The following is a 103,306-nucleotide window of genomic DNA, read 5'->3' as shown; positions in this document are numbered from 1 at the left end:
ATTTACTTATATTATTCTCTGAATACAAAGAAAGAGAACACAGTTTTATTTTGGTTCCACAGAAACTTTATTTTTAGTCTCTAAAAATAAGTTTCATAAATAACAATACTCTCTCAGAACAAAAGAAAAAGTTTTAAAGCTCTTTCCCATACAGCAATCATCTCATCAATTCTTCATGTTATTTATTATTTATGGATGATGACCAGACTGTCATGTTGCATCATTTTGGACCGAGGTCAGTCAACACTGTTGCATACAAGCACTGTATTTTTATGAGGTGTCGATGTGTGGACACGTTACACTGTAGATATAATGACCACAATCCAGAAAGCACACTAGAATTACTATTGACCATATAATGAATGAATTCATCCAGCCATGTGAAACCTTAAAAGAAAAGCCTGAAATGTCATTTCTGTTTTGGAATTTCAAATATTTGCTGATGCTATAACAAAGAAACCTGCTAATGACTAATTTATGACATGGCTCTGAAGAAATGTGGGATTAACTTACAAAAATTTCAATACAAAAACAAAACATCTTCACTTTCTGTTTTTGTCTGCTTTCTTTTCACTTAAGCATTGAACACTAAGACACACTTGGTAGGAGGTTTATAGAAAAATGCACTTGAAAGAAGATTAAATTACATTTCAGAACTGCAGTGCACTACTAGTACTATAACACACAGTAGATACACAAGAAATAGCCTACTTTTTAAGGAATGTATATCATGGCTGATGAGCCCAAAAATACTTGTACATGAAGTTAAAATAAAACAACAGACTTGACATGTTTTTTAATTATGTGAAACATAAAATAGGATCAGATATTAACTGATACAGAGTCATGAGCATTGGTACTTGTAGCTTTTTGTGATAATAGTGCATTAACAGTTGTATGCTGGTTAATAAACTTTAACACAGCCACACAGAAATAATAAAAACAAACAAACAAAAAAAAAAGTAGAACCAGAAAACATCATATAAACTATTCAAAAAATAGAACTTGCTGGACACCCCATCCAAATGTAACATCTATGTTTACTTGCAAGATTGAAAAAACAAACAAACAAATAAAACAAAACTTATAAGTATTTAATTAATGGAAAAGAACATAGTTTTTGATATTGTGCTTCTTTTTTTGGGCTGAAAAAAATATACAACTCTTTATCAAATAGTAACTGTTAGCTTGATAAAGTGGTTCTAGATGCAAACTTGGCCAATTCAAAACAGAATTTTTTTAATTATTACTGAAAACATACTGGTTTGTTGCGCACCAGCCGCTAAGCATTTCTTGTTTTCTTCTTCACCTCTTATGGAAAACGAGGTCTGGATATTTAAAGTTATTACCAGAAGATAATCCTAAAATGACTGTCAGCTAGATAAAAAAGCTTGAATCACAGTATATTTGATTTGCTGTTTGTTTGTTTTTGTTTTTACAATAAAAAAACAGTGCATATGTAAAATAAGGCAAATATTAAATTCACTTACAACAATTCTAAAAATCTTAGTTGGTATTTTGAATGAAAGATTAACAACAATAAGATTTAACATATTAAAGGTATACAATTTTTTTTATGTGGAGAAGCATCAATCATTTAAAAAAATATTAGAATAAGCTTGAATCCCTGTTAGAGAGCTACAAAAGACATCTGTAAATATTACAGAGCTTCTTGAAATCTCTGACAGTTCAACTGTTTGTAACAGCCCAAAACCTCCCACGTAACTTCCACCTTTGCAAAAGCTCCCAGTTCCAGTCAGTTCAGTTCAACGTTCAGCTACAGTGAGAAATAAACAAACATGAAGATGCCCACAGAGCACACACATATCAAGCCTAAGTTTAGGAGAATTTTAACTTTTGGTGGCTCATACAGCATCTCTGCGATGACTCTTGGATCTTCCTGTATCACTTTTTGATGAGCGCTTTGTTGGTCTTCTTGAGATCCACAAAAACAGTTAAATAAACGCCAGAACCAACTCCTCTGCCCTTTTCCACGACAGCCCTCCTCTGCTCTGATCATGTCCATCTTCCCAAAACCAAGATGTTCAGCAGGGGTGGTGGCAGGAGACGTTTCTGCACTGGAGGTTGCTGGATCATGGTCTGCGGATGGGACCAAAAGTTTAATATCAGCTCCATCTAAGCACTTCTCCTTTTTTACATCTGGGGGCATTGGTTTATGAAGGCTTCCAGCGCCGTTACGGTGGCTCTTCTCAGTCAGGTGGTACATCTCCTCTCGGTCCTTTGAGGGGACCATTTCAAGGTTGCGAAGCCCCCAGACTGTAGTGGTGCGAACCTGCTCATCGTCTGGCGGAGAGGTGCAGAGACTGACTGCCACTGCCACCAGCCCTGAAATCCAGAAGAGGCCAGCTGCAAAATACATGTAGTGAACATGAACGATGAAGGCAGGTCTATCATCTGGCTGGTCACAGCGAGGTTGACGGTAGATAAAAGCAAGAATCAGTCGTGTGGTACCAAGCGTGAAACCTGTCATTCCTCCCCAAAAGGCACCTTTCTCGTTACACCTTTTCCAGAACACACCGAGCAGGAAAAGGGCGGCGATGGGTGGAGTGAGGTAGCCAGCGACTTCTTGGATGTACAGATATGTCTGTCCACCTTGCATCTCAATGATAACTGGCACCCAGGCAATGCTGATTGCTACCATGAGAACAACAAACAAGCGGCCCACAATCAGCAGCTCACGTTGAGATGCCTGCTTCCGCACAGTTTGGTAGATATCCAAGGTGAAGATGGTGCTTGCACTATTGAAGATTGAGTCAAGATCGCTCATCAGAGCAGCGATCATGACAGCCATCATAAGACCCCTGAGTCCCACAGGCATCACTGCCATTACCAGGCGTGGGTAGGCGATGTTCGAGCAGCCAGCCTGAGAACCACACACAGACATGCAGTGTTCTGGCCCAATGCAGGCAATTTCATCTGCAAACATGATGCGGGAGATCATCCCTGGAATGACTATAACAAACATGGGCAGGATCTTGAGAAATCCAGCCATGAGTGTTGAACATTTAGCATGAGCAATGTTCTTTGCAGCTAGCACTCTTTGAACAATGACCTGGTCTGCACACCAATACCAAATGGATGCAGGGGTCTGGCCCAGAATGAATCCTGGCCAAGGGATGTCTTCATCCAGGGGTCCACGAAGGATGCGTAGTGAGTTTGGTTTAGGCTCAATGCGACAAGAAGGTGAATAAGTGTAGTTTCCAGCTGCGATGATGGCAGAAACATTGGGAACTGCCTGCATGTACTTGGTTCTGACACCCTCTAGGCCACCAACTTTCACTAAGCTAATGATGGTTAAGGTAAGAGCTCCTCCGATCATCAACACTGCCTGAAGGGCATCTGTGTACAGCACTGCAACTAGTCCACCAGTGACAGTGAGTAGGGCAGTCATACCGATGAGCAGAACAATGGACAAATAAAGGTTCCACCCCAGGGACTCCTGAATAAAGAGAGCTCCGGCATACAAGTCCACCGACAACTTAGTAAAAATGTAAAGTAGCACAGACAAGCAAGCAAAGTAAACCTTTAGCCTGTTGCCACCAAAACGTTTTGACAGATATGCAGGCATGGTGTAGACTCCCGAGTGGATATACACAGGGATAAACACCCAGCCAAGCAGCTGCAGAAGCAGCAGAGCATTAAATTCCCATGCTCCTACAGCAAAGCCGCTTGCTGCTCCTGAGCCAGCCAGGCCTATGAAATGTTCGCTGCCGATGTTACTGACAAAGAGGGATGCGCCGATAACTATCCATGTCATGGAGCGTCCAGCCAGGAAGTAGCCGCTCACAGTGCTGCGATTAGCTTTCCACATGGCAAAAAACCCAATGAGTAGCACCAGGACAAAATACAATGCTACCACTGCTATGTCTGCTGCTTCCATCACAGAGGCCATTTTTTTGGCGGACTACTTTTGTAAAGCTTTTGTAGGAGTCCTTCAAAAAGTTGCAAATTTGTGATTTTTTTTTTTAAGCTTTATGAGTGAATTTAAAAAAAAGAGCAATGGAAATTATTAGCTGTGTTTTGCTGTTGAGATAGAAGCAGGGAAAGAATCCGCTATTAGATCAAATACACTCAATGAGGTAATCCAACGGCACTGAGGTCATTCAAGTTAGGGAGGAGGACGTTGCAGGCTTCTGGTCGAGAATAGCCTAGAGAGAACACTCCTGCAAAATAGAAAAGACAAACACCTCATTAGAATCTTAAAAGTGAAAAAAAACAATGAGAAGATGATTTAACATCAACTTAAAAAGAGGACAGAAACACAAACTGATGTAGAAAAGTGAGTTGCATCAAGATGAGCATCATCTTACGAAACATAAAATAGTCATCTAGATTTTAATTTATTTGGTTTTACTAGGTTTTTCCCAGCGCCACATAAACTTGAATTCAGCCTGCTTCTGACTTTCCTCTTAATCTATTTAAATACAAAAGAACTTGACCCATGGCAGAGTACAAACTTCAAAGAAAAATTATGTAAGATGAGTTGAGAAAGAAATTGTGCTGACACTAATACAGTTCTTTAACTCCTAGGTATGCAATTTTACTTTAGTCCTTTATAAAAACAATGCAATTCCTTTAGGTTTTTAAGTCAATAAAATGTCTTTTCAATTCAGTGCATACACACTTACAGCTGACACACTAACATGTCTCAGCTGGTAAAACCACTCAGCCCAATCTAAAACTCAAAATACAAATTGAGATTCTTGAGATGATTTGATGGATTTTTATCAAATTCCACTGACAGTAAAAATCTGTATGCATGGCGGTGTGCGAACACACAAACTCAGTCTGGCCTCTCTTGAAGTTTTAGTCTATCAAGCATGGTAGAAAATAACGCCTTCTTCTTCACAACCATGCTTTATGCATAAGCATCTCCCTCTATAAAAGAAGTCTTTGTTTTCATTTTACCACCTCACCATTGAGGCCTACTTTCCATGTCTTCACCATAAACAGCTCAAGAGACTCTGGCTCAGTAATACTGCAGTGTCATTCAACAGAAAAATATATTTTCATTTGCAGTTATATAATACTGGGTTAACTTTAATAACTGTCATTCCAGTGTGCCAGACCTGAATATAGAGCCCCTACCCAGCTCAGAGCCAAAGGAATAATCAGGCTTAGGAGGCTTGCTTTATAAATGTGGTGGGTTTCAGTAATTCACTATTTATCTTGTAGTTTTATTGACTTTTTAAAAATAAATTATTTAAACTTGGTAATGAAGCAGATGTTTACTTGTCTCTGAGGCAGACTGGAAGCAGTGAAAACTCAAACAAAAAAACCAACCAGAAACAAGGTTCAGTATCTGAAATTAGCTTCTTTGCTTCTTCGGTCTTAGGTAGGTTCTCTGAAGTAGCATCCCTGCTCAGTAAAATGGGGCAAAATATTGGTGTAAATTCTCAGTCATCCAGGTCATGCTAATCCTTGACTTCTGGACTTCTATCCTTCTTGGATAAAGAAAAGAAGTCTATGCTGACCTCTTTTCAAGTACTTGGAAAGTAGAAGAATGTCTGTTTTGTATTAGGGAATAAATGTTATTTTTATTATGTATATATATATATATATATATATATATATATATATATATATATATATTATATTATATTATATTAGCTGTAACTGATGACCCATTTAATACCATTGTGTTGCAACCAGCATCTTCCTAGTATTTATTATAAAATGACATTGACAGCACCACAGGGGCACTATGATGATTCATATTTCTGGTTTAAATACAAACAACAGGTTCATCCGCTTCCTTCCTTTTACTGAATATTATTTCAAGCCAAGCTTAAGATTAACTTCACCCTGAAGCAGTCAGTGTTAAGTTTTAAAAGGCAAGAGATCCAACAAACTAGACAGACATGAATGAATAATAAAGGATTAAATTAACAAAACGCAGTGACTTAAGTGGCCAACAGACTGCGTGTCATTTGCAGAATAAAGAATGAAGCGAAAACCTTTGTGGACCGGTGGGTTCTTTTTTTTTTTTTTTTTTTCTCTTGTCTGTGTGTGTGTGTTTTGTTTTGTTGTGTTTTTCTTAAATGAAGTGAAGCACTGGCCTACAGGTAAGTAATTGCCCCACCTTTGTTTACAATCATAAACCGTGACTTTGTGAAAAATGGGGGCAGGTAAGGCCAGCTGGCACAGAGCTGTGGCATACTGGATAGTTGGGGGGTACCGAACAATGTATCTTTAATAAACGGCCAGATGCGTAAGACTCTCCGAGACCCCTGTTCTGAATACAAAGAGGAGGCGACACCAGTCCACGAGTAGGCACTGATGCACCTATCAGGAGGTAGGAAATTTCTAGAAGAGTCACTCATTCATCCGCCTACAAAAGCTATGCATCATTAATGAGCGTGTAAAGTCTTCGTTATTAACCACCGATACATGTATATGTAACATTATACTGAACTGAAATGTAAACCTAAAGACGTGTTTTCGCTTAAGTATTTGGTGTTTCTTCCAGACTGACATCAGTAGCAGGATGTAGTCTGATGAGACGTTGAGACAAGAATTAGTGATGGAGAGCTGCCATTGCTGAAAACATAGCTTTACAGACTCAATATAGCCTAATTATTTGGCCATGTATCAGTGCTACCATATATTCTGAATAAAAGAGAGTCACGAAAGCTTTACCACAGACTCACCGGCTTTACTGTGAAAACGCGTTTCACAAACGCGCCAGATGCCTTCCACGCCCCTTGGAGTAGATGCGAAGGAGGAAGAAGAGACTCCGTCCCGGAGATACGTTCGCGTATCACTCGGATGATTCTGAATGAGTTGTAGATTTGACCCAAACAGAGTCTTTTCCTCTGAGTTTCCCTTTATCTGTGATGTTGGTCAGGCTGACTTCCTCCTTCTCTTCTTATAGGCACCAGTTCAATTCCACGCCCCACAAGTGTAGCACGCCCGTGACGCGTTGAGATGCAATAACGCCTACTAGAATTTGCGAAGGACAGGTGCATTTTAACTATCACAAAAAGTAATGTCAAGGTCTATTGGATACGCCTACCTCTCCCACGGCTTTTTTTTTTTTTTTTTTTTTTTTTTTTTTTTCCAGTAGTCTGTTCATCTTCCTTTACGACTGTTTTACTTTTAAATTAACAAATAAAATTTTCTGACACCTTGAATTAAATTAATCCAAAATCTGCGAGGTTGTCATTTATTTATTAATTCATTACATCAATAACGTGGATCCTTGGCTCTCCTGCAAGTTTTCATTGCTTCCCTGCTCCTTTAACCCGGATGTGAATCAGGTGTTGGAGCAGGGAAACATCAAAAACATGCAGGATTGCAGCCCTCGGGGACCAGGGTTCACCACCACCAATTTAAATAATGATGTAGGTACTGGGGAGAGCTGTCCAACATTTTTACTAACCTGCAAACAAAAGTACTTAAGCAAGCCAAACCATTTTAATGCGTGCATCTAATTAAATATCATGGCAGTTGCTTTTGTTGGACTAGCAATGATAAGTCTTTATCTGAACTGTTACAAGTGAGAAAAACTGCCAGAAACACCTGCTCCAACTGATTAAAGGTCTAACACCTAATCAGATTTGGGCTGATATTTGTAATCTGGAAACATCCAGAAAGCTGTATTAGGGCCCATTTAAATAAGGCCTTTTCAAAGTTTCTCATTCTGACTTTGACCTTTTAAGAGAACCTTTATTTTTTTCTTCACTTTAGGAATTTCATCCTGTATGCCAATAATATTGCCTATATAAAGTTTGAAGTTTAGCCTTAGCAGCAACACGTTATTTTTATTTTAAAATGTGACCTGGCACAGTTAAATCTATTAATCAAAAACATCAGGCTTATGATCAAGAGGAAATAGCTGTAAATTTAGAGCAACAGGAGAGAGCCCACCACTCATTGCATACTGTGCCATTGTTGTATTGCAAAATAATACAGTTACACAGGGTTAATTCATGTGAGGTTTTTGTGGCTGTTACATAGTAGTTATGTTAAATGAGAAAGTAGGGAAATGATAATATCTTACTCTCATCAGGCAGCAGCACCTCTAAGTGGGTCATATTTATACATGTGGATCAAGTGAATATGCAGGTGAGGTGTAGATGGGTGGCTTGTCATTCACACTTCAACAAAATGTTCCTGCTTACTAATGTGTACATGTGTCACATAGTTTAAAATCACATGATTTTCTTCATGATATACAGATACATACATTCATATAATGACATTTTACTTTATTTGTATTTTTAGATGTGTGTCAGGTAATGCATGAAATTGCAATGCTGTAAAATTCACTTCAGTCTATCTATTACTAGTGCTGTTACTAGTACTATATCTACTAGCAGTAATGTTAATATCGATTATAATAACAGACACACGCAAATGCATTTCAGTGATGAAACAGCAAGCATAATAAGTAATAATCAGTTACACTGAAATGATAGCCTAATAAAACTGCCACTGGTTTAAGACGTCAGATGAGAAAATAGTTAAATTGGTTGAATTCAAACAAAACATCCTGCAAGGCAGACACAGCTCTGCATATCACAGGGGGAGTGTCACGGAGTAAATTTCCACTCACTCGTTTAGACAGATATCTTGGAAATTTCCATCTCGCGTCAAACCACATTTCCCAGCAAACATTGCGCGACCTGAGGCGAACGCTCTGCGTACTTGTTGAGCGACGTCCTGGAAATAAACATGGCGGCATTGTTTGCAGAACGCAGGACGTGCGAATTAATTCAGCGCCTTTTCTTTGTTGTTTGTTTTTTTATTTTTTCCAGTGCTTCTGTAAACTTTGTTTTATGCTGCGCGTAAGGTTAACATGGTCCTATTTTCACATTTCAGCATCGTCGAGCCTCTAAGTGCTTTTCAGTGCTTCTGGTAACAGAGCATAAATACCCAGTGGGGTTGCTAACCTTATTTTGATCAAATTGATGTGGGAATAATCACATTTGAATAGTTTATTCGCCACATTTTAGATGAAGATAAGGTACGAAACGCGATAATCTTATGGGAATGTCCATTGTTTTGTTTGTTTTGAATTCCTGTGCCGACAAACCGAGTTACCTTTATTTTCAGCAGTTGAAGTTTGACAGTTCCAGCTTTTTATATGTGTGTATTTACTGATTATTATCTATAATTTTTGTTCTGTATTAGTTTGAGCTGTTTCCAAGATACAGAAAGCAATTTAGTTGCGTTATTCATACCTTTGAAACTTTTTAAATACATTTTTTATACAATGTTGGAATAATAAAATCGCCCTTAATTCAACCTTCCTTCCTTAACCCACTAATGTAAAGAAACCCTAGAAACATTATCGTTTAATGCAATAATAACAGTCAAATAATAACTTGTTTTAAGCTGATGATAAAAAGACAGAGGTAAAGTGGAAACTTCTATCAGGGATCTTAAACTGTCTTGCAAGTGTTTTCTTTTAAAACACACCCGACTCAAATTTATGGGTCATTGTGCAGAACTTAAAAACAAGCTGTTGGATCCAATGAATTTGAATCAGGTGTGTTTATTCAGCAGTGTGATGCTCAAAGTTTCAAACATGCAGTGGTCACACTGGTCAAAAACTGTTAGGATGCAAATGTAGAGTTATAAAGTTGTAAGAACAATTTGAAAGGTCTAGCTGGAGTTCAACGATTTTATTGCAAAAATATTATAAAGCAGGGCTAGACTTTATTTTCCATCATGCGTTTCACCTTTTGAAATTCGTGCGGAAAAAAGCAGCACCTGGAGCGACTATACTGGAAACAAATAGAACAAGACCTTCGCTTCTGGATGTGTTTCAACAGTTACATTGCTGGAGTTTGTATCATTGCTTAAGCTTTGTAGCCTTTGACAAAACAGTTTACAGCTTGTGTAGCAGTTGTTTAAATCACAATATTTATATTTTCAAGTTTATTACCAAAAGTTTTATACATTCCAAAAACGTATGTGTTAAAAGACGTTAATCTCTATTATTTTAACTGACTGATAATTTGTGTTTGACTTGTTAAAGTTATTTATTTTGTGGTTTGTACATCAGTTTATGGGTTCTAAGGCAACATAGTGACACCTTTTTCCGTATTGCTAGTAAACTGGCTAAAGGAGGAGACAAAAGTTGGTTCAGGATCAGCCTCATGCTCATGTAAACAAGACCAGCAACGATTTAACACTAATAATAAAACTTACTTTTTAAAGAGGGCTGACCACTTTACATAACAAATGCATTATTTTATTTGAAGTAAATTTTAATTACGGCAATGTACAGGATGCATTATACGTAATCCTTGTAAATTATGATAGATTGATTCATGTGAATTAAAATGGGAACAACTATAAATAGACAACAAAAAGATCATGTATTTAATTTTTGTTATTACGACACTTAATAATACAATATAATCTGCAATCTACTCACATAAGCAGCTTATGCTTGTCTGAATAGAAAGGTTTTGTAGCTGGCTGATGTGTGCAAGATGGTATTTTATTTGAGGGCTGTATGTGTTTTATTTATTTAGTTATTTATTTATTCCAAACAAAGAGGCAGCACATCAGCGTACACACACACAAAAAAAAAAACATGGAGTAAATCAGTCTGCTAGGTCAGCTAAACTCATTTACTCCCTATTTTCTTTTCTTTTTTTTTTTTTACCCTGTCCTGTCCAGCATCCTAACATACAGAACGGTGGTCTGTGTGCAATATTTTGCTTGACAGAAATTTCTCTACATAGTGAGAGATATACATGGCTGCCCTTGATATTTTTATTATTTTTATTGTAATCTTATTTTCTTTAGTCTTTATATGTCAGTGCTGAACCTGACAGGGAGATAGAGGAAAAGGGAAAAAAGGGGAGAAAAGGACAGGGTTAAAAATGTGGAAAGAACAGTTGTCTAGGCTGCCTAAAACACATCACAAAAAACAATATAAACTACCACAGTACTACACGATACATAAAGAAAATAGGATAGTGATGATATCAAAAAGTACAGTAGTCATCAAACATACCTGCAGAGAAACGTACCAACACAAACAACAGCAACATCTCATCAAAAGCAGATGGAGAGACGAGCACGTTTGTGAGCGTGTGGCCATGCAACAAGGAGGAAATGTGTGCTTGCAAGGGGGCCGTGATCACACTCTTCATAGAACAACTCCTGCAAACATGTACCTGTCTGACTAGTTTGATATTTGTTATCACAGTTTCTGCAGTCAAATTCTTGTGTCACTACAGCATTATAATTGATGCAATTAGGTCTCGATCAAGGACCTGGTGGGGAGGTGGAGCAGCATATCTCATGTTTATGACAGATTTGTGACAAGTAGTGAGCTCAATTCAAAATCAATAACCATTTAGCATGAAATGAAGCTGGAGGGTGGATCAGTGAATATGCAGTTACATTAAAATTGGATTCTCAAAGCAATCTGTGAGCAAATTTGAGGATTTTAAGGACTGTGTGCACAAAATTATTTTCTGTTATAATTATTATAACTTATATCAAGTAGGCAACATAATAATTGAGCAACCTGATGTAGGAGACAGACTGATTATGTGTTTACATGAGAGTTGTAATTTCTTTTTCATTCAGAATAAAAATTAAATCATCTTTAAAATGGCCTTGTAAACACCTAATTCCGAATGAAAATGGCCATTCCGAATTAAACTTAAATCAGAAGTAAGTGGCTGATTTATTCTGATCTGCGCATGCTCGTTCCCTTGCCTGTCGTGATGACGGTATGCTGCTCCCCTCTCCTCCTCAGCTGACCAAACTGAAGTAGTATGCTAGTTTTGAGCTGCTGCTTCAAAACTGTAATCAAATCATAGCGAAATTTATTCTTATTATGTGGTCTTGCATGTTGTAGACAAAACGAAAAGAAGCAGGAACAGGAGTTTGTTTATTTTCGGGTAGACGTAAATACGTCATGTACGCACCCTGTCCAATCAGAACCCTTCCCAACCCCCAGATCTAAAGCGGAATTAAATAAAGGCGATTAAACGTGTTTTCCATGTAAACCTCAATTCGAAATTACAATTTCCATGTAAACATGAAAGTAAATACTTTAATTCTGAATTATTTCATTTTGAATTATTAATTCCGAACTGGCCTATGTCTCAGTTGGAAGTTTGTTGAGAGGTTTTTGAGATATTTCCATCATTATTGGTCAAGGAAAGGGAAAACCACCCGCACAACAATAAATCAGTTGTTTCCCTTCGCTCTGGTCATACTTGGTTGTTGCTTATTAGAAACAGTGATCTTGTGTGTATCGTACACACATGAGCATAGAGCATAACCCCTCCTTTGTGTCACAGAGCACGTTGACCTCAAAGGCATAGGCTCTGTTATATTTGTCTTAGTTGACTTCATGACATCAAGTCAGATCAGATATCATGAGATTTTGGGGAAAATATGTCAATCAAACTACTAAAATGCATTAAGAGGCTGCACAGTCCCTCTTATGTTTTTATTATATTCTTTAAAAAAATGCATCTGTTTGGTCCCCATATCCATGGTAAGAGGCGATCATCTAGAAGTAGCCACAACATTAACAACAGAAGTAGGTAAAGTCAGTAATGTTGGTTATCATTATACAATGTAATGTTGGAAATCTTAGGTCCTGGAGTCACTTTGATACAACCAAATAAAACATCCCATTCCTATTCAAAAGGTAGAACCTGACTGCAGCTGTCTCTCCCAGTAGGACAATGAACGCAGCCACACAGCAAAAATTGACCCTTTTTAGGGTGCCCTGATTTCTGTTATGTATTATCTTTATTTGTTTTCACTTCAGAGATCCACAAATTTAGCTTGCCCTGAGGTGCGGAGTCTGAGTGCAGCTCTACACTTCAGACAGTGTTATTGCAGAAACACCAGGCTTATCACTGCTTCACTTTTGAAGCACAGTAATCATGGAAATTTCCAGTAACTAGGTTTTCTCATTCAGTCCATTGAAAAAAAACGTTCTATAATTAGACAGACTTCTCATTAGTAAACATTAAATTGTCACATTGAGTCTAAGAAATGACAAACAATGGTTGCACATAGGTGCAAAAGGTCATATTGAGCAAATCCAGAATTCAATCACTGTCGATAATATTATCATCTTGCTGCCTAATGTTGTTAGAAACCCTGTTTCATTGATACATGTTTAATTTACATCTGTAAATATTTTAAATGTCATTAAATTTAATTTTTATAGTACTAATATTTAAACCTGTCACCCTTTAAGATAAACTTTTGACACAGTCCACATAAAACAGAAACAGCCACATATGCATAAGGTGACTTTAAATTGAATCTTAATTTATCCCAGGAATAACTCAAGATAAAGCCATTCTGGATTTATTGCATTTGAGGTCTTAGTCTTGATGAGAGAAGACAACAGTGTTTTATTTTAGATTCATATAATGCTCAGTATTTTTAAATGGGTGAGTAAGAATGGTAGAAACTAAAGTACTCATTTACAGCAATTTTGAATTTAAACATAACTGACTATTGCGGCTACAGTAAATATAGTACATACTGTTTCACCATTTATTGTAAAATAAACATTCAGGACAGGAGGGTGGAAAACGTGAAGTCTTTCTGGTCTGATGCACAGCATTAAAGTGCTCTCTTATAGTCACAGGGAACAGATAGCAAATATTTGTCTTATTAAGACTACCAGTGATGTACAAATTGTGAATCCTGCAGTAAGGGAGATAGAAGAGTCTGCATATTTTTAGATTTTGTTTGTTACCCAGAGAGTCAGAATTCAAGCTGCAACTTTATGTTCATTGCTCTTTTTGATGTGGATGTGTATTGTGCATCACAGTCTTCATAAACACCTGATGTCTTTAAATCATTAACCATGATCACATTCTCTGAGCTGCTGAATTTGTGATCAAGAAAAGAGCTTTGATTTTGCAACTGCAGGAGCTCCATCTACAGATGTAAAGATGCACATGCAGGTACTTACATGGACATTAATTTAATGTCAGCGTATAACTAAACAAGTTCCTGACAATACTTATGATTTAATATAATGCATAATGATCAGAATTTGTGTAATTATACAACACAATAGGTTTTGTCACATTAACAAAATCACAAAAATCAAACAGGAAGAAATGTTGGCTAATAATTAAAATTTGCAGCATAAATAAGTCATGAAAAGGGTTAATATTGGTTGTAAAAATTACATTGAACAGTCCTTGTCATATATTTACAAATGACATAAAGCAAGTCAAATAGGGGAACAAATCCTTAAATATGCAAAATAATAATAATAATAATAAAAAATAAATAAATAAAAGAGAGAGAGAGAGAGAAACTCACTCTAAAGATACCCTTAACCAAAGTAGACAAACAAAATTACTTAAAGAGGACATGAAAATGACCAGAAAGAGAAACAACTTAACCACAGATACAAAATCACAGCAAAATATAAGAGGAATTGGCCACCAGGAAACTCAAAACAACCATGAATAACCACACATACAAAAAAAAAAAAAAGATGGGAAGCTGTGTACAGAAGTCAGCTATTTTATCATACATCCATGCCTAACTGGACTTTACTTAAAGCCTGTAATTAGGTATAATCTTAATGAAAATGAAAAATATGTCTGTAAAAACTATATTAAACTTCTGACCAGGTTTAGTTTGAACTGTGAAATTAATTATTATTATTTTTGAATAAAATTGCAGGGTCCCAGTTATGACAATACAGTGTGCTGTGAAATACATGGTCAAATATCTGCCAGTGAGGTGAGAGGTTTGTAAACACGGAACATCCTAGAATGTACCATAAAGCGCAAGGACGCAGGGGTGCCCTGTTTGTTATAATGGCTGTGTTGCCACATTACAGCAGTTTAAACAAAACTGTTCCTCTTTCTTGAATGTGCGTAAATATTATTTGTTTTAAAATTTTCTCATTTCAGCTTTACTGCCAAAATTAGCTTTAACACTTAAAAAAAACCTGATTCAACTTCCCCCCATCCCTTTAGTGTAAGGACTTGAACCGTGCAGCGGCACTCTGTTCAGGATCAGCTGAGTGAGGATCCCGCCCTGTAATGACTGTCAGAAAACGTTTCTCCGGAGATGACTGACTTCACACACGCACCCAATTTTTATTAAGCCACGTTAAAGTGGAAGATGCACAACAGGGACCGGGCCGTCTCGTTCCAGAGTCTGCCGGCTTTGAAGCGTCTGGCCTGAAGTATACTGCGGCTTGTTTCTCAGTTGGTGAGTCATGATACACCTGATTGCTAGCTGACTATATTTTTTGGCCCCTTTACTCGATGAACCATCATAGTCTGTATTGCTTTTATGGTCACAGCGCTTGCATTTACATTTTTAACACAGATAAAATAAAACTTAGCGGTGCAAATATTTACATGTCAAATTAGCTAGCTAGCTAGGTGTTTCCAAAAATTTCTCGGTTAATTTATATTGTAAACTGTATCAGTTAGCTAGCTGTGCACAGATATTATTGCTCGTCTCTTAGTCTGTGCGGCAGTGCTATTACATCCACTCTGTTGTCTGAGGTCATGCAGTTACATAACTTCAAACCCTCTCAAACCCTCTCAGTGTGTGAGAAATCTGGGTGTCCTTTTCGACTCTGAGCTGAATTTTATTTCACACATCAGAAATGTCACAAAGACAGGCTTTTATCATCTTAAAAACATCGCCAGAGTTCGCCCATTTCTCTCTCTTGCCAGCACGGAGGTGCTAATGCATGCTTTTATTTCCAGCAGGCTAGATTATTGTAATGCCCTGCTCTCTGGTCTTCCCAAAAAGTCTATTTCTAGTTTACAGTTACTGCAAAACTCGGCAGCACGAGTTCTGACGAGGACCGGGGGGCGGGAACACATTACACCGGTTTTAAAATCGCTGCATTGGCTCCCCGTGTGCTTCAGGATTGATTTTAAGGTTCTCTTACTTGTTTATAAATGTCGTAATGGTCTTGGGCCTTCTTATTTATCTGACTTGTTTTCAAATTATGAGCCCTCGCGGACCCTGAGGTCCTCTGGTACCGGCCTTTTAACTATTCCCAAAGTTAGATCTAAAACACACGGTGAGGCCTCGTTTCATCATTTTGGTCCTCAACTGTGGAACAGCCTGCCAGAGAGCCTCAGGGCTGCAGAGACTGTTGATGTTTTTAAGAAGAGGCTCAAGACCTTCCTTTTTAGTTTAGCCTTTTGATTTGACTTTATTCATTTTCTGTTATTTATCTCATCTTATCTTATCTTATCTGTCTCATTTATCTATTTTATTTTATTATATTTTATTATAGCTTCTTAACTGTTTCCCTATTTTATCGTTGTTTTAACTGTTTTAACATTTTTAACATTTTTAACTCCAGTGTTTCTTTATGGGGATCCTAAACTCTGGGAGTCAAGCCTGCTTCGTCTGCCCTCTGCAAACATGGCTTGACTGGCTCCTGGTGTAAATGGGTCCCCAAAAATGCCGTTTCCTCACAGCAGCGCCAAGCCAAAGACAGATATTAAGAGTTTGTGTGTGTGTGTGTGTGTGTGTGTGTGGATGGGTGAGGGGGGGGTGGGGGGGGGGGGGGTGGGAGGTGTTTAATCTGTCACATAACTGGGTGTGTAAAGGGCTTATTGTTTTTGTTCTGTGATTTTCTTTTTTTTCATTTTAATATGCATTTATACTATGTAAAGCACTTTGTGTTGCCTTTGCATGAAAAGCGCTTTATAAATAAAATTTGATTTGATTTGATTTGATAATAGTAGGCTTCACTGATGCTACAGTCACAGACCAAAGAGCTGCTGTAGCCAACTGTTATTTGGCCACAGTTCATATTGCATCCGCTGTCCCATCATCTGTTGTAGTGGCGGTGTCAGTCAGATGACACTGTCAGCTTCTGGGCTTTGTTGTGTGTCCACCCACATGGTACACACTCCTGTGTCTAACAGCTGTCTGCAGAAATGCACAGTTTTATTGCACTTTCATCTTTATTAATGAGGAAGTGAGAATGTACATCTTGTGCTATCTGGCTACCACAAATTCTTTATCAAGTGAGTAAGCATGCTTTTTTAAATATCCTCATTTTGTTTTCTGGCTGCACACACAAAGAGCTATGAATTATATTGCAGCCCATTGGGCTACTTTTGTACAAATCATTGTGGGATTGAAAGCAAGAAGATGCAATTTGCTCACTAAATCATCACAAATTTTCATTCAAGTGAAGTGACTGAAGACTTTTAAATATAATGCAAATGTCCTGCAAAATGGGTTATTGAAACATAAAAATCAACTAAATTTGCAAAGCACAATAATGCTCTGGCTATGTACTTAAAAAAAAAAAAGGGACCATATAAATTTTTGCAAAATCCAGAATAGGACATGACCTCGGTATCCATCAGTTCCTGGCCAGTAATCAGCAGGCTAGTTTTATTGATCTATAGTATCTTATCTGATATTTACATATTACTGTTAATGTGTACTGTATATACTAAATAGTTACTTCGGAAACCTCTTTACCATTGCAGCATGTTTGCACCTTTAATATAGCTTGGTTAGTGTGATATTCACTAGATATTTTAAACCTGCACACCCAACATTTTACCCTGTCCAGAGTTGTTTTTCACTGGGTAACTTCTTAACTAAGCAGAGGAGAAAATCTCTTGTGTGTACTGTGAAGCTACTGTACTGCAATGATCAATATCTGGAATTGGGTTGCGGGGGCAGCTGCCTAAGCAGGGAAACCCAGATTTCCCTCTTCCCGGCCACATTCACCAACTCATCCAGAGGGATCCTGAGGCATTATATATGTATATATATATATATATATATATATATATATATATATATATATATATATATATATATACATATATTATAGACACATATATAAAGACATTTGTCAATCTGGAGCTATGATGAAAACAGGTCATCTGACTCAGTTGACAGTTCACTCAACCTAAGATTTCTTTTAACGCTCAACCAGAATTCGTCAGTAGTTTTGACCCTTGGTTCAAAGGGTAGGATTCAATCCAAGCTTTCACTGTCATGACATGTCATTTAATCTATTCCAAATATTTATTTATGACACATGAGCACACAGAAAACCTGACACATTTACAAGGAAAGCAACTGTAAGTTTACATAGTGCTCACTGCAATATTATTTAGACTTTCAGTGTTATATGTTATTTATTTACACACACACATATATATATATATATATATATATATGCTCTTGGCTAGGATACAACTATTAATAGTGAAAACCAAAAGATTTTGATGCCAAAGTTTTTATTTATGATGATGATGATATTTTATTAATTATCCCATAACAGTTTGCCAGGGTGCCTTCAGCAAGCATCTGTCTGAGTTCTCCCTGTTAAAATTAGTTGATTTTGATTATATTTCCACAACTTTTTAGTGCATTCCACATACTTTAATACCACTGAGGTCAGGACTTTAAGAAAGCCATACCAAAAGCTCAGTATGAGTCTTCTTTATCCAAGATGATCTGAGGTTATGCTGAAGAGCTCTGGTTTAGTCTGTCGTTGTTGTTTTAATTTAATTTGAGCAATTTACCATTTCTTCTTCTATAAAAGAGCCCCAGAGCTGATTAATCATGATTAATGTCCTGTCAAGTGTTCTTGGAACTGAATGCCTTGATTCTGCACATAGCTCTTGTTATTGAAGCAAAACAATTCAGTCCATCTCATCTCACCATGACATTTCCCTTGGAAGGTTGATTTTAGAAATCCTGGGACTTAGTCAACTTTGAGCACTAGATTCTTACTTCAAATGAAAAAGCAGAGTATTAAAAATCCATTAAAGCCTGATTTTGTCACAGCTTTCATGTCCATAATCCATAAAATACCTTCATTGATGCACTTTTTTTTTTTCTTTTTCTGCATTGTGCACAAACTCTGGCATTCTTTGTGTCGGCTCCTCTCCGTGTCCTGTTGTTCCGTGAATCGTGATGGCTGACAGTGATCAGCTGATCTGCTTCTCTGTCACTAATATTATCTCTCTTGTAGTGTTTGTTTATCATTCAGGTGAGAAGGAGGAATTTAGTGGTTCATGGTTCATACCAGCACATATTTTCCCCAAGGTATTGTTTTTGGCAGGACCCTTCTCAAACACAGAAGCTGACAGGTGGTAGAAAGGATTTATACTTTAGGTATGCAGGGGCAGGTCTCGAAAAGCTTTGAAGTGGGGCCAGGTAGGAGCACTGGCCAGGAGAAGCGGGGCACAGATGGGACTTTTGTGTTTTAGCAAGATCATCAGTTTTATCAGAGTTTCTTCATCAATGTTTTATGACAGATATTATCACCTTGTGATGCTGAATGAATTCTGCATTATGATCTAGAACATGGCAGACATGATGCAGAACAACATATAGAAGTGCATTATATGCTGCATTTACTTGGCTGGCTTGCATATGCATTACAAATTAATTAATCATGATTAATTATTGTAAGCTGTGATTAATCTGATTAAAAATGTTAATCATTTGACAGCCCCAATTTCTGTGTATGTGTGTGTATATATTTTTTGTTTTTTTCAATGTATTCTATGTTCACTTGACAATTAAATTAAATTGATTAAAAAGCTACTTCGATAATCCCCAAAGGGAAATATAACTTCATTAAAAGCTCCGTAATTTCCTTTTAACTTGTACAAGTGTTACATCAGCGCTTGTAGCCACATCCTTAAAATGCTTATTTCACCAGCTTTTTGGATCATTCATGTTACAGGTTCCAGTCTCTCAAATGCCTTGATGACTGCAGCTCTTTCATTTGTTTATGTGTCCTTGATAAGATACTGCGTTGTTATTGGTTCATGGAAGCCGTTGAAAAATTCCCGGCAAGATGTCCTTGCAAACTGAGTTCATGCGTCAGATTACATATTTCACATAATAGATTGCTTTTTTTCCAGATTATCTCAAGGTTCTTTTCACTCAGTGAGTCATCACCAAGAAAAAGGAAGTTTTTAACAAAGAATTGAATTTAAAAAAATTCTATATAAATCCCCAAAGGAACTAAAAACAAGAAATTACTCAACTCTTCATTCTTCATCAGAGTGCACTCAGATTAGATTTGCCTATTTTCATTCAGTTTGGTTTAGTTAAGATCTGCACAATGATTATTTAATTAAGTTAAATTAAATTAAAAAAATAGTTTATTTTAAGATTTATTATTTACTGTGGTTTCCTTCCATGCATATTTGGAATCTGCAAATGACTCAAGGAACTAATTGGTACATAAATTTTTACTGATTATGAATCTGTCACAAGACTGATTATTTCCTCATTTCCTCGATGTGTTGGTGGTCTTGTTCTTAGTGGTAAAGCCCTCTTGGCATCGCTGCAGGACTCCAGATGTTTTTTCTCCTGTAATCCTGCCTTCCTGATGCGCCATCTGATCAACATGCTGTGTGCATGAAGTCTTTTTGCAATGCAACTAACAGTTTAATACATCATTTCAAAGTTTGTGTTTATCGCCTGTGCATTATTCTTGTATCTAAGAAAAACTACTAAAAATGCTGATATAATTCTGTGAATGCTTACAGAAAATGTAAAATCATTGAATGTCATTTTAGATCTTTGCTGCAGACAAAAGAGAAGCAAAGTGTATCCTTATGATTGTTTGTGCTCAGTCCAGAGCTTGTTTTTCTCTGGCAGTGCATGCTGGGTCACTAAACTTGTTTTAGGATTCCTTCCTCCTTAGACAGGTCAATCAGCCAAATGCTGACTAGTCATGAATAAGGACATTTGTATCCAATGCCTCAGAGCTTGTGTATGCCAGTGAACAGAGCTAATTGGCTAATTTCATTTGTGATAAACAAGCCGCAGAGACAGGCGGATAAAGATGCTTACTTTCTGTCTTCTTCCTCTTTTTTTGTAGATGTATTGTGCTGAATATGTTGCGATCAGACTAACCTAACATGGATCCTGAGGAGTTGGACCTGCAGAATGACTACCGTTACCGTAGCTACGCAGCAGTCATTGAGAAAGCGCTACGAAACTTTGAATCTTCAAGCGAATGGGCAGACCTCATCTCCTCCCTTGGCAAGCTCAATAAGGTAGGATGATGAACAGAGATGCTGTCAAAGACTTCCTCTGGATGTCTTTTTTCTCTTAGGAATTATCAGTGCGACAGTCAACCTAATCGTATCTGTGTTGATGTTTTTAGAGGGTTGTGTGGGTTTCAGTTATCTGTTGTTGTGGAAGGTTTTGCTTCTAGTTTTCCCCACATGTACAGCAGTGTTGACTTTGGAGTGCCTCTGTGTGTTATAGGTACAAAAACTGGTCTTATAAGTACACAAAGAATGTGAGTGAGGGTGAGAGGTGTAATCTCATAAACAAGGATGACGATATGAGCTAAATTTTGTTCATCATGTGTTATATTTATGTGCATATCTTAGTGTTAGATATTTCTGCCATATTGGCACGTCATGTAAAATCTTTGGTAAACTGCCAATTCAGTTAGTCTTTTCTTTCCTCTCTCCGTCTGTCAGGCTCTGCAGAGCAACCTTCGCTACTCACTCTTGCCCAAGAGGCTGATCATAGGGAAGCGTCTGGCTCAGTGCCTGCACCCGGCTCTCCCCAGCGGTGTGCACCTCAAGGCTCTGGAGACCTACGAGGTCATCTTTAAAATCATAGGGACAAAATGGCTGGCCAAGGATCTTTTCATTTACAGGTAAATGAACTGTCTCAGATTAGTTTCTGCAGCAAGGAGAATGCTGGCTTAACTCAAGCATCTGTTTTTTTTTAATTATTAATCTATTAATTTGTTTATTTTTATTTTTTTGTTAGCTCTGGCTTGTTCCCACTGTTGGGTCACGCAGCCATGGCAGTAAAGCCTGTGCTGCTCACGCTGTACGAGCGTTACTATCTCCCACTGCAGAAGGCTTTGCTTCCCAGTCTTCAGGCATTCATAACTGGGCTCCTACCAGGCTTGGAAGAAGGACTGGAGGTCTATGACAGGTAAAAAATACATCTTTTATCATGCACCAGAGGCAGAAACGGTGTAGAAAAGCTGGAGACAGACCTTTTAATTTTTTTTTCTGTGTGTTTTAAAGCAAAGTCTCACTCGATGTTAGCTGTTGGCAAGCACGTCAGTTGGTTATTTTAACCAAGATTTACCACAAAGTAAATGTTTCCCATGACTGGGTCATTGCAACCTCTAGTTTCTTCTCTTTTTTCAGTCTCTGCTGTAGATATGTTGCTGCGTTTTGGATTGTCACTTCGTTCCATGACCCAGCTTCAGCCAAACCGCACCAGCTGTATAGATAACATCATATTTTAGTCCTAAAGATTTTGGTATATAGAGGAGTTAATGGTCACCTCAATGACTGCAAGGTGCCCAGGTCCTTTTCCTACAAAACAAGCCCATCATCAGCCCTCCACCACTGTGTTTGACAGCTGGTAGGAAGCATTTGTGCTGATATGACCTGTTATCACTACATGTGATACTTGAAATTATGATGTGAAATCTCCACTTTTGTCTCATCTCTCCAAAATACATTGTTCCAAAAGTCATGTAGTTTGTTCAGATGCAGCTTTGCAAACCTAAACTCTGCTCCCACTTAGAGAGGAGACACGTTCTTCTGGTAACCCTTTCAAGCTATAATTTTTCAGTCTTCTTCTAGCTGTACTGTCATGAACTTTAATGTTAACATTCTATGGCCTGTTGAATCTGAGATGTAGTCTTGTTTTTTTTTATTTTGTTTTGTTTTGTTTGTTTTAAGCGGTTTCTCAGCATTGCACAGTCTGACCTTGGGGTGAATTTGCCGGGGTAACCGCTTCTGGAAAGATTAGCAACTGTCTTGAATATTTTCCACTTCCGTGTAGAACTATAGTTTCCATCGTTGTTTGGAAATGTGCTTACAAACCTTTCTGATTCACTGATGATCAATAAATCAAGTGCATTTGATTAGCTGCACCCAGCTAGTTTCTACATTCTTGGTTCTTGGGTGTGTGTTTAGGGTGTGTTTAGCATTTCACACACTGCCTCTGCATGTTGACTTAGTTTTTGTTAACCACAAACAATATAATGATGTTGTTTACATGTGGCTGCATTTTCCTCACTTAACGAACTGAAAAGAATCAAATCAGTTTTTGTTTTATGTCTTGGTATGTAATCAGGAAAAACTATTGTAGCTAAGGTAATATCTAAACTTAAGTAGGTGTTGAGTTGTTGGGCCTCACAGGATCTTAAACTGGCTTATCAACATTTGAATCCTGAGCTTGGAGATAAAGTTGGTGGGGATTTTTGGTGGACGTGTCCTTTAGTCTGTGTTGATGACTTCTCTCCTCTTTGTCATCTCCCATTGTCCAGGACCGACGCTCTGCTGGTCAAGTTGTCATTGTTAGTGGGTCAGCAGGTCTTTTATGGAGCGCTGTGGGGTAGCATGCTGGTAACTCCCATGGTCCGACTGCCGGCCTCTGTCTTTGTAGTCACCCATTTTGACCGCATGGCACCACTGAGTCAACAAACACACATGTTGGGCTATGGCCACCGTGCAGTGGTGAGTGCCTGTTTTTGTCCTGCACACACACTTTGGAGCTCATTAAACATTGTAATTACTGACAGTTTGATCCACTGTGGTCATGTTTTACATCTCTGTCTCCAGGTGAAGTCAGTTTGCCTTTCTCTGCAAGATTCAAATGTCTTGGTGCAGAGGAACATGCTTGAAATCTTGCTCTACTTCTTCCCTTTTGCCACATGCCTGGTAGGTACCCATATACATGCACCTTTTCCTTTTTATTGCTTCAAATACAATGTTCTCAATGTCTTCCACTGTTCTTTTATGTAAAAGAAAAAAGAAAGATTTGTTTACAACCAAATTCCTGATGATAAAATTTTATGGATTAGTCTGCATTCAGATTGAGAGACAGTGCTGTCTAACGAGCAGCAAGATAGATATAAAGATTACAAAAACAATTAAGTATCAAACAAAATTAAACCATTTTTCTAAATACCAGAAATAAGCATCTGTATTTCATGTGCTACCAAATTGTTTGTTGTAAATGTAAATGTCAGCTAGATTTGACCATTTTGGTACATTCAGTCCAGTGATTGAATTGAGATTATTGGGTTAACCCATAAAACAAGATATCACTGACTCCCATGATCCATCCCCCAAATTATGAGCTTTAAAACAAATTAATTTGTTTGGTTAAATGTTATTATGACTGACACAAATGATGGAGAGAACTAAAAATATTAGATTTAGGTTATTTAAGGAAAAGCAGGAATTATACTCTGTCCTACAGTCTATGTTGGCCATTGTTGCCGTTCCCAACTGTGTCAGTTTTGTGTCTATCATGGACAAACGCCGTAAACCTGAGAATTTTTCACTCATGATGTTTGGAAGATGTAATGTCTTAATTGGTTAACCTATCCTGTGATATCATTTGTACACTTCTGCAAATCACTTGAAAAATAGATGAGTGCTTATTATAGGATTTAAATGTAAGATAAACAGTTTCTTTTAATAAAAATAGGTTTTGACTGATTTTCAGGATATTTTTAAAATTTAATTTTTTTTATCTTTTAAGCACCAGACACTGGGTTTCCCCTCACTCCCGATAGGATTGTCAGCCTGGTCAACATCAGGAACTGTAACATTATGTTATTCTTATAGGGTCAGAGTCACATACTAGAACATATTTAAACCATTTATTTTTAAAAAAATTAAATATGTTTTGTTTTTTTGGAAAAAGTAAGCTAGTCTTAGCTTCTTTAGCAGAAATAACCTCTTGTGGTACTTTACCATTACACATATCTCTGACATCAGCTACATTTTCTTACTGTTAGGGTTTTACTCCATGCACAGTTACTTGAGTTGCAACATATTGAAGTGTTTCCTGTCATGTACTTCTTCTGCAATATTTCAGCTGAAGTCAAATCTGGCTTCTATTTCTCTCTGTTTTAAGGTATACCTTGGTGGATGTTCTTGAGTGTTTAGGATTGTTATTCTTTTGAAAGATCTACTTTTTGGTTCTTTAAGATAATCTAGAATTAAATGGCTGCAAGCTGCACAGTCCCTTAGCAGTGAAGCAACCCAAACCATAACACCTCCACCACTGTGTTACACTGCTGGTATGAAGTTGTTATCCTGAAAAGATAAACAGCTTATGTGGCCACAAACCTCTTTCATTGATTATTCTTTTCAGAACATTTTATTCTCCAAAACTTGGCTTTTGTCTGTTCTATAAGCTGATTAGTAATCTGTAGATTTGCTCTAATGTTCTTTTTTGGAAATCTTGGTCATCTGGGTCACCATAGACTACACCAACTGCTGCAAGATTTACCTCCAGGTCCTGGGATCAGGATCATAATAAAGAGAATACAAAATCTTATATGAGAGGCTTTAATGAGGCATGATCAATCAGTGGTTACAGAGATGTTCTTGTTGTGTGTTCCAAATATGAAATCACCTGTTACAGTTCCATGGGTCTGATAGTGTGATTAATTTCCCACAGTTTTTATGTATGTAGTGACTATCCTTTTCAATGAACATCCCAGTCATCCTATCAAAACTCTCCATTTCTTTTTCGTTTTACTTGGACAACTTTTACTTTATATGTTCTTAATTTAGGACCCAGCAGACCCCAATGTTGCTTTGATTGCCGAGGACATGATTACAGTGGTGTCTGCAGCTTCCCTCACTCTACTCAGGAGAGACATGTCCCTCAACAGGCGTCTCTACGCTTGGCTCCTAGGTGGCTGATCATTAAAATATACTTAATTCATGCATCACAAACTTTAATATGTAATACACCTGAAGTTTACCTGCTCTTGTTATTCACTCCATTATGTCTGTCTTTGTTTGTTTTCAGGGACAGATATAAAAGGAGGAATGGTGGCACCACACCCCACCCTCTCCACCACCATGGAGGAGCACACATCGTTCTACTTCAACACCTATTCTAAAGATTTCCTCGTTAAGGTAACCAGCATATAGTGGTTTTTTTGTGTGTGTGTTTTCACCTTAAATTCAAAAGTTTTTCTATAAGAAATTTTAGGGGAGAAGAACAGTAGCACTCAGTCTTATTGTAATTATGAATTATCTGAATTATGAATCTGAAGCCAGTAGTTGGGTTACTTTGCATAAAGATAGGAAGACAATAACAAGGGAAATAATTGTACTCAGTCTATCTTAAAGGTACCAAAGCCAACAACCACCTGTAACGTTTACTAATGTGTTATATGCTAACTTGTGTCTGAAAACAACATAATATGGTTTTCTAGTGGGTTTCTTTGAAGCATTTTTTCTTTAAGAAAATTCTTTTTTACACTGCCTAATTAAGGTTGGACCATCTTTGATGTGCATTTCCATCCTGTTTGGAAAGTTTGAAGACAAGTTTGTCCTATTTCAAGTCAAAATGTCTTTGTAATATTGATATTATTGATGTTGATACTACCACAATGATGCATTTTCAATATATTGTGCAGCCTCAATATTTAACTAAAATGTCATAATGTCAAAAAAGGAACATATACTGACTATTTTCTCATTTTGAGCAGCGAATGAATGGTTGTGACGTTGTCCTCTAAATCCCATCTGCTTGTGTAGCCAGTCTAATCCTCTGATAAACAGCCTTAAACAGAAGTCTGATGTTTTGTGCTTGAACAATACGTTTGAACAAGACTGTTTTTCTCTTCATATCTCTTCTTGTGTCTAATTGCAGGCTCTGATCAACATACTCAAACAGAAGGATGTGGACAGTAACCCAGAAAGTGTGATCCATTACCTTAGGCCTTTTCGCATCATTGTCAGTCTGCTTGATAAACCAGAGATAGGTGGGCAGCACTCAGCAGCACAGAACACAAATACCTTAACATGCTAACTCACTTCACATGTTTCACTGATGATTCCATTATAACACACTCAGGTCCGGCTGTCTTGAGCTGTGTGTTGCTGGAGGTAGTTCGAGCTTTCCACAGCTACTGTCGGGAGGTGTTGGGGGAGGAAAACACCATTAATGTAGGACTCTCAGGCAACCAACTTGCCAGGTGAGGGCAAAACAGATCAAGCATTTACTGTAAAACTCAGCATGATAAATGAATAAGTTATTTTTCTAACTTTTCTTTTTTTGTGTGTGTCCAAAAAGGAAAAATTTGCTCTTTTAAATGTATTAAGAATGACTTTGGCTTGCCTTTTTTCCTTTTACAGTAAGATAAAAGAGAACAAAAATGCATCAGAGATCATAAAGACGATGAACATGCTCATCAGCTCCATGAACAGCGAATACCTGTGGGAGTACATGACTCAGCGTTTCTGCACATCTCTCAGGTATGCCAAGAACTCGTCACCCTTAGTTGCAATGAAAATTTATACATGCAAAATGTTGATACTTTCAGGTAATTCGGTGCCAACTCCATAAAAAAAAAGAATAGATTTTTTCCAAATGAGCCGGGACTGTAGGAAAAACAGAAATACTTGCAAATCATATAAACCAATAAATTTTTAATTTGATGCACCCAACACATTTCTAAGGATGGGTTGTGTTCTTTGAGTTTGATTATGTCTTTTTTTAACATCTCTGTGTTTTGAACTGATGAAACCTGTTAATGTAGTTTTAAAAGTAATTTTTTTTTATTAATTTCCAACCAGTCCTGGGCCTCATTTATGTTTTTTTTTGTTTTTTTTTTTAAATAATATTATATACACCTCTCAAGCTGCATCAGTCATGACTGCAGGCAGGACAGTTTAGCATGCAGATTCTTTGCTGTGGAACCACGTTCTTGTATTATGTAAAAAATGTTATTTGTTATTATCTTGCAGACTTAAGCCATTAAAAAGACAGCTGCTCCAACATTTGTATTTACAATTAAGCATTAATGGTGCCACCACAAATTAACAAATTGCTCATGCCATATCCACTAAAACGCTGTTTAATCTAGAAGGAATAGAGTCTGATTTCCAGATTTCATCAGACAACCAGACAATTTTTTCTTCCACCATTGTCCATCCAAATTGAGCTTGAATCCAGAAAATGTGATGGTGTTTCTCACTCTTTTCTTATGTTTTTTTCTTTCTGTGAGGTTTTATTTTCATTTAAATTTGCTCTCAAGGATTTTTATTTTTTAGCGGTACACAACTTTTCAAGTCTTAGTTTCCCCTGCCCCACCTTTTCTGAATGTGCTGCAAGTATATATTGAAAAGAAAAAAATCACAACTTTTAAATAATGATTTTGTGTTTTTTTTTTGGGGGGGGGTTAAAGATGGTATTTAAATTACAGCAAAATCATTTGCATTTTTTAAGTTTAATTTTACAGCGTCTTATTTCTTTTCAAAGCAGGTTTCATATTGACAAATGCTAAAAATTAGCTACAACATTAAATTAAATCTCCTGTTTGCTTTCAAATGTCAAATAACAAGCATTTCTGATTTTATTTCTCTGTTTTTTACTATAGTGACAAAGATGATCCATCCGCACCTCCTGAACCTCCTGCTCCTTCTGTCACAGAGATGTCCAACCTCATCATTTTCCTGCTTGATGTTCTTCCTTTGGTAATCGACCAACACACTTACACATAAGTAGCTCGTGGAGTTCCAAATATTAATATAAACCTTAGTCTGTTTTATACGCACACTTGGAAAAAATCCCATTCTCAATTATTATCCGGATCATGTTTGTGTTTTCTCACAGGAGCTCCATGCTGACATCCAGTCACATCTGCTCCCTGAGATGCTGGGCACAATGCTGCAGACCCTGTACCGCCACATGGACTCTGTTTGCCTTGAAGATGTCACACAGGGGCTGCGTGCATGCTTCAAGGTTCTGAGTAAGATCCAGATGCCTGTAGCTTACATGGATGTTGATGCAGTAGCAAACACAGAGGAGATGGCATTACAGTCTCCAGAGAACGAAAGCTCAAAGACACAAGTGAGGCATTTCCTAGTTTGTGCTATTGTGGTTTCTTTAAAATCAGAATATATCTCATTATATTAATTTTATTTTATATAGGATATGGAGACTGAAGGAGAGAAAGATGGCATAATTAATGGACAACGAGAAGATGAAGAAGAGAGCCGAACTGGAGGAGGTGAGGCAGAGTCTGCAAGTGGTTCTTACTCAGCTCTGAGATCTGAAGACAGTGGACTGGGCATCAGCGCCTCACCATCAGAGCAGCATCTGCCACTGGGGATGAGTAAGGGAGCTGAGGGGTATGGAATTAGCAAAAATGGTGAAGGCGTGTGGAGAAGAGGAGGCAGCATAGACACCATGTCACAGTGTCTGCAGGACATTCTGGCCTTTATAACCACGAGGTAAACTTGTAAACCAGTTGAAGCTGAACTGTAACAGTTCCTTATAAGAGTTTCTAACTCACTCCTGTTGTATTTCAGATTCTTATTGGTGCAGGTGGAGGATGTTAAAGGACCTGATGAAGAGCTTCAGTGTAACCAAAGTCCTGCCTCTCTGGATCAGAATATACTGTTAGGTGGAAGAGAAATCAAAAACAAATTGACTGAATTGTTTTCTCCAAATAAACTGAAAGCCAAAGCCTCCACTGAAGCCCAGCTTCCAGCCTCACCCACTGCAAAGAAAAAGGGGCATGGACATTCAGGATGTCTGGACTGGGCAGCAGGGTACATGCCCCGCGGAAGAGCCGAGATTTCGGAGGCATGTCGACAGGCCTTTGTTGCCACCTGCCACCTTCTGCTGGAGTGCACCACCTTCCCTGTCTACCTAAGTGAAGAGGAGACTCTTGCTCTCTATACAGACATGTTTGGTCACACAGGTCAGCACATGAATTTATGAATTAATAATATCAGCTTCATGTTTTAACCCAGAAAAAATAAATTGAATCTTTTTCTTTGCCTTAGGTGGAGATGTTGATAGTCTACCGGTGTGGCTGAGGTCCTTGATGACTCTGTGCTGCATGTCTAGGGACTACAACATTCAGCACACTGCAGTGGCTTCTTTGCTGGAACTCATTAACCACTCCCAGTCCTTAGCACTGGTCATTCAGGACAAGCACAGACGTTACCAGAACTGTGACTCCAACCCTCTGAGTGGGCGGCTGCAGATGGTCACTGTTCCCCCTATCTATCCAGCCCTGCTTCATGCCGTAGAAGAAAGCACTGACTTCTATCAGGTCCGATTATAAAAGGAACCTGTTTGTGTAAATAAAAACTGCTGTGTAAATGTATTCAAGATGTTTGTTTTTGCTGTAACCCAGAGGGTGTCCCAAGTACTGTGGAGTCAGCTGGACACAGAGCGGAGAGAGCAGCACATCTCCTGTGTGGACCTGTTTTACAGGCTTCATTGTCTGGCTCCATCAGCATCCATCTGTGAAGACATCATCTGCCAAGCACTGCTGTACAAAGACAAAGTATGTATGCCTGCAAACTTGCTGGGTGACGACTTCTTCGCACCCTTACAAATTTTTTCACATATCTGAATATGTTAAACTACAAGAGTTAAACTGATGTAGTAGAGTAGGCAATGTGACAAAAAGAGTAAAGAAGTCAAAGCTTCATGTGATTGTCCTCAGGCAGTCAGGCTGGAAGCACTTCATCGCTTCACAGTGCTATGGCACCTGACCCGGGAGATCCAGAACAACAGGACCATGTCCCACAGTCGCTCTTTTGACCGGTGAGTACATAGTACACACAGGTGAGACAAATTGTGGTCAGTGTTATTTGTATGATCTTAATTTAAATTTCCATTCATTCTATCTCGGTTTTTATCACAAAAGTAAGAAATAATAAGCACGATAAGTTGGTTCTCTTCAATATTTTTTAGCTTAATTTTGAAGTAGTTCAAGTTCAAGTTCAAGTCATGTACCAACATGTTACTTGCATGAATGGTCATATGAAAGATGAGCTGTGTTGTGGAAATCTCTTATATCTGGCGGATAAGATGAAGTCCAAATTGTTGGATTGTCTTTGTATGTTTCGTTCTTGCAAGAAGGAGCAGTTCAGGCACAAAACATTTGAGAGAAGAGCCCGACAGCTCAACATGCTGAAGCTATTAATAACACCATACACACCCTCGGGACAGTCTGACCCCTGGGGTGATAAAACTTTCTAGCAAAACAGTACTATCTAGTGTTTATACATGAAGCTTTTACCTGCATTTTGAGGTCTCGGTGAGGATCTGAGAGGTCAAAGAAAAGATGGTCAGGGAGATACAAAAAAAAAACAAAAAAACAATTTGAATAACAAAGAAAGAATAACTTATCAAGAGTTATCAAATGCATATTACTTAGTTTAATATTCTACTTCTACAGCTGTTTCTTCTTTTAGAAACTACACACGACTAGTCCTCAGACATGAAAGAGTAAGCTCAACACACCCAATAGAGAAAGAGTTCTTGTGGATCTTTTTTCTGACACTCAGCAAGAACTTTGTAAACTTTTGGCATATTCGTATGTTGATTTTGGTGAGGTTAACAGAAAACCGATCTAGATGAGCTGCTTCTGATATGTGTTCAAAGACCTTTATAGTGAACATGGGGAAAAACCTTTGGAAATTTTTTTTCTCTGATTAAATACTTCCTCACTCTCTTTCTGACTCATCAGCCCCAGTATGTTTGAATCCAAATTAAATGCACTCAGAGGTCTGCTGGACAACTGGCAACTTATTTCTTATGTGTTTGTCTCAGGTCTCTGTGTGTTGTGGTGGACAGTTTGACCTGCACTGATGGCTCAATAAGTGCAGCAGCTCAGTGCTGGCTGGTTAGAGCTCTGTCCCTTAATGATGTGATTCGAATCCTGGAACCGATCCTATTGCTTCTGCTTCACCCGGCCACTCAGCGCTGCTCCATTCAGAACATAAAACAAAATCTTACCGCTCGTAAGTGTATTGATCTGCCATGTTTCTTCTGTGTTTTGATGCAATTATTGCAATTTCAGTTCAGAATTAAACATTTTATTTTTCGTCTTTTGTTAAGCTGACGTGATCATTGTTTTTAAGGTAACCTGAAGAGTCTAAACAGCAGGACTCGAAGTTCCTCTAAATCATCTGGAGACACCGCAGCAGCTGGTATCACTACCTTTAATGTTCTGAACATTGTGGACCGAGAAGCTCTGTGGGCAGAGCTAGATAGTGGCCCAGAACTGGCAAATCCACAGGACATGTTAGTGGCTTCAAGGAGTGAGAGTGAAGAGACAGAAGAAGCGGAGGATAGGGAGGAGGAGGAAGAAGCTGAGAGTGAACACACAGAGTCAGCTGACACCAGCTGTGCCCAAGTATCTACAGAGAACTCCAGTTCAGGATCTGCTCCACACAGCAGCACAGAGGAAGGGGGTATGGTCAATGGTCTGCGGAGGGTAGAGTCCGAGCATACGCAGGCATCAGATTCACTGTCAAGTGAAGAAGAAGAGGATTTGGAGCTGGAAGCAATGGCCAGGTCGCGTCAATTAAAGCAGGAACGTGAGAAGAGAGAAGCCATAGACTCTCTGTTCCGCCATGTGCTGCTGTACCCTGTGGCAGGTGGCTGGCGCCCTCTCCTCCAAGGCTTGTCGCTGCTTGATAGCCTGCTGAGGAGCAGCGCTGAGTGCCCTCTAGTGGATGCCCTGACCTCCACTTCACTGGACACAAGCTCTGCTGCACATTTAAACCTGGTTTCTAACCTTCTACAGCGCCATCAACAGGCTCAGGATGGCAAATGCTTCTACAGTTGCCTGCTCTCCCCCTCGTCCATGCCTTCTGTACCCCCGTCACTGCTCATTGAACTGCTGGTGTCCCTGTGCCTACGATTCCTGCGATCTCATTATCCCTCCTATCTGAACCTGACTCCTCTTGACTTGCAGGGGAACAGGGAGGTTCAGGTGAAGAGTGTGGCTGTCCTGACTCGGATAGTGAACCAGCTCGGCTGCACAGCACGAGGACAAGATGGCAACAAAACAAATCTGGAATCCATCCGCAGACTCCTTTCAGGCTGCAAAGTGCAGCAAAACGCTCTGCTATCTCTGTCTGCATCTATGTACATTAGCCAGAAGGGAGCAGAAAAGGGAGCATCCAAAAGTGTGGAGCTGCTAGATGAGGAGGGAGGCCCGTCCGAGGAGAGTCTGGTGAATCTTGGTGCAGGAGGGGGACAGGAGCAATACCCCTTGCAAATAGAGTTACTCAAGCTGCTTCAGGCTCTCATCGTGCTGGAAAGCCATGTGTGGCCAGGTGGGGTTGTCCCAGCAGCAGGCGGAGCATCTGGCCAGCTTGGGGAGCTTCGTGAATCCCCAAGTGCCAGCACTCCTCTTGCTCGTGAGTGGCAAACTGCTGTCCTTTTCCAGCAGTCCATAAAAGCAGCTCAGTATGTCCAGAGCCACCCCATTACAGCTCAAGGGATGTTTGTTTCTGCTGCAGCCAGGGCTCTGCAGCCTCAGTATGGGTATGCCATGCACCCCCACTGGGTCTCCCTGCTGTGCTCCTCTCTGCCATACTTGGGACGCTCTTTAGGAATCATTGTGGCTCCACTCATCAGTCAGATCTGCAGAAACTTGGATGAATTAGTCAAGCTGTATGAGCATGATGGAGGGAAGACTCACCAGAGGTAGGCTGAATACACTTCCAGAATGAACCAAGTCACAGTCCCCATTTTACAGTCAAATATTCTTTATGTAGCTTCCTTTTCCGAGATCTTTATTTGTATATTTAACATCAGTATGAGCATCAATGAAAGTCTTCATGTTGGTCTTGATACACATGTTACAACGAGGAAGCTGGTGCACTTCAATAATTTCTCTAATTTTTCTGAAACTTAATCAGCTTGAGTGGCAAAAAGGAAAACATTGCTCCTGACTACCCTCTGACTTTGCTAGAGGGCCTGACCACCATCACACACTATTGCCTCCTGGACAACAAAAGAGTAAGAAATGGAGCACACACTTTTACAGATATACATGTGATATCTACAATGATTTAATACTGTCACTCTTTGCTGTCTTTCTCCACCAGTCCCTCGTTGCCTGTGATCCTGTGGATGTCCGCAATGCACGCAATGCTGTGATTGAGGCGCTGCCGCACATGCTCAATAGCATGGCATCGTTGTGGGGTGTGATCATGAAGGAGGAATTTCAGCGGCGTGCATCTGACTCTACACAGAGCAGCAGACACACTTATACTTCTGTCTTTTTTAAATGCCCCAAGGTGTGTGCATGTGTGGAGGTGTCATATATTATGCTACATGTGTTTCTTGACTGTGACTTGAGACTGTGATATACTGGATCTGTGTCTAATCAGATCCTGCGACAGCGGATACTGGAGTTTCTCCTTCCTCTAACCGGACCGTATGGGGTTCAGCTGATGGCTTCAGTGGGAGTGGTATGGAGCAATAGAAAGAGCAAAAGACGACATAAAAACAAAGTAAGAACTACAATGTGTTGGGAGAAAAAATGTTACATTAAATACGCTGATTGGCTTTGCGGCCAACATTTTTACATTCTGATTTTCCTTAGGTTTTACCCATGGCCAGTGAGTCTCGTTTAACCATTGTGGATTTGGTGAAATCACTCAACACCTTGCACACAGATACTATCTTACAGTTGGTCAAAGAGGTTGTGAAGAAACCACATCAGATCAAAGGAGAACAGGTACATAAACACATACACACACACACAGATACTTGTTGTATTCTAATGAATTTTTTTCAGTTAATTGTCTTTTCTCTCCACCAGAAGTCGACCCTGGTCGATATCCCTATGTTGCAGTTCAGCTATGCTTACATCCAGAGGTAAGTGCAAATACCTGTCTCATGTTTACCAAAATAGTTCTACAAACATTCCCTTTCTCATTCAGCTGCATATCTGTATCCAGTATTTCAGCTCAGGCTCTGCAAGAAAACATTGCTCCTCTCCTCAGTCTGTTACGAGAGTCTGTTCAGCTCAACCTGGCCCCGCCTGGGCACTTCTTACTGCTGGGGTCAGTTCACATCTCCACTCTCATTAGCAGTGATAATATGTGTATATTTACTCCACTCAAGTTTATGTTCTGCCACAACATCTGGAAATTATGTCTATGATTTTATTATTCTCCTGGTATTCATGATTGTTTTAACCTTAAACATATTTTCTTTGTAAATATTTGTGGGGAAGTGTGATGTTTAGTAACATTTGCTTTCTTGCAGAATCCTAAACGACTTCGTCAATAGGCTTCCCAACCTGGACAGTAAGAAGGACTCAAGAGATCTACAGGTGAGATGTGATGATATATTCCTTCTCCACAGATCTCAAGTAAATGGGCTGGTGATTAAGATTATTAGCAAGTGCAGAGAAGACACTTTGGTCATGTCAGGGATTAAACTGTATTGCAGGAAGTGACTCAGCGGATCCTTGAAGCAGTTGGTGGGATCGCAGGCTCATCTCTGGAGCAGACCAGTTGGCTCAGCCGCAGTCTTGAGGTCAAAGTGCAGCCACAGGTGTGCCCAGAAGCAGATGAGCCGGATGAAGCAGACATGGATGGAGATCACTGTGGTAAATACTTTATAACAAATTCAAGTGTCCCCTCAACTGCAATTTATAATTGTTGAAGAAAATTTCTGCAGGGGATCAAAACAACAGTCATTCAAACTAACCTTTAACATCACTCAAGTAGCCATGGAAACTGATTTTATTAAGGTTAATCTTCTGTGGATTGGTAAATAATTTTAACAAGTTGCAGACTTAAACATGTGACATGTAAAACACGCTAAATATTTATTCAAAGTTTATTTTCATTTCACAGACTGTCAGTGATAAGAGGACAAATCAAAATAACTAAATAAACGTGTAAAATGTCAACTCCTCACACCCTGTCATTTTCTGTGACATGGAAACATCCTGAACTTGATTTCTAAATAAAGTAATAAAGGATAAATAACCCAATTTATCTTGGAAAACCAGATTTTATTGGGGCCACAACTGAGCTGCCAGGTTATGTTGTAGCTGAAACTATTATTGAAATCTCATATACAATTGAGTCTGATGGAGTGGTACTACCTTTCTAAAAGAGTCTAGTACCTGATCATAGAAATAGGAATAGAGTGGTTGTAAAAATGCCAAAAACATATCCGAAAATTCAGAAAATCTGCAAAATTATGGGAAAACAAATATGAAGAATTTTGAAAAATAGTTGGTCTTCTCATCCTTATAATTACGTCAGAGTAAGGTATGAAGAAATCCAGCAACTTTTTTTTAATTTGCAAACCTGATTTGTTTAGATTATTGTATAATAGAATAAATAAGAGTGGACATGTTGAATGTGGTAAACGGAACAGAACATGGCTCTGTCATGAAGATGCTTACTTATTGTTTGTAATAGTGTGTGAGAACTGTTAACTTTCATTGTGTATGATCGTGTCCATATTTTGTACATATAAAGTTTTCCGTCCTGTTTTCTTTTTTCCTACAGTACGACATCTACACATGTTGCTCTTTCTGAACCATAAATCAAACCATATATAAAGAATACCAGAACTGATTAAGGTTTAATGTTATTTAACTTTTCCTTCTGTCTTATCAGAGTCAGTGGCTCAAGCTAGCACCATGGTGTCCTCCTCTGCTCCCTCAGTTTACAGCGTGCAGGCTCTTGTACTGCTGGCTGAGGTAAGTCTTTATTTATCTATTATTTTATAAGCAAATGTAATGGTGGATTAACTGATTTTAGTGTACTGATGGTAAAATTTAACACGCTTTTTCTGGCTTAGATCCTGGCACCCCTTCTGGACATGGTTTACCGTAGTGATGAAAAGGAGAAAGCTGTTCCTCTCATCTCACGCCTCATGTACTATGTATTCCCCTACCTGAAGAACCACAGGTAATTAATGCTACAGGGTTTTCTTAGAGACAACAGCTTCTGTTTCTCGAGAAACAGATTCAGGTAAATTGGACTTTTCCTCTTGTAGTGCCTATAACATGCCCAGCTTTGAAGCGGGTGCTCAGCTGCTGAGCAGTCTCAGTGGGTATGCCTACACCAAAAGGGCCTGGAGAAAGGAGGTCTTTGAGCTCTTCATGGATCCTCTCTTCTTCACCATGGATGTCTCCTGTGCACACAGGTTAGTATGTTTGTGTGTTGGATGTGCATTTTTGTTCTCATCAGTCACTACAATTTAATGAGACACACAGTACGTAAGGAGTAAGCGACATTCTGTCAAGACAGATGTTGCTTTGCTCTTAATTCAACAAAGACCTCTGTCTCTGTAGTAACATAAGGGGCCACAAGCCATCATTATGGTCTGTATTTTGTATTTGTCTTGTAATATGTGTATTGAATGGACAGGTTTTATTTTGCTCAGTAAGTGCAACAAAGTATTGTTGTATTTGATTTGTTTTAAACTGGATCCCAAACTTAGCTTGTGGACTCTGCAGAGTCTAATCTATGCTGTTGACTGTCCCATCGTCTCTGTAGTTGGAAATCCATTATCGACCATCTGCTGACACATGAGAAGACCATGTTTAAAGACCTCTTGAGTGAGTACACACTCATTGGAAACACTGTTTAGTCTGAAGATAAGAGATTTTCTAAAAGAATAGTGTAGTATGTCAGTAGGTTTTTTTTTAAATTATCAGTTCAGTTCAGAGAAGAAAGTTCAGTCTTGCAGAACCAAAGTGCTGTACAGTTCATACCAAAATACTGGAGGATGTCTCTTCTTGAGGTGATGCAAACTTAAATAACAGTATGTCCTAATGCAATTCTACATTTATTTGCACCTCAGGCATGCAGAGTGGCTCCCTGAAACTGTTCGCTGGTGCTGACCAGAAACCCATGCTACTGAAACGGCAGGCATTCGCCATGTTCAGTGGTGAACTCGACCAGTATCATCTCTACCTGCCACTCATTCAAGGTTGGGTACTGTCACTAGATGTTTGAAGATTTATGCAGTCACGTTTAATCCACACAGGATTATAGACATTAAAACTTAGCATGTTATCCTCCATTTTCTCAGAGCGTCTTACAGAGACTTTGCGTATGAACCCGAGCCCTGCTGTTTCAGCCCAAATGTTCCTGATGTTTCGTGTTCTCTTGTTGCGGATTTCATCCCAACACCTGACTTCTCTCTGGCCTATAATGGTCACAGAGCTTGTAAGTTACTTTTCCCTCACAAACACATTTCATACACAGGGTCTTCATGGTGTAAGGGACTGATTCAATTTGGTTTTCAGATACGCACTTTTGCACGTCTTGAGAAAGCTCTGCAGGCAGAGAAAGACATTTCAAAGTGAGTTCACCCTTTTATTCACAAATTGCTGTTTTGCTGACACCCTGCCGAATCTCACATTTTTTAATACAATGTACCTTGATTTGTGTATACCAAGGCTGGCTAAAGTGGTGCGTGGAGCCCTCGATAGAAATGGGCCAGTGAACTTCTCTCAGGCGGAGTTGAGCATGTACCTGTCAGCCTGCAAGTTTCTGGATACTTCCTTGGCTTTTCCCCCAGAGAAGATGCCACTCTTTCAGATGTATGGGGCTTGAGATTGCGCCTGCACTTGTAGTTAGATTCAGTAGCATTTAATCATTTTGTCTTGGTATTTTATTTTAACTTTTTGTTCATCATGCAGGTATCGCTGGGCATTTGTCCCAGAAGTGGATGTAAACCAGTACGATGGTCCAGAGAATGCACTGATAGAAGGTGAACAGGAATGTACACCACATGTCGTCAGAGTGCTGGAAGGGATACAGCAGCGCTTTGGGGTAAGATGCTATGTTTGGAAGCCTAAATGTCAATTTTGTCATGTCTTGAAAAGCTGTCTGTGCACGATGCCAAATATTACTGTTCTTCACAAAGTTGCTCGGTGGTGAGGTGGATCGTGTTTGTCTACATGGCCTCCTAATCCTGCACATTCTTTCAGTCTACAACTTCTCCATGGCCATTATTTCCTAAGGCTTTATTCAGACTTCCATTGTTTGCTGACGCTTTGGGTGGCAAGGCTTCTGTTCAGGCAAAGCAGGAAGAAACATGGTTTTAAATACATGTAATCCAGTATATGATTCACATTTGTCCAATTTACAATAACTGAGTTTATACTGTATAAGCAATTTCATAAAAAATAATTCCCTAGCTAAGGAAACCAACAGATTGCATTGAATCTTATCTACAATTCAGCCCCTCGCTTTCAGCATGCACAAGGTGGTGGGTAACAGCGGAAAGGAAAAAAACTCCCTTTTTACAGGTGAGAAAAGCCTTCAGCAGAGCCAAGTTCAGAAAGGTTGGTCATCTGCCTTGACTAGTTGGAGATTGAGAGGACAGGACAGAGAAAAAACACAAGTTAATGATAGTACTAATGTCCTATGTTTTTATAGTAGAGAGAGAAATGGAGGGCGGTGTTAAGTGCATCATAGGATGTCGCCCAGAAGTCTAAGCCTATAGCAGCATAACTAAAGGATTGGCTAAGGGTCACCAAGTCAGCCCTAACTATAAGCTTTATCATAATGGAATGTCCTAAGTGAAATTTTGAAAAGTAGAAAGAGCATCTGTTTCTGTAACCCAAACTGGGAGCTGGTTCCAATATCACTGGGGCAAAAGCTGGAAAAAGAGATAAAACTCTCTCGGTAGTCGCTCTTTTAGCTGCATTAGTTTTTGACATTTGTTGTTTTCCAGTGTAGTTAAGATTAAATTTAACTCAAATTAGGCATTCAAGTTTTGTTTTATATTATAAATGGCCACAACTCTTCTGTTTATTGTCTCTGCTGTTATAGATGCTGAATGGACTGAGTGAGGAGTCCACCACAGAGCACTTGGAGTTCCCTCTTCTCACTCAGCGCTCCCTGTCCTCCATCACCCAGCTTTTGCCTTTCTTGCGCATCCTTTGCTGTTCCTTCCAGGGCCCTCCACCTTGCAGCCAAACTATGTCCCACTTCCCTGTAGCAGACTACCCAGCAGCCAGTTCACACACTGTCCTGAAGAAGCTGGAGATCATCACTGAAGAAGAGTTCCTGGACTCCATGGAGAATTAAAAACTGAGCTTTTTGACCTGCAGGCATGTAAGAAGAAAAAATTAAATGGGCACAACTTGTGATAATGTCCTGTGAGCTAGTAAAAGATAAAAGGAAATGTTTTGGAATTTCGCTTTTTAATGTTTTAATTTGTGTGATCACCACATGTATACAGGTACCTATGAGGTGTTTTCACACTGAATCTGGACTGGAAAAATAAAGGGAGTTTATGGTCGTTGATCCAATTATCTTTTTAAATCTGAAAGATATGCTATACTAATTACAAATTACAGGGGAATGCACTTTTCTTGTCCAAGAAGGAGTTTCATCTCAGCTTCAGGTTATTCACACTTTTTCTCTTTATATGATAGTTGGCAAAAATAAACCATAAAAGGCAGTTAGGTAAACCAACTTTTTTTCTTGTCTTTATAAGGCATGCACCTTATAATAATAATAATAATTCCAGTGAAAGGTTTTAGTTTGACAAACATCAGATTTACTGTGAAGAATCTTAAGTCTTAATAGCTTTTTCTATTACTCTAATTAAGTGAAATCTGTATTTCAATGTTACATAAGTCTGTCTGACTCTGAGAATGTAAAGGCTAAACATCTTGTTGAAAATTTATATTGATTTATGTTAACAATTTTATTGGTAAATTACTGGAAATGCTTTGTGTACACCAGGAAAACCCATTGAAATTTCGAGTGTGCTTCAATATGCTCGATATTTTGGTGTTCAAGGGAAATTAGCCTTTCTTTGTAGTTGTTCGTGGATAGTTTTACAGCTGATTCTTGTTTTTTTTTCCACATGTCTGAACGTTTGCTTAAATTATTTTGGATGTTTAAAGGACCATGTCAAGTTTAGATGCAACAGAAAGACTTATTAAATAAAATTCAACTTAAGGTCTGTGTTTCTGCTTGATTTCTTGATTTGACTTGTTTATGAATGTATAGATTATTGTACAGCTTTATGGCTCAGCACTATCACAAACTATTTCTCTATTCAAAAAGAAATGTACAAAACCCATATTTCACTCCACAAAGACTCAATTCATTTATCAGTCCATCATCCACCAACAACTGTCCCTAAATCCACTGCCTCTGTCAACTCTTGAACCCTCCCCACATTGCCAACATTTTTCCAACTTTTTACTCCCTGATACGACTGAAATCTCCAACCTCATCAGAAAATCCACATCTCTGGTCAAACCCTGCCTCTCCTCTCTGCTCCCTTTCATTTCTGCCATCATCCACTCTTCACACGCCACTGGAGGTGTTCCATCACTTCTCAGAACTTCAGCTGTCACTCTAATATTGTAAAAAAGAAAAAAGAAACGGGTTCAGATCCCAATAACTACAATCATCTCCGCCCCATCTGTAACCTACCCTTCATTTGCAAAATCCTCAAAAAACTGTCACCTGCCAATTACACTTACATTTAACTCAAAACTCCCTCTATGAGCCTTTCCAGTCTGGTTTCTGTCCCCGCCATAGCACTGAAATAGCCCTCCTGAAAATCACAATCTCTTAATTGCAGCTGACTCGGCCTACTCTCCATCCTCATCCCTCTTGACCTCAGTACAGTCTTTGACACCATTTCACACTCAATTCTTCTCCCTAGACCCTCAGCCATTGGCATCACCCAAATCCCCCTCCACTGGTTTCACTCCTACCTCACAGGCAGCACTTAGTTCATAGAGCTCAAATCTGACATATCCAGCCCCTCCATAGTCATTACAGGTGTGCCCCAGGGCTCTGTCTTGGGGCCCCTTTTTCTTCATTATCCATCTTCTCCCCCTGGCAATATTATTCACAAATTCTATATCAACATCCGTTGCTTTGCGGATGACACCCAACTCTACCTTTCCAAGAGATATATGCTATGAGAAGTGCAAAACTGTTTGTATTCATGTTTTTTTTTTCTTTAATGATTTAGATTTGTAGGTAGAGAAGTCCTTTCGGGAAGGAGAAGCATTCACTGCACACAGCAACCAAGGAGTTAGTTGGATATTACTTCTCAACATGTTAAAATTTGTGGCAATCCAATACACTTTATTTATAAAGCACATTTTAAAAACAAAATCCTCCAAAATGCTGCACATCAAACTTTAAAGAAAAATTATGTTTATGTACATGAACATATAAAGAAGCATTTTTGGTCATTTTAAGTATTTTTATTTAAGTACTAAAACATTGTTTATTAGTTGACTCAGGGCAACACTGTGCATTTAGGACACTTTAGTATTGTTCTACAGTGTGGATACGTACTTGGTTGCAAAATAATGACCATAGTCAATTGTAATGCGTGACTGTGAGGACCCGGAAATTCAACCACACACAGCAGTTGGAATGTAGAAAAAAACAGATTTATTCAGCAAAGGGGCAAGAGTCCGGCAAGGCTGGAAGAAGCAGTCTAGTCCTGGAGGGGGGAAGGAAGAATGCTGAAAAAGTCCAAAATCCAGAATCATGGTCAGAAGGCAGGCAATGGTCAGAACACAGAGATGGATGGGACACTTATCCAAGAAGTCAGGCGAAGCTCGGGGTCCAAAAACAAAGCATGGGTCAGAATCCAGAAATCCAAGAAACCAGGCAAGAGGTATCCGACAAGGGCGAGGCAAAAGGGGTAATCCAAGTGCCAAAGTAGTAGGCAAACTGAAGACAACTGAATGCTGGATATCAACTTGGTGAGGTGCTGGCGATGATAATCTGGCAAAGAAGGAGAGACTGAAGAGGGATTAAGTAGTGCAGAGAAACCAAGCAGCAATCTGGGAAAACCAGGAGGGCTGACTTAGGCTGGTAGCCTGTCAGAGCAGGAACAAACGCAGAGGCAGATCTAAATCAGCTGATGAGCCCAGGCAGAGAACATGACCGTCAATATCTTAACTTTACCATCTACACAGTTAGAAAAAGGAACATTATATGCAATGTGAATTATAGAGCAGTTAGCATCATTCCCTCGGACTATAAGGACTCTAAGCTTGTAGACAGTGAAGACTATGATTTACACTGTATCCCCACATCAGGTTTAAAACACAATTAAGAGATGAAGGGTCAGTCAAGGGGTTAGTCAGTACAGTAACACATGTGTGATGCACGTGTATGCACTCGTCAGTGGATGAAGACCGACATCTTTGAAACTGCTTCCCATTTTCTTTTTAAAGGTGGGTTTCCACATGCTGATAAGAAGACCATTTCTGGTCTATAACAGTTCAAATAAACTATTTTTAATTAATAGATTGTTTGTTTGACATATACCACTTCTTAAAATCACTATAAACACCTTGGAATTTTAGGACTCTTGCAGCACAGTGTTGCACTGAGACAACAAATGGAAATCTGGTTCAGAGGAGTCCCATTCTACAATATATAATATCAGGGACTGACAAGTTCCTAAAAAAGCGGTAACTAATGGTGGTGCTGCTTAGATCATTTCTTCAGCTCACAACAGTGAACCCCTGTGGACCCAGGAAATGTTACACGACAGCTTTTTTTCTCATAAGGAAGCAGTCAATTTGACCCTTAGGTCATAAAATTAAATAAAACTGATTGGTATGTTTCCTGCTGATTGGCTTCAAGTGGGACAGGGATTTATCATCCGTCATTCCACCTGCTTCTCTCAGACTGCCATCTGCCTCCTCCTGCAGAATATGACTCTTTATACTAACGTGGACCTTTTGCATGTAAAAGTTTGGCAAAACATTATTCTTAAACAAGTCTGTCATCTCATCGCACTTGTTTTGAATTTCCACAGCTTGATCTTTTTAAAACATGTATTACTACAGTGACCAAACTGTCTCAGCAGCAGAATGGTTTAGGTGAATCATAAAGACAAGAAATTCTACAGGCCAACTTTTTCTTCCTGTCAACTGAAATTGTTAACATGAAACAATCTGATTAAATAGAGATATTTTCAATAATGTTAAGCTAAACAATAAGCAGCTGCCTTTAATATGTTAAACTTTTATTTGTTCACACCATTGTAAAGGGTAATATTTTTTGTATAGACAACATTTTGTAAAGCAAGGTGCAAAATTCCTTTACAGAAACATTTACCAGTTAGTTGCCAGTTCCATCAAATCTATTAAGTGGATGGGGTGGAAAACTGCTGTAGTAAGACAATGGGATAATATTTGACAACATTTGTAAGATGAGAAATAACATAACATTTCAAATAACCTACATTAATATGTAATTAGCAGTCATGCGAGAACAAAATGTAAAAACAAAATGTGTTGGGTTGATTATTTTTCCCCTTTCATAATGCCAATTGATGTTTTATTATACAGAACTGCAAATTCTACTTAGATACCTTGTTGTAAAGGTGACTAAGTAGGATTTCCAAAATCACCATAACTCGCTGACTTTTCATACGATTTTAAATCGTTTTGGTTTATTAGAAACTAATGTAGTAAATAGACGCGGCTCACCCCGGCCCAAGATGGCGGCCGAGTTGACGCATCGTTCCAATGGACAGCAGCGTTAGAGGCGACATCTACGTGTATATATCTATGTCTATGGATGGAACCACAGATGATTCGTTTGAAAGTCTATTTAAAGAGTTAAAGTGATTTTTTATGTATTGTGCTGGTTTAATCCTTTATTATTATTATTATTATTATTATTGTTGTTGTTGTTGATGATGAAAATGTAAAATACAATATATATATTTTTAAATAAAACTCTGTGATGACTTTCGGTTTTATTTTTTTTAATAAAAGCCCAGAATCTATAAAGTAAGGACACTTGTGGATTATTTCTCCATTCTGAGAATATTAATTGGTGTGTATTATGCAATATTGGAAAAGCCAGTTAATCACCTTTATAATGATGTTAATTTGTAAGGATCTCGCGTATTCCACAGAAGCTTGCAAATTAAACTGCAAATTAACTAATGCAGTAAGTAGACGCGGCTCACCCCGGCCCAAGATGGCGGCCGCGTTGACGCATCATGGTTCCAATGGACAGCAGCGTTAGAGGCGACATCTACGTGTATATATCTATGGGTTCCATCAGCACTACCTCACGTCCGCGAGCGTACCCAAGGTCCGCCTACCGTTGGATTCAACGGAAAGATGGCGACTCAAACAGACCGCGGGGTACCACTAAGCACTGTAAGTAGACTTCATATACCTATCTATATTTTTTTTTGCCCTTTTATTATGTTGAGCTACACATATACATGATAGAAATGTGGGCGTAAATGTTCCTGTGAGCAAATACGGTCAAATAAATCGATATGGTTCTAATGTTGTCCCTAGTGTATCGTTCAAAATATACACAAACGACGTTGTATGCACTGACCGTGTTTATTGTTTTAGCCTTGTTTGATAGCTTAGTTATGATAACTTATCAGATGTCGTAGCATAGCTGTCAGCTTGAATTTTCCCAACTGGTCTCTGTGTGGGCGTTTAGACTTAAGTTTCGTTTTTCAGTGAGTCTTTCTTACGTCTCTAAAACACTCAAACAGTCCTAGGAGCCCGGTTGGGCCCAAGTCCACTGTGGTCCTACCATTTACTATGCATATACTTGGCACGTAAAGTAAATTACGGAAGCCGAGAGCTTTCGTGTTCGATTTTTATTTATTTATTTAATATCATTATCTCGTGAAAACAAATCCATTTTCTAGTTACCTCGAGATTACGAGGACTATTTTCTCGAGATAAAGGGATAAGTAGGGTGGGCTCAAAAGTAAGCGGTTACTGTGTTACATTTAATTTCAGCTGGTGAGGACTTACAAGTCGTGGGCAATGTATGTGTAATTCTATGAATTACCGATTGGCAATACGTATATTATATGTGATACGTAATCGCAATTTCAGCACCGCGGTGAAGTTGGTTTTAGGTTGGATATTCGACAGACATTCATCATTTCCGTGTTCAATAGCTTCCGTTTCACGTGACCAAAACACTCAAAACCTGACCTGTATTATAGCACAAGATGAGACAAACAAGACACACCCCTTTTGATTCATTTTGAAAGCTCCTTCTGTTTTTTACAGATTTTTTACAGTAAAAATATCAATATTTCTTCAATAGCTTCCACAAATTGTGACCGAGGGGCCCCAAACCTCAACTAAAATATTCTACTAAGACACACAAACAAGACACACCCCTTTTGATTCTGGTTGTCCTCCAGCCAGCTGGGTGTGGGCCTCCAGCTGCAGCAGGCTGGCTGGGGAGGAGTGGGACTGGGGCCCTGGAGGTCCTCCAGCAGGCCGGGTGCCTGCTGGATGTCTGCTGGAGGTCATGCGGGCCTCCAGCTGCAGCAGGCTGGCTGGGGAGGAGTGTGACTTGGGCCCTGGATGTCCTCCGGAGGCTTGGTGCCTGCTGGATGTCTGCTGGAGGTCATGCGGACCTGACGCAGCAGCAGGCTGGCTGGGTGTGTCTGTGACTGGGGCCCTGGTGGTCCCCCCCAGCAGGCTGGGTGTCTGCTGGAGCTATTGAAGAAATATTGATATTTTTACTGTAAAAAATTATAAAAAACAGAAGGAGCTTTCAAAATGAATCAAAAGGGGTGTGTCTTGTTTGTGTGTCTCAGTAGAATATTTTAGTTGAGGTTTGGGGCCCCTCGGTCACAATTTGTGGAAGCTATTGAAGAAATATTGATATTTTTACTGTAAAAAATTATAAAAAACAGAAGGAGCTTTCAAAATGAATCAAAAGGGGTGTGTCTTGTTTGTGTGTCTTAGTAGAATATTTTAGTTGAGGATTGGGGCCCCTCGGTCACAATTTGTGGAAGCTATTGAAGAAATATTGATATTTTTACTGTAAAAATTTTGTAAAAAACAGAAGGAGCTTTCAAAATGAATCAAAAGGGGTGTGTCTTGTTTGTCTCATCTTGTGCTATAATACAGGTCAGGAATTGCGTGTTTTGGTCACGTGAAACGGAAGCTATTGAACACGAAATGATGAATGTCTGTCGAATATCCAACCTAAAACCAACTTCACCGCGGTAATTTCAGCTTGGGGTCAGACTTAATAGAAGTTAAGTCGCATGTATTGATCAGTGACAGGTGTTCCTCCATCTGACTATTCAGCTTGAATCCATTGCTGGCTTGGCTCTACTGGGTCATTCCAGTACAGGACAGTTCTGTACTGGACTCAGCTGAGGTAGTAGGAGAGAAGAGGAAGACGGTTAAGCTGAAGAACCCCCCTCCCCCAATTCTTGGCACCCCTGCAGAGCCCCTTCAGCTTCAAGACTACTTTACCCCAGTTGTGTGAAGGAGCGCCATCGCATGTCCTTGATTCCTACAGTAGTTAGATTGGAAACTCTCAGAAAGACGCAAATGAGCTTAATGGAGTGTTTGTGTCTCTGTGTTGGTCCTGTGATTGACTAGTAGTAGCTGGTATTAAGGCTCCAGCCCCCCTGCACTGGAATAATTTGTTTCTTGGGCCAGTTGTTAAAAAATTTTAACCTGGATAAACGCTATCCGGATTTGAGAATCCCATTTTTCAGGGCAGCAGATCATGTAATCCAGCATACTTTTACCCCGATTATTCAAATCACTATTGGATTGGATCTCCCTGTTGTGGGCGACGCTGACCTCACCATCACAAACTGTCGTGAAATGGCCAGGGTCTGTTCATGATGCTTGTATCCTGAGGGAAAGTGCCTTGTACATAGAGCTCCAAACCAACCCAACCAGATGGCATCATATTAGGAGACAGCGCCTATCCACTTCTTTTATGACTGATGACGCCCTTTCTTGTTGCACACCAGTCCAGGCGCGCTTCAACACTGCTCATTGGAAAACTAGATGTGCAATTGAGCTTTTAAATGGAGTTTTGAAGAGACGGTTTGCATGCCTTAACTAGTTGCAAGTGGAACCACAAGGAACATGTAACATAATACTTGCATGTATTGTCCTGCATAACATTGCTACAAGGCGCAATGTCCCTCTCTGTGACAATGTTAATGATGCTCCTGAGCCCCATGTTGAGGTACCAGCCCATCTTTTGGCATTCTGTCAGAATGAGGGACTGACTGGACGTGTAGTGAGGGATGCAATTGTTATTTGTTATTACATTATTTTTGACAGGTTCTTTTCTGATTGTGCAGCAATGACTGACAGGAAGAGTGATTATTGTATGTGTGTTTGTAATAGAATTTGTTTGGGGGTTTATTTCCATGGAGACAAGATGATGTTATGTTTTATTCTTGCTTTACTATGCTGAAAGACTCAATAGGCAGCCTATGCCTATTTTAACCACTTTATTACTGTAACGGTTAAACAAGTCAGGTGCAAAATACAAATATAAGCATATTCACCAAATATAAAGTTCTATTATTTGATCAACTGTTAGGTTTTAATGAATGTTCTTCTTGAAATCCGCCTTGTAATCCTACCTTCTGTTGGGATCAGGATCATTCTGTTTTCTTGGATCAAAATTATCCAGATCCTACTCAAAAGTTTTGAACAACCTGAAATGAGGGTTTTATCTGGATAACAACCAGGATTGGATTACGTGATATAAGCCGATTTCGGAATTTGGATTTCCTATTTGAACAACCTATTTTCAAGATTTGATCATATCCGATAACCGAAATCTGATCGGATTACATGGGAACACCCGGGCCCTTGAAATAAATTATCATGTTATCAAGAGAAAATAGTCATTGTTATCTCGAGATAATATTGTTAGAAAAAACATGCGAGCATGACCGCTCTCAGCTTCTGTAGGAATTTTATGTTTGGTCGATTATTTCTTTGTTGTAAATGCTTTTTGGCAATAGATCTTAGACCAAGATCTTATCTGTTTATTTCCTTTACAAATGAGTTACTATTTAGTAACTCATTTGTTAGGGAAATTTGTGGGATGAACTGAAGAGTTGTGTATGAGGGTTGCAGCTAACTTTCCAAATCTTTTCTGCCAGTGTCAAACAGCTTATTCTGCTACTGACTCTTGTATGGTGCCATTTATTGGATTGGATATTTGAAGTTTAATAAATAAGTTATTACCAGTTTAACAATTTATTCATTTGACAAACAGTGCTTTATTAGCATATGGGAGGACCACACACAGCCCCAACAACCTGTGCCCTCCTTCTTGTCACCAGCTTGATCACATACTGATTTCGGATGGCATCCCATTCTTCAGCCAACATTTGCCACAAGTCAGCCAATGTGATGGTTACTCTTTCAGAGACAGCATGTCCAAGCCGATCCAAGTGTTCAATCGGGTTGAAGTCAGGACATAAGGCAATGTTATCCCATCTTTTCTGCTTCCAAATTTTGGAGGTAGTCTCCATTAGTAATTTGTACTGGAAAACTGAGAAATGGGGAGAGTGCTGAAACCTTTCGGCGCGCAACTCCTCAGTCTTACAAACTGAGATCTGTTTGTTAGGTAGTCATACGTTCAGGTGGCTGTGGAGGTATCCACTTGTGTTTTCTGGAGCTTCTCACTTAACGCTGCTGGCTGAAATGCATTTATAACACTGTGGAAAGAAACAAGAAAAAACATTATCCTCATCTCAGAGCCTAATTTGTCCAGATGAGTTATTTTTCATGGAATTCTGTCCAAATATATTTACACCGCCAGTTGTGATAGGTTTGGTAGACCTACCATGTATATTATTGTATGTAATTATTTATACTTATTGTTTGTATGCGTTCTTATTTGTTTTGGGTTTATTTGATCTTTGTTCTTACTTTTTTAACTCAAATGTTTTACTCTTGGGGATCCTCCATGCCGAAGCTATGCCTGCTCTGTCTTCAGGGCTGTTGGCTTGGTGATTGCCGTTGTCTGGATGGTTGAGGGGTCATGCATTACAGCCCTGTGGCTGTTATGTAGCCCCCGGGCAACCATGACCGGGGCTCTTCCTGTGGTTGGTGACATTGCTCCCGGTGTGAACAGATCCCCAAGATATTGTTTCCTTACAGCAGCATTAAGCCAGATGTTTATATCCTTGATTTATATGCAAATAAGTGATTAGAGTTCATTTTAATGCAGAATGGGGTGGGGTTCTACATGCACTTTGTGTGTGTGTGTGTGAGGGAGAAAGAGTAAGATCAGGTGTGGGCTTTTAAATTGTGTGTGGGAAGGCTTGTGTTTTATTTTTAAAAATTCATAAATTGTTATTTTTATTACGTAAAGCACTTTGTGCTGCTTTTTGCATAAAAAGTAGTTTATAAATAAAATTTGATTTGATAAACACAAAGTATTTCTATTAAAAATGTAAAGTTTTATGCATGTGTTCCTGGAAACATAATAAAGCCAATCATAATAAATACATTTGTGAAAGTAACATACCGTTGATATCTATTTTGTATTAATGTGGGTAAATTTGTTTCACTTTTAGCTTTCCCCTAAGTTCCTTCATACCAACTCCACCAGCCACACCTGGCCGTTCAGCGCCATTGCTGAACTCATAGGTGAGTCATCATCACATGGTTTTATTGTTACATGATGGCAGATGTTGTTTGCAGTACTATAAGTTACAACATATTTATTACAGTTATCAGCAGGATAACTACAACACGTTTAAACTTATGCAAATATTTGAACTGTATTTACCAGATTATAGTTTCTGACTCAGAACATCAAAACAAACTGTATATCACACTTCTGATAAAATGGCATTAACATAAATCAGGCTGCCACATAGAGGTTTCAGAATGAGTTAATCTTTTAAAACCGTTTTATTTTTACTGTGTTCATGTGTGTGTTTCAAAATTAAATTTATTTTTTATTGGTAATAATAATAAAAAAAAAACAGATTTTTATTATTTTTGTTGAATGAGCTGGAGTGATCGGGTGGCGTTTAGAGACCTGCTGGAGTGTAGCAGATAGGATGTCCATGAAGTATTTGATTAAACAAGCATGCTGGTTTTGTCTGTAATGCCCTCACAATTTGCAAAAACTGAGAGAAAGTATATCTGTAAAATTGACCCTTAAATGAGACCCATCAATACACCTCAGTTTCACTGCAAACTGAAACTGTTTCTGTTCACAGACAATGCCTATGATCCAGATGTCAGTGCCAAACAGTTCTGGATTGATCAGACTATGGTGAAAGAAGAACTGTGCCTAACCTTTACGGATAACGGGAATGGACTAGACCATCAGACCATGCATAAGATGCTCAGGTATGGATTCCACTAAACTGTATTGTTTGAAAGAATTTCTCATAACTATCTATCTTTCAAACACTTTTCTAATTTTACCAATAAAATAAAGAATTAGTCATTTTGGTATTTGTTATTTTAAATCTTTTAATAGCTAAAAGAAAAATAATATTTCTTTCCTTCAGCTTTGGGTACAGTGACAAGATAGCGATAAATGGACTGGAACCTATTGGAATCTATGGCAATGGCTTCAAGTCTGGATCAATGCGTCTTGGCAAAGATGCCATCGTCTTTTCCAAGTCAAAGAGCACATCCTGTGTTGGGATGCTTTCTCAGACTTACCTGGAAAAGATTGATGCCAACCAAATAGTTGTACCTATTGTCTGCTTTGAAGAGACTGAATCAGACAAGTATATCCTTTTTCTAATCACGTCTTTATTCCTTAGCCCAGTAACTTGGGTAGCTGATTGGCTCAGCTGGGTAATATGGATGTAACAGTACACTGAACTGTCATGTGTGTGTAAGGTGTTTTCCCTAACTACAGCTTTACTCCATGTAAGAGAGGAACACGAAGCCAGTCTGCAGGACATTCTGCAATACTCCCCTTTCCGGTCAAAGGAGGAACTGCTTGCTGAGATTCATGCTATCAGTTTGTGCTGGTCTGAAGAGAAAACAGAAACAGGCACACGGATCATCATCTGGAATCTCCGCAGGTCTGTCCACACCATCATGTGCTTGTTGTATCTGGTTGCTACATAATGTGCTTACTTTCTTAGTCCTCGACAAAAAGAATGCACTCAGCCTAGATATGGGTCATGGGGGGGTTCTGATTTGTGAAAACCTGCTTTACCGTTGACAGTGTGGTGGACAGGTCTTCATATCCGGTGTTGTAGCAAAGACAAAGGGTGTTAGCTGGACCCCACACCAACTTTAAACTGTCTTTTCCAGGACCCTTCAGATGAAAGACAGACAGTTGGCCATCTAGCACATCAGTGAACGTCTGTCTTTCACATCAATGTGACCATGTTTAGTGAAGTTGTTGCCCCCTCAGGGGCTGCTCTACAAAGCACTACAAAGGAAACCTGGATAAACAAAACCGCAGACAGAAATCATTTCCATTAAAATGCAGAACAAGGACAGCGTAGTGAACCTGTTGGGTTGACAGACTTCACAGTCAGGGGGCATTCACACCAGCCCATCTCAATCAAACCCTAGTTCATTGGCTCAGAAAGTCTGATCTGTTTGTGTGAATGCCCAGAGTAACTCTGATGTGGATCAGAGAAGCAAACTCTGGTAGGCCTGCAAATCCAGGTTTTATTTTGCTGGGAATCACATGCAGGAAATACATAAATAATATTAAATTATCCCAAAGGTCCGGCTTGTTTGACTAAGCTGTGTGAAATCACACTCAGACCAAAGAATTTTGCAATCCACAACCTAATCCCCAATCAGACTGAGGGGTCGTCCCCATGACGCCAGATTGCAGCAAAACCACAGAAGTATTATGGCAAACCACCCTTTTATCCCCACGAAGCCAGGGATTAGCCTCCATGAAACCGACCATGTCTAAAGCCAGGTACCAAAGTGGATAGGTTTGAGTCCTGTACCATCTGCGGTAATGTGCGGACAGTGAAGCCTCACAACTTGAGGATATGACGTCAATGTCACGAATACGCGCCGATTCCCAATCCACCATCCTCGAGTTTTTTATGCTTCGTAGTCGAGCATTTTTTGAAGAAGATGCTCAGCTTCTTCATTAGTCCAAAGAAATGTTTCACTTTTGCTTTGCAGTGAATCCTCAGCTATCTTCTCTTCTCTGCTTCCAATGTGAGCGTCCTGCAACACGCAGTGAGCCTTTATTTGCGCATGCGTTGTTTTGCTCTAGCTTTGGAGTGTTACTCTTTAGCACCCCCCACAGCCTGTAGTATGTACTACAGCGGTGTTGTGGGGACGTTGAAGCCTTTCTCCTAGTTTTAGCCACTGTTTTCACACCGTTTTCACACCTGAACCAGCTTTGGTGCCATGTGGACGTAGCCTGAGTCTAGCAGACTATTAGGCGTGAATGCGCATTTAAACTGATGTCCATTTCAGAGTAACACCCAGGTGTGAACAAAGGTGTGAACAAAGATCAAAAGGTTGTATAAATTAAGAATCTAAAACAGGTAAAGTACTGCAGTCCTGGGGTCCTCTGTGATTGTATTCGTCCCCCAAAACAACACTAATAAATCATCTTTAGGTATTTGGAGCCTCATGTCCTTTTAGTGGACAAGTAACACTCCCCGGCCCCCTTGCTCAGGGTTTTAACCCTGTTTGTATTGCTGTTATTTACTGGACATATAAATGAATGAAGGCACATTTTATTATAACTGGTAGTATTAATTAGTTAACTTATTTATTAAATATGTTTTGCGGGGCAAATAAAAAAAGAATATACAGAAATCATTGACAGCTCAATACTACATTAGCCATGCTGAATTGTTTGTGTTTTTAGGACATCCACAGGAACAACAGAGTTTGATTTTGAGAAGGACCGCTACGATATCCGGATTCCCTCTGAGGTTTATGAGATGATGAATAATCCTTCCCAACTCCCAGACAGGACTACTTCTTACATCCCCGAGAGCGTTTACTCACTGCGGGTAAGGAGCCGTGATTTAAATGGCACTATTTCTCCACTCAAATTCTCAACAATATGTTTGTCTTGTCGCATATTTCTACCTTCATTGCGTTCAAGCATTAACGTCTGTGAAAAAGTTACTTTATTTTCTTCTTTATTTTGGTCAAATGGCTCAATCATAGCTTTGTTTGAGTTTTTTTCTTTGCAATAACAAATTGAAAAATGTGTTTTTATTGGATTTAAATGTAGGCATATTGTAGTATTCTGTACCTGAAGCCTCGGATGCAAGTCATGGTTCGTGGTCAAAAGGTGAAATCTCAGCTCATTGCTAAGAGCCTGGCCTGCATCAGGAAGGACCACTACAAGCCCAATTTCTTGGTATCCTTTTGTTTCAGATTCCACAACTAATACCTTTTCTATTTTCTGTTTTATATATATTATTTTGCTATCTTGAATTTTCCTTAATTGTTGTTTTAGAACAAACGTATTCCTATAACTTTTGGGTATAACACCAAAAGTAAAGACCAGTTTGGTATAATGATGTATCATAAGAATCGGCTCATCAAAGCCTATGAGCGTGTAGGCTGCCAGCTTAAGGTGAGTTTCCACTGTGAAGGGGATTTTGGTTGTTGAATATATTTTTAAAGGTTTCCAACTGTCATCTGGTATATTTTGGTGCTTTACAGGCCAACAACAAAGGTGTTGGAGTTATTGGGGTCATAGAGTGTAACTTTCTGGATCCTACTCACAACAAACAGAGTTTTATTGAGACTGATAAATACAGGTAATCCCACTGAAGGGGCAATTATTATTTTTTCTCTTTTGTTTGCTTTTTAAAGCTTAATCGAGGACAGTATTTCATTGATAGATTTTATATTTCTGGAAATCTATGATGTTTAATTTCTTGGAACAGAAAAACTATGACCAGTTTGGGGACGAAACTGGAAGAGTACTGGAATGAAATCCGCTACAGGAAGACCAAAGAGAACCCAAACAGCACGATACCAGTAGAAGACACCATGTTAGTACAATGTGGGGTGGCAGGCAAATACAAAATGTATTTTAAAGGGATGTTTATTGAACCAAATTTACTCCTTAGGAAGCGACCAGATCAGAACTGGGTGCAGTGTGACGACTGTTTGCAATGGCGCAAACTCCCAGATGGGATTGACTGCAGCAAGCTGCCAGATAAATGGTTCTGCCGCATGAACCCTGATCCTCAGTTCAGGTAAATGGAGCAGTGTGGATGGATGAAGTTAAATAAATATGAATGGAAAAACTGATGGTATTACTAGAGGGGTTGATCATCAGTAGCTGTCAATGAAATTAATAGAATTAAGTAAATTGACCAATATGACAAAAGCAACTTTTTGTGGTGTTTATTTATTTCACAAATAAAATATCAAAATTTAAAAATAAATAAAATAAATAATCTTGACCTTTTTTTTTTTTTTTTTTTTATACTTGTGGTCTTAGCTAAATTTCTACTTTTTCACCTGCCTTATAAAATTCATCTGACCTAGTGAAAATGGTGTGTAGTCTGAGAGTTAATGGTGAATGTGGAATTAAAAGTAAGCATTAGATGGAAACACCTAGAAAAGACGATTGTGTTGAGGCACAATCTGACAGAAGATGCAACAAAAATTTGCTACATTTTTCTCATAACACATTTGAACACAGTGCTAAATACAGCGTTCCAAAAACCTGTTTGCTTTGGCATTGTGGAGTATTTTGACTAGATTGATAAGAAAAATCAAAGGAAAAAAGAAGAGTCTGAAATGTTCTGTGTTCCAGTTGTCTGCGGGAATTAGTTTTCCAAAGGAATTTTGCTGGAAATGAGACAAAGAACTCGTAAATTGCTGAGGACCCCAGGATTATTGCACCCAGTACCACCTGTAGTTCATTAGTAAAGTTCTTTCTAACATGTGTTGTGTCCACTAAGTTTTTAGTGTAGATAGCAGCAAGTTGTTATAGATAAGTATGTTTTTGCGGTGGGGTTGTTCATGAAAAGTCACGTCATTATGTGGTACCAAAATTGGCTGGTGTTCTCACACTGCACATTTTTACATGTTTTATACGGCAACTGTAGATGCTTACAAAATGGCTATTTTGAAGGTGTCTGTCTTTTTCCCAGAGGTGCTGCAATGCGAATGCCAACTACCTGGTAGTGATGTCACTTACTCTCAGCCGCTCAGAATTACGAGACGATGTTAAAAAACATGGAAAAGGAAACATGAACAATCCAGATGTAGCTTGCTCATCACTTTCATTTGCTGTCTGGTTAACTTCTCCAGGAGCTGCCAGGTAGAAGAGGAGCCTGAGGACTCTGATGATGACCAGCCATCGTATCGCAAGACTTACAAACTACAGTGAGTTACAAATATTTCCCTTCCCCTTTTGCCAAATTCAGTTAAAAGTTTGGACTTGATGACATAAACATTAAGTTTTCCTGCATCATTCCCAACTTGTTAAATAAACATAAATAAGGGACCGGCTCTAACACGGATCTTTATGTATTACAGAGAAAGAGAAGACAGAATGAAAGCAGAAAAGAAAAAACAGCTGGTAAGAGTAATTTTTAACTTATCCTGCATTTTTCCTTTGCTGGTGATGCTTTTGAGATGATTTATTTATTATTTCTTTCTCTTTTTTTTTTTTCTTTTCTTTCCCACAACAGGATCTCAAACTACAGGAGCAGCAGCATTTAGCTGCCTTGGCCAAGCAAAATGAGACTCTTAGAAGGCAACAGGAAAACCTGACGCGGCAGCTGCATCAAACCGTAAACTATCTAATACTAAACCGTGATTCATTACTCTGTTTTGCATGTATGGACTGCATATGACAGAGCTTTTCCAAATGCGTAGCATAAGAAGTATAGGGAGGGGCTGGCATTGTAAGGTTAGATTTTGCTGTGACATATTATTCAATGAAGAATTACAGGAATAATTTATCATCCATTTTCCTCTGGAGTAAAAGGACATTAGGTAGTTTAATAAACTTATGACTGCATTTCATTTGTTTATTACTCCATGCGGAAGTTAATAATCTAAATGTTGTTACAGTTTTTGTTATGAATCCTAATCACGTTTCTTTTTGTGACCAAGTCTTACTTTTTGTCTTTGTACTTTGCTCATTTTGTCACTTTCTGTTTATGTTCTGCAGTGTGACAATATCACATTCATACATAGATTTAGTGCTGATTTATACATCAAATTAACTAATGGCAGCCAGCAGATGGAATAAATGAATGAAATAATAAATTTATTTATTTAAAATTAACAAAAGAGAAACTATATACAAAAAGAAAATGATAAGAAAAAACATAGTAATAAAAATTATTGCATCAATAAATTATAATATTAAGAAGTTTGATGAAGGGAAATCTCATCCATTTCTACTTAGCATGCTTATATTTATCTATGTACTACATAATATCCATATACTACATAAATAGCCAATTTAATATATCTACAACCTAAAGCAGGTTTCTCTGTATCCAGTTATGGTTTTAGTTGATTCGTTCTTATTTCATGTAATAGTAATTTTCCAATCATTATTATTTAAGCAATCACTTAACAGAAATTGGATTTTAGGAAAATTAATTACACCGTGTCTTTTTTTTCTGTCTAGTCCCCTTCAACTCCTACCACTTTGCAGGGTAACTCGCTACAAGGAGTTGCTGCAAGGGACAAGTTCTCCACACAGCGTTCCTCCACCAATTCACAAGCCGGTAATAAAAAAGGGCTTATTGTGGGATAGAAAACTAAAGAATAACAAATAAACTAAAAGGCAACTGGCTTAGAAAAATGACTGAAGATGCACAGCCTGGCTGCACTGCAACTAAACTAGATCTTCATTGGTGTCCAGCAACATTGTTCTCAGTATTAAAATATTCTCTCCTTTTTTTTCCCTGTAGCATCCAGCTCCTCCAGTATCGGTGGGCTCCCAATTATTACAAGTGTATGCTCACTCTCACTGAACTCCAACAGGTATGATATTGCCCTTTTGGGAGGTTAAATATATCAGATTCAGTTTAGCAGATATGCACATTAACTGTGTTGTGTGCACACTGCAGCGGAAAAAGAACCCAGCCTGGTCCTCCACATAGTACGGCAAAAAGACCCAGAGTAAATGGCTTTCAGCATAGGACCTCTGACACGCCCTCAGCAGGAAATGTGAGCTCCCCATCTGTCCTTGCTCATAGCAGCAATGATGATGACGACGACACAGATGATGATATTTTCATCTTGGAGACTGGAAGCACCCCCAAGCCTCAAAAGCCTGCCATCGATGTTAGAAGAGTGAAGAAAGAGAAAGAGGAGACTGAAAATCCTGTCAGCATGCTGTTGGAGTGCAGCGACGATGCCGCTGTGGATGATCCCACAGAAACATGCCCTGCAGCATCTGCCACTGTAGAAACTGGTCCTCCTCCAGCGGTAGCCACCACCACCACCCAGACAGAAGTACGTGAAGTGAAACAGGAAGAGGAGAGTCAAACTCTAACTCAGGGAAAAGCGAAGGCGGCACTAAGCAAGCCAGGTGAAAGTGGTACAGAAAAAAGCCCAGACGTGAACATCTGCAGCCTCAGGGAAAGAGAATTTAAGCAAGAGAGCAGCAGAGGCAGTCAGAGTGAGAATCAAGGAGAGGAGGCCTTGCAGAATGGAGTGACACATATGCAAAATGATCAAAGTGCTGGACCTGCTTGTGCACATGGCCGTGACACAAACTGTTCTCCACATCAGTATCCCAGTATTATGGCGGTACAGGAACAGCAAGACCAGCTCTTGGAGCTCATGCAGCAGACTGCTCAGGAAAGAGACTCTTTTAAAGATCGGGTGCAAAAACTCAACTCCCAGCTGCAGGACATGCAGACCAGACTACAGGAGTTCTGTCAGATGAATGTAAAGAAGGAGTCTTCTCATCAAGCCTGCCAGACAGAAGAATCAGATGTGAAGGACTACAAAAGCCTGTTTGAGAAAGCAAAACAAAAAATTAATGATTTGATAAAGGACAAAGAGGTCTTATTGTCTGCTGCTGAGACCAGTGCCAAACTCAGTACGGCCCAAGATAAGGAAAAGGAACTTGATGAGATTTCCTTGCAAGTTAGCTGTTTGGTGGAGAAACTGAATGAAAGAAACAAGGAGAGGGATGAACTGCGCTTACAGGTCAGTATCCATGCTTTAGTTTCAGCTTAATGTTTACAGTTTTGGACATTGAAAGTGGTTCTGATTAGGGATGTCACTCTTGTTTATTATTACAATTATTTGCAGTATTAAATGCTAGGATTAATTACTCGTAAAGATCCCTCAATATCGTCATTTTTACAGAAGATTATTTATGAACCATATCAGCAGAGCAGGGGAACTTAGGCACAGAACAAAAACATTCATTCATTCAAAGTTCGTGTGTTGGCAGTTGTGTTGCTTTGGCTTGGTTTCGTGAGGGTTGCAAAGAAAAAGGGTGCCTGAGTGGGACTCTACAGCAGAGGAAGAGTTTTTCCCTCCAAAAAATGGATTAATACATCAGTGTCGGATTTTAAAGAAAAATAAATTACCAAGGCGTCATTGTAGAGGACGGCTCACCAGCCTGTTAAGCAGGACATAAAAAGTTGCAGAGAAAAAGGAAATACATTCAACACATTTCACCACCTGTAGGAAAACCAGCAGCTTTTTATGCTACAGTAATGGAAAATGGACATATGTTTGGCTGAATGATGCAAACATTTATCCAACGTAACACTGAAATTGTTATTGTGTAATTTGCTGTTTTGTAATTATTTAGGACACGGGTTGGGGTTGCAGCGCAACGTGAACGTTGTTGTATAGATGAGAAAAAAAACTAAATCAGTCTTTTGTGAGGACGGTAGTTTTGCTGTTTAAACATATTGGAGCTGGCATGAGATTCATGGCCTTCAGTCACAGGTACAGAAACAGCATTTAATTCCAGATATGTGGTCTTATTTACTTTAACTGATTTTAGTAGGCTATTATTTATGTCCCAAAAAACGACAGCTATTCTGCTGAAGGACAGCTGGAAGTCAAAGCCAGCTGGATGTTTTTCCTGGGTTTCTAAATTTTCTACTCGGGTTGAAAAGAAATGTTAAAAACTTTTTTGTTATTTTAAACATGGTTTATGAAAAGAACCCTCTCACGTCCAGGTAGGCGACCTGTAGCCTTTTCCATCTGAGAGATATCCAAAGTTAATATGTAGGATTTATGTATTTACACAGCGGAGTGGATTAAGATTAAGATTTACTTTGTTGTTCTATTATTTTGTTATGTTGGCATGAAAAGATAAAAATACATAAATCTTAATGACATATATGAAGTGTTCAGGTGATTTTACACATTAAAGTATTGGAAAATTATTTTACACATAATAATGTTAGTAGCTGTAATATTGTCTTTTGTACTATATTGTGGTTCGCTGGCTTTGTGGAGCCTTAAATGTTATTTAACAATAGAAACTGGGCCAGATACCATTATTTATGACTTATGGATAGGAAATTTGAATATCTTGTGTTCAGTTAAAAACATTTGAAAGCTACTAAGTGGATTTTTTATTTTTCAATCCTTGATTGTTCTGTTCATTTTCTCTTCTCTGTGGGTTTATCACCAGCTGGACAGACTGGAGGAGGAAAAGTCAAACCTGGCAGCTCAGTGTGAAGAGCTCCAGCTGAGCTTGCAACAGCAAAGGGAAAATGCACAATCTTCAAAAAGAACCATTGATTTTTCTGTCCAGGCGCGTCCAGAGGAGCCAGGAGTATCAGCAGACTTTGGCACACACGCAAGCTCAGATGCATCCAGAAGGTTAGACTGCTGTGTAACCACCCCTCTAGATTAAGTATCACCTCAGCAAAGACTGTTATGATTTCAAGATTTATCAGAACTGGGAAAAATCTGAACATGTCTGTTTTTCTCCTTTGCCTCTCATAGTTTGTTGGAGCTCCGGCAGAACGTTGGGCGCCTTCTCATCTCCTATTTGCCTGCACTGGACTTAGACTTGCAGCAAGTGAATTTTGAATGTAACGTCATTGATGAGATCCTTGATCAAGTTCTCTCTAATATGGATTCACATTAATTTGGAAGAAGTGCTGAAAAGAGCAGTGAAGTGCTACTTTTGGCTGCACTCTTAGAATAAAGGTATTCATGGATCCACTTAACCTAAAAATTAATATGTTTTGTTTGGCTACTTGTGTCTGAAGCAACTTTAGGACTTGGGATGACCTCTACCTGGGAGTCCTGTACAGAGAATATAGGGTATAGTCACACGGGTGCAGAAAATAATGTATTTATTTGAAGGTAGACTGATTTATATATTATATCAAAATAAGGTAACTTCACCTCTCTTTGCCAGACATCCTCGTAGGCTCAAAAATTTGTCCCCAGACTTTAAAAAAAAGATCCAGAATCATTATCCTTAGACCTGAACTGATCCATCTACTGTTGAGTAGCTGGGACCCAGGCCCATGCCTGGTTTCTCTACTGACTTTTACGTATAATTATGTGTTTATTTTAAGGATAATAATGAAACTGCAGCCTACCTAATGAAATGTTTGAAGCCCTCTTTTTCTGCTTGGCTCTCATGCATATAATCTTATTTGCCAAGGCTCTCTGTAAGAGATATCCAGGTTTTTCTAAACCTGTTTGAGGCTTAGATAATAATGTTCAGGTGGATCTATGAAGAGCTTTTTTTCTAAGTTGCTTTGCACTTTTTCCTTAACAAAGAAGCAATATAACCATAAAAATGACTTATTTCCATGACTGTTCTCTTTGGTTTGAAATTGAGTTGAATAATTAAGTCATTAACTTTGTTTACCAATGTGTTACTTTGAATGTGTAAATATTTTGTTAAATATATTTTTATATTTCCAGCCTGTTTGGTGGTTTTCATTTATGCTATTAAAGATTTCTGAATGGACAAATCGGAGATGGGCTCAGCAACAAGCCTTGCAGTACATTTCTATATGATTTAAGATTAAAAATGGTTGTGCTTGACTATCCTAACACCTTTGCCATGATGAAAGCCTAAATTTGCATGTTGCTTCTCATCGATTAGTTTTCTTCTCTGGGTCATTCAGAGAATTCATCTCTATGCACCAACTGTGCATGCCTTCTTGGGGTGCATAATATGTTTATCTGATCTAGCTTTATTTATCTGATAGGATCAAGGTCTCCTTTTGTAAAATCAGCAGTATGAGCAGTGGTATGAATGTACACACCTCCATGTGCTATTTAATGATACAGGATACATAGTTTTCTCTCAAATGTCAACTTTCTAATGCAACAGATGTTAAAGAACTTAAAACACTCTTGCTGGGAGGGTACCCTGTATGTCCCAATAATAACTGTACAGTTTATTAAGTTGTATTTTAAACTATGGATCTTAGGTTTACATACTAGAATTATAAAGATTTATAAATGCATCATTGTTCTTTAGGAAGACAAGTTATTTAGTTTTCTACTGTGTAATCATTACTTGCAGACTAAGATCACTTTGAATTAAAATTCAAATTGCCTATTTGTCACATCCACATCATACATGGTATAATTAGAAATGAAGTGCTTTGTGCACCTGCTCCAGATGCTTAAACGCAACTGAAGAACAAAAACAGGACCAGGCGTACAAATGAAAACAGAAATATGAATAGTGTCTGTTGAGGATGCAGATTGCCTGGGGAAAAAAACTCCTCCTCGTCCTTTCTGTATAAGCCTTCAGGCAGCGGTAACGTCTCCCTGAAGGTAGCCTGGTGAACAGTCTCTGGCAGGGGTGAGTGGGTTGTTTAAGGATTCTGGTGGTCCTAGCCCTGCAGCGTTTGTTGTAATGTCCTGTAGGTGGGGAGGTGGTTCCGATGAGCCGCTCAGCTGAGTGGACCATCTTCAGTGGAAGCTGCAGTGGAAAGTTAGTGATTTATTCAGCAATTGTATTCAATAACAAGTGTCTTAATTACAGTATTGTCTTTCTCATTAAAAAAATGTTTTTATTGTACTACATCTGTAGCATCTAGCATTTTACTTTTCAAGATTATATATTAATACAAATGAAGAACTGTAAAATATTGTGTATAATTTATTAAACCTAGGGCTTGGTAACCCTTAAAAATGTGTTTGATCTCCTTTAACATCTTATTTGATGATGCGTTTACTATGTAGGTAGGTTAGGGTTAGTAATAAATCCAAAAAAAAGGATGCATTGTCATTGCTAGTAAATCGTGACCGAATACGCACACACAAGTCCATATTTTTTATTCGAGTATTTTGGATTTTTGTAGTATTCTGTTATTGAAGCCAGACCTCTACAGGGCCTGTACTTTTAACAAAACATATAAAATTTTAGTTTTCTTTAAAATGTATTCATTTGTTAATAAAATGAGGCAATTTACTCCACATTTTTACAAAAGTAACATTGTTATTCACAACAATAAAACATCCTTGACATCATTCTTAAGTTTCTGTAAAAAAAAAGACTTGTAGGCTAAAAGTTTTATTTATTTACTTACTTACTTATGTCAGAAACAGTTTGTGTGGCAATGTCATGCCCAGTCATACATTGAAGAAGGTACACTGACAACTTCTTGCCAGCAAAGTTTTCTTCAACCCTATATTGGTTATTTGTTACTTGACAGATTATATCTACACTATACAATACACCTACTGTATCCTTCTGGCTTTTAAAATGGAAGGTTGCATCAGAGAGAGTGGTATCATGAAAGAATAGCTGGCATACAAGTACCATATTATTAAACCACTGCTGAGCCTGTAAAGTCTTTGTCTTTGAAAAACAACTTAAACGTGCAGCACAGTTGTGTTCTCCATGAGAAGGCACAGTAAGGCTCATCAGAGCAGCAGAGCAGCTTATTCGCCAGGCATCAGCAAGTTCTAGACAATCACAGCCATGTACATTGTACGGAAGAGGATTGGGTATGAGGATGTGGTTTTGCTCGAGGAGCACATCGGCTGCACACAGTATGACATATACGGTCACCGTCATATGCTGCTGGTATTAGCTGTGTCCCTGTTTTTAAGCTAAGGCTGCACCACATTGCCAAGATGACTCCACTTAGCTTACAGAGAAACAACAATGTGCCAGAAGCTCAACAAAACAGTCATTTTCAAAGGGTTTTAGCCAAGCCATGTTTTTTAGGTTTTTTAATATATATATATATATATATATATAAAATTATTATTTATTTATTTTCTTTTCAAATTAGCTTTACAAGAGCTTGTACTTAGATTACTGAGGTGTAGTTTGTGTCTGTTTGAAGCTCTCTCTCACTGCTGTGCCCTGTGTATTTGTCTAGTAAAATCTTAAGTTGGGTCATTTCATAGTATATCAGTGTAACTCGGAGGCCTTATCAGTGTTAAATTCAACTCTACTCAGACATCTCTCTGTTTTTATCTCTGTCTTCCATGTGTAAATCTCCACATTGGTCTAGTTCTCTCTACTAGGTGGGGATTTCAACAATTTGCATTCCTTCAATTATATTTGTAAATTGTGTATGTACCTGCTTTGTATTGCAAATGAATGTCACAAGATGTTACAGACATTAAATCACACAATGACAATAATGTATTATAAATGTATTATAATATAAACATTACTAATATAATAAAATAATTCCTAATAATTCCTAATAATTCCTATATTCCTACACAACGTCATTGTGTACGTTGAGTTTTAGTTAAATCAACATTTAGGCCGTTGAGTTTTAGTAGCCTAAATATTGATTTAACATAAATACCTTGTGCGTGTGTGTGTTCATTGTACCTACCTGTTTAAATATGAAAGTCCATGGTTAAAGCTCTGCTCTAGAATCTTTGGTTGTAATTATTCATTACCATTATTCATAAATATTATTCATAAATATGCATTGTCAGAGCTACATCTCTGGCGTTTATAACAAACCAAACCCAAAATAAATCGCTATCAAATTGAGCAAGTTACGGTTATTTATAAAGTGCATGCTACATTAAAACAACGTAATGAGCGAGCGAGCTGACTGTGGCAAGATGGCCGCCAGTTCTGACGTGTGACCCCATTGGCCAGCAGCGCGGTTGAGACACTTTGCTTTTATTGTAGATATCTATGATGTCACGTCGCAGGAACGATGTTGTGTGTGAAAATCACAAACATCCTTAAACGTTCTTAGAATCTACCCTAACACATAAGCAGAGGTGATGATGCCAACTAAAGAGGAGAGGAGGAAGACAGGTGCTGCTTGGCGGGAGACAGGCGTTACTTGAGTCCGTTGGTTCCGCAGGCAGGTAATATCAGATACTATCCAGGTACTATCAGAGGGAGGGAGCTGGTGGATACTGTATGTGTAGCAATGTCGCTGGTTTTTGAGGCAGCTATTTACGTCTCCCTGGTGCTAGGTTTAAGTTTTGTGTTGATGAAACAATAGGTGTTCCCTGCACTCTTCAAACTATGGCTTCCCATTTTATTCAGATGTGCAGTAATAAATATTAGCCACTGCGACATTGCTGGCAGCTGAGTTTATTTGGGATCTATTGAGCCTGAAAAAAGACTTTGGTGATCGTTAAGTTCTGCCTACAGAGACTGTGAGGACAGGGGCGTTGCTAGACATAGGGCTCTGCAGGGGCTCAGGCCCTCCATTATTTAGATTTTATTTTTTTATTATAAAGACCTGCTGTGTTTATGAAATGAGCACCATTATGTTCCACCTGCTTCCCTTTGCTAACCTGACTGTTACTGCTGCTTCCAAACAACTACTACTGAAAGTGAAACAATAAATAATAATAATAATAATAATATGTTTGTTAGGCTTTCTGAAAAAAAAAACAAAAGTGAAATATACAAATAGAGAATTTATAATCCTGTCAAATGTATAAATTCATATTTAAGTTAGAAAATACTTCCAACTGAATATCAGATATTTGTGGTAAACAGTCAGGTGACATGTTGATCTCTCACATGAATTTGGAGGTTTTTTTTAAAAGTCCAGCATAATAAAAGTCACATAGTCAAACTTTACTAATATTTATTGATATTTACAGAAATATATTATTATAAGCGTTTGTTTGTGCTCCAACAAATATGTTTAAAAAAATATGTTGAAATTAAAGTAAATGTCACTGAGTCATGTTTTGTACTGAACCTGCTGTCTTACTGGAAACTGTCTGACTGGGAAAGGAATAAAATATCAACACAAAGCTTAACTGTTTCTACCGCGACGTCTTAATGTCAAATGATTATCGGTGACAACTTTGATGAATTTCTGATCGTAATTAATCGATGTTGTCCCTAAATGCAGTGGAGTCGGGCCACTGCAGGGTGGGGGCCCTTGTAAATCCTGGAATGAAAAGATTTTTGTGTACCATTTTAAAATGTCTAATTAATTAATATGATAATCAAAGTCAGTTTGCCTGAATGGAGGTTCAGACAGACTGAATTTTGCATTATCATAATGATGGATGTTCTTAGAGGCCCTGTTACCCCTCTAAAATTGTGCCAAATGGTTTAGTCCACACCAACAATGGTTGGTCAGTTTAACCGAATCACACACAGAGTGCAGCCAGACGGCCAGAAGAGAAAGTCATGTGTTTCCCAAAGAAAGTGAAGTCTGGATGCCAGAAAAGGGAAATGAAAAAAAACTTAGGATAAGAAAATGAAGTGAAGGGCAGCTTCTTCTTAATTTCATAGAGAAGAGAGGTGAGCAGGACCTGAACTAAAACAGAGTTTGAGCAAATATCAGCTGCAGTTGTCTAGGGAACATGTTAGGATTCCCAGATTGATTACTATCAGAAATTCATCAAAGCTGTTACCACCTATCAATAAACAGTTCTATTTTGTATTGATATTTTAGTCTTTCCCCACTGATCCGTCATGATGTATTTGGTATCAATAGATTCCTTGCAATTTAAGGATCGTAAATATGCTCCTGACATTGTGCTATCTGATAAACTGAACGTACCAGACTGAGAAGTCTGTAATGTTGATAACAAATGATCTACAATATTTTTTTAATTAATAAAAATAAAACAGGAGAATTTTCCAACTTTAATGGAAAAAGGACTGTTTTATAATTATTATTGAATCCGTGTATTAAAAATAAGGGAGTGACATGAATCCAAAAGTTGCCCTACGATGGACTGGTGACCTGACCAGGTGTACCTGCCTCTTGCTTGCTAATTGCTGGGATAGGCTCCAGCTTTCCTTCAACCCTGAATCGGAACAAGTGGTTTAGATAATGGATGGATGGATGGATGGATGGATCAGACAGCTGTCCAGCCTGCATGTTATAAGATACAGAGTAGAATAAGTTCACAGTAAGACAGGAGGCACAATACAAAACATGACTGTGTTTGTTGGTGTATCCTAGCAAATGGCTTATTGCATAACAGTCATATATACTGAACCTTTCAGCACCACTTTGACATTGCAACATCAGTATTGGCAAAGATTAACATCATGAACAACATGGTCCTCAGTTTCAGACACAGCAGCAGCTCCATCATCATGTCTAGAAGTTATTCAGTTTATAATCAATCATCTGCGGCTGGTTCAAACAAAGTTGTTTCAGTAACACTGACCTTAAGTTTTATTCTATTGTATGTTCAGCTATAAGCTGGTTAAGATGTTCTTATATATTAGTGTCACTTTTATGGTTGAGTTATTTCCTATTTGATTTTTTAAGATTCTGTTGGTACTTTGAAGACCTGTTTATTTACTTTTTTAAAATGCTGTTACTCTTGAGTCTTGCTGCCGTGTATGCATCAAAATGTTGGTTGGTTCCACCAAATCTCATTCCAAGGATTATTGGAAAGTTGGCAGCCCTAAATAATATTTGTAGAAAGGAGCAAGACTTATAGGCCTGCGTTGCAAGGATAGGTTGCACGACCGAAAAAGAGGGGGTAAAATCAAGCGCACCCAGTCAATGCCTCTTCCGCATCTTTGTCCAATCACCGCTGCGTACTCTCCCGGAAGTTTTGAATGAATTGTGCGCGGGAATACTGATTCATCTAATCGACGAAGTAGGTAAGCCATAGTTAATTGTTTCTGCGCTACTTTACTTGTTATAACATTTCAGACTTGAGTTTATGTTTTCAGACAATTCCCCATAGCTTACAGTGACCTATGTAAAGATGCTTATGGGTTTAAAGTCAGTCTTTTGTTTGCTACAAACCATCTCAGAAGCCCGCTATGTTTACAGCTAAATATGTTAGCTAGTTGTCGCCTCGGTTGAAGTGATTTTATGCACACAAAACCTGTTAGGTCAAATTTTAGTCTCGAAATCTATAACACATAGTCCGTATTTGCTATTTGTAAAAACTGATTGGTTATTACCAACTGAACAGAATTATTAGATGTGCATGTTTTCACCCCTTGAAATCGGTGTTTGCCTTTAAATGCAGACAAAATGAAGGTGGTAACGTGTGAGATTGCATGGCACAACAAGGAGCCAGTCTATAGTCTGGACTTTCAGCACAGCACAGATGGACGCTTTCATAGACTGGCCACAGCTGGAGTGGACACGACAGTCAGAGTGAGTGGGAAGTGACCAACAACTATAACTGGTTTATGCATATGTATACATTCATTTGCTTTTAATAAAATCTTCTTTAAGTATCCTGTTAAAGGTTAGCTCACCACTGTGCTCTTATCTGTTCATGTTGACATTCTTTATAGATTAATTTGGCTTTCCTCAACATTAAATGGGTATCATACAGGAGCTCATATATGGCACTTATTGACAGGATTTAGCAAGTTTTGCGTTTTTTCTTACAAATCTTGTAACTTCACTAACATAAATTACTATGCACAATACAATAAATTAATTTGATACTTATAATCACGTCATTTGTTATTAAGTGGCTGGATATCACATGGCATGTTGGCTAAAAACCGTTAAAGTGCAAAGAGATTCATGACTGGTAAGAGTTTTACTTGAATGATATATATTTATTATCTGAACCACTTCGTCCATTACGGGTCGCAGGGAAGCTGGAGCCTAACCCAGTATTTAACAGGTAAGAGGCAGGATACACCCTGGAAAGGTAACCAGTCCATCACAGGACCAACACAGAGACACAAACAACCACTTAAGCTGACACTCATGCCTAGGGAGAATTTAGAGTGACCAATTACCTAACATGCGTGTCTTTGGATGGTGGGAGGAAGCAGGAGAACCCAGAGAAAACCCATACATACACAGGGAGAACATGCAAACTCCACACAGAATGGATCAGAGTTTGTTTCCTTTTCCTTGATGATTACACAGCTGTGGCGAGTGGACATGGGCCCAAATGGGAAGGCAGTCGTGGAGCTCTTGTCTAACCTGGCCAGACATACCAAGGCAGTCAATGTGGTTCGCTTTAGCCCCAATGGAGAGCTGCTTGCTTCAGGAGGAGATGGTACGTCATGCATCACAATTTTCCTGAACAGAACAGTTCATATTAAAATAAATTGATGCCTGGGTTTTTTTTGTTGTTTTTTTTAATCCATTTATTTTTGATATAGATGCAGCCATTTTTCTGTGGAAACTTAACGACTCTAAGGAGCCTGAGCAGGCCCCTGTGTTCCAGGAGGATGAAGATGCTCAGCTTAACAAGGAGAGCTGGTCTGTGGTCAAAACACTAAGGTACACCCGAACAATAACGTACACGTATCTTACTTACTTTGATAATTTTGTTGTTTTTACACATACACTGCAGCCCTTAAATTTTCTAGAACTACTCTAGAGGGGTACTGCTACATGTGCACCAGTTTTTTTTTTTTTTTTTTTTGCTTACCTTGAAGTTAACTACCTTGTAAAATATTTGGAAGATAGTTGGTTGAGGCAATGTGCAAACATAGAAATGAATCTTCCAGAGCAATTACTACAGGTCAGTGTGGAAGAATGAGTTTCCAATTCATTCTCTTTTCGGTTGCTTTCCAGTTAGTTGCCAGTGTTGTGAAATCATTCAGATCTGCACAAGAATGGTCATCAAAGCGTGTCGTCTGTCAAAAATAACATCGGTTTCCAAGCATAATGCTTTTTGTGTAATGTCTTGCCCTTGTGGAGAGTAGGCTGATATCCCCCTTCCTCCTTTACATTTTTAGTTATGGGGGTGCATCTGCAGCACACCAACGCCTGCTGTGAACTGCACCTGTAGAAAAAGTCCACAGCACGTTCTCCACCACGTTTTCCCCAAAATTACCCGTGTTCAAGTATAAAAATGACTTGTCAAATAATTTAAGGTTTTCTTTTAGAAGCATTTAGAATCACTCAAATCTTGTAGTTGCTATTTGGGACATTGAATGATTTTTGAGAGAACTGCTGCTGTGTATTATTTTTGTAAGCTTGTTTTTATTTTATTAAACTTGTGAAGGGATTTTTTTCCTTCCACCTTTCTCACAGCTTTTCATGAAAAACTAGTCTAAAGACACAGTTTGATTGAAGCTGTAAACCTGCTTGAACAAAGATTTGACTTACTTGTCAATATAAACACATTTTCTTTCATCTGATTGGTTTTCAGAGGACACATAGAAGATGTGTATGACATCTGCTGGACACGAGATGGAAACTTTATGGTGTCTGGATCTGTTGACAACACTGCAATAATGTGGGACATTAACAAAGGTTTGGAGCATTTTTTCTGTGTCTTGAATACATTTATGTTCTTTCAGCTATTAAATTAATTTTAATGTCATGTAAATTGTAATAATTTTGCTGGTTTTTGTGTGTACAGGACAGAAGTTGTGCATCTTGAATGATCACAAGAGCTATGTGCAGGGGGTGACCTGGGATCCTCTGGGTCAATATGTTGCCACTCTCAGCTGTGACAGGTAGAAAAGTAGATTTTTCAGTGGTCAGCACTTCATTAACATCCTTGCTGTGCTAACAAGGATTTCATTCATTCATTCTAAGGGTTTCATCTAAGTAGTCAGTGATGACAGTGACCTATCAGGATGATGCTAAAGATGTTTTTTTTTTTTTTTTCTCTTCGCTTTTAGGGTGATGCGCGTGTACAACACTCACACAAAGAAGAAGGCCTTCTGTATAAGTAAAATGAGCTCAGGGCCACTTGCAGAGGGAGAGGTAAGTAGAATTTTAGCTTTTAAAGAGACCTCTCATATCTTAGATGTGGTTAAGTGCATCAATCATATATTAGCTAAACTTATCTAAATGCCAGCTGAACCCTAAAATATTTATTATTACCTTTTGACATTTTGTTTAATAATACATATTTAGTTTTTTGTCTGTCAATATATTAAATATTGTAATATCTTTTAACCCTTTACAAAGCCCTTTAATAAGAGGGATATGTTGGTCATTCAGTGCCTCTTTATGTTGTGTAATTTTGAAGGCCAAGCAGTACCGAATGTTCCACGATGACAGTATGCGATCCTTCTTTCGTCGTCTTTCATTTACACCAGATGGGTCCTTCCTGCTCGCTCCAGGTACTCACTTCATATTGAAAATCTGGATTTTATCTGGTGAAATTCAGTGCTGTTATAGCCTGATAAAATGATTTATCTAAACTGTGTTCTCTCTTCTGTTTTCACCTCTTGTTTCCTTAGCTGGATGTGTGGAGATTGGAGAAAACATCATAAACACCACCTACATCTTTTCCAGAAAAGGTCTAAAGAGGTAAAGTTTGTGGAAATTTTTGTTATATTAAATAAATTAAGATTTTTGAAAAGCTCATAATTAATGTACAGATCTCTGCTTGTGCCTGTCAGGCCTGTTGCCCACTTGCCATGTCCAACTAAAGCTACACTGGCTGTGCGCTGCTGCCCCATCTACTTTGAACTCAGGACCAAGAAAGGAGAAGGCAAGAACAAACAAGACTGATTACAAAGCCCATCCTGTCTGATTCATGTATAGATGTTGATTTATTTATTTATTTTTCCTCCCATTCTTTATTTTGCTCCACTTCTCTCTGACAGATGGCTTGAGCCAGGCTCTTCCTAATTTATTCCAGTTGCCGTACCGTATGGTGTTTGCAGTGGCCTCTGAGGACTCCATCTACTTGTATGATACACAGCAGAGCTTTCCATTCGGCCTTGTGTCCAACATCCACTACCACACACTCAGCGATCTCACATGGTAAAAAAAATATATATATATATATGTGTGTGTGTGTGTGTGTGTGTGTGTAAACCTGTAAATGTTTAAGTCTTAACTTTCTAAATCTCGTCCATGTTTAGGTCTGGTGATGGTTCCCTTCTGGCCGTGTCTTCCACGGACGGCTACTGCTCTTTCCTGTCCTTCTCTCCTGGAGAGCTGGGCACTCCACTGAAGGAGCCACCCACCCTGGAAGTTTTTGTCCCAAACAGCAGTGTTGAGAAAAAGGGCAAGAAGGCATCAGTAGCCAAGAACTCACCTCCTGCATCCCAGCCTTCAAGTTTAACTCCAAATCCCCCATCCCAAACCAACCTTGCTAAAGATGCCTCTTCTCCACCCCCTCTAGAAGAAAAGAAGAGCACCCCTAAAGTCAAATCTAAACCACAGCCCCGTAGGATCACCCTCAATACCCTGGAGGGATGGGGGAAACCCACCCCCCCAAAAGCCTCTGCTTCTTTAGCACCTCGGGCCCCAGTATCTGAGAGCACAAGTGCACCTTCTACTTCTCAATTACAACTCAGTCCCCTCACCAACTCCTCCACAGCGCAGCCACGTATTTCACCCCTAACTCCCTCTACACCAAAGGTCCTCAGTAATGCTAATACTCCCAAGTCCACCACCCCGAAGGCTACAACCACCCCAAAGGGGCCCACTCCAAGGTAAATATAAGAAGAGCTGCTAAGTGCCAGAGAATGCAGTAGATAAGATGCAATACTTTGCATGTATGTTATGGTAGACATGAGAAAAAATGTGTGTATTGGTACTACCTTTTTCTTTTTTTTTCTTTTTTTTTTTTTTTTTGTCTTAAAACGCAAATAATTAGTGATGGTAAAAATCTTAACTTTTTAAAGAGTGAAAACTGACTGTATTGGTTAAATAATGACATAACCTTTAATGGGAGGGGGATAATTACCAACCACTCAAATACTTCTAAAGAAAGTACTCATATCTGTCTTGTTTGTACTGTTTGTACTTACATGTCTGATTCCCATAGATCATATCAGCATTTAATGAAGATTTTGGCTGTATTAAATAAGAACGATAATAGTGTCTAAAGATCAGCCTTGAAAAGTTCTCCATTTACAAATAAATAAATAAATAGTCTGACAAATGCAGTAGCTTAAAGGGAATAGTTAAAGAAGGAAAAGCTGATATGATGAAGCTTTGGTGAAATACTTATGAGAACAAAAAGATTGTCAGATGAAATCCAAAACCCTAAAAAAAAGTTTCTGACCCCCCAAAAAAACACAGTTGAATTTTCTGGGAGCCACAGCAATGAAAGCTTAGACACCATGTGTGGCGGAGACAAGTTGTGTAACTGTTCCTTAAAAAAAAAACTAACAAAACAAACACACACACACTAAGATGCGAGTTAACTACTGATTCAAAATTGTCAGGAGGCCATATTATTGAAATCAGGTTAAGACAAGTAAGAAACCGTCATTCGTATGAACTTTTCTTTCAACACAGCTGTTATGAAGACTGGAGCATGACTTTTATCATTTGTTATGTGTTTTGACTAGAGTCACACAGACAGAACAAACTGCGTCCACTGTGCTCCCTCCCTAATGATTAAAGGAGATAAGCTTATAATCTTCAAAAATGCAGATAACAAAGAGTTGGGGGGAAATAAAAAAAAAAAACAAACAAAAAAAAAACAAATGATCTTAAAAATCCTATAATTTTTTTCTTTTTTTTTACACTAAACATACTTTGAAATATTTTTAAAAATACAAGCTGGAAAAAGCATTATTTTTCTGTCAGTTTACATGTGCTCAGCTCCTGCTGTATGAACAAAGCCCTGTCTGGTATGAGGGATTCGTTGGACCCCCCACTGGCTATAAAATAATAATCAGTGAGACAGACTGCTCTCAGACAATGGCTGCACATGTTTTTCTACATATTTGTTTTTTTTATATGGTTTGTTTTGGTAACTTATATATCTCCCCTAATTTATACTATTTGGCATTAACATGATAAGAAATGAGTGTTTACATTAACGTTGCAGAGTTTATTTAATCTTTTCAGTTTGTGCTTTTGGATCTGTAGTTCGAGTCTCTGCCTTTTCTAAATGTTTACAGGAGAGTGTCTCTGACTCCCATTGCATCCCGTTCTCCAGCTATTGGTTCACCTTTCGGCGCTTCTTCCTCCACAGAGAAGGCCAAACATGGTTAGTGTCTTCTTTGACTGTAAATCCACTTTTATACAACAAAATGAGTTTATTGATGATCACATTTTCCCATCTTCTACAATGACTTCATTCTCAAAGTTGGATTTCTATTGTTATGCAACTATTTTTCTCCTGATATCTTTATATATATATATATATATATATATATATATATATATATATAATTATTTTAAAATCTGTATTCACAAATGTAAACTCTCTTTAGTTATTACCTTTTTACTTTTATATGGAGGTAATAATTTTTACATCGTGGTCAGATCCATATTAATGGATCCTAATACTGACTCCTCCGCTTGTGCCCAATACTCTCTTTGCAGAGATGAGGTTCCCCTTTTTCATTTTAGAGATCAATAAATGGTGGTAATGCAGCCTATTTCTCTCTTGGGTAGTTTGATGATCACTACTCCTTGATCTCCAAAAGCCAGGGTACCTACCAAAATGATGAAATGGGGTTAGGATTTGGATTTATCCTGCAAACTGTCAATGCTAGCTCTAATCTGTGTACATTGTTGTGCCAAACAAGTCTAACTCGCTTTTGCCAAGTTGTTGGAGATGCAGGAAATTAAAACATTTGATTACATCAGGCCAGTGTTTCACTCTGCTTACAAATGTGTTAGCCACAAGTCTCACACCACATAGCTAGCGGCATACCTTCCTCCCAGCTGAGGCCTGCACAGAAACCTTGAATTGTAACCTTCTGTTACTGATCTCTTCCTTTGTGTTCCACCAGAGCGTCCCTCTCCTCCCACTGATCCAGTGTGCCAGCCTCCAGAATCCAAACGGCCTAAGACCAGTGACGCCCCAGCAAAGACCAGTGTCAGCCAGGATTAGTGTTTACTAGCAACAATGTGGTAGCAGTTAAACGAGTTTCAGTTGAAAACCACTGATACTCCTCATGGATGTAAGACTGTGCATAAGTATTGTTTTAGTGTTGATGTTGTCTGGGTGTGATCTGATGAAGTGACACCGGTATTCAGTTACAATGTACATTGAAGTCAGTGTTCATAAATTGAGTCTTATTTTACTCCCATATTCTGTAACTTGCATTATAGAGATGATATCCATTTATTATGTTGTTTATAGCTTAAATGATGTCCTGTAAAATTAGTCATGAACATAAATATAAATCTGAGCTGCAAGCTTGAAGACAATAAAAAAAGTTCTTCGGGGGTTTGTGTTTGCTTTGACTATGACCTGCATTGTAATTAAGGACTAAACCAGAAGTTTGAATAAAACATCTAAATTTGTCAAGGACTTAAATGAAATTTTCCTTGGAATAAAAACGTGAGTTTAAACAGTTTGGGACACGGTGTCTTCATAACAAGCTGCTGATACTTATTTAAAATGTTTGGAAACTACTATGTATTTTGAAAGTTTTCTTCCTTTTATGTTTAGACAATTTTTCTCGTCAGTCTACATGACGGCTGCAACTGCAGAGTTTATAGTTGTTTTATAAGTTTGTTACAAATAAAAGTGACTAAGCTTATTTACATAAGTAGCCAGATCCTTTGTAGCAACACAACTGAGCTCTTGTATTTTTTTTTTTTTACTTAGTTGCCCTTGATGTTGTTATTTGACTGGAACCCTTTTTCAGCTAAGCAAATTTATTGGACATAAGAAGGTACAGACCTGTCTATCGAGCTGATGTATATAGGGTTATAAATTACACAGTGGATGTGTTGTATTATTGATATGAGAAAAGATCCAACCCAATTTCTGCAGCCTTTAATGTGTCAGAAAGTGGCCTCAGTTAGTCTGAAAGGGAAAAAAAACAGTTCTTACATGTGGCTGCCAAACCAAACTGGGACATTGAGAGAAATGGCCTTGGATCGGACAGGCAACACACAAGTAAATAGCCAAAATTAATAAGATCCAGGGATCTTTTGTGGATAAAGAAGAACTTTGCACAAGGACAAGCATGAATACAGCAGTCTGACAGAAGCCCTTCGTTTAAAGGAGTTATGTAATTCTATGTGTACTTGAGTCAAAGCTTCAGCCTCATCAAGCATCTCTTCTAGGTATTCCCAACATATTTACCAGTAATGAACACCATAAAAGATTGCACAGTGGTATATTGTGCAAAGAACAATCTACCACTCCACTGGATTTCTTCAAAAGCCCCCAAAGTATGTGGCTGGTACAGGATACTAATGTAACACATCCCACAGGATTTCCTAGTCTGTGTAACACTACAGGATTGGACAACCTTAAAAATAAGTTGCAGAGAATTTGGTAAAAGGACCTTGAATCATAACGAGAATCTGGTGGAAACAAAAGTTTTTTTGTTTTTTTTTAACTCCCAGCTAAATGGAGGAAATTGCCTTGGAGCCAGTTATTTAGTCAAACATGGTGCTGGCAGTATCATTATGTGGGGATGCTTTTCTGTAACTGGGGTTAGGAATTGTGTCGGTAACAGTAAGATGGATAAAGAAAAATAGAGCAATTATAATTGAAAACCTTTCCAGGCTTAGGAGAAACTTTCCACCTAATTTATAATTCAACATGACAACGATCTAAAGAAAAAGAAAAGAAAGATGTGAAAGTCCTGGACTGACCCAGCTAGATTTTGGACCTGCGCTCAATAGAATTTCCATAAAGACTTGAAAATCTTGGGTGCTTGTGCTTCATAGTTAACTGTGTCGATCTGAAGCGTTAACCTTTAAAAAAGGTGCGCCAAGCTCAAAAGATCATTCAAAGTGAGACTTAAAGGTGTGTTTCCTGACATCTTTACAAAAAAGACCTGTCTCCCTCTAAATAGGATATATATATGATGTAATATTAAAGATCAATTATAGTTATAAGGAAATGGCAGGTATAACCAGATTCATTCAAACATGACATAAAGATCTGGTCTTTTTGGTATTAGAGGTTTAATTGTAACTTTTAACTGTAAAATCCTTTTGAATTAATCAGAATTAATATTAATTTGATTTTTTTTACGTGTCCTCCAGTCGAACAGTGACCACATAGGTTGATGTATTTGGAGAATATCACTCTAAAATAATGAGTTATTAAACTAAACTGATTTAATTACATGAAATGAGATACAATAACAGACATTTTTCTTGCTTGAATATTTGCTGTTGTGTCAAGTTAAATTCTAAACTTCATCATACAACTCTTGCAATAAAATATGGAAACACCAATATTGTTTTTTATGTTGTTTTTTTTTTTTTTTTTTTTTTATGTTCACGAAGGTTTATAAATTTCCTTCAAGAAAGTAATTCAGCTCAGTGTTTGGCAAAATATGTGCATTGTTTCCAATAACCTGTGTCTGAAATTTGGAGCAAATACAAACAAAACAGGAAAGCTGGAAGATGCATACAGATGGACGAGGAAGAGATCAAACATTCAGGGCAGTAAACTGAAACAAATGCATTTTCAAGGCAGAAATAAACGGTGAAGAAATGGATGACAGATAGGCAGAAACAGGAGTCAGTGTTTGTGACTGAATTGTTATAAATGGAGAAAAAACCAGAAGAAACAGAAACAGCTTGAGGAAAACTATTTCCATAATCACGTATCAAATGGGATTGATAAAGAACTCATAACCACTATGGTGAATGGACGGGTGGACTATGAAATTCTTATGTCTTTCGAAAACATACTTTGGTAATAATGGAGTACATTGAAAAGATGGTTTTCACATGTTATTTAAAATGTTTAATATTTTTCTTTTAACTGTTGTTTTTTTATAATATCATACAACTTTATTTTTGAACAATTTAATTTAATTTTAGGGCCATTCTTTTAGCTAACCAGTCAAATTAAGACACAGTAACGGTAAAACAACAACTTTTTTTAAAAACTTAAATTAAATTGTTTACTTAAAAACTTGTATGGAACTGAGTATGGATTGTTTTTTAAATAAATGTTATATTTAAAGGTTTGTAAACTGCATAACGTTTTTATATATTAATTAAATAGTATTTGTCCCAGAAAACAAACTTCTAAAGATAAATCATGAACAACTTGCATATAATTGTGACGGCGTTTTATTATTTGATCAAATTTGGGTGTACGATGTTTAACCCCTTCAGCCCCTGCGTCCATTTGAATGGACATGACATATTTGTTGCTCTAAACCAATAAAAACACAGTGAATGAGTCATGTCAGCATTGCTGATTGCTAATTGGATCCTGATTATCCAATCTAATCAATTCATGACTTTGAGCATGCTCAGAAAACGTGGGACACCTCAGACAAGACAAGCATGGCTGAGTGATTGGTGAGAGGGAAGAGTAAGTGCCCAGTTTTTATCAAAAGTATCAATTTATGGCCATGCTAGTCAAACTAATTTGTTCTTAGAATAATCTTAACTGTTACAAGTGATAGTATTTCAAGTTATTTTGATTGCAACTTTATCACCAATTAGTAGTATTTTTTTAAAGTTTAACGTCCACTGCAATGGACATCAGGACTTTAGTGATATTAGCCATCACCCACATGTTTAGTGTCAGTATGCAAAGAAACAATATATATGTAGGCTTTTCAAAGCTAAATTTTACTATGACAGTGTATTTATTCATTTTTTTATAATGTTAAATCTATATATTTTTTGTATATAATGTTCTTGTAGAGTATAAAGTTGAAGACTTTTTGGAACGTCTCATAAATGGAGAGTTGTCTGAACTCGACTCCTTGAATTCAGGAAATGAGTCAGATGAGACTAGTGATATAGATGGTGAGTTCATAAATTATGCTTTTAATTCACAGTCTAAGGTTTTTATCAATTTCATGTCTTATATGTAAGATAAAAGTTGCATGGAATGTGTAAGATAAAGAAAAGAATAAGATAAGATAATTGATAATAGCAAAGAAATGCTAGAATAGAAAATAATACTAATAAGATAATGCATAAAATGAGTTAAAAATTTGATTGCTTTGTTGTTAGATTCAGAGAGGGACAGTGGAGAGGTGATCATGCCAGAAGAACTTGAGGTGGCAGCTGAGTGTGAGATAGAGGAGAGAGGCAGTTTGGTGGCAGAGGATCAGGAGGAGATGTCAGTTACTAAGAAGGAAGAAATCAAGTGGCGTCACAGGCCATTCAAAGAGATGGCTAAAAAGCCACGAGAAAGCTATGATGAAGTTGTAAGCTGTGATAGAAAGGTGGGACTGGTCAAATGGTATGACAACAGACCAGTTGTCATGGCTTCCAACTTTGTTGGTGTTGGCAGACAGGATGAAGTCCGGCGGTGGGACAAAAAGAAGGCCCAGTTTGTGATGGTTTCCCGTCCAGAGGTTGTCAAGCTGTACAATGAAGCAATGGTTGGTGTTGACCTGCTTGATCAACTCGTCAGTTTGTACCGCACAGAAATCCGGTCAAAAAAGTGGACTCTGAGAATGATCACACATGCTTTTGACCTTGCTGTTGTCAACAGTTGGTTGGAGTACAGGCTGGACTCCAAGAGGGCCAATAACCCAACAAAAGACATCTTGGATCTCCTTCATTTCAAGATGAATGTGGCCCAATGTCTGGTGAGAGTTCAAAAAACAATGGCATCAAAACGTGGAAGACCCAGTATGTCTCCGGAACCACAGAATGCCCCTCACAGACCACCTCACCCGCCAGTTCAGGATTCAAGGCCTCTACCTGAAGTTCAGTATGACATGGTTGACCACATGCCAAATTATGATGAAAAGAAAGAGGCCACCAGATGCAAGATGCCAGACTGTACCGGAAAAACACACGTCTTTTGTGACAAGTGCAACATCCACCTGTGCTTTGTGCCACACCGCAACTGCTTCAAGGCTGCTCACCGAAAATGAGTCCATTGAAACATCCAGAAGTGTGATGTCTTCTGCAGGGCACATTCCAAGTGTCCAAGTAAATGTTTGATCTGTTCATTGGCCTGCTTCTAAAAAATATGTATGGTTATCTTTTGGAAATGATACTCTACTGGAGGCAGAACTGGTTCTCTATAATCATATATCTTTCAACTTCATGTTTAGATTGCTTCATAGCATCTTCCTCTCATCCAGCAAGTTTCTGATTTTCCTGGTGATTAGCTTATTGCTGTTCACAATCAATGCTGGAATACCTTTGTAAAGTTCATTTGCATGTTCAAAGTTGCAGACAATCTCGCAACTATTAATCAGTCAATCTTTTATTGTCTCTGTTATAAGTATGACAATATTTTGTTCAGAGCTGATACTGCAAAGTAAAAGACATAAAATGCAAAAATGGTGCAATAAATGCAAAAATGGTGCAAGACCCTTCTTTAAATCCCTTTATGTAGTAGTCTGTATGCAGACATCCAGTAGTTTAGGTCATACCTGATTAATTACAAGGTAATAACATTTTACGCTCGTTTAGTCGTGGCGTCCATTGCAATGGACATTAAAAAATACTGGTATAAACATGAGTTGGCAAAAAAAACAAAAATCCACTTTGTTTCTATGTTAGAGAGAACCCAAAATCAGTTGGACAAAAATTTTTTTGCCCAGCAGAAAAAATGCAGGTCTGAAGGGGTTAAATTGGCTGTGCAGCAAGTGAGGCAAGTACTTATACTTGCATCGTGACCGAACAACCTACCTTGCTATCAAGTTAAGGGAACTAACTTGAGTGGCAGCTGTATCACCCAATCACTATTCTTTTGGCCGAAGCTCTTTAAAGCTTCTGCTAATGGTCTTTGTGTGAAGGCGGGGAGCAGTTGGCTCGGTTAGTCTGCTGATTAGCAACAAACAGAAGGTTACGAGTTAGAAAAATTGGATTATTTGACCACTAGCCTGTCTTAGCGGCAACAAGAGAGGGGCGAACTATGTCGGGTGCCTAATCGGAGCATGTTGGCTCGCTTCCGAGGGCAACTGGCGGTTATTTGGGATATTTCGAGACGTTCGCGGCGACAACCTCGCTTTTAGGTCGTTCTAGTGGCGATGCTTAGCTGATAGCTGCGTCATCATGTTGCTTCCGACTCGAGTTGGCGAAAAGAAACCACAAGTTAATGCCAGAGGTGAGGCCGCCTGCCATCATTCAGCCCTGGAGGCCACTCCCGACCCTTAAAATACATGGAAGACAAACTGTCGGTGAGAGATTGGCGGTGAAGCCTGTTTTCGTGATCGTTGTGGTGACTTTACATCACTTGGCTCGGCGTAGTTGGCGCGATACTCTGCTGGCTGCATTTATTATCTACACTTGGATGGACAAATATTTCTGTTGATGTTGCCCAACGTTACAAACCGGAAAATTGTTCAAAGATTTTTAAGGAAGATGTCAAATATATTTATAACAGATTGAAACTACTGATTGGTCGGGATGTTTGACACAGTTGTTGGGATAGTGAGAAGTGATGCTTCCATTGACAGCTAGGATACAAAGCAGGAGCATCCAGCAAAAGGCTGCTGATTCCCATATGACTTTTTTCCGTTTGTGGAGATGAAACATGCTTTTGTAAGCCGCAGTGAGAGACGCTACTGTTCATTTTCCCTAGTTTAATGTGTAGTATGTTACTGCTGATTTAGTCAGGTTTTGGGGTTTTCAGAGTGTTCGTTGGGTTGATGGTGTGTGATCTGTCATCACATCCACGTGGACTTTGTTTCGGGTCGGTGGGTAAAGTTTGACTCAACCCCAGGGACTGACAGCTGAACAGAAAAAAATCTAAGTTTTACAGAAAAAGTAAGCTCATACTGGACAAAGTTGCATCTTAATAACAGGATATAAAAACCTGTGAAAATGGCCGGCGACTGCACCCACATCAACGCTCATTACGCGAGCGCAGAGATGTTTTGTCCATCCAAATCCTGGTCGGATGGAGACCGAGAGCGACCTGGGGAGACCGTGTCTGTCGGGAACTCCACTGGGCGTGGATCTCCCGCATCTTGGTCGCCCAACTTTGAGACGATAGATGGGCTGCTGTATCGCAAGAAGCTGGAGAAGGGCTACATCAACTATAGAGAGGTTTTGAGCGAAAAGCGAAGACATGAAGCCATCTCCACCTTCCACAGGCGGCGACCTGACCAGCGCCACCTCTCCCTGGAAGAAACGTATAAATATGTTGCTGAAAACTACTGGTGGGAGGGTAAGTACATATGACCCCACAGGACAGCATTTTATGTAACAGTTAATAGGAAACAATTTCCTAAGTTCCTGCTCGTAATTGCACCTAGAGTTTTATTCAGGTATTATTAGAAAGTTAATACTCATTCGAAACAAACATGGGCCTAAACTTTAAGAAAGGGGATGATGGGACATTAGTTGTGTATTGGATGGACTTGAGGTTGTTACTCTAATCATCAGAACATCTCAACAAGGGCACAGACCTCAACAGGTTTTATTCCAGAAATATAATACATGATATATCCCTGAAAGACAAGCTTGAATCAATAGATGCAAAATAACTGCAATAAGGTAGACACAAAACAAGCACTAAGAGAAGCAAAATTAACACATGGAGACACAATTGCTACAGAGAGATGACAAACAACCATGATTAAAAATAGTTGCATCACCAATATGAGGTTTAAAACAACCACAGCAAGATGCAGAATGGCCACATGCTTGTGATATTAAACAAGCTGAGACAGATTAGCAAACCCGTGATTTAAATCAATAAATAAATACAGAAAGTGTGAGATAAAACACAGTGACTTATAATATGATCAGTGTAGGGCAAAAATTACTATAAACTGATGTAAAATAATTACAAAATGAGACTCACCTGGACTCAGAAAACATCCTTTAGCAATATCTGCATTTCTGTAGGTTATTTTGTTTTGGGTGTCTTTTTTTCCTGCTTGGGACTTGGTTAAAAATATTTATGTCTGTGACTCGATTGTTTCATAATCTGTCAATGCCTTTGACTCTTTTGAATAAAAGCGAAAAAAACAAAACATTTTTATCTCATGGTGTTAATCAGGGTGAAAATCTAGTATTTGCCCCTGGAGTTTTGACCCTCTGAAAGTAGTTCTTCAAGTTGTACCAACTATCTCTACTATCTTTTCCCCCCTTATGTTTGCACAACTGTTTTCTCCACAGGAATGTACTTCCATATCAGAGACTTTGTCCTCAGCTGTCCAGACTGTCAGAGTCAGCACAGTAAGAAATCAGAGGTAAGAAAGGGGGATGTGTTGCCTCAGTCCTGAGGCCTTTTTGCTGTCAAACTTTGAGCTCCTCTATGTTTTACCATTGCCTCATTTCTGTATCTCACACGTTTTAATTAACACTTTGTCGCTCATTCTCACTCATTCCTTCTGTCACACTTCTCTTCAACAAGAGCTTTCTCGCACATTACATCCTATAATGATGCCTCCCTGCCTGTGTTTTGTCTTCCACTGTCTTTGCCTCTTAGAAGCTGGATGGCAGAGAATGTGTCACAAAGACGATGGCGTCACACAGCTCTGACATACTGAGCAAGCTGAGGAGTCAACGGGAGGCAGGGTTGTTCTGTGACATTACCCTGCGGACGAATGGGCGATCCTTCTCGGCCCACAGAGCCGTTCTGGCAGCCGTCAGTGATCACTTTCAGGAAATCTTCACTGAAATGGACTCGAACAAGAAAGCAGACATAGATCTTACTGGTAAGACATCTGAAGGGCAAAATTACACAGGAACCTTTCTGCAAGTTATCGATACAATGTTAGACCCCCCCCAGATTTCACCCTGTGTTCAGGTTTGACAGTTCAAAAAAAGACGGTTAAGTTCTACCTTTGAACATGACATTAGACACATTAGGCCTTTTCCAACAACCCAATCATTTATTTCATTATTGTTATTGTCAATTTTGTTCAGATATATCTGTTTTATCGACAGTTTTACATTCTAATACTGACTTTTGGGTTTGAGTAAAAGTCAGAGTTGGTACAGAAAGGTCTTAGCTTCTTCATTCTGAGTTGAACTTGATTGTGGCCAATAGTGAAAAGACATCAGAAATGGAGCCCCCATGCTATGAATTACCATGGCAACGAGTACGTTAGGAGCAGGCCCTTCATTTTATTCTAGCACAGGTATAGCAATATGAATGTGTGCTAATTTAGATTGTTTATTTAAAAAATGGCAGGGGGAGAAAGGAGCCGACATGCTCACGCTGTTAGGATCCATTCTGTTCACTAGAATAATTTACATGGAATGAATATTAAAAAAAAGCTTAAAATCTCACCTTAAATCTATTTTGAGCCCTTTTTTTTAATTGTTCAGCTGTAACCAAAACAAAGATGATGACAACTGAAGATGAAAATGTGGATCAAACGGATCCCCCGTGCATTTGTGACTGTAACGTCACATATACACAGCAATAATTGTTTGTTTTTAATCAACAATAATAGTCAATAATGTAACAGCTGTTTTTGTGTCTCTGCAAGTAGAGATAATTCAACTTGAATTTATAAGATGCGTCAATATTATTTGCAGACTATATGCAAAAACTCAATTACATTAAGTCGGGTTTCAGAGTTTTGAAGGTGCTTTAGCTGCTTCACAATCATCTTTACTCAGACCGTTGCATACATATGTGCTGATTATAACATGACAAATGACCAGTCATGTTAAACGTGTTAAAAGTTAGATTATAAAGAATGACAATGTATAGAGGATCTGGTCTGAGTAAGATTTCACCTTCCACTGACAAAAGGTTTATCATAAGTGGTGGTGGTGTTGATGTCTCTGTGTTAGAGAGGTTTTGTGTGTATTATGATTTCAATGTTTCTAAAAAAAAAGTACATTTCTTTAGGTTAAAAATAACATCTCTCTGTATGAGTGAGGGAATGGGTATACTAAAGACTTAGCAACACAAAGCCTACCAGTAAACAAATTTTCATTTTGTTACCATAGCAACAAGATTGCACAATGCATAAAAGAAAAATAGACATTGTAGTAATTTCCTTCTCTGTAATATCTATATTGTGATACTAAAAAAGTAAAGTAAAATGCATGAAATAACTTGAAGTTTAGGTATAAAGGATCATTTTATGACAGTTGGGATGATTGTGTGGGACACAGCAAATGCATAGAAAATAAATGTGATTTAAAAAAAAAAATTGGTTTCACTGAGCACTCCAGACAAGGATCTTCATTGTGGCTCTGACTGAGGGACTGTCATTAATGATCCCATTATGTGTAACTACATTATTTCCTTCTTCTACATCATGCTTAGATAGACTTGTAGATGGGCCTTGAAAAACACGTTTTCAATTGTATCAAACAGTTAAAAAAAAAAAAAAAAACTGCTGCATGATTTGTTTGAGCTAATTTGCCTTACTGCGTCACTAGTTGTGTGACGTGCATATTTGTAACAGCTACAGTCAGTGTGGAAATAATGTATCCAGTAATAACTGACTAGTTTGAGGCTGATTTTAAATTGTTTCTTTCTCTGAAACAGAAAACCCAATGTCCTTTCATCTGATGTACAAATTTGTGGTTGGTTAAAACCTGTTTTGTTGGTCTCACCATAAGATAGGAATAACAATGGGGATTCATTCATTCGTTCATAGATTCATATCACTTTATATCAATCTATTTAAAGAGGTAAAAAGCAAAATTATTTCACCTCAGTCTTTGCTGTTGTGCACTGGCTATAGACCAAAATGGTTTGTTTTGGTCTATAGCCAGTGCACAACAGCAGCATCCCCCCCTCAGTTCACCGCGTCTCGGAACAAACGTGCAAAGTGCAAACACGTTGATCAAAACAATATTACCATATTGTGGAACATGGCAAAGTAACGTAACGTTTATGTTAACTTCTTCGCCAACGACCGTAGTTTAAAGGTAATGCAGGTGAACATTTCGTTCCACTCTCCACCATTTCCGTTTGAATTTATAAACTGCCATTGCTTATTGCTCCAGCCCTTAATAGGGAGGGAGGGCTGAAGGTTTGGAGAGGAGAGAGAAGGCGGCGATTTACATGAAAGTACATGTAAATCGCCGGACCGGCTGGTGAACACGGGGCTGGAGAGAGACTGTGGTTGACATCATACTACTCCAGATGAAATTACACCTCTAGCTCTTCACACTGCGATTTTTTTTTTAATTCCTTCAATCTAGAAATGATAAATTTCCACTTATTGCCCATTTTAAAAACAATATTGTGGCTAAATATTACAAAATGTTAGATTTTCTGACACATGATGATGGTTTACATGTGTTGACATGGTTCATGTTATTATTCGTCAAGTTATGGTTTATAACAGACAGACACCTGGTTGTTTCTGTGCTGCCAGTTTAAGCAGGAGGAGGTATCATTTCTCAGCCTCTTGATTTGAGCTGGACCTGTCAGTTTATGATCCAGTCCAGGGACTGAGAATCCAGACCCTGGTGGTTGAGACATATGAAGTGTCCATGATCCACAAATATTGAATATTGGCTTCTTGACTCCTCTTTTACATTTACACAGTACTCCCATTCAACCTGCCATCTCTCTGGTCCTCTGCTAACATTAAATCTTTTTCCCTCCCCAGGTTTCAGTGAGGATAGTCTTCTGTCTCTGCTGGACTTCTCCTATTCCTCCACTCTGCGTGTTCGTCAGGAGGACCTATCTGAAGTCTGTGCCATGGCCCGCCATCTGGGCATGTGGCCTGCAGTAGAAGCCTGCTCTGCCCTCATTAAAGAACAGGGACATCAACTTCATTCTGGCAAGAACTTTACCACAGCTTACGCTGGTGCATACCCATCCCATCATCAACAGAGGGAAGGAGTTTTAGGATTAAGTAGCATGAATGATAATTTTTGCCTAGCGCTGGATTCATCAGACGAGTCTATACAAGAAAGTCCCAGACGCAATTTGTGCAGAATGCCAATTTCCCAAAGCCATAACAGCCTCCCTCTGAGTCCCTCACACAGAATGAAGCTCATGGACTTCAAATCTCCCTCCTCAAAGAAGGCCACTACACCCCGTCATGCCATAGCTACTTCTCAGCCACGGAATTACCCAACCATATCACCATCACACACCCGAATTCTCCGCTCCTCTCCTGGAGCAGCCAAGGAAGTTCAGAGATTTCTGCCAATGTCAGAGACTCCTAAAAGAAACAGAAAAACCCACTCTATCACCCAGCTCTCATGCACATCAAGACCAAGGCCCGGCACTGCATGCAGCCCAGTGAGAGTCAAACAGGAAGTAGAGGATATTGGAGAGGATGAAGAAGATTATGCAAGAGCACAGGAGAAGTACAAGCTAATGAATGTTCTGGGGCTACAGAGGACTGCTCTCCTTCCCAGACCAGAAGATCTGATCGGCTGGAGACAAAAGAAACGACTTAGGAAGTTAAAGGCCAATAACTACTCCCTGACTAAAAGGCGGAAACCCCGTTCATCAGCCCCAGGACTGTCATATGGGGATATGACACTATCACTTCCCCTTTGTAACCCTGTTAACAGTCGACTTCTCAACAAGTCAGTCAAGACGAAACCTGTGGGCTCGGTCAGCACAGAGCAGATTACTGCTAAGAGGCGAAAAAATGTCAAGCAACATGCTCCTCCAACTGACAGGAGCATGCGGAGTAAAGTGGTGTTACCAGACCTGTTTCAGTCTACTTCCAGGCCTGCCTTTGGTGGAAGGGAACTCAGACGCTCTGTAAGAATGGGTGATGGGGGCCACGTTCATGTCCAGCAGCCACGGCGACGCAGCACCATCAAGGCTCTTGTGAGAAACAAAGTCAGGATCAAAGCAGAATCAGTTGAATACTCTATCTCAGGTGTCAGGCTTTCATCAGACAGTAACCATGGCCACATACCTCTCAAACCCTTACCTTCAGAGAGGGCACAGACCAGGAATAAAGGCACTGTAGAAACGGGGAAAACACTGCGTTATAACAGCAGCCGACCAGCCACAAAAGCCAAACTCAGGCAAGGCTCCACAAAGGAGGTGTACAAGACAAAGTGTAATTCAAGAGAGGCAGAAAGAAAGCTGGGGAGCCAGGGTCTGAAGGGGGTTATGAGCACTAGACCAAAAGTAAAGGACACTGAACCTAATGGGTTCCAGTTGTCAGGGCATGCAACTCCACCGTCCTTTTACAACCATCCTTTGTACAAAGCCATTAAAGAGGAGCCAGCAGATCCTGTGCCGGTTGTCGGACCTTTCCCTGATCCTCCCTCACCAGACCTGGGAAAACGCCAGAGCAAGCCTCCCATCAAACTCCTGGACTCAGGATTTTTGTTTAGCTTCTGTCGGCCAGCAGGGGGGCCCATGGTAGGACTGAAGAAAGAAGAGGATAGCGTGGATATCTGCTTAACACGCTCTGTGTCACAAGTCGGAGAAAGATTTGAGGCAAAAGAGCCTCCTCACAGGACATTGAGAGCTAGAGGGCCACCTGTCCTGCCTGTGGTAAAGAGAGAGAGAAAAGGGAGGAGAGGGACTCAAGACCAGGCTAGGACACTCAGGAAAAACTCCAAAAACACTGCTTTGCATCTGGCTAAATGTGCTGGGTCAAAAACTACTGGGACCGTGCCAAAGGTAGATGTTAGGGCAGTTAATGAATAGTTGATGATTTCTGTGAATTCTTTATGGCCTCATTTTGGATATTTAAAGTCAAAATATTTTTGTTTGGGCTATTATAGTGCTTCCCAAATCAGTAAAATCACTAACTACTAAACTATATCAAATTTGTGTAAACTCATCTGCAATTTCCTCCATCCCCTCTTATTTCCAGCAACAAGGTAAAGTCATTGCTCTGAACAGCAGGAGCTGTGTCATGCTGGATGCCATACGTCGAGCACGCCTAAAGCAGCTTCGAGGACCTCGTAGTCAAGCACCTAAAGTACCAAAGGCTGCCCACACCTGTCTGCAGTGCCCAGCCGCCTACAAGGATTGTGATGCTCTAATTATGCATCGCCTCAGGCACATTGAAGGAAAGCACTGGCCCTGTCCGGTAAGCCATGACCTGTCGACTTTTACAAACTAGAATCACGTTACTATGATGACTGCTGTCTCTTTTTGATTGTGGCAGTTCCAGTGCAGGGATGGAGCTGGTGATGGCAGACCTTTTCATTGTGGTTTGACAGTCAAATAATTGATCCATGAAAACTGGTCCAGATGCATCATCAGTTTTTGTTGACCTAGAACCAATGACCACTTACCTAAGGGGGCAAGATTATGTTGACCAACAAAAACAGCTGAAGATTTCTAAGTATATTTTCCATCTAATTCAAAAACTAAAGAAAGTAGTACTTCACAAAAATAAAAGCAGCAATGTTAAATTAGTGATTTTTTTTTTTTTTTTTTTTTTGTTATGAACCGATGGTGACTGGTGATATTTAAATGCTAGAATTATGAGGGGAAAACTGGGTGAACAGTGCAATAAGGACTGAAGGAGAGTTTGAACAAGCAGTAAAGTAATGAAGTGGTCTTCTTCGGAAAAAAAATGGCTCTTAGACAAATCAGAACTTAAACCAGCTCTGAATTTATACTAACAGTGGGTCCATGTTGGTTGAGAAGCACAAAGATGTAAGTCCCAAATAATTTAATCAACGCTGTTTTTATCAACCAGACTGATAGGTAACTAACCAACTGGACTTTTATGTACATTATGTAATGTAGTCAAATTTTTGTGCTACCACATATTTTGTCATTTTGCCATGTAGACATCCTGTAGAACATTGTATTTTACTTCAGTTATAATGGTCCATTATTGTGATATCTGTAGAAAATAAAAAGATCAATGAGGTTGATCTTTACCTTTTTTGTAAATTAAATGAATTGCATTTAATTAATGTTACTATAACTGTCTAAACAACGCGATACACCGACGAGGCAGACAAGCTGATAATTAAATGATGCACAAGGCCAAACAGCTGCCATCAGTTTGGTGTCAATTGGGGAAAAATATAGATTTTTATCAAGCTTATCATTGATGCTGGCATATCTGAACAAAATCTGGCATTGCAACTAATCTGTGTGGCTCAGAGACTCTGGTTCCCCTCTCTCATGATTTCTTTCTCCTGTCTTCTCTGTGCTTTGTAGCTCTGCAGCAAGACGTTCTTTCGACTTAGGAATGTAAGGAATCACATCCGCACCCACGACCCCAAGTTGTACAAATGCCGGAGCTGCATTGCTGCTGGTTCTTGATGCGCCTGCTCAAGCACTGACACTGAGGTGGGTGAAAGCGACACTATACCTGCGCATCAATCACTTGTACATCATCTGCCTCTTGTGAAGCTGCCTCATGAGTTTGATTGTTCAGAGGAAGCGATGAGAGCATATTTTACCTTAAGTCTTAACACAGTTAACTATAACTGCACTGTAATCAGTGTGACCACATTTGATCGTTTATTTTTCTTTGGAGCACCTTTCCTTTTAATTTAAAGTCATGTTTATTTTCCAGGACGAAGGCTGTCAGCGTCTCATCACCAGCGAACAGGCTGAAGCCAGAAGCACACGATCGATCAGCAGCTTGTACATATTGTATCCGTCACACTCGAGCACAACGGTCTGCAGAAAGGCATAACTCCTCTAGATCCTGATCATTGCCAATGATTGCTAATATTATTTAAATAACCAAACCAAGGTTGCCGTTCCTGTTTCCTTTTCAGTAGCTACAGAAGGTTAAACTTGAACATTACACTCAGGGGTCGGGGAATGTGATGCCACAATATAAAGTGATTCAACATAATGGTTATGTACAAAATTAAATGTAAAGTGATTGTTACAGCTATTACTTATACTTATTACCTTTATTTTTCTATGTATAGATGAATGTTGAGTGCACTTATATCATAGCTTACGTTTTAAACCTAAGAAACTGTAATGAAATTGAAGGTTTAGAGTCCGAGGTGGGAATACTTGAAGTGATGCAAGCGCTGGAAGGAATACTTGAAGCTGGAAGCATAGCAGTCATGAGAGCGAGCCTGTCCTTTAGGTGCGTCAGTGGGTCCTTGTCCTTTGGTGTGCTAACTTTTAAATGGCTTGACTAGTCTTTTCATATTGATCTGCTGGTGACACCGCTGCATGTGTATTTGCAGGTTATTTGTAGTTCAATGTCTTTTCTAAGGCTTCCAGTTTTAAAAAGGGAAACGTGTCTCGTTTTTAATGTGAATTTCTTAATAGTTAAGATGACTGCATCACAACAGATGTTTCATTAATCTTTCCTTCCTCTTTAATGCAAGACATCTTCTTGCACTGATAAAAAATTCTCCTACTGAGTAAATGCTATGTGCACATACAGAGATGTTTAAGTATCACAAGTTGATTTTAGAAACAAACTGTCCCTTGCTCTGTTAAAAGATTGAATAAATTTTTGCCTTTTATATTCTCTTTTTCTTTTTTTAAACATACATTTGATCTGAAAAGTGATTTAAGTGACTTTAAACATGGCATGTTTGTTGGTGTCAGAGTGTTTCAGCATTGACTGATGTACAGGGATTTTCACACACATCTTTAGGGTTTAGAGAATTAATAGAAAAAGGAAAATATCCACTGAGCAGTGGCTGCAGTCTGGATGAAAATACCATGTCGATATCAGAGGTAAGACAAGAATGGGCAGACTGATTTCAGATATAAGACAACGGTAACTAAAATAACCACTGGTTACAACCAAAGTTTGCAGAAAACATTTCAATGTACAACATGCTGAACCTTGAACACAAAACTCAAATCTCAAACTGGTTTCTTAAACGCGACCGTGTACTCCAGTGACCTCCGGTCATCAGATCTCAATCCAGTAGAGCAACTTTACGACGCGGTGGAACGGGATATTCTCATCATGGATGTGCAGCTGACAAATCTGCAGCTGCTGTGTGATGCATCCTGTCAATGTGGACCAAAGTTTCTTATTTTTCTGTTACATTTAGGGTACTAAGTCTGTCTCATTTCACTTTAGTAACTTTCTTACCATTTGGATGCCATTCACACCCCATACTTAATGCTGTGCACTATAGGCTCGGTTATGTAGTTCTGGGAACACGATTAGGTCCAACACTTTCTTATTGTGAACCAGTAGATGTTGGAGCTCCTGTTGGAACTGTTTCCATCAACTTTCAAGGCTTTGTTTCCTTGTTGCAGAAAAGGTTAAAGAAAACTGATTTTTTAATCCACTTTTGCATGATTTTTGCATCTAAGTTATCTAAGAGTAAAAAAAAGTTAAGAGGTGCTGTGTGAATAGGCAGGAAGTAGACGTGGAATATTGGACTCAAGTTGGGTAGTTTTAAGGTTAAGTTGATTTAATTTATTCTAAACATTTGTAAATGTTTCCTAATTTTTAAGTGTTGAAATTAGCATTTTCCACCATAACCGAGGCTAATTTCTCTTCACAACTCTCACACTTACAGAGCACAAAGGGTGCATGTTGAAGCGTTTGCACAAGTGTTCCTGAGCAAGTCACTGAAACTTGAGCAGCTCAGCTAAATGTAGCTCTCAGTACAACTCAAGCCAGAAAAAAGAGAATTTTTCAGCTGAGAAATCTCACTGCAGTGAAGACTCATTAAACCAGACAAAGAGAGGAGGCAAGGATGGCTTTAATCAGCCTGTGTTACAATCGGCAAGAAGCACCAGAATTTACATGTATCCCTCCCCTCTTGAGTGTTTCTCACAAAACACAAAAATCTGAAACACTGAGAAAATAGAAATAGGCTACTCGTTAATTTGAATGGATGTGGAATAATAGAGGGGTTCTTAAAGAAGATTGTTTTAATTATTAATACATCAAACTAGAATTTGTGAAAGAAGTTACACATCAGTACAACCAAAGGAAGAGGAAGATTGCTGGATAGGAATGTCACATTAGTGAGCTGGTAAAATAAAAAAATGGTTCAATTCTTTCAAGAGCTCGGATAAGATGTTGGCTCAGTAGACAAGTGAGAGATTTGGGGATTTACACAAATAAAAAGCTTCTTGTCAAAGAGAATCTGCATTTGTCTGAGAAAATGAGACTGAAAGTGAAGGGAAATGCTGGTGTTTTACAGTCAACTCATAAAAATAGAGAAATGAGAGCCATTGGACAAACCAGTTGAAATTGTCTAGATGTATCAATATATCATTAATCTCTTATTTCATGAGGGAACATTCTCTTTTTGTCCTTTGCACACACTGTAAGTATTGGCTGATGGTCGTGTGAGAATCTCCCCTGCAGTAATTGTTTCTCTCATTTAATAACGAACATCCACACTTGCAAGTGAACTTGCTCTCGCAGATTTTACTGTCTCTTTGCTGAATGGATAAAACCAGTTGTCACTATTTTCATGGTGTGATTACACATACAGAAAAAGTAGTTATGGAAGTATGATCTTATGATCTTATTTCTAATCACACTGGAAATGTTAGGATTTACCGAGTTCTTGCACTATGTGCACTGACAATGTGACAGTAAGTTTTGGGCCAACATTTGGACTCTGACTTGGTTTTTCCATTATTAGTAGCAAAACTCAGCTTGTTCATTCTACCCTGACATTCTCCCACTAAAGCTTCTTTCTTACAAATTCTAGTACACTACCACATAATACCGTGCTCTACTATCCAGGTAAGGATTTGCTGTTTGTATTAGGTGCCTCTTCTTCTTTTCCTAAAAGCCAATGGCCATTTGTTGTTTCCTTTATTCCTAAGTCATCCCCTTGTTTTAAATTTTGGGTTTCTTTTAAAATAAAGTTCAAAGAGGTATAATAAAGAGGAGTATTTATAACTAAAGGCTTGTCTCTATTTAGCTAATTATCATCTTTGAGGATTTAACTTAGTTTTTAAGTACAGTAAAATGGGTTGATCTGCACCTCACATCCTGGATTCTGGACCATCTCACCAACCACCAACCACCCACAGTATGTAACGACTAGGGACTCTGTGTCCGACACCATCGTCTGCAGTGTGGGGGCCCCACAGGGAACGGTCCTGGCTCCATTCGTTTTCACTCTCTGCACTGCAGACTTTTCACACACAACACCTCCACCTGTCACCTGCAGAAGTTCTCTGATGACTCTGCTATTGTCGGCCTCATCATAGCTGGGGATGGTACAGAGAACTCATGCCTGCAAAACCACCTTCAGATCAACAAGGAGAAAACCAAAGAACTGGTGTTGGATTTCCACAGGTGGGCCAACTCCCCCTCAACACCAGTGAACATCAGGGAACGAACATAGACATGGTGACATCTTACAAGTACCTGGGTTTTCACTTGAACAATAAACTGGACTGGGGACTGACCACTCCTGCACTTCACAAAAGAGGACTTTTTTTGACACAGCGGTGCCATCAGCCATTTTTTAATGGAGCTGTCTGCTGGAGCAGCAGTCTGGCTGCTGGGGAGAGGATCAAGGACAGCTCTGTACTGGGATGCCCCTTGGACCCAGTAGAGGTGGTGGGAGAAAAGCAGATGATACATGTTGGAGAAGAGCTCACATCCCCTCCAGAACACTTTGACAGCACTGCAAAGATCCTTCAGTGACAGGCTTCTTCACCCCAAATGTGTGAAGGAGCGCTATCACAGATCCTTCCTTCCTGCAGCAGTTAGGCTGTATAACAAACACAGCGCCCAGTAGGCTAAAAACACAAATGCACTATAAGAAGACAGCATAAATCATTAATGTACATATTATAAATAATGAACAATTTTCCTACTTTTTATTTCCTAATTAGTCTCTTTTATGTAAATATCTCAACAACAACTTTGTTTTATTTTACTGCTGGTCCTTCTGTCTTGCTGCTGTTGCACTAGAATTCCCCCTGCTGGGAACGAATAAATCTTACATAGGATATAGAATTGTATGTGTGTATAAGTTGCGTATATGTAAATATGCATATAGAACAAAACAGTGGAAGCCAGTTTAGGCAAGGCAAGGCAAGGCAGTTTATTTGTATAGCACATTTCATGTACAGGACAATTCAAAGTGCTTTACATAAAACAAAGATATTACAGATATTTAGAATAGTAAAAGGCATCAACACATAATCAACACATAATCACAATAAAATAATAAATTACATTAAAATGATTAAAAGCAAGATAAGTTAAAAAAAGTTACCGTGCAGATTTCATGCATAGGCACATGAGAAAAGAAATGTTTTTAACCTGGATTTAAAAATGTCTACATTTGGGGAAAGTTTAATCTCCACTGGCAGTTTGTTCCATTTGTTTGCAGCATAACAGCTAAATGCTGCTTCTCCATGTTTAGTCTGGACTCTGGCCTGGACTAGTTGACCAGAGTCTTTGGACCTAAGAGCTCTGCTAGGTTTATATTCTCTGAACATATCACAGATGTATTCTGGGCCTAAACCATTCTGGGATTTGTAAACAAGCAGAAGGGTTTTAAAATCTATTCTGTGACTGACTGGAAGCCAGTGTAAAGATTTCAAAACTGGTGTGATGTGTTCAGATCTCTTAGTCCTGGTTAAAACTCTAGCAGCAGCGTTCTGGATGAGCTGCAGATGTTTAATGCTCTTTTTAGGAAGTCCTGTTAAAAGACCATTACAGTAATCCAGTCTCCTGGAGATGAATGCATGGATGAGTTTCTCTTGGTCTTTCTGGGAAACTAAACTTTTAATTCTGTTGATGTTTCTGAGCTGGTTAAAAGCTTCTTAGTGACAGCTTTGATGTGGCTGCTGAAAGTCAGATCTGAGTCTATCAACACTCCCAGGTTACGAACTTGGTTGGTGATTTTAAGAGCCCGAGTCTCCAGGTGTTTACCAATGCTGACCCTCTTCTCTTTGCTACCAAACAGAATAATCTCAGTTTTGTCTTCATTTAATTGTAGAAAATTCTCCCTCATCCAGGTGTTTATTTGCTCCAGACACTGACACATTAAGTCTATTGGACTGCAGTCATCTGGTGCCAGAGACACATAAAGTTGTGTATCATCTGCATAACTTTGATAACTAATGCTATAGTTCTGTAATATTTTACCCAAAGGAAGCATATACAAGTTGAACAGAAGAGGTCCAAGGACTGACCCCTGGGGGACTCCACAAGTCATGGCCACTCGCTCGGATTCATAGCTGCCGATCGTAACAAAATAACTCCGGCCTTCTAAATAGGACCTGAACCAGTTAAGGACCGCTCCAGAAAGTCCAACCCAGTTTTCCAACCTATGCAACAGGATTCTGTGATCTACAGTATCAAACGCAGCACTGAGATCCAACAGAACCAGGACTGATACTTGACCAGAATCGGTATTCAACCTAATGTCATTTAACACTTTGACCAGAGCTGTTTCAGTGCTGTGATGAGGTCGGAAGCCGGACTGAAATTTATCAAGATTTCCACTTTCATTTAAAAAGTCATGAAGCTGGTGAAATACAACTTTTTCAATAATAATTGGAAATAAAAGAGAGGTTAGAGACAGGTCTATAGTTGTTCATTATAGAGGCGTCTAGAGTCCTTTTCTTTAGGAGTGGCTTAATAGCAGCTATCTTTAGTGACTTGGGAAAAATGCCTGATGCCAGGGAGCTGTTAACTATCAGTAGGAGATCACTTTCTACTGAGGTAAAAACTGTTTTTAAAAAGTCGGATGGTATCATGTCCAGAGTGCATGTTGTTGATTTCAAATGCCAAACTGTTTCTTGTAGGACTTTTAAATTCACCATTTTAAATTGCGACATGACAGCAGAATTTTGTTTATGTTTTCATATCTATTTAAAAAGGTAAAATTAAATAAGTTAGACTCATTCCTACTGCTTTTTGAGCATGATGAGTTGAAATGATTTTTGTTGTTGTGACTGGTGCACATTTTGCTGATGCTTTTATTTTTTAAACATGTTTTAAAAAAAACTTTCATTCATTCATTATTATATGAACAAAGATAGAGAAAGGTGTAAACTCCTGCAGGTTTTTGCTGCTACCATAAGTTTCCTTTTTACAAATTTTTGAACTACACTTTTTGCTCTGCGCGATCTTTGACTGCCAGATGCCCGATGATACTTCTTCGAAGTGCTATTGTGGCTGACGTAATGCATGGTTTCCATATCTTTAGGCCATAGCCATATTTAAAGAAAAAACGTCCAAAAAAGACTTACCAAAAAATGTAGTCAATAACCAGGCTAACTTTGTTTATTGAGAAAAAATTCACAACAACCAGCTCTTTTGTTTCAGGTTAATTCAGTTTAGTCAGTTGATGTTGTTCCTGTTTCTGTCTTAGATGAAAATCGGACCACAATTTGTGAATAATAACACCTGGTAATCCCACAAACTTGTATACTATTTTATTGTACTATACATACAAGAAGAAACTAAATAAGGTGTAAATATCTGCACATATTCGTTTACTATAGCCAACAGTACCCAAACTGGACAGTAGATGACAGCCTACACTTGTGGATAGCAATGGCTGCTGGATAACAATAAGACTTTACTGCAAAATGGTTCCAGCATTATCACCTCTGTGAACCTTAAGAAACCCAAAATTTAAAAGATTAATATCTGATTATTTTTGTACACAGAAATCTGCTGGGGTTTCTTGTTAGGAATGAAAATATTAATTATCTCTGTGTTCTTCTATATAGCTGTTCATAGTGGTAGCTATAAAACAGTGTGTGTGATTTAGTGATTGCAATGCACAAAAGATAATACTACATGTTTACACTGTTTGTCCAAAGTGCAGACATAATGTTGGGGTTTGGATTTATTAACCAGAGAGTGGGGGGTGGGGGGTATGATGCTACCCTGCAATTCCATGAGTCTCAGTATCCATTGCAGCTTATTATAGAGTAAAACTCAGTGCCTTCACACTGCAGCATTATTCGGGGGCCTGGGTGTACTTTTTCAGACTCATAACCAGCAGGGCTTACTTGGGTTACCCTTGCCCCACCAGCGACTGCATATACAGGCTTATGTGAGTTTAGGGAACCATGGAGAGTACGCCCAGGAACAGCTGACAATTTATGCTAGTGGGGCCCCCACATTCTCAGAGAGAGGCGAGGGGGGAGGGAGGAATAAGGGAGAAGGACCGAAGACAGGAGACGAGGAGGGAAAAGAAGGGGGACTGAGAGGGTGAGGATGAGTGGGAGTGAAGCAGAGCTGGCTTGTTGGGGTGAGAGGGAGAGCGAAAAAAGAAGGGGGGAGAGAGGGAAAAGGAGGCAGTCTTGTTTGTAGCTTGTCAGCAATTGCTTGAGACAAGCTTCCCCTCCATGTGTGAAAGCTACTTGGCAGGAATGCTTGGACCGTACCAAGTGAAGCCAGGGGAGAGGGGGGATCCACAAGAGGAACAGACCCGGATTGAGGAGCCAGTGTGTGGTTGAAGTAATCCTTCGGCAGTGTCGGCTCTTTGATGTTGTATTCCTGTGTGTGTGTGTGTGTGTGTGTGTGTGTGTGTGTGGTGGGGGGGTGAATGGGGCTGCAGAGAGGGTTCTGTATGAATATGTGCTCTCTCTCCCCAACAGCAACAAAAGAGAGGGAATGAGACACCCCCCTACCCACCCCCCCTCGCCAGCTCTCAAGAGAAAGAAAGCAAAAAAAGGGAAAGAAGATGATGAAACCTGAAGTGGTCCTGCGGTGTGAATTGTGGCTGTGCATGTGCATATACACACACAGATGTTCATACATGTGTGCGCAAATGTGTGTGTGTGTCTAGCATGCATGCCAGTGTGGATAGCTCCTCCAATTTAAGCTGTTTACCAACAATCTATGTGAATCCCGTTTGTGCTTTTTATGAGTGTGTTCTGCACACAATCATTCCTGTGTATGTGTTTTCTCCCCCAGTAGAGGCTGTTATTGTCTTAAGATATGAGTGTGTTCCTCTGTGTGTGTGTGTGTGTGTGTGTGTGTGTGTGTGTGTGAGCATGCACGGGCTCATTTTGTCCAGTAGCCTGTTGCTTTTTGCTTCTGACTGCTCTCTCAGCTCCACATCATGAGGAATGCAGACTGAGATGAATTCCTGTTCTCCTGCTTCATTATTCCCATTGCTGCTGCTGAGCAAACACACACAAAATAAGACACAACGGCACACGTTTCTGCTACTTGCTGACACAAACAGGGATATCCTGAAACCTAAATCGACTTCCATCTTAATGATGAGCAGGAGTTTACTTAGTCCCCCCCCCAAAAAAGCTTAAGCAAGTCTTCCCTCCTCCATACAAACTGCCTTATCTTTTTCCATTTCCCCTTCCTTTTACCCCTATCTATTTCGTACTGTACATTCTCATAAATGCACACTTTGCTGTTGGCAATCAGAAGGTTTTTACCTCCACTTTCATTGCTAGTGTATGTGTGTGGAAAAGCAGTAAAGTCTGAGATCGTCCAGTCAGCAACAGCAGACTACCATAAAGAGAAGAGTCCTCTGTTCATCACAAGCAACCAAATGCTCATCTCATCCCTTCACCCTCTCTGCTCATCATGTTTCCACAGCCTGTGGTTAAAGAAAAAAAGAAGAGAGAGAAAAAATATAGGATGTAATTTTAAATGAATTAAGCTGTGAATAATTTTTCAGGATGTCAAAATGTATTGGGATGAAGGCGTTTATGTAATTGGAGCACTTGGTTCACTGGTGCACAAGCTTACAAGAGGAAATTCTTTATTAAGACTGGAACACACCACACACATGCAGCCTGCTATGAATACATGCAATTTCACACACGTGTGTAAAATGTGTGCACGTATGCCTCTGCACACACCCACACCAACACCTGAGTGTTGTAGTTGATGCACTCGGCTGTGCTGACCTCATTTACATGTCCTCTTGAGGAGGTAAAGAATGAAGGAGACAAGGCAGAGAGAGGAGAGGAGAAAGAAGAGGAGCAAAAAAAGACAAAAGAAGAAGAGTTGTGCAATGTAACATGTGATAAAATTATGTGAAGGAAAGACTGAGGAGATGATGAGAGGAGTGAAAGGTGGAAAAACTAGAGGCGAGAAAAGGCTAAAGGAAGGGGAGGAAGGGATGAGGAAATAAGGCAGGGGAAGAAGAAGCAAAGGGAGGGAATTTGGGGAGGAGAAAAAGATGGGGTGTAAAAGGGTAGATGAAAGAGAGGGAAAGTTGAAAGGTAAAAGGGGTGGAGAATTGAATGAAGACTTTGGCTGTGGAAGGCAGGGATGGAGAAAGGGAGGGAGGGAAGCTGGCAGAGGAGGGAGGTAGTGAAGGGGGAGGGAGGAGGGTTGATCTCTGGGGTTTGAAGCACATTAGTATTCATGGGGAAGAGGAGGCCACAGACAGCAGAGAAACAGAGAGGGACCAGACTGAGAGCGACATACCACACACACACACACACACACCCACACACACACACACACACACACACAGATAAACATAAATACACTCCCGCAGCACGCAAGCGTGGATTCACACATCCCTCTGTATACGTGCCCTCACGCACATCCCGTATGTTGTATGTGGGCTCAGAAGCTACAGGGGGCCTAACCACATCTCATTTTGATTCTGTATGTATGCTGAAATACAGCAGAGACAACTGTGTTGCATCTTGTCTAATATCTCCAAGTTGCACACATTAATGTGGATACAGGCCAATGAAAATCCTCCCAGGAGATGGTTTAGTGGTTGAGGCCTCCAAAACCACCCCTGCTGGCCTCGGATCGAATCCTGCCTCTGAAGCTTCTCTCATGTGTTTATACCGCCTCGCATCCCTTTTCCTTCCTCTTTCTCTGTCAATAAAAGCTGAAGATACCAGAGCGTTGCAGATGGGTTCTACTAACTTTTTCTTTCCCTTTTCCGAAAAAAAAAAAAAAAACAACAACAAAAAAACATAGGAAATCTTAACAACTAAATACATGCAGAGAGAAGCAAAGGGGTGCAGGTGATTCATTTCACCATGGGAGAGGACAGGGCTGAGCTCTGGGGGGAGAGTGGAAGACGGAAAAGATTCCTATCGTGTTGGAGGCCACTTGCGAAACACCTCTGATGGTGGCAGGAGGAGAGCAAAGAGAGAAGGGGAGAAAGAACGAGAAGTGGCAACACTCTGGGTGTTCTATTCTTAGTCTCTTCTCTCCTCAGACTTCAGATGTGTGTGTGTGTGTGTGTGTGCACGAGCATGTGTGGGCGGGCAGGTGGTGTACAGCTGACAGTTGATTTGCTGTGACACCAGACACACTGGCTGCTTTGGACTCCCATGGCCTAGATATCACAGTCTCCTGCAAGCCCTTCACACACTTTCACATTTTTAATCACATGCACACACTCATCTGTGTCATCCCTTTTTCTTTCTTTCTCCTGTTGCCACTTTCTCTCCATATTAGAACTACATATCATGTTCTGATTGGCAAGCAGGTGGTCTGCTGAATGTCCTTAAGGGCTCCGGGGGGAAATTGGTGAATATAACACTAACAGTTAAGCAGCAGACAAGAAGTGCCAGAGGGAAAAAAGGGAGCTAGAGACAGAAGGAAAGAAAAGACAGAAAAAATTAGAGGAGTGATTAAGCGAAAAAAGCTGAGAAAAGAGATGGGGCGAGATGAAGGAAGAGACTAAGATCCCATCATGTAAACAGACTGAAGCACTGCATTGAGATGGAGGAGGCTGTTGCCATGGCGGCAGAGGCTGCATCCTTTTGTTAAAGATGTCACTCAGGGGGAATCAGGGCTAATGAGGAAGGACTTTGCGCCTGCGTGTGAGGGTGTGAGCGAGTCAATGTGTATCTGAGCAACACGGTCTGCTGGTATTCTTGAGCTTGGTGGTGTGATGGTTTTACTTTTTTTTTTCAAAAAGTAGAAAGGATGATAGTGGAAATGGAGTTGGGAGCAGAGGAGGTTTCACAATCCATGTAGAGAAATGTCAATGTCATCTGTGAGAAGGGCGCGAGGCAGTGAACTACAGATGAATGTGACTGTGTGTGTTTGACTGAACTCCATTGAGAATTAGGAGAGAGATGTGAGTGTGGTTTGGTGTGGCACTCTGCCGCGTAGGTGGTTTGTTCTTTGTGCTCTTCATCTTGCTGCAAATTAGTGAAGAATCAAAGGGAAACAGGTTTCATTTAATCCCACCCTCTCTGTCTCCCTCCGTCTTCTTTTCTTTTCTCTCTTTTGCACCCTTATCACTCCATCCTCTGCAAACAGCCTTGAGCCTCCCACAGAGTGAATGCAGGCATCTGCCCGTACTTTTCCTCTCCTCGTCTCCCCGTCGCTCCCTCTTTTCTGTATTAGAACTGGCACACAAACATACACACACACACACACATTTGTTTTCCTGTCACCACCATCATCAAAGCGAGTGAGGTCTTGCATTCTACTCCATATCATTCTCCTCACTTGTTTTTTTCCCCCCTTCTCTTCCCCTCCACCAGCTTTCTTTCCTCTCTTTCCCTCCACTTCCTCCGGCTTTATAGACAGGGATAAATAATTTGATCTGGAGGGTTTTGAAATTCCACCACTCTGAGAGGCGTGACGTTAATCTTTTATTATCTGCTCTCTCATTCTTTCTCTCCTTTTCTTTTCCATTCCTTTTCCTCCTTATCTGCTCACCAGACCCCCCCTCCCCAAAAGCCTGTCCTTGCAGTATTCTAATGATTCATATTTCACATCCACTGCCTTTTCATATAGCCTGTCTACACCGCTTCAGGGACAGCTACTCACGATCTTAATTGACTGAGGAGATAGAGGTGGCAGAGGTAGAGCACCCCCCCCCCCCCTTCCTCCTCCTCCCCCTCCCCCCCCACACCCCACCCCCACCGTGTGCAAACAAATATGTGAGGGGTGACACAGAGAAAGCTACAAACACACTTGAGCATCCAAACATCTGTACAATAAATAAATAAAATAAAACAGAACCACATCAATGCACTGGCAGGCATGCAGGCATCTGCACACTGTGGTAATTAAGCTGTCGATTTTTTGTGGGGTCAAAGGAGTGACGCAGGAGAGCAGAACAGAAATGATGATGTGAAGGAAAGGATGCAAAGATGAGGAGAAATGAGAAGACCAGCTCCCTCCCTTTCTCACCTCTCCCCCCGTGCCCCCCCACAAACCCATCTCTCTGTCTGTCTGTGCCTCTCTTTGATCTCCGCCTCTGTCCCACACTGCATATTAAGATGCCAGGGCCCTGTTTGGTATTCTGAGGCGGGCACAGAGATGCCAGTCTCCATATCCTCTCCTCGCTTCTCTGTGAAAGAGAGCAAAAACCCCTCTGTCTGTCTCAAGATGCTTATCCCGCTAAATGGGTCTGAAATAGCTGGAGAACAGGGCGGGGGAGCGGCGGTAGTGGTGGCGGTAGAGTAGGGAGGGATGCACGGAGAGGAAAAGGGCGACAACGGGAAGTATTAGACACACCACAGACGGGTGGTGGGAGGGGGGAGGGAAGAGAAGCAGAGTGATGGGGCTGATTTTAGCTGAGAGGATAATTAAACGCTATTATCACAATGGGCCAGTAATACAGCCAGCCTGTACAGAGAGAAGCCAGCCCTCCCATGTTTGCTTCGCTAAAAGGAGGGAGGAAGGAATGAGGGAGGAGGAAGGGGGAGGAGGAGAGGGGAGCACAGATTAATAGGCGGAGGAAGAGCAAGAGAAACAGAGAGAGGAAGACAGAGAGGCAGTGAGGGGGTGAGCGGAAGGCAGACGGCAAAAAAGGCAAACAGAATTAGAAGGAGAGAATGAGTGGGAGAGTGTAGTGGTGGAGCGATTGCTCAGTGTTTAGGATTAGCATGACTCTCCCTCTCTCTTTCTCTCTCTATATATGTATTATATATGTGTATCTTGCTCTTCTTTCTCTCCCTCTGCTTCTATAAGCCCTGGGGATGGCACAGCTTTAGTTAAACTGCTCTATTAAACGGTGC

At 39.3% G+C, this 103,306-nt stretch overlaps 5 protein-coding genes across 8 annotated transcripts; 4 read left to right on the top strand and 1 right to left on the bottom strand.

Annotated features, from left to right (window-relative positions):
- Positions 1–1,044: 1,044 nt before the first annotated feature.
- slc5a3b (solute carrier family 5 member 3b) lies at positions 1,045–6,911 on the bottom strand. The gene is made up of 2 exons (XM_042002520.1): positions 6,672–6,911; positions 1,045–4,184 (listed from the first exon to the last, which is right to left on the bottom strand). Exon 2 carries the CDS (start codon positions 3,911–3,913, stop codon positions 1,778–1,780), a length of 2,136 nt encoding a protein of 711 aa, XP_041858454.1. The 5' UTR covers positions 3,914–4,184; positions 6,672–6,911; the 3' UTR covers positions 1,045–1,777.
- An 8,107-nt stretch (positions 6,912–15,018) lies between these two features.
- Positions 15,019–40,718, top strand: dop1b (DOP1 leucine zipper like protein B). 2 transcript variants are annotated; one of them, XM_042001667.1, is made up of 38 exons: positions 15,019–15,210; positions 20,852–21,029; positions 21,465–21,646; positions 21,763–21,933; positions 23,288–23,477; positions 23,583–23,681; positions 25,554–25,677; positions 25,795–25,904; positions 26,647–26,758; positions 26,851–26,971; positions 27,132–27,251; positions 28,376–28,472; positions 28,612–28,848; positions 28,930–29,231; positions 29,310–29,704; positions 29,790–30,061; positions 30,146–30,298; positions 30,461–30,561; positions 31,573–31,763; positions 31,884–33,459; positions 33,675–33,774; positions 33,864–34,055; positions 34,149–34,271; positions 34,364–34,498; positions 34,583–34,638; positions 34,722–34,826; positions 35,032–35,098; positions 35,218–35,377; positions 36,405–36,487; positions 36,589–36,698; positions 36,787–36,936; positions 37,290–37,351; positions 37,597–37,725; positions 37,828–37,964; positions 38,045–38,100; positions 38,198–38,341; positions 38,441–38,573; positions 39,579–40,718. In XM_042001667.1, the coding sequence occupies exons 2-38, from the start codon at positions 20,892–20,894 to the stop codon at positions 39,834–39,836; spliced, it is 6,891 nt and encodes a 2,296-aa protein (XP_041857601.1). In that variant the 5' UTR covers positions 15,019–15,210; positions 20,852–20,891; the 3' UTR covers positions 39,837–40,718. The 2 variants fall into 2 exon arrangements, with proteins under 2 accessions (XP_041857601.1, XP_041857600.1); XM_042001666.1 differs by having other exon boundaries at positions 34,559–34,638.
- Positions 40,719–44,846: 4,128 nt separating this feature from the next.
- On the top strand, positions 44,847–61,371 carry morc3a (MORC family CW-type zinc finger 3a). Of its 2 annotated transcripts, none has more exons than XM_042001955.1 (19): positions 44,847–44,926; positions 50,116–50,188; positions 50,770–50,902; positions 51,067–51,293; positions 51,432–51,594; positions 53,373–53,520; positions 53,748–53,876; positions 53,976–54,095; positions 54,185–54,282; positions 54,412–54,519; positions 54,598–54,726; positions 55,793–55,867; positions 56,021–56,063; positions 56,176–56,277; positions 57,129–57,228; positions 57,415–57,487; positions 57,574–57,961; positions 60,240–60,307; positions 60,434–61,371. In XM_042001955.1, the coding sequence occupies exons 1-19, from the start codon at positions 44,888–44,890 to the stop codon at positions 60,576–60,578; spliced, it is 2,361 nt and encodes a 786-aa protein (XP_041857889.1). In that variant the 5' UTR covers positions 44,847–44,887; the 3' UTR covers positions 60,579–61,371. The 2 variants fall into 2 exon arrangements, with proteins under 2 accessions (XP_041857889.1, XP_041857888.1); XM_042001954.1 differs by having other exon boundaries at positions 57,574–58,663; positions 60,117–60,307.
- Positions 61,372–67,425: 6,054 nt separating this feature from the next.
- On the top strand, positions 67,426–75,050 carry chaf1b (chromatin assembly factor 1, subunit B). 2 transcript variants are annotated; one of them, XM_042000833.1, is made up of 14 exons: positions 67,426–67,496; positions 67,874–68,004; positions 68,740–68,872; positions 68,979–69,099; positions 69,977–70,080; positions 70,190–70,286; positions 70,455–70,539; positions 70,808–70,901; positions 71,022–71,091; positions 71,184–71,275; positions 71,391–71,550; positions 71,652–72,227; positions 73,650–73,738; positions 74,490–75,050. In XM_042000833.1, the coding sequence occupies exons 2-14, from the start codon at positions 67,879–67,881 to the stop codon at positions 74,588–74,590; spliced, it is 1,848 nt and encodes a 615-aa protein (XP_041856767.1). In that variant the 5' UTR covers positions 67,426–67,496; positions 67,874–67,878; the 3' UTR covers positions 74,591–75,050. The 2 variants fall into 2 exon arrangements, with proteins under 2 accessions (XP_041856767.1, XP_041856768.1); XM_042000834.1 differs by having other exon boundaries at positions 67,439–67,492.
- A 5,329-nt stretch (positions 75,051–80,379) lies between these two features.
- si:dkey-229b18.3 lies at positions 80,380–90,930 on the top strand. The gene is made up of 7 exons (XM_042001905.1): positions 80,380–81,778; positions 82,735–82,808; positions 83,048–83,276; positions 86,148–88,141; positions 88,338–88,556; positions 89,648–89,779; positions 90,009–90,930. The coding sequence occupies exons 1-6, from the start codon at positions 81,433–81,435 to the stop codon at positions 89,750–89,752; spliced, it is 2,967 nt and encodes a 988-aa protein (XP_041857839.1). The 5' UTR covers positions 80,380–81,432; the 3' UTR covers positions 89,753–89,779; positions 90,009–90,930.
- Positions 90,931–103,306: the final 12,376 nt, after the last annotated feature.

This window comes from Melanotaenia boesemani, chromosome 12 (genome assembly GCF_017639745.1).
Source record: "Melanotaenia boesemani isolate fMelBoe1 chromosome 12, fMelBoe1.pri, whole genome shotgun sequence".
NCBI lineage: Eukaryota > Metazoa > Chordata > Actinopteri > Atheriniformes > Melanotaeniidae > Melanotaenia > Melanotaenia boesemani.
This window is presented reverse-complemented; position numbering and strand designations above follow the sequence as displayed.

Coding starts and splice junctions, on each gene's coding strand:
- dop1b (XM_042001666.1), top strand. CDS start 20,892: ATGGATCCTGAGGAGTTGGACCTGCAGAATGACTACCGTTACCGTAGC. Junction 26,759..26,850: donor GCTTGATAAACCAGAGATAG/GTGGGCAGCACT, acceptor TAACACACTCAG/GTCCGGCTGTCTTGAGCTGT. Junction 30,562..31,572: donor CACAGTCGCTCTTTTGACCG/GTGAGTACATAG, acceptor TGTTTGTCTCAG/GTCTCTGTGTGTTGTGGTGG.
- chaf1b (XM_042000833.1), top strand. CDS start 67,879: ATGAAGGTGGTAACGTGTGAGATTGCATGGCACAACAAGGAGCCAGTC. Junction 70,287..70,454: donor GCCACTCTCAGCTGTGACAG/GTAGAAAAGTAG, acceptor CTTCGCTTTTAG/GGTGATGCGCGTGTACAACA. Junction 70,902..71,021: donor GTCCTTCCTGCTCGCTCCAG/GTACTCACTTCA, acceptor TTGTTTCCTTAG/CTGGATGTGTGGAGATTGGA.
- si:dkey-229b18.3 (XM_042001905.1), top strand. CDS start 81,433: ATGGCCGGCGACTGCACCCACATCAACGCTCATTACGCGAGCGCAGAG. Junction 83,277..86,147: donor AGCAGACATAGATCTTACTG/GTAAGACATCTG, acceptor TTCCCTCCCCAG/GTTTCAGTGAGGATAGTCTT. Junction 88,142..88,337: donor CTACTGGGACCGTGCCAAAG/GTAGATGTTAGG, acceptor TCTTATTTCCAG/CAACAAGGTAAAGTCATTGC.
- slc5a3b (XM_042002520.1), bottom strand. CDS start 3,913: ATGGCCTCTGTGATGGAAGCAGCAGACATAGCAGTGGTAGCATTGTAT.
- morc3a (XM_042001954.1), top strand. CDS start 44,888: ATGGCGACTCAAACAGACCGCGGGGTACCACTAAGCACT. Junction 53,521..53,747: donor AGAGCGTTTACTCACTGCGG/GTAAGGAGCCGT, acceptor ATTTAAATGTAG/GCATATTGTAGTATTCTGTA. Junction 54,283..54,411: donor ATTGAGACTGATAAATACAG/GTAATCCCACTG, acceptor TTCTTGGAACAG/AAAAACTATGACCAGTTTGG.